This window comes from Bos indicus, chromosome 8 (assembly GCF_029378745.1).
Source record: "Bos indicus isolate NIAB-ARS_2022 breed Sahiwal x Tharparkar chromosome 8, NIAB-ARS_B.indTharparkar_mat_pri_1.0, whole genome shotgun sequence".
Lineage (NCBI taxonomy): Eukaryota > Metazoa > Chordata > Mammalia > Artiodactyla > Bovidae > Bos > Bos indicus.
In genome coordinates, this window is record NC_091767.1 from 60,207,844 (window position 1) to 60,336,805 (window position 128,962).

Below are 128,962 nucleotides of genomic sequence, written 5' to 3' on the forward strand. Positions count from 1 at the left end.
TAACTCAGTAGGTCTGGAATGGGCCCCAAGATTCTACATGCCCAATAAGCTCCCAGGTGTTGCTGATGCTGCTGCTCCATGGACCATACTGTGGGTAGCATGGCTCTAAACTGAGTTTGCCCCTCACCTGGCATTACTTCGCATTGGGATTTTCAAGTGACAGTCATCAGAGTGTGCAGATCATATCATGGGACACATCCCACAATCACTGAGTGGAGTGTTTCTGAACCACGAGGTTCTTCACAGCAGCCTTAACATCTTTGTTCCTGAGGCTGTAGATTATGGGGTTGAGCATGGGGGTCAGAAGTCCATAGAAGAGGGAGATGAGTTTGTCTGCAAGTTCCTGTTTGTCTGCCCCCAGAGGGTCCTTGGATTTGGGCTTCCCATACATGAAAAGAATAGTCCCATAGAAGATGACCACCACAGTGAGGTGGGCAGAGCAGGTAGAGAAGGCCTTTTTCCTCCCCTCAACTGAGGGGATCCTCAGGATGGTGGTAAGGATGAAGATGTAGGAGACAAGAATGAACAGAACTGGGACCCCCAGGAAGATCACATTGGCCACCCCCATACTGACCACATTGATGGAGATGTCAGCACAGGCCAACTTCAGGACAGCCAGGATCTCACAGGTGAAGTGGTTGATGACATTGTCCCCGCAGAAGGGTAATTGTACTGCAAGAGAGATCTGTACCAAGGAGTTAGCTCCACCAGCCAGCCAGGAGCTGGCAGCCATGGACACGTAGACAGCCTTTCTCATGACCACAGGGTATCTCAGGGGGTTGCAGATGGCCATGTAGCGATCAAATGCCATCATGCCCAGAAGCACACACTCTGTGGCTCCCATGGCAAAGGAGAGGAACATCTGTATGGCACAGGCTGAGAAGGGGATAGTTTTCCTGGGGGTCAGGAAGCCATCCAGGACCAGGGGGACTGAGGAGGTTGTGTAGCAGATGTCCAGGAAGGAGAGGTTCCCCAGGAAGAAATACATGGGTGTGTGCAGGTGAGAGTCAGACACAGTCACCAGGATGAGGACCCCATTGCCCAGCAGGATCACCAGGTACATGGACAGGATAAGCACAAAGAACGTTTTCTCTAGTTTGGGGTGGGCAGAGAGGCCCAGCAAGACAAACTCTGTCACGCTGGATTGGTTGGATGCTTCCATTTCAATCTCTCTTTTTCATCTCTAGGAATACTGAAGGCAGAAAATACATGTTTGATTTCTAATGGCTTGCTTATGTCAATACAGGGGGATCATAATATGTATCATGTCTCTAATTTTAAGCCTACACTGTAGGATTCAACTAAAAAACCACTTATCTAAAAGCCAGGTTGTGTTTCAGTCAAAATCATGAAGAACAGACTAAAAATCTCATGAAACTTAATAAAATGAAGGACATTTTTGTGTAGTCAATGATTCCTAAACCAATGTCCTATGTCTATATATGTTGTGTATATCCAGAACTTACCTGCAAATCAAAGGCTTCTGAATAACTTTCTTTGCCATGTAGTTGGGGTCCTCAGGCTATCACAGTTCAGTGATTCTGGCCATTAAGGCCACATGGCCCATTCCTCCAGATCTAGTTCCTGTTTACATACCAAGTTTCTATTTTAATTCGACTTCCCAGATAGTCTTATAGGGAGAGATGTGCTGGCTTAAAAACATGAAGTTTTTCATCTCTTGAGCAGGTTTATTTCTTATACAGTATCTGTTTTACACTTCAATGTTTTGTGAGTTTAACAAGTATGAATTAGTTCATTTGATTTTAACCTTCTTTGAAAAATCTGATGAAATTGAATTTTTGGAGCCTGTAACATAGAGTGTCCACCAGAGTCTCCAGAAATTTGATCCGCAAAGCAGGTCTTGTGCATTGCCCGCATAATCATACCATGCCTGCACCTTGGCTGCTCTCAGACTTGGCCTAAGGGAATAAAACCTTACCTGACAGTCAGAGCCCACTCAGAATTCACATTCCCAGCCTACACTGAGTGGGACCTTGAGTCACAAGCTGTCTAGTGCCATTTAGATGTTTTTCAGACATTATCACATGTAACTCTACTCAGCCTCTCAGAATATCCAGAGTCACACTGTAGATCATCACAACTTCACTGCCAAAGAAATTAGAACACAGATATCACCACACCCTGCTGCATGGTTCCCAAAACAACATGGAACTGGCTGTCTAATAGCTGCCTGAGTGCTGGTTACAAATATAGATTGCTGGGATACAAAATTAATATACAGAAATCTGTTGCACATCTTTACGCTACAAATGAAATATCAGAAAGAGAAAGTTTAAAAAAATCCTGTTTAAAATCACATAAAAAAGAAACATAGGAATAAACTTTGCCAAGGAGGTGAGAACAGTATGCCGAGAACTGTAAAACATTGACAAAGGAGATTGAAGATGATTCAAAGAAATGGAAAGGTATCCCGTGCTCTTGGATTGGAAGAATTAATATTGCTAAAATAGCAATGTTACCAAGGCATTCTACAGATTTAATGCAATCCCTATCAAATTACCCATGGCAGAAGTAGAATAAATTACTCTTAAATTTATATAGAACCACAAAAGACCCAGAATTGCCAAAGCAATCATGAGGAAGAAGAACAAAACTGGAGCCATAACCCTCCCAGACATCAGACAATACTGCACAGGTACAATAAATCAAAACAGCATGGTACTGGCCCAAAAACAGACACATGGATCAATGGAAGAGAATAGAGAGCTCAGAGATAACCCCCCACATCTATCATCAATTAATCTTTGTCAAAGGAGAAAAGTATATATGATGGAGAAAAGACAGTCACTTTAGCAGGTGGTGTTGAGAAAACTGGACAATCACATGTAAATCAATGAAATTAAAACACTCCGTCATACCATATATACAGTAAATTCCAAAATGGCTTAAAGACTTGAATATAAGACATGACATAAAACTCCTAGAACATAGGAAAAACAATCTCTGACATAAATCATTGCAATATTTTCTTAGTTCAGTCTCCCAAGGCAAAAGAAACAAAAGTAAAAATAAATAAATGGGGCCTAATCATATTTATAAGCTTTTGCACACAAAGGAAACCATAAACAAAAGGAAAAGGAAAAAAAATGAAAAGGCAACCTTAAAACTGGAAGAAAATGTTTGCAAACAATGCAACCAACAAGGGCTTAATTTCCACAATATACAAGTAGCTCATACAGCTTAATCTATTTTTTAAAAATTCAATCAAAAAATGAACAGAACTTAAATAGACATTTCTCCCAAAAAGACATACAGATGGCCAACAGGCACATGAAAAAGACGCTCAACATCACTGATTATTAGAGAAATGCACACCAAAACTGCAATGAGGTAGCTCCTCATACCTTTCAGATTGACCATGATCAAGTAGTCTACAAATAATACATGCTGGAGAGGGTTTAGAAAAAAGGGAATCCTCCTACACTGTTGATGGGAATATAAATTGGTACAGCCACTATGGAAAATAGTATGGAGGTTCCTTAAAAAACTAAAAATAGAGATATTAAATGATCTAGCAATCCCACTCCTGGGCATAAATATGAAAAAGATGAAAACTCTAATTCAAAAAGATACATGTACCCGTGTTCATAGCAGCACTGTTTACAATAGCCAAGACATGGAAACAACCCAAATGTTCAAGAGGTAAATGGACAAAGAAGATGTGGTGTGGGTGTGTGTGTATGTGTATATACATATTTGAAATTGCAACATATATATATATATGAATTTCCTATATATATATATATGAAATATCCACATATATATATATGAAATTCATATATATATATATGAAATATCCACACACACACACAATGGAATATTACTTAGCCATAAAAAGAATGAAGTATTGCCATTTAGAGCAACATGGGTGGGCCTAGAGATTATCATACTAAGTGAAGTATGTTAGAGAAAGAAAAATATTATATGATATCATATATATGTGAAATCTACAAATAATACAAATGAACTTATTTACAAAATGGAAAAAGACTCACAGGCATAGAAAACAAACTTATGGTTACCAAAGGAGAAAAGTGGGGGAGCGATAAATTAGGAATATGGCATTAACAGATATATACTACTATATATAAAATATATAAAAGGATTTACTGTATAGCACAGGGAACTATAGTCAATATTTTATAATAACCTATAATGGAAAAGAATCTGAAAAACAATATATACATATATATTCATATCCATATATCCATATGGATATATATATATATCTGAATCACTTTTCTGTACACCTAAAACTAACACAATATTGTAAATCAACTATAGTTCAGTTGAAAAAAAAAAAGGAAAAAATAATGGCAAACCAAAAAAACTGAAAATACAGTGAAAGAAAGGACATATTGCTGAGTCCTGCCTTTACAGATGGTCTTAAAGATCAGTGTTTGTTTTTCTGTTTTAAATAAATGCTCCCCATGTACTTACTTCTGATGTACATCAGTCTCAGGAATCACTGACCTCTTGATTTAAAGGTGGAGAAACTGAGGCCAGGAGAGAGATTTGTGGATTGTACTTGGACCTGAAGAAGAGGTGCTTTTTTTCTACTTGGTGATGATACAGTGTCCAGAAGAGGTTATCTCAGGATACCAGGAATGAAGGGATGCAGAATCCTTTTTAGAGAAAGGCTCCTTTACTATCGGTGGGTGGTGGTGGTGGGGGTGCCAAGATTGGAAGCTTGGCAGAATCTTCAGATATTAAATCAATCCAGTCCCCTCCTCTAACCCACCTGTTACAGGGGCCCTGTCTTCAGGAGGTGATTTCTCGGCCTCTGCTTGAACATTCTGAATAATGATGGCAGGGCTCATGGCCTACAGTGTTGTTGTCGGGAATCCTGAGTTGTTAGTTATTCAGGGACCTGACGTGTACCCTTTCCTCCCTTCCTCCCCTGGTCCTAGGAGAAGGCAATGGCAACCCACTCCAGTACTCTTGCCTGGAAAATCCCATGGACGGAGGAGCCTGGTAGGCTGCAGTCCATGGGGTCTCGAAGAGTCGGACACGACTGAGCGACTTCACTTTCACTTTTCACTTTCATGCATTGGAGAAGGAAATGACAACCTACTCCAGTGTTCTTGCCTAGAGAATCCCAGGGATGGCGGAGCCTGGTGGGCTGCCGTCTCTGGGGTCGCACAGAGTCAGACACGACTGAAGCGATTTAGCAGCAGCAGCCCCTGGTCCTAAGCCAGCCTCCTGGGCACATCCAAAACTGACGAGCTCACTTGCGAGAGTAACAGCCCTCAGAGCTTTTGGAAACAGTTGTCTTGACCCCCTAGCCCAGTCCTTCTCCCTGCCCCAGCTCCACTCAGCCCTCTTTGCCTGAGACTCCTGTCTTTCCTCCCAGGTGGTGAAGTGTGCATGCTCAGTCATGTCCAACTCTTTTCGACCCCATGGACTGCCCGCCTCTGTCCATGGAATTTTCTAGGCAAGAATACTGGAGCAGGGTGTCATTTCCTTCTCCAGAGGATTTTCCTGACCCAAGATTGAACCCGAGTCTCCTGCATTGGCAGGTGAGGTTCTTTACCTGCCAATGCAGGGAAGCCTCAGCTGGTGAAGAACTAGTCCTGAAGGTCATCCAGCACTTACCCAGTATGGGACCCAATGAAGGCTGGGTCTATTGCTGGCAGGGAGGCAGAACATGGAGTAAGCAGGCTGCCAGTTTACTGGGGGCCAGGAGAAGTGACTGTCTCTGGTGTCACCTGCCCATCTGGGTGCTACCAAGCCATAACCAAGAAGGCCATACAGGCCATAGCCTTCCGAGCTGCTCTGGCAACAGCTGGACATGTGCTGTTAACAGGGACACATACCCTTTAACTGTTGTCTAACGTCCTAGTGTCTCCAAGTGACCCTGGGTGTAGAATGCTCCAAAGTTCAGCCACAGCTACTCAGAGTGCCCTTGCCTGCCTTTGGGGCTTTATGAGACAAGGAGACGAGGGCTGACTCTCAAGGCTGAGGCTCACCCAGGTACCTCCAGCCTGGAGGAAACTGCACCACAGTGCCAGCAGGCAAGCCATGCCCAACCCCCGGCCCAGTACCCTCTTCTCTTGTGCTCCGCCCTGCTCTCCAGAGGGTCCCACGATGACTCAGGAGTTTAGATCTGGGTTGTTTCGGGGCCAGGCCCTGTCCCAGAAGCAATTTAAAGTTTGGTGAGAGACTCAGAATTTAGACTTCGCCTCATAGACCCAATTAGGCAATGCTGTACAGTCTACCCAAAGCTCGTCTCTCACTGCAAGGAAATTTCAGCTTAGAATGTTCTCTGGCCAGGTAGTCAGAGTTCTCCCAGGCTTTGATCACAACAGTTGCTCCAACAATTGGTCTAACAATTGGCTCTGTCATTGACTCTCAGAATTGCCTAGAAGGGAAAAAGCTAACCCTCAGTGCTTTGAATATTCCTGGGGATTTTGGACGGATTCCTAGCCACCTAGGCATCTCCTCCCCTCCACTGGGTGACGCAGAGTGCACACGGGCAGGCTCGCTTTCTTTCTCTCTCTCTCCCCTACCAGCCTGCCCTCCACTCTGAACAATCTCTACACTACAAACACGTCATGTGTATCAGGCCTTGTGCCAGGTACCAGAGGTTAGGGGTGGGTGGGGGACATGATGGCCAAAAGTGGGTCTTTGCCTTCAGAGAATGTCCAGCAGAGTGGGACCAGCCAGAGACTGAGACATGTCTGAGAATGTCACAAAGCTGTCCAGGGGTCTGGGCCTGGGAGGGGCAGGCAGAATCAGCCCAGGATGACAGTAACAGGGTTGGAGGAGACAGTGGCCCTGGGAGATATTTAGAAGGAAGAAATTATAGAATTTAGAGATAGATCGGGGTGGGACATGCAGGAGAGAGAAAAATGAACAGTGGTTAAAATCCCAGATCTTGAGACCTGGAGGAAGTTAGGAGAGGCTGTCTGGGCTGGTGGGGGTAGGGTGGCTACATGGTTGTCTCTGACATTTCCATGTATAGTTTCTCTACTCCTCTGTGCCCAGTTCCAGGCTAGTTACTAGAAATAGAGATATGACTAAGAGATAGTTTCCGTGATTGAAACTGTTTACGGCCGGTTAATTTGTTGTATTTGAGATAATGGTGAGATATTACTAAGGGTTGCCATTAACTTACAGATGTTTTCTAAATCATATCTAGTGCTCCTCAAACCCCATGAGGCAGGTATGAGGGATGCTTGGATGTGAACAGCTGGAAGGACCCTCCTTTCCTGGGCTGTAGTAACTTGTATTCAGAATGTCTAGCATTTTTAACCTCTGCCCTCTAAGTGCCGGAAGCCTCCCCCTCCTTCACACCTGGATTTCCTCAAGGGTTAGGGGATGTTGTGGGGTTCACGGGGGCAGGGGTGCAGTGGCACCACTGGGCCTCATGGTTAAACAGGCACTGGCCTGTCAATCAGGGTCTGAGTGGCTCCTGCTCATCCCTGCATGGCAGAGTTCTCTGTCCCCCAACTCCTGGGGGTCACTGCCCAGAGTCTGCCATGGTGGAGACTCGGCCACTCTGGTGCAGAGCCTGGAAACAACGTAAGGAACCCCCTCAGAAGGAGAACATGAGACTTCCTGGGACAAAGCGGTGAATCAGACAAGTACTGTTTAGATGACCCAGCGTTCAGACACAAGAGATTACACACTCGCTTCTCCACTGAGCTCTTGCCGCGCAAGTGGGCTCCCTCCATGAAGGAGCAGCGCTTTGGCCCCTCCCTCTACCACCCCTTCCCTTCCCTTCAGGAAAGTTCTGTCTCTCTGACCTTTAGAGCACCTGATTCCAGCCCTGGGATCATCTCAAAATGGCAGTGCTGCTTTTCTGCCTTCATAGAGACCGTGCTGTTACTCCTGATTGCCTGACAGAATCTCCAAATGTCTTGAGCAGGGATCTGGTTACAGGCCTTGTGAATTTCATGGGGGTGTCATGTCCACATTTGTCCTCAGAATGTCACAATAAACAGAGATGTCTCCCCAGGGGATGCTGGGCTCGCTGGAGTTCAGACTACTCCTTCAGTCCACTTCTTTTGGCAAACTCATTTACACACAAACACACCTGCAGAAAAGGAGATTTCTGACACACAGCGCTCCCTCTTGTCCAATTAAAACCCAACATCCCCTTGGCTGGTCTGTCCAAGGCTTCCCTAGACAATGAGGAGTAATGAGGAGAAGCATTTTCAGCAATACCTCAGATCTCAATGCCCTGAGACCCCACACGCTAAGTTAGTAAGAAGTTTAGCCCCGGACTACTCAATGTGATGACAGAGGGCAGCATCAGCATCACCTGGAAACTTGTTGATAATGCAGATTCCCGGGCTTTTCCCTGGGCCTACTTAATCTCTGGGGGTGGGTCCCAGCAACCTGCTTGTGCACCCATGAGTATGTGTGCTTGTGTGTACCTGTGTGTTTCCAATCTGTGTTTTAACAGGTCCCCTAGGTGATTCTGATGCATGCTACTGCCTGAGAGCACTGGTCTATCTAGACTTCTACAACTGGGGTCCCAGTTATCCCTTTAAGGCCTCCCAGAGGAAGGAGGGTGTTTTTATGCATGGTCAGAGCAGCTGCTTGTAGTTCCTCTGCTCTGGAGTCAACTGCTCTTCCAGTCCTTGCTTGCCCCTCACTCATGAATCTTGACCCTCGACTGTCCACACCCCTGCTGACCTCCTCTGGGCCACTGGTCTCCGTGGCCTTATTCTCTCCCCTGCCAACAAGGAGTTGCTTTTCTATCCTCAGAAATCCACTTCCTCAGAAAGTTCTCATAACAGAGCAGATGGGTCCCTAGTGGCCCAGAGGTCGAGGAAACTGTAGATAGTATGACCGGCACTTCAGGGGTCCGCCAACAATCTCCCATGGCAGTACAGTTAGACTTGTACCTACAGACAGCAGAGCAGTGCCAGCAACTCTCCCTAAGTGATGGATAAGTTGATGAGTCTTGAGCTCAGACGTTTCCCCCATATCTTTCTGGAAGTTCCTCAAACATTCTATACTCCAAAATGAATCATCTTCTCCCCGCAAACCATCAGCTTGATCAATATTCTCTACCTTGGTGATGTCACCATCATCCTCCCATCATCTGAGCTAGAAGCACTGATTCTATCCTCTTTCCTGTCTGTCACATCCAACCAAAATCTACTATTGTATTTTGTATCTACCAAACATTTCTTGCATCTTCTCATCTTCACCGCTTCATCACTCCCCAGTCAGTATTCTTATCTTCATTTGCCTGAAGTGTTTCTCTGTCTCTTTAGACCTTGTCCTCCAGTCTGCCCCCAGTGTTCTCTCCACTTTGTGACTGGAAGGACCAACCTAAGATGCAGATTTCATGGTGTCAGACCCTTACTTAAAATCCCCAACTGCCTTCTCATCTGCTACAGGAGAAAGTCCTAGTTCCTCAGGATGTCCCCAAAGGTCAGCATGGGTCCAGCCCTGCCTTCCTCCCCATCCAGCCCCTTTGTGCTCTAGCAACACTGCCCTGCTGGCCACTCCTTATTCCAGGGGCTCCTTCTCGTTTCTGTGCCTTGATTTATGCAGCCCTTTCTGGCTGGAATGATTCCCCACTCCCCTTCATCTGGCAGACGGACACTTCTCCACACCAGTGGTGTGCTGACAAATGTTTAACAACCACATCCCCAAGTCAGAAAAAGCCCTGATCTGGAACATTTGCTGATTTCTGTGGTTTAAACACTCATAGGAGGGCCCATTTCAAGCTACCAACAGTCACTGAATGGGAGTTGGGAGGAGATGTACACAACTGTGAGCCAGCACCAGCATACCGAGGACCTTGGGTTACCTCCTCCAGGAGGTCTGGCCCTCGCCTCGCTCTGGGCTATCACATAAGCGTGGGCATTCTCCCTGGCCTGTGCTTCCTTCCTTGTGTGGTAGCTTTCTTTTCACTTTTCTGACCCTGGTTCTTGGCACATGTCTGCCTTCTGTGTAACAGTACACACTCAATAATCATTTGCTGGATAAAGGAAGGTACCCTTTTTCTGGATCCATCCCTATTCTAGGTCGCATCCTATCTGGGGTCCCTATAAGGTCTGGGAGCACATGAGCAGATGATAGGATGCTGAAAGGGGAATGGCTGAGATGGATGCCAGGAGAGGATTCAGGAGGAACATGGTGGGATACTTCAAGGGCCCTAATGCCACAAGCTGAAAATTTGGAAGAGAATATGTCTTTCACTCAGACCCCTATATACCACTGCATAAGCACAGACCTGTGGAGAAGGGAATGGCAACCCACCCCAGTATTCTTACCTGGAGAATCCCATGAACAGAGAAGCCTGGTGGGCTACAATCCATGGGGTTGCAAAGAGTTGGACACGACTAAGCGACTAACACAACAACATACAAGCACAGACTTGGGGTGATGGGGCTTGACTACAGCGCAGGAGAAAAGACTTGGCATCTGAATGAGTCATGTAATCATTGACCAGCAGGCTGCTGGACTCTATTAATGGGATTATGATATTAAGAGAGAAGGAAGGGAGGGAGGGAGAGAAGGAAGGAGGGAGAAAGGAAGCAGGCAGTAAACTTCCTCCTATGTCTTCAACATAATTGGATCTTGGGGATGTTATCCCAGAAGGATACAAAGTTTCTAAATGTATCAACTCACTTTCCAAACTTTAAATGACTTCAGGGACAAAATGGTCCCAAGGAACAGACTGGAATTTAAATTATCTTCTAAGGGTGATGGCCAGTCCTTTGGAAATTGTACCCTGAGTGCTGGAGACACAGGGCAGACGACTGGCTGGACCCTTCACCTGTCACACATTCTGAACCCTCACCCTGATACTTCCCACCTGGCATTGCTCTTTCTGATATGTGGCCTCTTCCCAACCCTTAGGAAGCAGATCCTTCTTGCTCACCATGTCTCTGATAAAGGTAAGCGCAGGATTTGGTGACACCAAAAGTTTCATCAGTGCAGTGGCATTTCTGCTTTCAGACTTGACCATAATGGAATAGGGTTGAGAAGCCAAGGTAGGAAGCCCTTCATGGATAAGGTGTTATTCTCACAGAGGTAAATAGACCCATCAAACTGCAAGAGTCTCTAAGGTCATCTAGCCTCACCCCACTTTGTGTAGAGAGGAAAGAGTTGCCTGGGACTCCACAGCTCATAATTTTTTCTCACACAGTTGTCCCTTCTTGATTAAAACTGTGAGGCTTTTTCTTCTTTTGTAGTTAAGAATCCAACATCCAGCAATAATAATGAGCCACGAATCTGGATCTAGTGATGATGACATGGAGGGAATATTTTCTTCACAGAATCCAGGTTTGGGGAAAAGTCTGGAGGGCTGGCTGACATAGAGTGAAAACCCAGCCTGGTACTGATTTACTGTCTCAGCACAGATATCCAGGTGGTACTGTGTTCTGGGCAGGTGAGCCATGCTCAAGTTGGGGGCCATTCTCAGTGCTGACCAGCCTATATAGTCAGTTTCTGGATGGTACATTTGCTCATGAGAAATATGTCTGTTTTAAAGTCCTGGGAGAAAAAGGGAGATGGACTCTTGTTTATCTTCATGCTGAAGCCAAGCTATTTCTGGACATTTGGAGGGCTGTCTGTGGAAGAGGGATTAATGTTGCAAAGAAGCAGATTTCGGCTCAATATCAAAGGGGAACTACTTCAAAGTGAAATGAGCCTCGCCAGGAAGCAGAGCGCCCCACATCATTCAGGGAGCCAAAGACAGGCCAGAGGGCCACGAGGAACACAGCAAAGGGCTTTCCGCATTGGAAAGGGCACAGATTGCGAAATAAGTCCCAAGGCCTGTTGTCAATAGTGTTAGAGGCATTGTTCTGGTCGAGGATGACATAATTACTTGTGTGTGTGACTATGTGCGTGACTGTTTCCTCTGTTAGGTTTTGAGCCCCTTGAGGTTGTAGGCTGTGCCCTTCTTTGCTGTGATCCCAGCACCTAAAATAGTGCCTGCCTCAGCACAGATGCTCAATAAATATGTCAGCCTGAATTGAATTACTGTGGTGCTGGCTTGGTCACAGCTATAGTGCTGGGCACCACCAGAGAAATGTCTCAGAGCTCCCCAGGCAGGAAGGTTCCGTTATAGTCGAGGCAGGGGCTGGATGACTGAGAACATTTGAAGAGGTGGAGATATGGGAATTCATGAATATTTTAGATACAGAGCAAATAAAGGCAAATGCCAAACATCCTCAGTGTTACCTACCTTTTTTTTCCCACTGGTCCAGAATAAATCCTAGTTTGGGGAGCTCTTAGAAGTCTGAGGGGAGATTCAAGCTTCCCAGGAAGAAGGGCTGACAGGGCAGGACTCAGAACTGTGGAAACAGTCTCAGGGAGAAGCCAGTGCCTCTGGTGAGGCAGATGGAGAAAGAGGAAAAGAAGAGACAGTCCATCAGACTCTCCTTCAGCTTGGCCACAGTGCACGAAAGGGTCACTTGTGCCCCAGGTGTACCAAAGTGTCAACAAGAGGTGAATTCTCTCAATAGGCAACACCAGGCCAGAGCAGCTGTAGTCTCTCACCTTCCCCTAAGAAAGGAGGCTTGGTTTTCTGTTTTTTCCTGTTGTCAGTTTTCATTTATGTTGTCTTGTCTCCTGTGTGACTTACTCTTTTTCAATGTGTGCCAGGCGTTGTATTTGCAGAATTATTTGTGGACCTGATTTAGAGGTAGTGATGATGTTGCCTTCCTTCAAAGTAGATTTGTGTTTGCTTCTGGTAGGTATTTGGAAGCATCAAAAATTGGGGACCACCTCAGTCCAATTTCAGAGCTAGAGAAGATTTGAAGATAAGCTGCAGCACCTGTAAACACCTGTTTCTTTCTGATTAACTCTTATTCCTATGGCGTTGCCCTTTGGTTTGTTTCCAAAGGGAGGAGGCTTAGTTAGGGGTCCTTCACAGTGGGCCTTGCACTTCAGACCTGTTTCTACCTCCAGGAGGCTGTGAGTAACACTTCTTGGTCTCTCAGAGGCCACCTCCAGAAGGTGCAGATGCCCCAGCTGACACATAGCCTCAAAAGCCGGATATACTTCTCCGAATTCCTTTCTTCCTCCTGAATCCTGACTCTGTGATTCCTTGTCATCTTATCTGTCTTGCCAAGTACTTTACACAAAAGTTTTAAATCATTTGCCCAATTTAAAAAAATTTTCATCTGCAGATGAGTTAGTCCAAATTAACTCTTCATTCTTGCTGAAAAGAGAAGTAAAACACCGATCTCTATCATAATTTTTCTAGAGCCCCTTAGACATGACCAGATTGTCAGAGCTCTTCTCCAGTTGCTCAACAGGGCAGAGATTTTTGCCCTTATGCCCAGGCGCTTTTGGAGTCAGAGAGTGCTGAGGTTGACTGTAGAGAGTTCCTGCAGGTGACAGAGCAGAGGCACTATGGACAGGTCCAATCAGACCTCCCCGCTGGTGGAGTTCATTCTCCTGGGCCTCTCAGCCTACCCAACGCTGGAGAAAACACTCTTTGTGCTCATCGTGCTCATGTACCTGGTGATCCTGCTGGGCAATGGGGTCCTCATCCTAGTGACCATCCTTGACTCCCGCCTGCACAAACCCATGTACTTCTTCCTGGGGAACCTCTCCTTCCTGGACATCTGCTACACAACCTCCTCAGTCCCCCTCATCCTTGACAGCTTCCTGACCCCCAGGAAAACTGTCTCTTTCTCAGCCTGTTTTGGGCAGATGTTCCTCTCCTTTGCCATGGGAGCTACAGAATGTGTGCTTCTGGGCATGATGGCGTTTGATCGCTATGTGGCCATCTGCAACCCCCTGAGGTATCCTGTAGTCATGAACAAGGTTGCCTGCAGGCCTATGGCTATTGGCTCCTGGGCAGCTGGTATCACCAACTCTGTAGTTCAGACATCCCAGGCTGTGAGACTGCCATTCTGTGGGGACAATGTCATCAACCACTTCACCTGTGAGATCCTGGCTGTCCTGAAGTTGGCCTGTGCTGATATCTCCATCAATGTGGTCAGTATGGTCGTGGCCAATGTGATTTTCCTAGGAGTCCCAGTTCTGTTCATTTTTGTCTCCTATGTGTTCATCATTGCTACCATCCTGAGGATCCCCTCTGGAGAGGGGAGGAAAAAGGCCTTCTCCACCTGCTCTGCCCACCTCACAGTTGTGGTCATCTTCTACGGGACCATCCTCTTCATGTATGGGAAGCCCAAAAACAAGGACCCCCTGGGGGCAGACAAACAGGACCTTACAGACAAGCTCACCTCCCTCTTCTATGGGGTGGTGACCCCCATGCTCAACCCCATCATCTACAGCCTCAGGAACAAGGACGTGAAGGCTGCTGTGAGGAACCTGGTGAGTCAGACACACCTAACTGAGTGACCATCACAGATTCCCAGGCTGCCAGAGTACAAGACCCCCAAATTCCTCATTGTCTTCATGGGGAAATGGTAACCCAGGGATGTCCTTAGGTTGTCAGTGGAAAGAGCCTTTTCATTTCTGGTACTGCTGGTCAGCTTCTTGGCTTCACCCAGAAACATACTGTATCATATCACAGCTGTATTTTGCTGCCTAAGTCTGAAATCCTCTGATACCAGAATTTGGTAAATATCCATTAAGAAGTTATAAATATAGTCAAAAGAGACAAATGGAAATTTTAGTGGTACTGAGACTATCAACTGAGACTATCAACTTGGTACTGTTAACCAAAAGTGAGGTCTGGCTGCTTGTCGCTCAAAAGCCAATAAAGGGGCAAGTTGGGTAGGAAGGAAAGATTGCTTTATTTTGAAGTTTGGCAACTGAGGTAGGGGATGGCAGACTCCTGTCAAAGGTCAATTTCCACCCCACTCCCCCAACTGACAATCAGTGGGCAAGAACTTTTACAGGTGGGGAAAGGAACTATATGAAAAAACAGCACTGTCATCTCTTGACAATTGTCTTGAAATTGATAATGGGGTGGTCTGATCAGCATCACCTTGATTAAGTACAGTTAGTCTTCAGCTCCAGGGTCCATTCATTCTTATTTCTTTAAGGCCAGTTCTTGGAGTTGTGGCAGCTTATGTCATGGCTACAGTCTGGTCATCAAATTAACTTCTTCCACCTGGTAGGGGTTTTAGTGTCTATAAAACAGCTCAAAGGATATGGCTCAGAATATTATCTATAGCCCTTGAGAAGTAACTAAAAGCCCTTGACTTTTTTTTTAATGATAAAACTATCATTTTTTTGTCCTGTTTGTTTTCCTTGTATCAGTTTTCTCTTCCTGTGTAGCAAATCACCACAATATAGCAGCTTAAATCAATGCTCATTTATTAGTTCACAGTTCAGAAATCCAGTATGACATGACTTGGTTCTTTTCTCAGGGTATCAAATGGCTAAAATCACAAAGTGTCAGCTGCATTAAGTTTTCATCTGGAGGCTCTGAGGAAAAATCCACTTTCAAGCATATTTATGTTGCAGAATTCAATTTTGTGTAGCCATGGGATTGAATTCCCCATTTCCTTTTTGCATGGCCCCTCCATCTTCATGTCAGTAATGGTGCATCAAATTCTTCTAGTGCTTTGAATCTTTGGTTTCTCTTTCTGCTACTAGCCAGAGAAAAACTCTCTGCCTTTATAGGATTCATGGTTAGGTCAGGCCCACCTGGATAATCTCTATGGTAAGGCCAATTATGTCATCATTTTTTACAGTCCTGGGGATTATACAGAGTATGTACACCAGGGAGGGAAAATCTTGGGGACATCTTAGAATCCTGCCTCCCACAGGTGTAACCCCTGTTCTTCTGGGCTATGCACAGTGGATTTCCATAGAATTGGAGAAGGTCTGGGGCAGAGAAGCAGAAAGATGGATGGTGTTTGAAGTGGAATACTGTTAGCTCAAGGTGAGTCTAACTTGCACAAACTGTCCACACAGCTGTGGCTGAAATCATAGTGGGACTGAAAGATTGGTAAGTGAGGTACTGTAGCATTTGCTAATTATGGATAGATCATATTACATCATAAAGATGCCATAGAGCTTCCTCTATACACATTGCTTCCAAAGGGATCTATTCCATCTTCAACCCAGAGACACTTGCAGTTTTCCTGTAGCCATAGTTCACTGGACCGGAGCAACTGTGACCCCAGATGAGGTTATCTATAGATTTGAGAGTAATATGTCCGACTGAGGGCTTCCCAGGTGGTGCTGGTGGTAAAGAACCTGCCTGCCAATCCAGGAGACATAAGAGAAATGGGTTGGATCCCTGGGTTAGGAAGATCCCCGGAGGAGGGCATGGCAACCCACTCCAATATTCTTGCCTGGAGGATCCCATAGACAGAGGAGCCTGGCAGGCTGCAGTCCACAGGGTCACAAAGAGTCAGACATGACTGAAGTGACTAAGCATGCATGCACTCACATATCGACTGAAGCGAAAGGGTGAATTGGGCTAGTTAGTGTGATCTTTTCGGAACTTGGAATTAAGAAACAGGGAGACAAAATCAATTTGCTGCTGCTGCTAAGTCACTTCAGTCATGTCCAACTCTGTGCGACCCCATAGACGGCAGCCCACCAGGCTCCCCCGTCCCTGGGATTCTCCAGGCAAAACACTGGAGTGGGTTGCCATTTCCTTCTCCAATGCATAAGAGGAAAAGTGAAAGTGAAGTCACTCAGTCATGTCTGACTCTTAGCGACCCCATGGACTGCAGCCTACCAGACTCCTTCATCCATGGGATTTTCCAGGTGAGAGTACTGGAGTGGATTGCCATTGCCTTCTCCCAAAATCAGTTTAATGAGACCCAAATCAGAAAGGACCCACCAAAGATTCCATGAGGTAGGGTTGATATTATGGTGGTAGGGTGGGAAGCAAAAGCTATCAGTCAGCAGATGAAGCCCATTAGAAAAAAGAAAAGAAAAACAAAAGAGAAAAAAAAATGTAGAAAGTGTCTGTCTCATTAGTAGAGGAGATTCAAAAGGTGAACCCATGAATTCTGTTTCTGGGTTTCCTGGAGCTTCTTGCTATCAAGAACATTCTTGAACTTCCCTGGCGGCGCAATGGATAAGAATCTACCTGCCAATGCAGGGAACATGGATTTAATTCTTGGTCTGGGGAGATTCCACACGACATGGAGCAACTAAGCCTGTGCACCACAACTACTGAGTCCACGTTCTAGAGCCTCCAAGCCGCAACTGCTGAGCCCACAAGCCACAGCTACTGAAGCCCAGGTGACCTAGATCCTGTTTGCTGCAACAGGAGAAGCTACCATGATGAGAAGCCTCTGGACCATATTGAAGAGTAGCCCCTGCTTGTCTCTGCTAGAGAAAGCCTGTGAAAAGCAACGAAGTCTCAGTGCAGCCAAAAATAAATACATAAAATTTTTAAAAAGAACATTTTCCATTTCTCAATCCTTTCACTTTTCCCTGTTAAGAATCTTGTTCTTTGATTTATATAAAATTCCATAATTGCCCCCAAATGCATCTTTTCTTAGAACCACCACCACAGTAGAACTTTCCCTGAGATAGCCTGAGTGGATCTTAGTTTCTTATAACCAAAAGAGCAAAACTAGGTCAGGATAAGAGTTATTAAGAACCCAGCTGCTCACAACCAATTCTGGCTCCCAATAGGGATACTCAGGCTGATCTGCTTGGTTGCAGTTAATGCTGGTTCAGTGTTCCCTTGAGAATTAATTTAGAGGACCCTGAATATTATGAGGAGGAGACTCTAAGTATTACAAGGAAGAGGAGAAGAGAATGGGAGGTCCATTAACCATCCCCAAGTAAATTACTACAACAGCTACTTCTATCCCCGCCCCCTCAAATTGGCAGGTGGCTGTTCAGGAAAGTAGACATGAGATAGGTTTGGTGTCTATCAGACAACAGAAGCCATCATAGACCAGACTGATTCACTTGCCCTTCTTTGTTCCAGTAGAGGAAGTCATATCCCAGACTATACAAACAAGAGCACCAGTGCCTTTTAGTTCTGCCTCTAGCACAATATACTTGCCTCATGAATGTATTGCTATGATTTATGTCAGAGGTTGTTCTGTTTGTGTTTTCTTCTAAGACTTTTATGGTTTCAGGATTACATTTAGGTTTTTAATCCATTTTGAGTTTATTTTTGTATATAGTGTGAGAAAATGTTCTAATTTTGTTATTTTATATGTAGCTGTCCTGTTTTCCCAGCACCACTATTAAAGAGACTATCTTTTCTCCATTGGATATTCTTGCCTCCTTTGTCATAGATTGACCAAAAGTGCATGGGTTTATTTCTAGGCTCTCTATTCTGTTCCATTTATCTATGTATCTGTTTTTGTTCCAGTACCATACTATTTTGATTACTGTAGCTTTGTAGTATAGTCTGAGTCAAGGAATGTGATACTTCCAATTCTGTTCTTTCACAAGATTGTTTTGGCTCTTCAGGGTCTTTTGTACTTCAATAAAAATTTTAAAATTATTTATTTTTGTTCTTGAAGAATGCCATGTGCATCTTTTTAAAAGATTGCTTTAAATCTGTAGATTCAATTCAAAACATTTCCTCTGGTATCAGGAACAAGACAAGGGTTCTCACTCTTGCCATTTTTATTCAACACAGTATTGGAAAACCTAGTCATGGCAACCAGACAAGAAGAAGAAATAAAAGAAATCCAAATTGGAAGGGAAGAATACAGCTGCCACTGTTTGCAGATGACATGATATTATACATAAAAACAAAGACACTGCCAAAAAACTACTAGAGCTTATCAATGAATCCAGTAAAGTTGCATAATACAAAATTACTGTACAGAAATCTGTTGCATTTCTACACACTAACAATGAACTATCAGAAAGAAAAATTAAGGAAACAGTCCACTTATAATCACATCAAAAAGAATAAAATACCTAGGAATAGGCTTGCCTAAGGAGGTAAAAGACCTGTATAGTCAGAAAACTATAAGACATTGTTGAAAGAAATTGAAGATGACATTAAACAGATGGGAAGATATACTGTGTTCCTTGATTGGAAGAATTGATTGTGTTAAAATAACCATACTACTGATATTATCCTGCTAAAAGAAAATCTGTGTTGATCATTTTTTTCCCCTTTATTGGAGTAAACTCATGACAGATTGACATGAAAAAAAATCTGAGGAAATAAATAATACTACCTGAGGCAAATCTACAATTCAGTAAATTGCCCTTAAAAAAAAAAAAAGTACATTTGTACATCCCTTGGCTGAGTAATCTGAGAGCATTTTAATCCAGCTCCAATTTGCCAAAGACTACAATAAGGCTACTATTATGAGCACATTGGTTTTAGCTGTCAGAATAAGATGTCTCTGATGAGAGGCCGTTGTCGTCACCCTTTGTTCTCACCCAGCCAACGCCAACCTCCTTCCACTTACATAAACATTGTTATAAAAAGGCCAACTGTCATACTCCATCCTTCGTTATGGATTTGTAATCAGTTTGCACTCACAATCCCAGATATATGTTTTCTTTGGCTCTACTTCATAGTGATGAATGTGATTCCTGTACCTCGGTTCTACATTCAATGAAGAATCTGCAAAATTCACATCACAGTCATGGGTTCATCCATATTTTCCTTTGGTCTTTCCCATCCAGTAAATTCTCCTCTTGTACCACTTTGTCTAAATTTATCACTTATATCATGAAGTTTTAGAAGTATGTGCTGGAAAAAGCATTCAAGTTCCTTATGCTATTCTTGAGTTAACTGAAATACTTGGTTCTAGTGTCATTGGAGATCAGTTGTTGCCCAGTATTTTCCCACATCTCTTGGTACTGTTTTTGTTGCACTCTATAAGTTTTGGCATATTGTATTTTATTTTTGTTTGTCTTGAGATATTTTCTAATTTCCTTTTTTTATTTCTTTTTTGACCCAATGGTTGCTTACAAGTGTGTTGTTTAATTTCCACACATTTGAATTTTCCAGTTTTACTTCTGCTATTGATTTTAGTTTCATTTGATTGTGATCAGAAAAGATACTTGGCATAATTTCATTGTTAAGTTTGTTAAGACTTGTTTTGTGACCTAAGATATGATCTATCCTGGAGAAAGTTCCAGTTATACCTGAAAAAAAACATATATTCTGCTACTTTTAGGTAGAAGTATTGTATTGATAAAAGATATCAAGGCTGAGAAGTCCCATGGTCTGCCATCTACATGCTAGAGCACCAGAAAAACCAAGGTATGATTCAATGAGAATCTGAAGACCCAAGAATCAGGAGCTCCAATGTCTGAGGGAAGAAGATGACATTCCAGCTCAAGAAGAGCCATAATTAACTTTTAACTCATTTTTCTCAATACAGAGAGTGAATGCCCTGAAGACTGAGCCAGTGTGTTACTCCTCTACATGTGGCTGCCTCCCACTCCACCTTGAATAACAGTGTCCATAGTGATGGTCTCTCATGGAGCCTCAGGGCTCTGTACCCATGCCTGGCCTGTGTTGTACTGCTGTCAGTGACTCAGATGAAGAATTGAGGATGCACAGAGGAAGGAAGCTGAAGGATCCAGAAAGAACACAGCATGATGCTTCATGGAGCCTAACCACTCTGGGGATGAGTAGTCATTCTAAAATCAAACTCTAACTCTCCTTCCAAAACTGCTGCAAGTCCAGGCTGAGGGTGACAGAAGCAATTCTGTCACCCTCCTTTCAGGGGAAAGGACCTGGGGGCTGAGTGAGCTGCAGGATGATTTGCCATCAGGCTCCAGGCTAAGGCTGATGTCTTTATCAGAATATGTTGACCAAAGAAAGGAGAAGAAGACATGAAAAGGAGGGAGGGAGGCAGCAAGCAAAAAACCTTCTTCAGGGCCTTCAGTGTAACTGGATCTTTGGGGTTTTATCCCAGAAGAATACAAAGTTTCTAAACTGAGTACAACTCACTTTCCAAACTGTAAATGACTTTTGGGACTAAACTGGTCCCCAAAAGGAAACTGAGACTCAATTTCCTTTCTATAGGCAATGGCCAATTCTTTGGAGATTGTTCCTGGAGCACCAAGGCAGGAGGACTGGGGAGGCCTGGACCTTCACCAGTTGCAGGGCCTGACACATTCCCACTCTTCCTGCACTGGGTGCCTTGGATCCAGTGTGGCTATTTCTGACAACTGGCCTGTCCCCAACCCTTAGGAGAGTGATCACTCTTTCACACCATGTTTCTGATAAAGGTAAGTGAAGGTTTTGATAAAAGGACTCAGATTCTCATTAGCACAAACTCATTTCTAAGAATAGATTGTTTTAAAAAAATCTTTTGGGGTTGTTTTTTCTCCTTGTACCTTTAAAAAATATTTTATGTATTTTTTTTTTTTTTTCTGTGCTGGGTCTTCGTTGTTGCCTGGGCTTTTCTCTAGTTGCAGCAAGTAGGGGCTACTCTCTAGTCGCAGTGCATAGACTTCTCATTGTGTGGCTTCTCTTGTTGCAGAGCATGGGCTCTAGGGAGAGTGAGCTTAAGTAACTGCAGCATGTAGTAGGCTCAGTAGCTGTGGCTCCCAAGCCCTAGATCACAGGCTCAATAGTTGTCGAGCATGAGATTAGTTGCTTTGTGGCATGTGGGATCTTCCCAGATCAACCTGTGTGTCCTGCATTGGCACCACTGAGCCACTAGAGAAGCCCTAAGAATAGATGATTGTTCAGTGGAATAGGTCTCAAAATGGGGGGAAAGAGATGATTTCAGTGGTATGGCAAGTGCTGGATGCAGCACAATCCAACCTGGTGGAACATAATATCCAGAAAGATATCTCATAATTATTCAGGAACTGTGGACAGTTCCTCTAAACTATATGACATTTTTTTTGGATGCTGTAAGAGTAACAAGATTGGTTCTATATCATCTTATTGCCAAAACCAACCTATTTCTAAATATTTAGAGGGCATGGGGAAAGAACCAACTTTGAAGGCTGCAAAGGGTAGAACCAGATGGAATTTGTAGGGAGGCAGAACTGTCTGTCTATGGGAACTACTTTAAAATGAAATAAACCTCAGCAAGCAGAGAGCCTGCTTCACTCAAGTATTCCAGCTGAGGCCAGAGCACCATAATCAAAGAAGTAGTGGACCTGCATTCTTTGAGAGTGGGATGGGGAGGTTGGTTTATTTAGACCCTTAGGACCCTGCCGCACCTGGGTCTACAGTTGTCTGTCAAAATAATGAAAGCCAGAATTGAAGGATGGCCAGTATGGTGTGTTTTAGGAAGCCCTGAATAAGCAGGTAGCTTCCACCCCATAACTGTTTCTACAACTATTTTTGTGCATCTATTTAAAAGACATTTACTCCTTGGAAGAAAAGTTATGACCAACCAAAGTTATGACATTACTTTGCCAACAAAGGTCCATCTAGTCAAGGCTATGGTTTTTCCAGTAGTATGTATGGATTTGAGAATTGGACTATAAAGAAAGCTGAGCACCAAAGAATTGATGCTTTTGAACTGTGGTGTTGGAGAAGATTCCTGTAAGTCCCTTGGAGTGCAAGGAGATCAAATCAGTCCATCTTAAAGGAAATCAGCCCTGAATATTCATTGGAAGGACTGATGTTGAAGCTGAAACTTCAATGCTTTGGCCACCTGATGCGAAGAACTGACTCATTTGAGAAGACCCTGATGCTGGGAAAGATTGAAAGCAGGAGGAGAAGGGAATGACAGAGGATGAGATGGTTGGATGGCATCACCAACTCAAAGGATGTGAATTTGAGTAAACTCCGGGAGTTGGTGATGGACAGGGAGGCCTGGCGTGCTGCAGCCCATGGGGTCACAATGAGTCAGACATGACTGAGCGACTAAACTGAACTGCACTGGAAGAAAGTATTTTGGAAAATCTTTTCAAACATGAATTACTTCCAAATCAAATTTATTGGGCTTAAGTGATGGAAAAGGGAAACATTCCTCATCTTTATTCTTATGACAGGAAGGAGGAGGTTGGAACCGTGCTTCCACTCATGAATAAGCCATATGTCTTCCTTCCTCCAGTGGAAGAGGAGCTGTTCAAGGGGATTCATAACATCCAGCCCCTGGGTCAGAGAGGGACTCTGACCTCAGAGGTACAGGGCCTCTGACAGAGTTCCTGCAGACCCCACCTGTGTGGGGAAGAGGTCAGGGGAGACAGGTAGTCAGTCATTTATGTCATTTAAGTCATTCTGACCTTTGCATTTAGGGGCAGAGGGTATAATGTGACTGGTAATAGGGCCTCAGAAAAGCCCAAGGAAAGTGAAGATGGCTTGTCTTCAGAACCTATCACTGAATATTGCTTATTTCAGGAAAGTCTTTTGATCAAGCAAATGTCTGGCAAGAAATCACGAAAGTCTCTAAAGACTTTGATTTGTTTGTCTGTTGGTGTCTGTTTTTTAAAAGTCCTAAGGGCAGAATGGAATACCTGGGATACAAAGTTAGGATCGTGTTCTCAACTTTGGCCAAACATTGAAGCCATCTGGGGAGTTTTAACAAGACCTGATGCCTGGATTCTATCATAGACATTTGGATTTGCCTGGCGCAGGGTATGACCCAGGAAAAGAGGAGAATTAAGAGAATCATCTTTATCTTTAGATCTCTGATGAGCTATTATGGGGCAGAAAGGGGTGACATGCTGTATGTGTCCCCAGAGAGCAGAACTAGAATTAGAATTAGGAAGATATTAAGAGATTTGACCCAAGAGACAAAATTTTCAGATGATACAAGATTTATAAAGCTTGAATGGGCTTCCTAAAAAGGTAATGAGATCTTCATTGGTGGACAGGAATATTGCTTAATAATCCTGTTGGATTATTGGATGTAGCTTGGATGTACAAAGAAAAAATCAGTGAGACTAGATGTTTAGAATTCTCTTTTCTAAGGTTGAGGTCTTCAGAGTCAGGGATGAGGCATTAGCCTGACTTCAGTGGCAATGGACTGAGAAATCAATCGGGGAACTGGGGCTCTCCAGAGGCTGAGATGGTGGCTGTTAAATGCAGCCTGGTTTCCCGGAGCATCAGTTCAAACTGGCCAGGATGGCACTGCAGCCAGGGGGATGATTAACACCTTAGAATGCATCCATACTCCACCACACAGCTGCCCAAATCCAGCCCTCACCCTCCTTACCTTCCCCAGGTGACCTTTCTGTCCAGCCTGCCCTTTCAAAGTGACCCATCAGTATCCTCTCCCTGGAACTGTTGTCTCTTTTGGAGCCAGTGCATCATTCCTGAAAGGCTGTGGGGTTTCAGAGTCATGTGTGAGTGAGTCATGTTGGCTGATGAATGGAGAGAGGAAAACAGGATAGGGTGAAGGGACAGATGAGAGATGGCCTGGGGCCTGGTTGTCTATTACAGGAGGAAAGGGGAAGGTCAAAGATATTTCTATGAGGATACCATGAAGCAAAGAAAGCCTGCCAAGAGCCGTGGCTTCAGGGCTGATCATTTCACCAGCCTTGGACACCAAGGGAGAAAAGCATGAAGTGAACCTGGTCTCACTTTTCTGACAAAGATTTTTTTTTTATTTATTTTTAACTGGAGAATAATTGCTTTACAATGTTGTGTTGGTTTCTGCCATACATCAACATGAATCAGCCATAGGTATACATATATCCCCTCCCTCTTGAAACTCCCTTCCAACTCCCACCTGCCACCCCATCTTACCCCTCTAGGTTGTCACAGAGCACCAGATTGAGCTCCCTGCATCATACAGCAGATTCCCACTGGCTGTCTATTTTACATGTGGTAATGTACATGTGGAAGCAAACTGTGGAAAGCTCTTAAAGAGATGGAAATACAGACCATCTTACCTGTCTCCTGTGGGTCAAGAAGCAACAGTTAGAACCCTGTATGGAACAACTGATTGGTTCGGGATTGAGAAAGGAGTATGGCAGGGCTGTCTGTTGTCACCCTGTTTATTTAACCTATATGCTGAGCATATCATGAGAAATGCCAGCCTGGATGAGTTAAAAGCTGGAATCAAGATAGGTGGGAGAAACATCAACAACCTCAGATACGTGGATGTTACCACTTTAATGGCAGAAAGCAAAGAGCAACTAAAGAACCTCTTGATGAGAGTGAACGAGGAGAGTGAAAAAGCCAGCTTAAAACTAAATATTAAAAAAAAAACTAAGATCATGGCATCCGGCCCCATTACTTAATAGCAAATAGAAGGGGAAGAGGTGTAAGTAGTGACAGATTTCCTCTTCTTGGGCTCTAAAATCACTTCAGATGATGACTGCAGCCATGAAGTCAGAAGACGATTGCTTCTTGGCAGGAAAGCTATGACAAACCTAGACAGTGTGTTGAAAAGCAGAGACATTACTCTGCCAACAAAGGTCCGTAGAGTCAAGGCTATGGTCTTCCCAGTGGTCACGTATGGTTGTGAGAGTTAGTAGAGCACCAAAGAATTGATGCCCCTTTGAACTGTGGTGCTGGAGAAGACTCTTAAGAGTTCCTTGGACAGCAAGGAGATCAAGCCAGTCAATCTTTAGAGAAATCAACCCTGAATACTCATTGGAAGGACTGATGCTGAAACTGAAGCTCCAGTATTTTTGTCTCCTAATGCGAACAGATGACTCATTGCAAAAGTCCCTGATTCTGGGAATGATGGAGGGCAGAAGGAGAAGAAGGTATAAGAGCATGAGACGGCTGGATGGCATCACCAGTACAATGAACACGAACTTGGGCAAACTTCAGGAGATGGTGAGGGATAGGGAGGCCTAGCACACTGCAGTTCATGGGGTCGCGAAGAGTTAGACTCAACTGGGTGACTGAACAACAATTTATGTTTCAATGCTACTCTCTCTGACCAAGATTTAACAAGAGAAGTCCACCATCTAGGATATTTCAGTAGAAATGAGTATGTCTGATCAGGTAAGTTAAATCACCACAGGGGCATCTCAGATGTCTCTTGCACAGAGGGTGGCTTAAGACGACAAACTAGATTCCTTCTAGTCCCCAGAATCTTACTGAGAACCGCAGAGAAACCATCATTGTTAAAGTTGTTTTCCTCTTGCTCAGCAGAGAGGGCATTCCTCACTAGCAAGCCAGCACTTCAATGAGAGAGTGCTGAGGTTGAGCTTCTGAGTTCCTGCAGGTGACAGAGCAGAGGCGCTGTGGACGGGTCCGATCAGACCTCCCCACTGGTGGAGTTCATTTGCCTGGGCCTGTCAGCCCCCCCAAAGCTGGAGAAAGCTCTTTGTGCTCATCCTGCTCTTGTACAGGGTGATCCTGCTGGGCAATGGGGTTCTCATCCTGGTGACCATCCTTGACTCCCGTCTGCACACACCCATGTACTTCTTCCTGGGGAACCTCTCCTTCCTGGACATCTGCTACACAACCTCCTCAGTCCCCCTCATCCTTGACAGCTTCCTGACTCCCAGGAAAACCATCCCATTCTCAGCCTGTGCCATGCAGATGGTCCTCTCCTTCACCATGGTGGGAACCGAGTATGTGCTCCTGAGCATAATGGCACTTTACCGCTATGTAGCCATCTGCAACTCCATAAGGTACTCCGTCATCATGAGCAAGGCTGCCTACATGCCCATGGCTGTTGGCTCCTGAGCAGCTGGTATCACCAACTCTGTCGTTCAGACATCCCAGGCTGTGAGGTTGCCCTTCCATGGGGACAACGTCATCAACCACTTCACCTGTGAGATCCTGGCTGTCCTGAAGTGCCATGGCTTGTGCTAACATCTCCATCAATGTGATCAGCATGGGGATAACAACTGTTATTTTCATGGGCATCTCAGTTCTGTTCATCTTTTTCTACCATGTGTTCATCATTGCTACCATCCTGAGGATCCCTTCAGCAGTAGGGAAGAAAAAGGTCTCCACCTGCTCTGCCCACCTCACAGTTGTGGTCATCTTCTACAGGACCATCCTCTTCATGTATGGGAAGCCCCAAAACAAGGACCCCCTGGGGGCAGACAAAGAGGACCTTGCAGACAAGCTCACCTCCCTCTTCTATGGGGTGGTGACCCCCATGCTCAACCCCATCATCTACAGCCTCAGGAACAAGGACACGAAGGCTGCTGTGAGAAACCTGGTGAGTCAGAAACACCTAACTGAGTGACTGTCATAGATTTTCAGACTCCAGAACACATGGTCTCCAAACCCCCCATTGTCCTGGTAGAGAAGTGAGAACCCAGCAAACAGAAGGGAGTCTCCCAAGGTTCACATTGTAGACCATGTGACTAAAACTAAAAAGTAGACTGACCATTATGCCTTTGTTTCATAGGCAATGGAAGCTCCTATTTAAGAACCTAGAAGGAAAGAGCTTTGAATTTCTAGAAGTGCTGGCTAGAAATTGTTGACTTTGTGCATAACCACAGTGACATCACATCACAGCTGCTTTATGCCAATGAACTTGGGTGGCCGGAGGTGTCTCTGGATACCTGTGCCTACTGCAAACCTGCCATCTGGTGGACATTTCTGCAAGCTCCTGAGGTCAGTACTTGTGAAACCTGAAAAGGTTCCTGAGTCACCTGGGGAGGTTGTGAAAATGCTGATTAAGATTCATTGAGTCGGAGGTGAGGCTGGAGATTCTGGATCTCTGCCCAGTTCCTAGGTGACACTGTACCTCTGAGTAGTAGGCCCTGCAAGACTGGGGACTAGGGACAAGGGACTGAGGAGAGAGGCAAGGAAGCAACTCCTGCAGGTACCAAGTCCTCCAGCATCAGCAACCCCAGCTGCTCTCTCCAATGTGGGGGTAGCAATTTGCCCTGTGACCTCATTTCTCTTACAAGTCTAAGAAGAATTATTGGTTTATCAATAAGTCTGTTCAGATTTTTGCTTGTTAGTACAGTATGGCATCTCCCAAGCTTCTTCCATGCAAGACCAGAAACCAGCCATTCCCATTTCAAATAGCACTAAAGTGCAGTCAAGTGCTGCTGCTGCTGCTAAGTCACTTCAGTCGTGTCCGAGTGCAGATAGATATAAAAATGTTGTCAAGTACAAAATAAGAGGCATTAACATAGCAGAGGAAGAAACAGATGTCAATTTCTACAGAAAACATAATGATTGTATTTCTAAGTATTAACTAGAAAAATATTATCAGTACTAAGAGTTCAGGAAAGTTAAGGATATAGAAATAACTTCTCAAATGTCAATTGTATTCCTACATTCCATCAATATAGAGCAAAAATAAAAACAGAAATAATATCTTATTTACACTAGTAAAAGTACCAAATAATTGGGAACAAAAATAATTCTAGACATGACAGACTGTGTCAAGGAAAAAATGATGAGTGTTTTGGGAGTATAAAGGAAGGCAGAGTGATGGACCAGGGGCTTGAGAGTATAAATATAAGACAATAACCTTAATTTTTAAGTTGGAAGCTCTCAAATTGTAACAGATGGAAGAACTTCTTTAATATTCACATTCCTGGTCTCTGCTGCTGCTGCTGCTGGCTGCTAAGTCGCTTCAGTTGTGTTCAACTCTGTGCGACCCCATAGATGGCAGTCCACCAGGCTCCACCTTCCTTGGGATTCTCCAGGTAAGAACACTGGAGTGGGTTGCCATTTCCTTCTCCAATGCATGAAAGTGAAAAGTGAAAGTGAAGTCTCTCAGTCGTGTCTGACTCCTAGAGACCCCATGGACTGCAGCCTACCAGGCTCCTCCATACATGGGATTTGCCAGGCTGGAGTGGGTTGCCATTGCCTTCTCCATCTCCTAGTCTCTACCCTACAACAATTCAAATTTCACTGTCTCTGTGGTAAGACCAATAGGAAAATTGGGCTTAGAAACAAAATTGTTTAGTGTTTTTAATTCCCCAGAAGATTCTACTGAGCTTATAAAGTATAACTGAACAAGGATCTTTTGAAGGTAATGATGTTGGAGTCTTCCTGCCAGATTTGAACTTACTAAAATATAACAATTACTGAACAATAGACCATTGGCTTTTTTTTTTAAGTGTTGTTATTTTTTTGTGTGTAAAATCAATGGTTATGAGATACCAGAAAATTAATTCCAACTACAAGAATTTAATACATATACACATCAGGTCAAAATTAATAGCATGAAGAGGAACCAGTTTTTAATAAACAGTGGGACAACAGCGACATTCAACTGAATGAAGGTTTTTCCTTTGATCCATACATCACATCACGCTGCCAGAAACAGGATGGATTAGAATTAAACGTAAACACCATCATGATTATACAAAGCAAAAAAAAGACAACCGAATGACATATTTATTCCAGCTGTGGAAGAGAGCATGATTCATTATTTTGGAAGGGAAAGAGGGTATCAGAATTAAAACAGACATGTTCCAATATACAAAACTCTTGTATAAAACTCTTGAATAATATAGTCTAACCAAGCAAGAATCAAGCTGCTCCCAAATGGAAGTTTGTTGGGCTCTACAAATATTTGATTTGAGCTTCTTTAATGTATAAACTAAATAACTAAATAACTTTTAAGTAAGACCATGGACACACACAAACTTGCATTTTGATTTTTGACACACAAGAAACCACTATCACAAGTATGTGTGTTGTTGAGTTGATTCCTTTACATAGACCTCAGAATAAATCTTTTCCTACCGTCTCTGCATATTTCATCTTCTTTGGATGTGTCCTTGATTAGAAAAAGTGTAAATCTGCACTGATCATTTCTCAAATCCAAGCCTACGCTCAACTGCTTACGTACAGTAGTACCAAGGAATACAAATGTGCACTGTTTCCAATTAAGCATTGGTCAAAGCTCAGAATCATCTGCCTGGTGCATGTTCTCATCATAGTGTCATAGCCAATTGCACAATGACAAAGGAACATGTAAGCGGTCACACAGTAATAATGTCACATTATATATAGTATTGGAGTTAACTAGACATTTGGGGGTGTTACTTCTCTGACTACATTTATGATAAGGAATTTGAGCAATTATCCAAACTTTATTAGTGAATCAATATTTTTTAATTTTTAATGTCGAACTGGCATTTTAAAAATCAATACAGTTTGTTTTTTAGAGCAATTTTAGCTTCACAGCAAAACTGGGCAGGAGGTACTGAGAGTTCCCATATGCCAGGTCCCCCTCAGCCCACATCCTCTCGGACTGTCAACATCCACCAGCAGAATGGTATCTCTGTTACAATGGTATCAGTGAATCTATATTGACACATCATCACCCAGAGTTCATAGTTTAGAGTTCACTCCTGGTGTGTGGGTTTGGACAAATGTGTATATTAACATGTATCCAGCACCCATTGGAAAAGACTCTGATGCTGGGAGGGATTGGGGGCAGAAGGAGAAGGGGACAACAGAGGATGAGATGGCTGGATGGCATCACTGACTCGATGGACGTGAGTCTCAGTGAACTCTGGGAGCTGGTGATGGACAGGGAGGCCTGGTGTGCTGCGATTCAGGGGGTCGCAAAGAGTCGGACACGACTGAGCGACTGACCTGATCTGATTTGATCTGAGCATTATAGTTTTAAACAGAGCACTTTAACTGACCTGAAAATCCTCTGTGCTCTGCCTCTTCACCCTGCCCTCCCCCTTTAGCCCCTGACAATCCCTAATCTTTTTATTGTCTCCATAATTTTGCCTTTTCCAGAATGTTATCGAGTTGGAATCTGAAGGTATGTAACCTTTTCAGATTGGCTTCTTTCACTCAGAAATATGCCTTTTTAAGTTTCATCCCTGTCTTTTTGTGGGGTGTTTTTTGCTGTTGGTATTGGTTTTCTTTTCTTTTTTTTTAATTTCTAACATTGTGATTATTATTCTGTTCTGTTCTGTTCAGTTGCTAAGTTGTGCCTGACTTTTTGTGGCCCCATGGACTGCAGCATGCCAAGCTTCACTGTCCTTCACTGTCTCCCAGAGTTTGCTCAGACTCATGTCCATTGAGTTGGTGATGCTGTCTAACCATCTCATCCTCGGCTGCCACCATCCCCTTTTAAAAATAGTGGTTAGACGCCACAAAGTAGGTATCAATGCCTTAACCATCTGTGTGTTGTCAGGCCCAAGGGCCTCTTCCATCCTTGTTAAGGTGGGTGCTAACCTTCTCTCCTTCCATACAACACTCTGTGGTTTGACTAGCTCATTTCTTTTTATTGCTCAACAATCTTCCATTGTATGGAGGTATCACAGTTAATTTAACCACTTACCTACTAAAAAACATCTTGGTTGCTTCCAAGTTTTAGCAGTTATGAACAAAGCTGCTATAAATATCCATGTGCAGATTTTGGTATGGACATAAGTGTTACTGAATCAGTATTGAAACAAAAATCTCTCAATATTTCTTTTTCAAGGTACCATGTTAATTTGAACAAAGAGTAGTCAGAGAATGCAAGGTGGGCTAATTCAAAAACCAAGACCCTTTGCAAACTACTCATCTGTATGAAGCAGGATTTTCTCTACAACAGGCAACCAAAACAAAGTACAGAAATGGAAGCCAAAACTGGTATGACTGCAATTATCATGTTGTGCTGTGCTTAGTCATTCAGTCGTGTCCAATTCTTTGGGACCCCATGGACTATAATATAGCCTGCCAGGCTCCTCTGTCCATGGGGATTCTCCAGGCAACAATACTGGAGTGGGTTGCCATGCCCTCCTCCAGGGGATCTTCCCAACCCAGGGATCGAACCCAGGCGTCCCACATCGCAGGCGGATTCTTTACAATTTGAGCTACCAGGGAAGCCCAAGGATACTGGATGGCCTATTCCTTCTCCAGGGAATCTTCCTGAGCCAGGAATTGAACCGGGGTCTCCTGCATTGCAGGCAGATTCTTTACCAGCTGAGCTACCAGGGAAGCCCACAATTATCATACATAATTCCCAATTGCAAGTTTTTGTGTTCATCAAAATTTTATTTATTATCTGAATTCTCATTTATTGTCTTTGAACCAATTATTATTAATTATATATTTGAACTGAGAAAATAAATGTAGCACTTAAATATAGCTTTTTTAATTCTATTTTATATGGTAGGACTCTGTAAGATTTTGTTGGGAAAAGGGTTCCATTGCTAAAAAATAAAAATAATATTTTTTAAATTTGAAAATTGCTGAAGTAAGCAAGCAAGGAAAGTAGAGAATGGGGACAATTTCATACTCACAGGCTCATATGTTTAGAGGGCTTACTGGACGCTCGCAAGATATTGTACCAACATCACAGACTGAGGTCACAATGTTAAGTTTTATAATGTGTTCTTATTGAATGACTTTGCGTTAGGGCTTCTCTCTGTCCTGTGAGATCTCAATATAGGGGCAATGGGACTGTCAAATACACCGATTCTGCTCCAAGGCATGGGATCCTTTGTTCTCCAAGGTTATAGTCACAGGCAGTAAACGAACAGAGAACATGATAGCACTCAGAAAATGTTTGCTCTGGCTGGGCAGTTGCTTCTAAGCCACAGTTTCTAGCAGGGCTGCACAAATCTTGATCAACAGCTACTTGTCTCTGCAAGTCCCCTTCCTGCCGAACAACTGAAACTTAATCTCAGTCAATTCAGTAGGATCTCAGCTGAGTCAAGGCCTCTCCCCAACCCCCTCCATAGTTTTGAGAGGAAAATACATAGAGTCAAACCCACCAGCTGGGACTGGGGAAGAAGGCAGGACATCTGGTCCTCAGTTGTCATAATCAATCCCCATTGGTACCTGCATTCTCATCTGGCATCCAGTTGTACAGACCATGCAGATACCAGTTACAGCCTCCTTGTTCTGATCTGGAGGCCTCTTTGGGGTCTCAGCTCTCTCAGCTCCTGTTTTAGTCACTCAGTCGTGTCCAGCTCTTCGCAACCATATGGACTATAGCCCGCCAGGCTCCTCTGTCCATGGAATTCTCCAGGCAAGAATACTCGTTGCCGTTCTCTTCTCCAGAGGATCTTCCTGACACAGGTATCGAACGCGAGTCTCCTACATTGTTGGGCAGATTTTTTACCATCTGAGCCACCAGAGACAGAAAACATTTAGCTCCTCTTCTGTGTCATTCTCGGTGGGGAGCAAGGAACAGGACACATTTGCCACCAAAGGGCAGGGGAACATTATGAGATGTCTCTCTTCTCTGAGCTCCATGAGACAAGGCTCAGATTCCCTCTTATCTCATATTTTCAAGCTCCGCTGGGGTTCTGTGTCTCAGCCCACTACAGCCTCCCTTTTCCAGGGGTTTGCCTCCTTCCCCATCCCAGTGAGTCAAGTTGCTGGGGACTGATGGGAGTGGAGGGACTGTCTCTGATTGATAAGAAAATGTGTTTAAGCTAAATAAACCTAGAAAAATCATTTCCATTAAAAATTAACTTCAGAAATGAATTAATAGTATGCATAAACCCCTAAAACCAATGTCTGGGGTCCTAGTTAATTAAAATCAGCAAAATCTGCCATGTTCTTAATCAAAATATTTATCTTCCTCTAGATACCAAAGAGAAATCTGGAGTTACATAAAGAAATGAAGAGCATCAGAAATGCTTGACATATGGGTAAATATAAAACCCAGTTTCTCATTTTATAATCTCGTAAATAATTGACTATTTAAAGCAAATAATAACAGAGGGTGGAAGCAAAATGTATGATAACGTTAGCACAAAAGATGGGAGGAGAAAGTGGAAGTATATTGGTGTCACATCTTACATTTGACATGAAGTGATAATTATTATTTGAAGGTGGACTGTAATAAGTTAAACTGTATACTAAACTCTAGTGCACCTACTGAAAAATAAAACAAAGAAGTAGAGCTGATAAGCCAATAGAAGAGATATAATGAAATAATAAAAACAACACTCCAAACACTTTATTATTCTGAGAGAAGGTAGGAAAAGTAGGAAAAAGGAAAAAAGAACAACTGGAGTAAATAGAAAACAAATTGCAAGATATATTTAAACTCAACCATATATCAATAGTTACATTAAATCCAAACACTCGCATTAAGAGGCAAATATTATCATATTAAATTTTTTTAAAAAAAGCAACCAACTATATGATTTCTGCAGGAAGCTTACTTGAAATACTTTATAAAGAAACAAAAGTAAAATGATGGGGAAATCATAGTACACAAAGATGAATCAAAAGATTTGATGGGTTTTATTTATCTGAAATATAGAAAGATGTTTTGAGCTCAGGACAAAATCATTGATGAGTAACATTTTTTAAAAGTGCCACTTTAAAGATGCTCTCTGAGCATTAACCTTTGTTTAGAATGAAAAGTAATTACACCAGCACTGTACAATAGAACTATATGAACCCCAAAGTGAACCATATACATGATTTTAAGTTTTCTAATAGTCACATTAAAAGAAGTAAAAAGAATAATGGTGGCTACATGTCATTATACATTTGTCAAAACCCACAGAATGTGTAAAGCCAAGAATAAACTCTAAGGTAAACTGGGGACTTCGGGTGATAATGATGTGTCAGTGCAGCTTCATCAGCTGTAACAAATGCACCACTGAGGTGTGGGATGTTGATAGTGGAGGGGTCTGTGAGTATATCGTATGTTGAAGCATGGGGTTTATGAGAAATCTCTGTAACTTCTGCTTAGTTTTTCTGTGAGCTGAAAACCACTCTAAAAATAAAGTCATTTTAAAACAAAAACAAGTTTTTAAAAAAAGGTGAAATTAGTTTTAATAACATTTTCAGTTCAGTTGCTCAGTCGTGTCCAACTCTTTGTGACCCCATGGACTACAGCACACCAGGCTTCCCTGTCCATCATCAACTCCCAGAGCTTGCTCAAACTCATGTCCATTGAGTCGGTGATGCCATCCAACCATCTCATCCTCTGTCATCCCCTTCTCCTCCTGCCTTCAATCTTTTCCAGCATCAGGGTCTTTTCCAGTGAGTCAGTTCTTCGCATCAGGTGGCCAAAGTGTTGGAGTTACAGCATCAGCATCAGTCCTTCCAATGAATATTCAGGACTGATTTCCTTTAGGATTGACTTGTTTGATCTTCTTGCTGTCCAAGGGACTCTCGAGAGTCTTCGTCAACACCACAGCTCAAAAGCATCAATTCTTCGGTGCTCAGCTTTCTTTATGGTCCAACTCTCATATCCATACGTGACTACTGGAAAAACCATAGCTTTGACTAGATGGACCTTTGTCGGTAAAGTAATGTCTCTGCTTTTTAATATGCTAGGTTTGTCATAGCTTTTCTTCCAAGGAGCAAGCATCTTTTAATTTCATTGCTGCAGTCACTGTCTGCAGTGATTTTGGAGCCCAATAAAATAGTCTGTCACTGTTTCCATTGTTTCCCCATCTATCTGCCATGAAGTGATGGGACCAGATGCCATGATCTTTGTTTTTTGAATGTTGAGTTTTAAGTCAGCTTTTTCACTCTTTTTCACTTTCATCAAGAGGCTTTTTAGTTCCTCTTCACTTTCTGCCATAAGGGTGGTGTCATCTGCATATCTGAGGTTATTGATATTTCTCCCTGCAATCTTGATTCCAGCTTGTGCTTTGTACAGTCCGGCATTTCGCATGATGTACTCTGCATATAAGTTAAATAAGCAAGGTTCTTGTTTTCATATTAAGTCTTCCAAATCTGGTTCCATCATATTTCAGTTTGGAATTGCTATGTTTCAAGTATTCAACAGCCACATGTGGCTAGTGGCTACCGTATCAGCGCGACTCTAGGTTTTTTGACTCTTCTCTCCTAGAGAGGAGTGGGATGTAAGGCGAGATGAAACTGGTAAAGGTGATTGGGTTTAAATGCTGAGAGCCTCTGATATCATGGTGAATAACTGTATATCATTCCATCCTGTAAATAAAGAGGTGGTCTCTCAGAGAAGCAAGAGGGTTGTTGCCAGAGCAAACGTTTTAGAAAGATTATTGTAACTTACTCACATTTTCCTAAAGGAGAGAATATATAGAGACCTAAAGGACATACAAACTAACTCCTATACATGGACTTTGGTTGGCACTTGAAAACTGTAAAAGGAAATTATGAGACAATAAGGAAAATGTAAACACTGGATATTTAATGATATTCCATATTTTAAAATGTAACTGTGGTTATGTTTGCTTTTTGCTTTTTTAAGGAAGAGGAAAGGAAAAAATGTATTACATAATTGACAAAAGGAAAGGAGAGGGAGAGAAGGAGGGACACAGGAACGGGGTGGGGGTTGGAGAACGCTTTGATAATAAGCGTACCCACCTCCAAATTGTCTCTTGAAGTCTAAACCCAGCCTGGCCTTCGAGGCTCTCCATATTTAGATAAACAAGCATTCTCCTCTCCACATTCTCCTGATGGCAACATCAGGTGTCCTTAGAACATCAAAGATACAGTGAGGCTACACGTGCAGAAGACGTTTGGTGGCGAATTCTTGCCTCGGGCTCTTGTCAGGAGATTGTCAGAGGCAGAGCCCCTCCGATTTCAGGGGAGGCGGAGTTGTCCCAGATGACACGCCCTCCTGGGGTGTGGGGCAGCGTCGGGCAGAAAGGATATTAAGATCATCGAAGTACGTGAAAGGGACAAGTCCCTTTGGTTCAGCTTTGGCCTGTGCCCCAGTTCTCAGGAGAACTTGCGGTGTGACCTTGGGCTGATGGTCTCTTCGCTGAGCCTCAGTGACCGCATCTGCAAACCTCGGGAGGCCGAGGCGTTCTTAGGACCCTCCCAACCCTGACATCCTCTGACTCGCCTCTTGGAGAACGCCGGCTGCCAGATTCCGCCGCAGAAGCGGACAGATAGCTAGCTGGGCCTTAACAAAGAGCGGGGTCTCGGGCAGGTTCCCGCCCCCAGCAGGTTTTGGAAAATCCTTGCGGCCGACGGGCGGAGTTTCGCGCCGCAGCCAATCACCAAGGGTCCGGGCCACCGGGGCGGGGCCTCCGCGAGTTGCCGCGGCGGGCAGGCTGGGTCCGAGCATCAAGCTGCCCTGGAGCCCCAGGCCTGGACATGGCGACCGTCCGGGCCTCCCCGCGAGGCGCGCTGCTGCTTCTCCTGACGGTGGCTAGGGTCGCGGAGGTGGCAGGGGGCCTGGCCCCGGGCAGTGCGGGTGAGTAACTTCTGGAGCAGGGGTTCGGGGAGGTCCAGAGCGGTCGCCTCAGCGCTCCAAGATGGCGCGGAGCAGGGGGCGGGGGTGCCGGCGACCCCCAGACCCAGTCCAAGTCTGATGACCCAGGGTCGGGAGGTCCCAGCAGGCGGCAGGAGGGACTGAGGCTGGACGAGCAGGACCCCTCTCCACCCTCTCACTTTCCGCCCAGATCCCCTGAACTGGGAGCCGTGACCTGGGTTCGAGGCCTTCCTCTGTCACCCACCGAGCAGGAGCCCTCAGCTCCTCATCCGGCTCGGGTCTCTGTCCGAAGAGCGCGAAATGCCTTCGTCCAGGACCGTCGCGAGGGTGGGACGGGATTTTGGAGGAGCCGCCGCCTTACTGCCACCCTGGCCAGTTACTGTTGCTTGTTACTTGACCCTCGGTTCTGAAAGGCCGACCTCGGACAGCGAGCACTTATGTGCTCTACACCCTGACTGACTTCTGAAGTCTCAGGCAGAGACTAGGTCCAAGTCTCCTAAACCCGATTCTGCTGCTCTTCGCTGTGGGTATGCAGTGTGTCCAAGACAGCGCTGGGCTATGCCAGGGGAGAGATTAGAAATCAGGGAATTCTCTCTGTGGGGGCTGACTTGAGGAGAATTTTGTTCTTGCTCTGGAGAAATTAGACCACGAGTGGATAGGAAGCTGTTCAGTGCTTACTGAGTGTCTCCCACGTGCTGGGTTTTAGGAGTTGTTGCCAACTCCTGCCCTCCACCAGCTTTAGCTAGAGGGTGGGGTGCCACAAGACAGGAGCGGCTCCAATTCCAGGCAAAAGTATCCACATGAAGCGATGAGGGCTGTGAATGCACACAGGGAGAGAGATGATGATGTCCACTCAGGTTGGGAAGATATAATTGAGTGATGCCCCAGCTTCGCTAGATATTGAAAGATGGCTGGGATTTATATATGCGAAAGTGGAGGAGAAGTGCATTGCTCACAGGGAGACACACCTAGAAAGAGCAAAATCAGCCTCAACAGGTTTCGAGGTAGCTTACAGAGTTAAAGGATTTTGTTTAAGTCAAGAGTATTTAAAGAAGGGAGAGAATTGTCAGGAGCCTGGGGTTATATAGTTAATTATAATTGAGTTCTAACAAAGCTGTCAATTAGACAAATCAAAGGAGAAAGAAAGAATGTTGTATATTTGGGGCTAAATCAGCTTACTTTCCTGGACCCTATTTTTCTCAAGTTAAAGAAATTGAATTAAAGCACTTTCAAAGTTTTGATTCATTAGAAAACTGCTACTACTACTGCTAAGTCACTTCAGTCGTGTCCGACTCTGTGCGACCCCATAGACAGCAGCCCACCAGGCTCCCCTGTCCCTGGGATTCTCCAGGCAAGAACACTGGAGTGGGTTGCCATTTCCTTCTCCAGTGCATAAAAGTAAAAAGTGAAAGTGAAGTCACTCAGTCGTGTCGGACTCTTCGAGACCCCATGGATTGCAGCGCACCAGGCTCCTCTTTCCATGGGATTTTCCAGGCAAGAGTACTGGAGTGGGGTGCCATTGCCTTCTCCGCATTGGAAAACTAGTTGCCTATTATCCCACAGCTGGTTAGTTCTGTGGGAAATAGTAGAGTAGAATATAGTTAAGAATATTTGAACAAATTTAGTTAGCTTTATTCTTTGTGCTTTAATATCCACATTTATTGTATATAAAGATTCTCATAGATTTTTATTGTGATAATTGAGGTAATACATGCATATTAGCTATTAAATAAGTTTGGGAAACACTGTACACTGTACCCCTCTCTTATAAATTCACAAACAGGTTAGGTTCACAATAATTTGCAAAGATTCCTGTGGTTAAGAAACTTGTTGCTGGGAGAATGGAGAAATGGGGAAATGACTGCTGATGAATATGAGATTTCTTTTCAGGATGATGAAAATGTTTGAAATTGAAAAATAGCACAATTCTGTGACTATACTAAAAATAACTGAATGGTACACTTTAAAAGGATGAATTTTATAATGTGTAACTGTTAAAAGATAGATGGGGTCATATTAAAATTGCAAGTTTATTTGAGCAAAAATTGATTTGAATTTGGACAGTGTCAAATGGGAAGTAACAGGAGCTCAGGAAGGACTTTTATAGAAAAGGTGGAGACGAAGCAAGGAAATATTTGATTGGCTATAGTTTGAGCAGGTGTCTTATTTGGGAAAGCCCAGGTGATTGTTGCTGATTGATTGTCCTTAGGATTCTGATCTCTTAACCTTGGGGGATTATAGGCTTAAGTTTAGGTTTACTTAGGTATGCTACTAGGGAACTGACGCCAACTCAGTCTAGTGGTCTCCTTGTTTTATTAATTTAACGTGACTTTTATTTCAGTAAAATTGTTATGCAAAGAAAGAAAGAAACTTTTTTGCTTAAAGAACTGTTTTTTTCTTCATAGCACCTCAATCCCAATTTAGGAAATTCTAGGCTAGCAGATTTCTAAAGGCCCTACCAGTTCAAAACGTCCATGACAACACAGAACTTGCATTGTTTGGTAAAAAAGGAAAACCCCCAAGTTTGATGTAAAAGTGAGAATTGTCTCTTGTACTAAATTCTTAGGCATATATTGCCTGCTTCCTTACATAAAAGACATTGAGTAATATAATGAACAAAGGCTTCCACTGTGGATTTGTATAAAGTGTGGAAAATGTTCCTCAATCCTAGACAAAATTAAGAAAACAATATTAAATGTGTTTCAATGAAGGCCTGACTTGTATTCCTGCTCAGTCTTCATTCTCATCTCCTTACCCCATCCAAGGTTGGGTTATCCTGTCTCCTCTGGTATAAAGCATTTTACAAATCTTATTTGTTCTGACTTGGAGATTTCATTCCTGTTGGAGAGGGAAGGAGTGATTCGACTTGCTAGTTATTATCTCTTGTGAAGTTTGGCCACACCCTGTACACTGGAGTAACGCCACACTTCCACAGTGTACTTTCTGGTCTCCTTGACCCCCGGCTCTGCTCCCCAGCACCTCTAGTGTTTCCTTTGAAGGATGGGCTAGAACCCTGTGTTACAGTCTGAGAATCTGTGTGTCATGGCACCTGATACTAGCTCTGTTTCCATCTAAGATATTTTCTAATTGTACTAAAGAGAGAAAGATGTAACATTTAAGGTCTAGGTTTCAATAAGTTGACATTTAAGGAATTATGTAATAGCCTAGGATCCTGAAAAAGAATGTAATGAATTTTAAGTTAGAAAAAGTGACCGCCTATCTGGAGGAATGTAATAAGAAACAGATTCTCTTTCCTTTCAAACAGAACTGTCTTGGCCCACACTGTAAAAGGAGTGAGAAACCAGATATAACAGTTTATTCTAGTATGCTACTAAAAGTTCCTGTCTTACAGTCGTAGATTTAAACAGTCTTTCATTAATCATACCTTTCATCCTTTGCCACTTTTTGAAGAAAGTAGAATGATGTCAAACAGGTGGTTTTTATATATTATAAATGTGGTTTTTTTTAAAGAGCAAAATAGATACTGCAAGAGTTTATTCCAAAAAATTTGCATGCTTACTATATGTCAGGCACTGTTTTAGGTTCAGGGTTACTGCTTTCAAGGGGCTTAGATTTCTAGTAGAGGGGGAATAGACTGTTGTTCAGTAACTAAGTCATGTCCAACTCTTTGCGACCCCATGGACTGGAGCTTCCCTGTCTTTCACCATCTCCTGGAGATTGCTCAGATTCATGTTGATTGAGTCAGTGATAGACAATAAACAGATAAATAAAATGATTTCTAGTAGTGATAAATATGCTGTGAAGGAAACTAGAGGGTAGCATAAAGAATTGTGTGAGTAGTGAGGACTGGTTCTTTCCATAATGATGTCAAGAAAAGCTTTGAGAGGGTTAAGTTCTGAACTGAAATGTGAAGACCAAAGGTGCTGTCCTTAGGAAAGATCAGGGTGGGGACCAGAAAGTGCACAGGCCCTGAAGCAAGTAGAGACTGAAGGTCAGTATGGTTCCAACATCCTGAGCAGGTGAATTTGCCAGGGCTAGGAGAATCCCAGGGACGGGGAAGCCTGGTGGGCTGCCGTCTATGGGGTCGCACAGAGTCGGACTCGACTGAAGCGACTTACCAGCAGCAGCAGCAGCAGGAGAGTCAGAAAGCAATAGAGTGGGAAAGACTAGAAATCTCTTCAAGAAAATTAGAGATACCAAGGGAACATTTCATGTAAAGATGAGCACAATAAAGGACAGAAATGGTATGGACCTAATAGAAGCAGAAGATATTAAGAAGAGGTAGCAAGAATACACAGAACTATACAGAAAGATTTTCATGACCTAGATAACCACAATGGTGTGATCACTGGACTAGAGCCACATCCTGGAATGTGAAGTCAAGTGGGTCTTAGGAAGCATCACTTCAAAAAAAACTAGTAGAGGTGACAGAATTCCAATTGAGCTATTTCAAATCCTAAAAGATGATGCTGTGAAGGTGCTGCACTCAATATGCCAGTGAATTTGGGAAACTCAGCAGTGGCCACAGGACTGGAAAATGTCAGTTTTCATTCCAATCCCAAAGAAAGGCAATGCCAAAGAATGCTCAAACTACCACACAATTGAACTCATCTCACACGCTCTCAAAGTAATGTTCAAAATTCTCCAAGCCAGCCTTCAATAGTACAAGAACCATGAACTTTTAGATATTCAAGCTGGTTTTAGAAAAGGTAGAGGAAACAGAGATCAAATTGCCAACATCCGCTGGATCATCAAAAAAGCAAGAGAGTTCCAGAAAAACATCTACTTCTGCTTTATTGACTATGCCAAAGCCTTTGACTGTGTGGATCACAACAAACTGTGGAAAATTCTTAAAGAGATGGGAATACCAGACCAACTGACCTGCCTCCTGAGAAATCTGTATGCAGGTCAAGAAGCAACAGTTAGAACTGGACACAGAACAACAAACTGGTTCCAAATCAGGAAAGGAGTACGTCAAGGCTGTATACTGTCACCCTGCTTATTTAACTTATATGCAGAGTACATCATGTGAAATACCAAGGCTGGATGAAGTACAAGTACAAGATTGCTGGGAGAAATATCAATAATCTTAGATACTCGGACAACACCACCCTTATGGCAGAAAGTGAATAAGAACAAAAGAGCCTCTTGTTGAAAGTGAAAGAGAGTGTAGTAGTTGGCTTAAAACTCAACATTCAGAAAACTAAGATCATGGCATCTGATCCCATCAATTCATGGTAAATAGATGGGGAAACAATGGAGACAGTGACAGACTTTGTTTTGGGGGGCTCCAAAATCACTGCAGATGGTGACCACAGCCATGAAATTAAAAGATGCTTGCTCCTTGGAAGAAAAGCTATGACCAACCTAGACAGCACATTAAAAAGCAGAGACGTTACTTTGCTGACAAAGGTCCATCTAGTCAAAGCTATGGTTTTTTCCTTGGTCATGTGTGGATTTGAGAGTTGAACTATAAAGAATTCTGAGTGCTGAAGAATTGATGCTTTTGAACTGTGGTGTTGGAGAAGACTCTTGAGAGTCCCTTGGACAGCAAGGAGATCCAACCAGTCAGTCCTAAAGGAAATCAGTCCTGAATGTTCATTGGAAGGACTGATGCTGAAGCTGAAGCTCCAATACTTTGGCCAGCTGATGTGAAGAACTGACTCATTGGAAAAGACCCTGATGCTGGAAAAGATTGAAGGCAGGAGGGGAAGGGGATGACAGGAGATGAGATGGTTAGATGGCATCACCAACTTGATGGACACAAGTCTGAGCAAGCTCCAAGAGTTGGTGATGGACAGGGAGGCCTGGCATGCTGCAGTCCATGGGGTATCAAAGAGTCTGACACAACTGAGCAGCAACTGAACTAAACTGAACTCAAGAGAGTCAGACACAGCTGAAGCGATTTAGCACACACGCATGCAGATAGTACTGAGCTGTGCAAAAACCCACGTAAGGATTGTGGATATTATTGTATGTGCAAATAGAAACCAATGGACCTTTAAGAGATGTATGCTTTCATTTCTGTTTTAGATCACACTGACTGCTGAATTTAAAAAAGTTATTGTAAGAGGGTAGGAATAAAAGCAGAGCTAATAGGCCACTGTAGTAGTCAAAATAGGAGATAATTCTTTGATGATGGAGATTAAAGAGGACAAATTCAGAATATATTACTAATGGATTGGATGTGGAAAGTGAGGGAAGCAAGAATTAGAGATTATTTCTAGATTTTCACCTTGAGCAACTTAGTGGAAAATGTTGCTATTTACTGAGGACAGGATGATGGGGAGAAGTAAGTTGGAGGTTTGGCAGGTGAGTCAGGAAGAGAATCAAATTTTCTGTTTTCATATATGTTTAAGGTAGATATTAGGAATAACTCCCCTTGGTCCATTGCTTACTAAATTAAATGTCATACCTGTAAGTATTCCATTCAGCAAATATTCATTGAGGGGTTAATAGTGCCAGACACTGTTACAAGCATTAGGTACATAATGTGGTAAACAAAAACAGACGTGGTCTCTGCTTTCATGGGGTTTATGGTTTAGTGAGAATGTCAGACATTAAATATCACCAAAAAATGTGTATATCTGCATTACTAGTATTATGTAGTTATATTTGTACATATCCATTTATATTCTAAATCTGAATATATTTGAGGAAAAATCATACGATTTAGTCAAATTTGTAGTACATAATGTAGAGCACATAACTTACATCAAGAAAACTTCAAGAAAAGTGTAATAAGTATTAAGAGAAACATTTTCACCATGGAATATATCATTGGGAGCCAGACACAAATACTTTGAGATCCCTCATCTGATAGATGGGAGTAGATGGCATAGAATGGAGAGGGAATTATCCGAGAATACTGGCTATTAGCGTCTATGGGGTGGGGGCACATCTGAGGAGTCATTTGCTTAGTTGTTTCATAATAACGTATGATAATGTGTTTAGGGTCTTTGGACCCCCCCAAAGAACAGAAACCAAGGTAGCTCAGGAGTAGGGAGCTAGCTAGATAGCATCTAACAGGGAACATGGAAATCCAAGGATAGGAAATTGAGCACAACCTCAGGGACTGCTGTGGGAACTGGAAAGCTGCCAGGAACCATGGCTACTTTTTTTTTTTTTTTTAAATTTCAGGTTTTTTTTTTTACTTACTTTACAATATTGTATTGGTTCTGCCACACATCAACATGAATCCGCCATGAGTGTACACGTGTTCCCCATCCTGAACCTCCCTCCCACCTCCCTCCCCATACCATCCCTCTGGGTCATCCCAGTGCACCAGCCCCGAGCATCCTGTATCCTCCATCGAACCTGGACTGACGATTCATTTCACATGTGATATTATACACGTTTCAATGCCATTCTCCCAAATCATCCCACTGTCGCCCTCTCCCACAGAGTCCAAAAGACTGTTCTATACATCTGTGTCTCTTTTGCTGTCTCACATACAGGGTTATCGTTACCATCTTTCTAAATTCCATATATATGCATTAGTATACTGTATTGGTGTTTTTCTTTCTGGCTTACTTCACTCTATATGATAGGCTCCAGTTTCATCCACCTCATTAGAACTGATTCTAATGTATTCTTTTTAATAGCTGAGTAATATTCCATTGTGTATATGTGCCACAGCTTTCTTATCCATTCGTCTGCTGATGGACATCTAGGTTGCTTCCATGTCCTTGCTATTATAAACAGGTCATGTGATGAATATTGGGGTACACGTGTCTCTTTCAATTCTGGTTTCCTCAGTGGGATTACTGGGTCGTATGGCAGTTCTATTTCCAGTTTTTTAAGGGATCTCCACACTGTTCTCCATAGTGGCTGTACTAGTTTGCATTCCTACCAACAATGTAAGAGGGTTCCCTTTTATCCACACCCTCTCCAGCATTTATTGCTTGTAGACTTTTGGATAGCAGCCATTCTGACTGGCCAAGACTACTTTTAGAGACAGTCTCCCTCTGTCTCTCATAGCTTGACTCTGTACATCTCTTGCCTTTCCCATTCTCCACCACTAGCTTCCTCTTCTTACTCATGGTTTCTCTACACCATAAAACTTCCTCAGCTCCAGCTCATCTTGACCTGATAGCTGTAGAGCCCACCACCCTCTGGGTACGTACCTCTGTGCCTGTGCATATGATTGGGTCCAGCCTATCTTTTGACGATGTTTGCTAAATTATGGCTTGGTCACCATGGGAAATGTGGTATGACAGTGGTACGTGGGAGAAATAAACTTCTCGTACATTTTTTTCTGATTAAAAATACATTGCATAAGTAGGAAATTATTACTTATTAACCAGTGAATAAGAAAATTTTTTGAGCTGAGCACTTTGCTAAATTGTGTACAAGAAGTCCCCATTCAGTCTGGAAATACCATTAGTACACACATGAAATTATTAGAGTTAAGTGATAAAGTTTTCAGTTCTGACTGGAATAGTAGGACATTAACCAAAAAAACAACATGGCCTGGAGTTGTTAGAGAAGAAAGGCTTACTTAGAGTTGAGATGGGGCTTAATTTTAAGCCTGGAAAGATGTTTGAGATTTATGTCAGCTGGAAAGAGGGCACTAAGCATGACAGTCAGAGGCTGTGTTCAAGGTATTATTATATAAATACAGGCTTTCCTTGTTAAAAATAATAGAGGATCAGGGAGGGGGAGGTAAGAAGACTTAAGAAAATTTAGAACTGAAATAGCAGGACGCCATTGTGGACCCTTGATTAAAAGAGTGACATCATGAAAAGTAATTTAAAAAATTAACCTGGCAGTCATATTGATAACAGAAGAGAATGAACCTAATTGGCAGTTGTAGCATTACAGTTTGAGGCAAGCAGTGGAGGATATCTGTAACTTGTAAATGAGTCAAGAAAAAGGTGCAGTGTTGAATCCAGGTAGTAGATATATAAATAATCATTTTACTCTTTGGCTCTTACTTGGCTGATGATATATTTTATCTGTATACATAGGCACATATCCATCTTCCAAGGGATAAATGTGACAATGGTAAGAATGCATTTATAAGTTAAAGTTGCAGTTGTCATTTAAATGTTTTTAAGGGATGGTCAATTTCCAGGCTGTTTTGGAAATAAAAATTTGAAAATAAGATTTTTTAAATTAACATACCTTTTTTATTTGGAATGATCTTTTTGCAGTATCAGCTCAGATTTAGTTTATTCCCTTTCAGTAGTGCAGGATATATATATTCTGTTTTAGTAATTCTCTAAAAATACATTAATTAGAAAGAATCTTTATTTTCTTTAGAAAAGAAAACAATACTGGCTTTTCATTAACCAAATTGAGGTTTGGGGAGGCTTCTGTAGCAAATTCTCTTTTAACTTCAAATATCCTATAATTCTATGAATATTTTAGTTTTAGATTAGTGTGTGTAATTGTTTTTTTAAATGCTAGTTGGTCTCAGAAGTTGCATTTTTCCCTTGTGGCTGGAGCATGTGCTTCCCACTTACTTGCCTGTCTTTAGTAGGCACGTGGCCCAAACCAGCAGCCAACCCTTGATGTTTCTAATTACTGGGTAATTCTGCTTGAATATTTCTAGGTTGCACTAATACCCTCTTAAACCCAATATACGTGGCTTTTAGTAATCAGTTTTGGGTTTTTATTAATTTTATATTTTCAGAGTTTAGAAATAAGAATGCAAAATATGACACTCATCCTTATGTCTTTAATAAGGATGATATCTGTGCTATTTATTTTCATCCTGTCAATATCAAGTGTTATTTTGAACTAATTTTCCTTTATCTGTTCAATTCCATTTTATGAAAATAACCAGAGTTTTAAACTATTCTTGAAGAACCAGAAATTAGGTTAGAATCAAATTATAAAAACAAAGCATTTCTAAAATTCACTGTCTTCTTTTGTGTAAAACATTAGGCCTTGGAGAGTTTTTTGTACTCTAATAGTTGAATGACCCAATTAATCCATTTTAAAAGCTCTGAAAAGACAAAGACCTTTAATTGCCACATTAATTGCATTTGAATCCTTTGCCCTCATTCTTAATGAAGGCATATGACTTAATGTCTATTTGTAGACATTTCTCTAAAAGTATGCAGTGTTTAAGAGTCTAGTAAGTTTTTGTTGTTTCAAAGAAATAAAAATGTATACAAATATAATGATGACTAAGGTTAAAAATGAAGTTTGGAAAACGTGATATAGCATAGGTCCCCTAGCCTGTTCTAGGAGGGTGGCAGTTCCTCTCGAGAGAGGAAATGTATTATTACAGAGGAATGCTTCGTTAGGAGGGGGAAGGGCATTACTACTAGAAGACTTCAGGCTGCTCTCTAATCCCATTTTGTCAGAAATTTCAGAAGGCTTTTGGAAAGACTAGAAAGAAATATGTCAAAAATGTCAGTACATGTTCTGACAGGACAGTGGGAATATTAGATCATTTTTCTTCTTTTCCAGGTTTTGGGATTTCTTAATGAAAAAGTGAATCATTTAAAAAATTTAACTTTGGGGGTCACCCCACTATAAATTTGACCTTCACCGTTATATAGGAAAAAATAAACCTTTATATTTTTAACAAATCTTTTATTGTTATTGGAGTTAGTTTTAATTGTGACATATTTCATGTTTCTGTTCTAAATAGACCTTTGCTCCAAGAAACTTTTTTTTCCAAAAATCCCTAGGCCCAAGTCAGACTCTTGCCTGCCTATTTACTTTTTGCTAAGCCTGTGCTTATGGGGATCATGTATTATCCTGAGTTATCTTTGCTTTCCATCAGCTGGATTTTCTGCCATCCTGTGACCTTTGTGTTAGAAGATAGTAGAAAGTGGCAACAACTTGAGCACTTCAAAAGATCACATTGATGTCACACAGAAGATCCCCGGCCCCACCTTTCTTTTCTTGCCTGTCTTCTTCATTCTAATGAGGCTGAGGACATAACAGGATCTTAAAAGGGCAGGGGTTCAACATGATGTGGCATGGCAGAGAAGAGAGGGGTGTTGTGAGAAAGTCTCATTAGTGATTGGGCCCATCCTTGAATACAATGCTTCTAAGAAGGTAGCTATAGCCTGTAAACAAGGAATTTTTTTCATTTCTGAAACTTAATGGAATTTCTACATACTGAAAATGGCAACTCACTCCAGTATTCTTGCCTAGAAAATCCCATGGATGGAGGAGCCTGACAGGCTACAGTCCATAGGGTTGCAAAGAGTCAGATATGACTGAGCAACTTCACTTTCATTTTTTAAGAATTTTTAAGTCAAATGTTAAAAGCTTAAGACACCTTTTTCCATATAGCATTAGAAAGCCTGCCCCACGATAGTGTTTTATGAAACTAAACTGTAGCAATATGTTAGTAATATCATATGCCCTGTTATTGTTTTATGGAGTAACAATATCAATTTTGAGCTTAAAAGGATGTTGGTAAGAGCTAAAAAGAACCTTTTTTATTCATTCATTTCTTCCCAATACCAATCTTACCTTCAATCAAAAAAGCTCTGCTGTCATCTGTTTTATATACTGAGATTATATAGATTTCATTTAAAGAGATTGATACACATATATAGGCATTGTATTGGATCTAGCTGCCTGAAATGAGATATTTTCGTGTCCTTGTCACTTTTGATTTAGCACTCTATAAACAGCCCCTGACCAATTCAGCTTTATCTTTTTTCCCAGTTAGCTTCATTCTAGAATAATGACATGCCCCTGCTGATTATCTATATCACTGATTTATTAATTTTTCTGGGCCCATAATGCTGCTTGGCAACATTTTCCTTTTCTGTGATGTTTCTCAAATTGGCATGCTGAGATGTAAAATAAGTGGCATGAGAAAAATATCTTGTGCTCTGAGAAATCTGTCTACTTAAATCCTTTTTAGGAGATTAATGATGCATATTAATATATTAAAGGTTTCATAAAGTCCAGTAAAGAATTCTCTTTAAAGGGAACCCTTTTGCTCTTGTTGGTGGGAATGTAAGTTGGTACAGCCACTATGGAGAACAGTATGGGAGTATCTTAAAAAACTAAACTAGAGCTATCATATCACTCTGCAATCCCACTCAGGGACATATATCCAGAGAAAAACATGGCCTGAAAAGATACATGCACCCCAGTGTTCAAGGCAGCACTGTTTCCAATAGCCAAGGCATGGAAAGAACTTAAATATTGACAGAGGACTGGATAAAGAAGATGTGGTGTATATATGAATATATCTATATACACACACGCACACATGCATATATGTATACATTGGAATATTACTTGGCCATTAAAAAGAGTGAAATAAGGCCATTTGCAGCAACATGGGTGGACCTAGAGACTCTCATAAATCAGAGAAGGAAAAATATATGACATCCCTTATATGTGGAGTCTAAAAAGAAATGATACAAATGAATTTACTTACAAAACAGAGACTCACAGACTTAGAAAATGAACTTATGGTTGGGGGTTGTGTGAAAGGATAGTTAAGGACTTTGGGAAGTTATGTACACCCTGCTATATTTAAAATGGATAACCAACAAAAATCAATTGCATAGCACGTGGAACTCTGCCCAGTGTTATGTGCCACCCTGGATGGGAACAGGGTTTGGGAGAGAATGGATACATGTATGTATATGACTGAGTCCCTTCACTGTTTACCTGAAACTGTCACAACATTATTGATTGGCTATTCAGTTCAGTTGCTCAGTCATGTCCGACTCTTTGGACTGTACTCCATACTCCATGGACTGTAGCATGCCAGGCTTTCCTGTCCATCACCAACTCCCAGAACTTACTCAGACTCATGTCCATTGAGTCAGTGATGCCATCCAACCATCTCATCCTCTGTTGTCCCTTTCTCCTCCTGCCTTCAGTCTTTCCCAGCATCAGAGTCTTTTCCAATGAGTCAGTTCTTTGCATCAGGTGGCCAAAGTATTGGAGTTTCAGCTTCAGCATTAGTCCTTCCAATGAATATTCAGGGTTGATTTCTTTTAGAATTGACTGGTTTAATCTCCTTGCAGTCCAAGGGACTCTCAGTCTTCTCCAACACCACAGTTCAAAAGCATCAATTCTTCAGCACTCAGCTTTCTTTATAGTCCAACTCTCAAATCCATACGTGACTACTGGAAAAACCATAGCTTTGACTAGACGGACCTTTGTTGGCAAAGTAATGTCTCTGCTTTTTAATGTGCTGCCTAGGTTGGTCATAGCTTTTCTTCCAAGGAGTGTCTTTTAATTACATGGCTTCAGTCACCATCTGCAGTGATTTTGGAACCCCCAAAAATAAAGTCTATCACTGTTTCCATTGTCCCCATCTATTTGCCATGAATAGATGGGACCGGATGCCATGATCTTAGTTTTCTGAATGTTGAGTTTTCAGCCAACTTTTTCACTCTCCTCTTTCACTTTCATCAAGAGGCTGTTTAGTTCTTCTTTGCTTTCCGCCATAAGGGTGGTGTCATCTGTATATCTAAAATTATTGATATTTCTCCCAGCAATCTTGATTCCAGCTTGTGCTTCATCCAGCCCAGCATTTTGCATGATGTACTCTGCATGTAAGTTAAATAAGCAGGGTGACAGTATACAGCCTTGACATACTCCTTTCTCAATTTGGAACCAGTCTGTTGTTCCATGTTCAGTTCTAACTGTTGCTTCTTGACCTGCATACCGATTTCTTAGGAGTCAGGTCAGGTATTCCCATCTCTAAGAATTTTCTCAGATTTGAGAAAGAAATTTCTCAAATTCTTAAGAATTTAAGATAGGCTATACTCCAATGCAAAATGTTTTTGGTGTTAAAAAAATAAATTAAAAATGGCATTAAAGTGTAGTCACTCAGTCCTTTCTGACTCTTTGCGACCCCCATAGACTAGCCCTGCCAGGCTCCTCTGTCCATGGAATTCTCCAGACAAGAATACTGGAGTGGGTTGCCATTCCCTTCTCCAGGGGATAAAAATAAAATAATTTAAAAAAAATTCTCTTTAACTTTTTAATCCTTTGTTTCCTAATTTATTTAAACATGAAACATTTTCTCTTGAGGAATAGATATTAACACATCATGAAACAGTGTTTCACAGAAAAAAGTTTGAGAAACATTTATAGTTGCTTCCTTTGTTCTCCACAGTGACTATTCAGAGACATATACAATCTCACCTCAAGCCCTCAACTCTTTTTGTTTTCAAACCTAATCTCTATTTATTTCACTGAGATAATGGAGACTTACATTTAACATGTCCAAAACAAAATTCATTATCTTTTAATCATTTAACCTTCCTTTATAGGAATAATAATAGAATATAGTCCATAGAATAATTGTTGAGGATTGAATGAGATGATCTTAAAACAAGTAGTAAAATTCTGACACATAAATAGTACACAGTACACACTAGCAATTATTATTAAATGACAGTCTCCCCTGTTAGATTGCAAGCTTCTTAAAGGCAAAAATTGTGTCCTCAAATAGCACCATCTTTGACTTGAAATAGGTACACAACAAAGGTTTGTTGAGTTAAAATGGATAATAATAGTAATAATCTGTCGATAAGTGGTTTGTGTAACCATCTGACTTAGCTTAATCATTGTGTTTTAACAGTAGGCAATATTAGGTGTTTATTTTTTCTCCCTAGGTGCTCTGTGTTGTAATCATTCAAAGGATAACCAGATGTGCCGTGATGTTTGTGAACAGGTAAGCTTGCATGATAATTATAGAGGATATCATTTAGTGTAATTGTTTCAGAGAAATCTGTTGGACAGCACTTAAATGGTCAGTTCACATCAGCAGTAATGGAACAAGTTAACATGAATCTGCAAACGTGGTGGAGCACAGTATCTGACATGGGATTCCTACCCAAAATACATAACTTGAATCCTGAGGAAACAATATGGCAAACCCAGATTGAGGGATGTTCCTCAAAACAACCGCCTGTACCCCTCAGAGATATCAGTGTTATAAAACAAAGGTCAAGAAATGTCCCAGGAATTCCTAGGTAGTGCTAGTGGTAAAGAACCCGCCTGCTAATACAGGAGACACAAGAGAGACGGATTTGATTCCTGGATTGGGAAGATCCCCTGGAGTAGGAAAAGGCAGTGCACTCCAGTATTCTTGCCCGGAAGATGCCGTGGACGGAGGAGCCTGGCAGGCTGCAGTTCCTGAGGCTTCAAAGAACACACAAGAAACTTCCAGATTAAAGGAAACTAAAGAGATGACAACTAAATGCAGTGTATAATTCTGTACTGGGTCCTGGAATTTAAAAAAAAAAAAAAAAAGACTGCTATAGAGGATGTGATTGAGATAAATTGGTGAAATTTAAATATGAGCTATAATGATATTGTACCTACCAGTGCTGTGAACTGAATCTGATGATTGTACTGTGGTTAGTTAGGATGGTGTCCTTATTCTTAGAAGATACATGCTGGAATTTAGGAATGAATGATCATGTCTGTAATGAATTCTAAATGTTTCATCAAAGTAATAAAAATAACATGCATATGTAGAGAAAGTTAAAGCAAATGTTAATAATGGGTGAATTTAGATGAAGGCTTATGTGGGTGTTCATTGTACTCAGTTCAGTTCAGTTGCTCAGTCATGTCCGACTCTTTGGGAGCCCGTGGACTGCAGCACACCAGGCCTCCCTGTCCATCACCAACTCCCGGAGTTTACTCAAACTCACGTCCATTGAGTCGGTGATGCCATCCAACCATCTTATCCTCTGTTGTCCCCTTCTCCTCCTGCCATCAGTCTTTTCCAGCATCAGGGTCTTTTCAGATGAGTCAGTTCTTTGCATCAGGTGGCCAAAGTATTGGAGTTTCAGCTTCAGCATCAGTCCTTCCAATGAATATTCAGGACTGATTTCCTACCTTTGAAACTTTTCTGTAGTTCTGCTTGAACCTTTCTAAGGCAAGTTCCACTGAGACAATAGCTGTTCATAATGTCTTACCTTTCTTTCATCATCTTGATAGTGTAGTTGTAGCCTTACTAGTTGAGAATTAATGACCTCAATCATCTTTTGAGGAGTTTTCAAGTAATAACCTGGATTTTATTACTTCCTAAAAATGCAAGCACTACCTAACATAGATTAAAAAGATTTTTCAAGATACTCTAAGTATAACAAGATGTCTTACCTAAATAGCTGCTAGAGAATTCATGTCAAAACACTATAGCAGATTAAGTTTTCTGCAAATTTACTGCCAGAACAATAGCTTTTTAAAAGCAAAAATGTCCTCTTGATGGTGTCAGCATAAGAGAGCTTTTAAAGTAACTCTCCTACTTTTGGAAGCACTCCTTTCCTGACTTTTTGCCTTGTTTCCTCTTGTTTTTTCCACTAATGTTCCATAGGGTAAATTATTTTTATGAGATACTTGCAACAGGCAAGGACTAATTTCTTAAAATCTAAAGTGTTTGAAATTCTATAATGTAGCAAAGTAAGTGAATACTATAGTCATCCTAATAAAAAAAATTCTTCCCTGACCAAGTTCTTCCCTGACCAAATTACTTTATTTCTGGTTACACAAATGCTGAATGTAGATAGCATTTATCTCTAAGTATGCACTAAACTCCAGATAGACTACTTACTTGCAGAGGAAGAGAGGTAAGAATTGGATTCACTTTCCCTGCTCAGACTCAACAATCAGGTAAGTCAGTCATCCCAATCACTGGAGGAGTGAGAGGCTAGGATGCTAAAACTGGCAGAGCTCACTGACAGAAGAATTGCCAGGAATAAGGAATCTTTAATTCTTCAACCAGCAAGGAATAGAGAAAGGGTATTCTACTGATATTTAGGTTTTGATTTGGAGTGAATACTAATGCACTTGATGGCTGTAGAAAGTTAGGAAGATGATAGTGGGGTAAGTTGCTGAATTGTCAGTGAAAACCACTGTGTGAAGGCAGTTAAAGATTTGGAATTAAAACTTTTAGAATTTGAATTTATATAAGAAGTCAGGACTGATGTTTTACAATAAAGCACATTTATGAAGGGAAATTGGAAAATATTCTAGACAACTGATAAACCTAGAGGATAAAAAAATTTACCTCTTCCATTTTCTTATTGAAAAAATGCCGTAAAATTTTTTTTTTGTCAAGTAGATATTTTCCTCAAAAAGTGAATCGCGACTAAAACATCTGTTGCAGCGAGCCCCAGATTATTGCCCTGAAACAATGGTAGGTATTGTTTGACTTAACTATGGAAGTTTTTGTCTAATGAAGCACTCTATTGAGTTACTTTTGCTTTAACAAATTTTTCAGTGTGATTGGGGTTTGTGGTCAAAGTAAAATGTTAGATTTAACTGGATACTTTAAAAAGATCTTCATACAAATTGCTGGATGGAATATTGTCTTTCATCTTTTATTGTTTATGATGTAGGTATAAAAAGAGTATTATATAAAAATATGTTCTAGTCTTTAAATTTCATAATAATAGTTTCTCTGAAATTGAGAATTTTACTTATTATTTTGACAATTTTATGAAAACTATAACTAAATCTTATATTTATTTTAATTTTTAAGAAGTCAGATTTAGGGTAAGGGAAAATGTGTAATTTCTCATTACTTCTGTCTTCTCATTTTCTGGTATACTAAAAATACATTGCATGCCTGTCTGAATCATGTAACTTAAAATGTCTCTAATGCATGGACCATCCCATGTTTGGGATGCTCATGGCCAAGCTAAAAAAGTCTGAACTGGCATGAGAAAGCCTGTTTAGATAAGGTAGGTTGGGTTAAATGGGAAAGTTGATGATCAAACAGTTCTGACTGACATATTTTACTTCAGTCACTCAACAGGCACTTTTATCTCTGTGCTTGGAAACAGTTATTCCAGTAAACATCCTGAGTAACCATACTTGTCCTTTGTATCCCAGATGGGAAGTTGAGACAACAACAAGCAGTATTTTTACATCTCATTTCTATTTTTTCTTCCCCAAATAGCTGGTTGATGCTTCTAGATCATTGATTGTATAGAGACACACATAATCAAATTAGCTATACGTAATTTCTGTAGAAATTGTATTTTGTTTTCTACATTAAAATCTTTTGGTGATTATAATTTTAGGTTGACATTTGGAGTTGTATGAATTCATCTTTGCCAGGTAAGCAATAGTATAACATTAAAACTTATTTTGTGATTGTAAAATCTGTGTCATAGTCCTGTAACCTAATATATACCCTTGGATTTCTATCCTCTCCTTCTTGGAGGCATCCAAATTTTCAAATGTATAATTTATTCTCATTCACTCAGTCCTTTATGGTATTCTTGTTTCCACTTCAATTGTTCTGTTGAAACTAGGCTTTGAAAGATCACCAAGATCTCTTGGTTCCTAGATCTTACAGCTTTTTCTCAGTACTTGTTCTTTTTGACTTCCATGTAATAGTTGATACATTGACCACTACCTCCTTGTGACTTCACCTTGGCCTTGTGACTTTGTCCTCTCTTATCCCCACGCACCACCCCCAACCTCCACACACACACACCATCACCCCTGTAACTACCATGGCTATTCCTGTGTGTGGTCCTCTTCCCTTCTTTCTCCACACTCACCCTGGTATCACATTCCTTCCCAGAACTGTTATCTAATCAGCTCTGAGAAGATAATTTTCAAATACAAGTTATTATTCATGACTTCGAGTCTTCTCTACTTGGATCTCTGCATCCAGGTAGCATGACTCAAAACCAAACTCATCTTATAATTGCTTTTTGTTATGAATGCCACTAGACTGGAAACCCTCAAGTCATTATCTCTGAATGTTTTTTCTTTTTAGCTTCGTTCACCCTCTTGTAAAATCTTGCATCCATCCTTGCTATTCCTAGATCAAGCCTTTATTATTACACTTTTGGGGTGGATTTTTGGAGTAACTTCATAACTCATGTTTCAACACACCATAGCTGTCTTCCCCACCCTCTTCAAAAAAACTCCCTCAGGGGCTATCCACTTCAGTCGGAATAAAGCCCAAACTCCCTGTCTGGCATTCCCAATCTCCTAGGATTAGAGCTCGTTTTCCAGTCCTGGTTAAAGCCAGTGCCTTGAAAAAAGGGAGTATAGCTTACATTTCTCTGAATTCTAAAGGTTTTCACACTGTTGAAAGTTTTCATTTCAAACTAATTGAACTATTTTCGTCTTGGAATTGCTCACATCCTTGCTTGTTTTCCTAATTATCCCTCTACCTAGTGTCTATAATTATATATGTGTGTGTATTGTTCCTACCAAACTGTAATCTCCATAAAGGGATAAATCATATATTTTTATCTATTTGTTAGCCCACAAAATACCTGATAAAGGGCTTTGTATATAGTAAGGGTTCAGTGAATGTAGTTGCTTGTTGAATAATTTAATATTTTCTAAGAGGTAAGAGCTCCTTTTGTGGCTCAGATGGTAAAGAATCTGCCTGCAATATGGAAGACCCAGGTTCGATCTCTGGATTGGGAAGCTCCCCTCGAGAAGGGAATGGCAACCCACTCCAGTACTCATGCCTGGAGAATTCCATGGACAGAGGAGCCTAGAGGGCTTCAGTCCATGGAGTTGCAAAGAGTCAGACATAACTAAGCAACTAACACACAGAAGGTACTGGATATGTGAAAATAGCAGTATACTGAATTATGGTATAAAAGCTCACAGATATGATCTACATTGGTTCCATTCAAAATTCTTTATAGAATATGTGCAATTCTGAGTAGCAAGCAGCAAAGATCAAGAGGAATCTATGCTGGGCAGTGGGACTAGATGGGAGTCTGCTGCCCTTTAATACCATTTAAACATATAGGGATATAGAATCTTATGATATGCGGTATTCTTAGCCAGTTTGAACAGTTGGAATGGTTTATGATTATATTTTGAGAGCTTTGTCTGTCCATGGGCCATTTGTTTGCTTTTGTTTGTTTTTTTAGTGGAATGCTTCTGTTTTTTATATTAGGTCTTGGTTTCGTATAGAGAACTATGTTACCTATTGCCTTGAATCCCTGACATTTTTTTCAAATGGAAATAATTTAATGTACATGTGAATTTGCAGATCTGTGTATTACATGGAAGCAGCATAAAGCATTTCTTAAAAGAGATAAGGAATTTACAGCATTCCTACAAGTAAATTTTTTCTTTTATCATAATCATTATTTATATCTCCTAATTTCATCTAGGAGTTATTCATTGACATTTATAATTGCAAAAAGGGATCTTAAAATTGCATTAGAACTCTTTATAATTTTACCACCTTTTGGTATCACTGTAATTTGGTTGGAGAAATAGCTACTGTGCATAAATTGCATCAGTATAGTCATTTTGCCCCACAGTAAAGTGTACCTATCAAATTCAGTCATGGCTCACAAGAGATGTTCATGGCTCACAAGAGATGTTCCTGTCTGTTTACTAAGTATCAGTTGTTAAACAGCATCATGGGTTTTATGCTATTCTAGGTATTTTGAATACAATAATACTCATGCCCTATTTTGTTTGCTTGCTTATTAAGTTATTAATAGGAGTCCTGCCTCTGGTTCACAGTCCAGAGGTGAAAGAAGTCATTGCTTTCCTTAACCTGTATGTCCTCTGGAGATTTTGTCCACCTTAGAGTGAGAATGAGCTAAAGAGAATTTAAGGTGAGCAGGGAGAAGAGACCCTGAGAAGACTAGATAGCATTGAGAGTCAGGGTGGGAGGAGGGGCTTCATACTTTTGAGACCCTGCTATCTAAGCTAGTTTTCTTACGGAAACTTGCTTTGACTTGAGTGGTATCCTTGAACCAGTTTGTTTTGTCACTTCTTATGACCAAAACATTTGAACATTTTGTTTTTAAGGTGTGTTTAAGAAGTCTGATGGCTGGGTTGGCTTAGGCTGCTGTGAACTGGCTATTACCTTGGAATGTCGACAGGCATGCAAGCAGGTAACACTTAGCAATGAGGCTCTTAAGCAGAGTGCAGTATAGTTTGCATTTTAGCTGTGTCCTGGATCTTGCCTATTTCTGGAGAGGTGACCCGTAGCAGCTGCAAATTTAGCATTCCTTGCATAGAATATTTCCTTTTAGACATGCTGCTTTTTCAGTTATGTCTGCTGCATGTAAGACACTCAGCCTTCTCTTGTGCTTTAACTTCTCTCTGCCACACAAAGAAAAAATGTTATTGAAATCAAGGACTTTTGTACTCTGCCTATGGTCATGCTTAATCAGTGCTAAACAACTCCAAATAGTGGTATAAATTTCAGGCGTGCTTGGATGAAAGCAGTTGACACAGTTGGCTTATTTTGCTTTTATCTTCCCTCTGTCTTTCATCATGGATTTACTCTGTGTTCTTTATTCCTTCTCTGCTCCTCAGGTGAGCATGACTCACTCCTACAGTGAATTATGACTCCTCTCTGATTTGATGTATCTCAGGTCTGAATCAAGTTAGACCCCTGAACTCTTCCTCACTATATGCTCATGGTGATTCGTCAGAGTGCTGTGGTAAAACTGGTCTCCAGGCTCCTCTAACTCCAAGTGGTGGGAGCACTCTTAACTGGGAAACTTAAGTGGCCCTGAAACTGCAGCTGCAAAGCCTTGTCTTATTTTCTTCTTCTAGTGACTGGTCTTTGAACAGGAGTATATGAGACACCTTCACTTTCATACAGACTACCAAACCACACTCTTTGGGCAGCACACAGCCTAACTATCTGCTGTTCTCCTGCAGGCATTGAGGTGAAACTGAGTTGTAAGAGGATTTGAACTGTAGTGTATCTCGTGAGACACAGAATAGTTGCCAGTCCATTCTGCTGCTTGCTTTCCCTGTCCTCGTCAGCTGATCTATTAAGAACTGCATGAGCCTAGGTGATAGAAGAGGAGGAAATAGAAAAAGGAACCAGAGCCCATGGCTCTGGGACTGTATTTCTGAGTGGAGACTGTTATCATGTAGAAGAACAGCCACCCCTCAGCAGATGTGTTTTGGCTTGTTTTTTATGGAAAGTATATACTTCAGTAAATCACGTTGTTTCTCTGTGTGTCCGTTTCCTCATCTGTAGAAAGGTTAATTTCTTCTTCATAAACTTGTTAAGAAAATTACATAAAAATAACTTTTATTAATTAATTGCCTGGCATTGCCTTTCCTTCTTTAGTTGTCTCCTCTGTTAGGTACGGATTTTTTCTGAGGATATGGGTTCATATGGGAACTTAGAATATGAAGGGTTAAAGAAAAAGCAAACTATAAATGCCCTGGCAGAACTTCATAAGAAAATTCACTGCAGCAGAGCTTCACAAGAAAATTTGTTACAGAATGGAATTTAGACTTTTTAAAAAAAGTCCTCTGATTTACATTTCCTTCAAACTTATCTAGTTTCTGAAATAACAAAAGGACTGTGTTATTATGTGAGATTAAAGCCATAGAAGAATGAAATTCTAGCATATCTGGAGCTAATGCTTGTTTAAAAAATTATATGAGATTTGTTTGGATAATATTTGAGCATGAGGTTTTCCTTGATGAAGTAAAGACTGCTGTGCCAGCAATTACATATACTTATGTTTGTATTCTTTTTGGTTTCATACTGAAGAGCATGTGTAATAAATTAATTGAGGAATTTGTTATCTTTTAGGCATCATCAAAAAATGATATTTCCAGAGTTTGCAGAAAAGAATATGAGGTATGCATTTTCACAAATGTGGATAAACGAATCAGATGTTATCAGAATTGATAGAATCAAGTTTTAAAAATGAATTCATTGTTAAATAAATTACCTTTTAGTTTATAGAAAAGATAATCTTGAGGAAAATGTCATTTACTTTGTTTAGAAATGTTATGACTTTAACTTGTTGCAGTTAAGCATTAATTTGAAAGAAATGCCTAAATCACACATGTAGAAGCTTTAACCTGTGTTTTCATAATATAGCTACTGGTTGTATCCTAGGCTGTAAAATAGTTTTCCTTAGGTTCCATATCTTCTTTTGCCCCTTTTCCTATACCTTGATTCATCCAGGTATCCACCTTTATGAACTACTACTAATTGGAAGAAACAATCACATTGCTAGCGTGAGTAACTTCGTACTTTCCTAGCATCGTACATTGGAGGGGAGAGGTACATACTAAATTTCAAAGGCTGTTTAAATCTCGAGGGACTCTTCCTAGCAGTGGTATTTCAAGCACTGTAGTACTTACTGATAGATTGGGTGGGGCATGGGGACACAGGTTGAGGAGGGGCAGAGGTATAGGAAGTATTTCATATCATGTAAGTATGTACAAAAGATTGTCCCTGATGTGAAATAAAAGCTCCTCACTGATACTAAAATTTGGTCAGTTTCTAGAACTTCATTGTTAAATGTGACAATGTGTTTTTTCATAGTATAAAGCTGTATACTCATTCATCATTTTTATATATAAACATTGGGATTCCTATTGCTTTTAATAGTCTGTATTCTCTTGGAGAAGAAAAATAGAACAGCCTCTTCACTGCTTCTAGATTATAGTTCTGGTTTTTTTTTCTTTTCTCAAAGCCTATAAATAATCTCTCAATATTTTAGAATTGAAAAAAAGTCTTATTTATCTTTTGTTCCTTTATACTATTGCTAAGTTTTATCTGTTTCTCTGAAGACGAATTTCCAAATTAACTGCAGTTCTTCTCTGTTCTTATTGAAAAGAGACTTTCTACAAAGAAGTAGAAAGATCTTTCTTTTTTTCTTTTCTCTCTACCACTGAAGTAACTGTTTTAGTTTCTCTTAAACAAAGAGACTAACTGTGACGATTCCTTCTTTTCTCCCACATGATGTCCATGACACTGACACTGTCCATCTCCTGTAGCCTGTCCTCCACTATTTTAGTGTGCTTCCTTCTCTTGTCTGGATTTCTGCATTGACCTAGGAAGTCTGCCAGTATGTGTTGATGAAGGACGGGACAGGAAAGGTAAGAGAGATAATCACTGTCCTATGAGAGAAATACTAAGAGTAGTTTCTCTTTTTCAGTCTCTCCTCCCTTATTTGGCCTAGAATTAAGCAACTATTAATATTTTCCAAAAATGTACATGTCAAGATGGTTTTTTCACATATATATAAAAATAAAATATATATGTAATATATATATGTAAAATATATATGTTATATATATAATGTTATGTTTACATACGTAAAAAACTGTATACATTATCAAGATAATTTGAGATTCTATTTTATATTTTATATGCTATTTAGAAATAAAAAGAGAGCAAGAGCACTTAAACATGGAAAGAAGGTTCTGCATTATAAACCCCAAATAACAGTCACTCTCATTAGATTGTTAAACTCTAGTGTAGACGTAATGGCCATTTGTTATAAAGTGAAGTGGGTAACTTTGGTGTAGTGCAACCTATTTTAACTGGATCAGTTGTTTATCAACCTGAGAATAGTTTATAAAACATAAAACTAGGTTTTTAGTACCTTTTCCTTAACACTGGAGTGGCCCCTGGAAGTGAACTTCCAAATATGTAAGCTATTACTTTAGGTTTACAATTTTAGGGGTTAACATTTACTCTAAAGGATGGAGTTGCGTAATTTGACTAGAGAGTCAGAGAATGAGTGGTCATTTTCGAAGGAGCTAATGTTTATCTTTACTGATAAACTGCTGCAGAATCCCCTTTGAGGAGATTTCCTGAGAAATGTATTTAAATGAATAAAGTTTAAAAATTTTAATGCCATTTAAGATTACTTTGTTCCAGCTAAGCTAAGATAAACTAGTTAAATGTAAAGCATTTTCATATATGATTTTGCAACATCTAGTTTCTTTTTTACACAAGTCAACAAATATTTATTGAATAGTGAGAGGCAATTTTATTATATTAGAAAGCAAACTTTTGGGAATTCCCTGGCCATCCAGTGATTAGGACTCCATGCTTCCCCTGCAGGGACCATGGGTTTCATCCCTAGTTGGGGAACTAAGATCCCACATAGCCACATGGCTTGGCCAAAAATAAGTAAAATTATATAAAAACTTTGGATCAGATCTAGGTTAGAATTATGGTTAAGCTACATACAGCTCAACTTCAAATACTAAAGAATTATATCTAATTGAGTCAAGATAATTAAAATATGTACTGAACACACAAGGGCTCAAGCAAATGAGAAAGCAGACTGAGCATGCTGGGAGTTATCAGGAGAAACTGCAAAAGAGAGGCCTGAAAGGATTTATATAATTTGGGTTAGGAGACTGTATCAAAAGCATGTTAGCAAACGTGCACATGGCTTGTACAGGGGGGTAAAAAGAAGGCAGGCCTATTTAGGGCTGAGAATTCTGCTTGGATAGGTAAAGTGGGACCAGATCCTGGAAAAATTATATTTTGGGGGTCAGTCATTATTAAGTGGAAGGAGATAATAAAGATTCTGTGATAAGAGATCAGCATAACAAATAAGTCAATATTTTAGAAAGCTTTAAGTCTTGGGTGCAAGCTAAGTTTTAGATCCCCCAAATTTCTCTAACTTAGCTAAAAACAAATATGGCCCACAACTAGGATGATAGCAATGGAGTCAAATATTTGGGAATAAATCAGAGATTTGAAGATAAGAGTCCATCATTCAGGATTTGTTATGATGAACTGAGTATAGGAGATGATGTTCAGGGAAGTATAAGAAACAATTAATGAATTGGAAGATAGAACTAAAGAAGCTATGTGAAAAAGCAGCACAGTGGGATAGGCTGAAAGAGACTTAAGGGACATAGAGGATATGAGTGTTCTAATTGGAATACTAGAGGAAGGAGAAAAAACACAGGCCCAAGAAGGATCTGGCAGGATTTTTTTTTTTTTAATCCATACATTGCAGACATACTTCATAGCCAAAGATCTTAAAAACAGTCAGGAAAAAAAAAAAAAAAGACATTGTCTTCAAAGGAGTTCAACAGCTGACTTTTCAAAGCAACAGTGGAAGCCAGGAACAGTAGAATGATACCTAAAATGTTCTGAGAGAAAATAACTATCATATCCAGCAAAAATATTTTTCTAGAAAGAAGGCAAAATTAAGGTGTTTCTAGACAACAAAGACAACAAAGAATTGCTGTTACTGGACCGTTTCTAAAAGACCTTCTCTAAAGGAAGTTCTAAAATACCTATAATTATTTGAGATGCAAAGGAAAATAAGAACAATAAAAATACAAAGGGACTAAATTAAAACACAAGTTATATGAAAACAATAATAATATTGAATTTTTAAAAAAGAAAATACACAGCAAAGATAGCATGGGAAGGGATTTTAAAGAAATAGAAGTATATTGAGTGTTAGGTCTTTTTTAAATGTAAAAATTGCATATCTCAGAGGTTAAGTTGGACTTCCCAGGTGGCTCAGTGGTGAAGAATCTGCCAGCAATGCAAGAGATGTGGGTTCGCTCCTTGAGTCGGAAAGATTCCCTGGAGAAAGAAATGGCAACCCATTCCAGTATTCTTGCCTGGGAAATTCCATGGACAGAGGAGCCTGGTGGATTGCAGTCCATAGGTTCTCAAAGAGTTGGACACGGCTTAGTGACTGAGCACTCACACACACAGAGGTAGTTAGGAATACCAGACTAAAAATGAGAGATCATGCCCAAAGTCAACCATAAAGTAACTCTTGAATCTCAAGAGTGAAGGAGAGCTCTGTGAAAGAGGAAGTGTAGAAAAAAGTGAGAGCTGATTTTGAAAATTGCATTTTTAGGGAATGGAAAGAGGAGGAGCCAATCCTCCTACTGACATTCCAGTAGGAGGATCCTTTCTATGTTCATTGAAAATAGTGGATTGAGATATTCCAAGAAAAAGAGAAATTCTTATTACTGTAAGTGTTCAAGCAAAGATTTACTGGATAAACACACTGTGGAGGAGATTTCTGCAATGGGACAGGAGACTAGAGAGTCTACAGAGACTTGTCTCTGCAGTTCTTTTATTCTGAGTAATACCTGAGAAAGAATACTTCCTTCAGTATTTGAGAGTACTTCTTTCAGAATCACACACATTTGGTTAGAGTTGCCAGGATTAACCAGTAGCTTGATAACTCTATCATGGACATGTTCAAGTGTCACCAGCATGCTCAGTTCTAGGTTCACCATACGTTTTCACAAACTTGGTCTTAACCCTAGAAGTATTGATCAGGCCACGTCTATTCATGTGTGATATTAGACCAGGGATGACATTTAAAATATTTAACAACTAGAATGAAAGCACTAATAATCAGAACAGATGGTGGATATAAAGTAGAGCCATACTAGTTTAGCCACAGTAGGGCAAATTGGCTAATTAGAACTAAAGTAAAAACGTAGTCATATTTTCCACAAGGTGTGAAACTTTATGCGTAGTCTTTGTCTACAGGCTAGCTGAAAACATTTTCTTCTAGCCACCAAGATGGTGGTTAAAAACAAAAATTGGCTGTTGGTAGTTATTTTCTTGAATGTCAGAATAAACATCAAGATGATGTGAGGCTGGTATATTTCCAGAGACTTGGCAATGTCTCTAACATGATGAGACAAATTTTAGTTTTAGGTTGTTAAACCTGTGTCATGCCTTTATGTCAGACCTTACCTGCCATTCTCTTAACATAATGGCCATAAATACATATACCTTTCCATTTGCTGCATGAACCACTGAAATAGAGTGTTGCAAATTTATCATCAGACTTTTATGCTTTTACTTGTTTATTCCTTCTTTCACAGATCCTTCTGTATGCTTTTCTTTATATCTTTATCAAAAATACAATTTTCAGTTCTCTATTTTCTTCCTAGCTTCCTTCACTCGTTATTTGCTGTTATTTCATTAAGGAAGGTGAGAAACTATGAAGGAAAGCCAGAAGAAGATATTTTTGTGAGGATTTTTTTTTAAGTTAAGCCATTTAAAGTTTTAAACTAAATTGTTGCTAAAGAAAACTAAAATAATGCTATGTCCTGGACTCTGGTTCTGTGGGAATACTGAGGTAAAGTTAAGACTCTGAGGATGTTAAAAAGAGGCTCTCAGAACCACAAGAACAAAGATGGTCAGCCTTGTGAGTTCCAAGCTCACAGCAGTGTCAGCAATGTCATATGAACACACAGCTAAATGCATAAGAGAAGAGTGCAGGTATGTGTTAAATTTCATTTTCTTTTTTTTAGTATTCACATGTTCAGAATTCAAAACCATATACAATAAAGTCTCTTTCCTACCTCTTACACCACAGCCACCCAGTTCCTAAAGTCACCAGAGAGACTTTATGCACATGAAAGTAAATATGTACACGTTCTTTTCCACCCTTCTGTGCACAGATGGTAGCTTACCACACACTTCATGGTACCCCAGATGCCACTGTTTGGTGCATTTTTATGTGTGTCTGTATGGTATGTAGTGTATCATCAGGAAATGTCACAATAAATATTCTGCTTTAAAGATTTCTATTTTAATTTTATTTTGTTCCTTTTCTCTCAAAATAACTTTGATTCTAGATTTACTACCAGAAGCATAAAGGAAAAGGGATGAAAAAATAGCTCCCAAAATTTAGAGCTGGGAGGGCAGGGATCAACAGTATTCTCTGGACAGCTCGAGGCCTTCTATGCCTCGGTGTGATTGGATCTGTGCTGCAGTAGTTCCAAGAATACAGTAGGCCTTCTTGAATGGCAGATAACAGCCTAGGCTGTGGACAGTTGACTTTGGGGAATTTTAACAACAAGAGTCATGTGATTACTTTGCCTCAGCAGAGCCTTTAGCACCTAAATGTAAAGCTTCTTTTAGTTAGTACCAAGGAAACGCCAAGGATTGTCAGAATATAATAAATAGAAGATGGTGAATGGGAGGCTTTGTAATGGTAAAATGCTCTACAGGTGTGCTGTATGGGACTAGATTTGAGCCGTTACCTGCAGCTGATGAGCTCCAAAAAGAGCGAAACCTATTAGGTCCTGCAGTACTGGCTTAAGATAGTATAAAATCTTGATTATTCTCCATTTGTATGCTCTTTGGTTTTGCCATATTTTGTATTGGGGAAGCTAATGGAATTAAATGGAATAGAAGCTAAATGGAATAGCTCCCATTTAGTCTGATGAGCTTATGTATTTCCTCATTAGTCCATTCTTCTCAGAAGTGAACTGAATAAGATCATCCCCAAAGGGAAATCTGATCAAGTCTGATTAGATTATGACCCCATGTAATCCAAATGGCCAGGTTTTTCTATCTAGGCAGTCTCATCTACTGCTGTAAAAGTGCTGCACTCAATATGCCAGCAAATTTGGAAAACTCAGGATTGGCCACAGGACTGGAAAAAAGTCAGTTTTCATTCCAATCTCAAAGAAAGGCAGTGCCAAAGAATGCTCAAACTACTGCACAGTTGCACTCATCTCACACGCTAGTAAAGTAATGCTCAAAATTCTCCAAGCCAGGCTTCAACAGTACGTGAATCGTGGACTTCCAGGTGTTCAAGCTGGATTTAGAAAAGGCAGAGGAACCAGAGATCAAATTGCCAACATCTGCTGGATTATCGAAAGAGCAAGAGAGTTCCAGAAAAACATCTATTTCTGCTTTATTGACTATGCCAAAGCCTTTGACTTTGTGGATCACCACAAACTCTGGAAAATTCTTAAAGAGATGGGAATACCAGATCACCTTACCTGCCTCTTGAGAAATCTATATGCAGGTCAGGAAGCAACAATTAGAACTGGACATGGAACAACAGACTGGTTCCAGATCGGGAAAGGAGTACATCAAGGCTGTATACTGTCACCCTCCTTATTTAACTTATATGCAGAGTACATCATGAGAAACCCTGGGCTGGATGAAGCACAAGCTGGAATCAACATTGCCAGGAGAAATATCAGTAACCTCAGATATGCAGATGACACCACCCTTATGGCAAAAAGCAAAGAACTAAAGAGCCTCTTGAAAGAGGAAAGTAAAAAAGCTGGCTTAAAACTCAACATTCAGAAAACTAAGATCATGGCATCTGGTCCCATCACTTCATGGGAAATAGATGGGGAAACAGTGGGAACAGTGCAAACTTTATTTTGGGAGGCTCCAAAATCACTGCAGATGGTGACTGCAGCCATGAAATTAAAAGACACTCCTTGGGAGAAAAGTTATGACCAACCTACACAGCGTATTAAAAAGCAGAGACATTACTTTGCCAACAAAGGTCTGTCTGGTCAAGGCTATGGTTTTTCCAGTAGTCATGTATGGATTTGAGAGTTGGACTATAAAGAAAGCTGAGTGCTGAAGAATTGATCCTTTTTAACTGTGGTATTGGAGAAGACTCTTGAGAGTCCTTTGGACTGCAAGGAGATCCAACCAGTCCATCCTAAAGGAAGTCAGTCCTGAATATTCCTTGGAAGCACTAATGTTGAAGCTGAAACTTCAATATTTTGGCCACCTGATGTGAAGAACTGACTCATTGGAAAAGACCCTGATGCTGGGAAAGATTGAAAGCAGGAGGAGAAGGGGACGACAGAGGATGAGATGGTTAGATGGAATCACCAACTCAATGGACATGAGTTTGAGTAAACTCCGAGAGTTGGTGATGGACAGGGAGGCCTGGCGTGCTGCAGTCCATGGTGTTGCAAAGAGTTGGACACAACTGAGCAACTGAACTGAAGTGAATCTCATCTACCCTGATTGCTTTGATTGCCCCAATAAATCAGCCAAACTAACTTATCTTCCCTACCTCTTCTTCCCTCCACGCTACTACTACACAACGCCACATATACACTCATCCCCAGACAAAAACTTACCATCTTTCTTATCTTCCTCACTTGGTTGTTCAAGTACAGGCCTCCCAGATACACAAACTAAAAACCTAAAAGGTATTGTCTACTATTTCTTCTTTCTCACCACCTCCCACAAAAACAAAGAACAACTAGCCATAAAACCCTAAAGATTTGCCTGTGGAATATGTCTTAAATGGGCCTACTTTCCAGACCCTTAGTTATAGCCTGTTTCAGGCCTTTATACCACTTTGGGGAACTACTACAATAGCTGCCCAGGTAGCTTCCCTGTCTCTACTTTCTCCTCTTTTTTTTACTATCTCCACTTCTTCTAGGGTGACCTCTTTAAATATCAGATATGGTCATAACACTCCCTTCCTTGAAACTCTTCAGTGGCTCACCCGTAAGATATAGTTCATGTTCCTCAGCCTGGTGTACTTAAGCTTTTCTTGGTCCTAACTCTTCCCTCCTTGACAGTTCTACAGGTTACTGCTTATACTTCCCAGATTGGCTGTGTGTTTTGTTAGTTAGTTGTGGCTGTACCACCCATTGTCCTGGAATTCCTGCTCCCTGAATCCATCCTATCGTTCCCATCCAGTAGCAGGCTAGAGCCAACTCCTACCTGCTAGGGAGAACTGGTCAGTTGTTAAATATTCAGGAATTTTGCAAGCCAGTTTTTAACTTGAAAAGCAGCCATGTTGGGGGTATTTATGCCATACATATCAGCAAATATTACAAATCAGAACCCCCCTTTACCCACACGCCTGTGAAATCCCACCCTACCGCAGAATACCAAAACCCCTATCCAAATTCTGGCTTAGATGGTACCTCTTTAAAATCTTGTCTGCTTAGCCCTCTTCCCTCCACACTCAAAAATATTAGTTGCTACATATAAACACTTTGCATACTTTATTGTAGCATTTTGTCACCTTATAGTGTAACTCTTCGTTTGCCTATCACTTTTTAATGCTAATTGCTTGAGTTCCTACCAGCAGAGTCCATGTCTCACTTTTCTTTGCATCTGTCATTCATTCATTCCTTCAATGTTCATTGAGTTGATACATTTAATATGTACCAGGCACTGTTCTCAGAGTACAAAGATGGAAGGATCTTTGTACTCTGAGAACAGTAAGAAGTCCATAGCCTAGTCCTTGGGAGGAGGGAAATTCAAATAGTCCATTATAATACAAATCCAAGTACATTGCTAGAAGTCTATATAAGACACCTTGAAGCCTGGAGGAAAAAAACCCTGCCCAGGGTAATGAGGAAGTCTTCACAGAGCAGGTAAGACTTAAAGGATGAACAGAAATCTGTTGCCTGTAAATAGGTGCTACAGTTAGTATTTTTATAGATAGAATTTTTAATAGAAAATTTTCCCACTCTGGACAGTACACAAGGTTCTTTGTTTCAGAGTAAATAGCAGTTTTATGTGAAAACCCTGTGTAAATGTCTATGAATTAGTCATTCTTTGAATGAGCAGAGAAAGCACTGAATACTGTATCTGTAATCACAGTAATGTTGTGTAGCAAGCCATTCCTAAACCCCATAGCCGAGAACTATAACAATTTATTATTTCTCATGCATTTAGGCAGTTCTGATTTGAGCAAGCTGGGCCCACTTAACCATCTGCCATTACCTGGCAAATCAGCCAGGGCCTGGCTGGTTTAGGATGCCCTCGGCTAAGTCAGCTCAGCTCTATTCCATGAGTCTCTCCCAGCGCTCTCACAGCCTGGGTCTGACAAGTTCCCATGGTGGCGGCCCAAGCCCAAGAGAGGAAGTGAAACCTGCAAGTATTGATACATGGGAGGCCTCTACTTTCCTCACACTTAGTGCTGTCCCCTTAACTAAAGCAAATCACACGATCAAGTCCAGAGTTAGTGTGAGAGAAATAGACAGAGAAGTGTGAAAAATCGAAACCATTGCTGCAGTCAGTCTGCCACAGACACATACTGTATGTAAGCTCTGTTCTAGACCTTGTGTTACTCTGCAGGTGTTATAGTACTTGCCAGTGAATTTGCTTCCAGTTGGTTGGATACTCTGTGGTAATCATGAACAAACTTCTCTGAGTAGTCTAGACCTGTTAATCTTAGTTTAGGGTCTCATTTTTGTCCCACTTTTGAAATGACATTATTTGAAATGCTGAAGAAATTGAAGAATCACTTGTTTAGTGATGTCCATGTTGCATTAAGGGACTTTCCTGGTGGCTCAGCAGTAAAGAATCCACCTGCCAATGCAGGAGAGACAGGTCCAATCCCTGGGTTAGCAAAATCCCCTGCAGGGGGAAATGGCAACCCACTCCAGTGTTCTTGTCTGGGAAATCCCATGGTCAGAGGACCCTGATGGGCTACAGTCCATAAGGTCACAAAAGCGTCAGCCATGACTTAGTGACTAAACAGCAACAATGTCATATTAAACTCCTTTACGTGTTCTAGTCACTTAGATTTTTTTTCACTAAAAAAGCCATGGTGTCCACAACAAGGAGAAAACATCTTGTAGAGGTTTAAAAAAACATGTTTTTAAAGTTCCATTGTTGGGGAATTCCCTGCGATCTGATGGTTAGGACTCAGCGCTTTCACTGCTGTGGCCCAGGTTCAATCCCTGGTCAGAGAACTAAGATCCCACAAGCTGTGTGGTGTGACCCAAAAAAAAGGTCAAGTATTTAATCTCTGATTTAACATTTAATAAGCTAGATTTTTCATGCAAACCTTCAAACTGGGAGAAATTTCAGTCCATCTGTGCAAAGCAAACTGATTTTATTTATTGAGGTCTTCAGAACAAAACAGTCCCTTTTACTTTTAACTAGTAGCCTTGGGAATAGGAAACATTAACATTTCATAGAATGTGTTCTTTTGGGTCTTTCTCCAGAAGTGACTAAAACATCAAAGATTCAAGCTTGATTTTGTTTGTTTTTAATAAGATTCATACGATCCTTGTTTTTTTTTTTCATCATCATCATTGGTGAGAATGGGAAAGGGAGCTGGAGGGACCAGTTATAGTAGAAAGGCAGTGGGACAGAGACAGGATTGAGACAAGTGGACAAGTGGAGAAATGTTAGAAGGGGTCACTGAAGTGGAAAAGCAGGTGACCAGGTCAAAAATAAATCTACAGAGCTAACTTATGAACAAGAAGTTGGAGCTGCAGAATGTGCCTCCTACTTGGACCCCAAAAGGAAGGTCGATGTGACATGAAAGATCACATAGGGTTCTTGTTGATTTCACTCTGTATCTTAGTTTTTCTACTAGGTTTGCCCACAGGTTACCTGCTCCCAGCACTAGGTGGAAGGGCTTATTGCAGTTCTCAAAAACCATTGAAGGTAGGGCAGGGAACTAGTTAATGAAAGCAGCTGCCTGAAGAAAGACTTCATGTTCAAAATTTTTTAAAGGATATAATAACCAAGATTATTTTTTTTACAATTTAAGATGTTGATTTTAAAAACAGGAGACTGTTAAGATAGATCACTCTATGGACATAAATTCAGCTTTGCATTGGCTACTTTCAAAATAATAATCCAAAGTCTTCTCACAGGATAGTGTCATAGGAGAGCACAAGCAGAGCACTCTGGGTTCTAGCCCCACCCAGCTCTGCCCTTTGCTTACTGTGTATATCTGTCTCTCCACCTATATCGTGAAGGCTTTGGGACTTAAAGATCTTTGGGGACACTGTCAACTCCCACATGCTGGCTTGTTCTTTGGGTCTCTGAGGTTGTGGTAGGTTCTCACCTCAGTTACCCTGTAATTTTGATCTCTTCTAGAGTAAAATGAGTCGGGTGGGGGAGGTGTTTATATGAGTATAGTATTGGTGGCAGGAGGTCAAAAGAGGCTCCATATAAACCCAAGTATAAACCCTCAGTTACTGCCTGCTTTTGCCACTAGATGGCGATAAGATATTTGATCCCTTCACCAGACTTAAGACGAGTTTAGCCAAGACTCACAAGATTGACCGTTTAAAGAAATGAAGAAACTAAGCCGGTGCTGCAACTCATGTGTGTCCTGAGCCCTGTCAACTAACCAGCAGTAGTTTAAGCAGTGAAGGGCTTCCCTGGTAGCTCAGCAGTAAAGAATCAACCTGCTACTGCTGGAGGCCTGGATTCAATCCCTGGGTCAGGAAGATCCCCTGGAGAAGGAACTGGCAACCCACTTCAGTATTCTTGCCTGGGAAATCTCAAGGACAAAGAAGCCTGGCAGGCTACAGTCCATGGGGTTGCAAAGAGTCAGACACAACTTAGCAACTAAACAACAATAAGCAGTAAAAAGGCAGAGTTACTAGAACTTCTCTGGCAGTCCAGTGGTTAAGACTCTATGCTTATAATGCAGGAAACACAGATATGATCCCGGACCAAGGAACTAAGATCCCACATGCTTTGTGGCCCCCCTTCCCCGCCCCCCCCCCGCCCCCCCGCCAAAAAAAGTTACCTATAGTTTATACTTTAGGTGTAGTTACATATGGTTAGGAATCGTATCAAAGAGAAGGATATGATAAAATCATGATGCATATAAAGTAAGCAACAGAGAATTGATGAATTTATCAAATACCAGTATACTTGAGTGAAGGACCATTCTTTTATTTTTTAATGTAAGTTTTAAATTTAATTTTATATTTTTATTGAAGTATAGTTGAATTACAGTGTTGTGTTACTGCTTTACAGCAAAAGTGACTCAGTTATACATGTATATACATTCTTTTTCCCATTATGGCTTATCACTGAATATTGAATATAGTTTCCTGTGCTATACAGTAGGGCCTTGTTTATCAGTTCTGTATATCCCAATTTGCATCTGCTAATCTCAAACTCCCAATCCAGCCGTCTCCCACACTCTCCCTCCTGGCAGCCACCAGTCTATTCTCTGCAAGGACCATTCTTTGAAACCTTAAAATTGATAAAGAAAGAGATGTAAACATGTTATTAACACTAGAGGTGCTGCCTTGCAGAAATATGAAAGTTCATATTTCTTTAGTTCAGTAAGTTAGAGTAACCGTATGCCTGAAAGGTCTATCAGTGAACATTAAGAGAAATGAGAAATGCTTAGGGAATATCTCTGAGCTCTGGATGTGACATCAAGAGAGACATCTGAGTCCTTCTATGTCAGGGGTTAGCGAACTTTTTGTGAAGAGTCAGATAGCAAATATTTTAGGCATATAGACCATTTTAGGCTCACTGTCCATTCAACTCGGCCATTATTGTGTGAGGTAGCCATATACAATATGTAAATGATGGGTGTGGCTGTGTTCTAATAAAACTATTTACAAAAACAGGCAGTGATCAAGATTTGGCCCATGTGCCATAGTTTGCTGACTCATTTGTGGGTGAAAGCTAGGGTTCAGACTTTCTGGACTTCAGTCGTTGGCTTCTGTCAAATAAGGAATTGGATTAGATGATCTCTGCTGTTTTTCAGATTTTATGTCCTTTAGTACCTCTCGCTGAAGCTAAGTGATCCACAAGAGTGACCCAGAGTGGTATTTCTTTTATTTTTAAGATTGAGGTTTTTAAAAATCAAGCTTGAAAAAGTTTGTAAGTTTCTAGAGCACGATTTCTCAACCTTCACACAGTTGACATCTGGGGCTGGATTGTCCTTTGTTGCAGGGGAGCTGCCCTGCACATTGTTGGATGTTTCACAGCATCTCTAGACTCCTCTACCTACTAGATGTCACTTCAGTAGTGCACCCCAACCCCATGAGTTATGACAACCAAAAATGTCTCTAGACATTGTCAGATGTTCCCTGGGAAACACAATCACCTCCACTTCAGAACTACAGCTCTAGAGAATTTAAGAATAACTGGAAGAAGAACAAAAATGGAAATCAGGCCGTGCAACCTAGGGTGGCCACCAAGATAATAACCATACTTCCTTAGGAACAGGACCAAAAAAGCTAAAACCTAAAGGAACAACCAGCATATTTGAAGGAGAAAGACAATGAGAATTTTATTGATTTTATTTTAACCCAGTCAAGAGGGGCTGGAAAGTTGGTAACAGATGACTTTTTAATATTGATTTAGGTCATTTTATTGAAAGTGTTCATAAAACCATTGAACCAAAATTGAGGGCTACCTATAATAGGTAGCTAACTAAAATACATAAACATGGATGAAGAGAAATATAAAACAGACCACTACTAAAGAATACCAAAAATACTTACTTTTCACTATTTTATATTGTTTGATGAGGCCTCTAGCAGAAAGAAGTCATACTGAGTGAATTATTGACCCTTATCTATGGGTCCTAGTATTTTGTTTTGCTTTGGATAAGTCAAAGTGTGGTTTTTTCCTACAGTAGAATATTATATAGTAGAGAAAATGCAGCACAGCTTCATACAACTACATAGATGGATCCTTGAAGCTAAGTTTTAAATGTCAGTAAAGCTGGTCCCTTAATAAGTCCAGATCACATAGGCAGCTTGGAAGTTAGTTACAATTAAAAGCCAAAATCATCTGTATTCATTAATAAGGGTACCCTTGATTTCTATCTACCTTTTATTTATACCTATATGCTTTCGAACTGTGGTGCTGGAAAAGACTCTTAAGAGTCCCTTGGACAGCAAAGAGATCAAACCAGTCAATCCTAAAGAAGATCAACCCTGAATATTCATTGGAAGGACTGATACAGAAGCTCCAGTAGTTGGGCCACCTGATGCAAAGAGCCAAATCATTGGAAAAGACCCTGATTCTAGGAAGGATTGAAGGCAGGAGAAGGGGCAATAGAGGATGAAATGGTTGAATGGCATCCCCAACTCGGTGCACGTGAGTCTGAGAAAACTTCAGGAGATAGAGAAGGACAGGGAATCCTGGCGTGCTGCAGTCCACGGGATCACAAAGAGTCAAGGTGTGACTTAGGGACTGAACAACAACAACATATTTTTTTAAGAATTCATCCTCTTTCAAATGTGAGTGATATTAATCTTAGCCAACAAGCCCTGATCATCCGACTCACTTTCTACCAGAAATTTTTTTGTCTTGTTTCTTATTTTCCTTACAATGATTTTAAGCCAGGGTGATGTTTTCATGATCTAAGAGATCTAGTTACGTTAATTGTAGTCTCAGGTTCTAGTTTTGACTTGCTCTGTGACTTGGGGCTCTCTCTTCCTTGCTGAGGAAATGTTTTATTTATCTGTAAAGTAGTAGAGAGATCCCCCAACTGTGGTCCTTAGGATGGCTATAGAGGAATCATCTTTGAGGGCTTGTTTAAAATTTAGATTTCTGTGCTTCGTTCCTGATTTCAATTCTGTAGTCTAGGGTAAAGCCTAGGAAGCCCAGGTGAGTCTAGTGTATGGCCATGTTTGAGTATAATTAGAAGTGATCTCTAAGGTCCTTTCAACTCTTAAAATACTGTGGTTATATGAAATATATTAATGTATTTCCCTAAATATCCTTTATTATTTTCTAAAAGCTTTTTTATATTCTTAATGTATTTGAAGATGGTTTCTCTTTTCACCAGGATGCTATATCATAGTTTCTTTGTTCTCAATCTTGGATTTAGAGAAAGATTAAGTAGTTTGATATCCAGATTTCTGTATAACTATAAAGTGGAATAAAATTAGAAATTCTGTGTGGTTGTTAATTTTTTATTTGTTTTTCTTTAATTTACAGAATGCTCTTTTCAGTTGCATTAGCAGAAATGAAAGTAAGTATATTATCAGCAATACCAGCAATCCAAAGAGCAAAACACAGCTTACAGAATATGATTTAGCTATTATAAATATTGCCAACACTTTGCTGTTATAACAGACTGTTGCTAAACCATCTGAAGGAATGTGCACAGCAGGATTCTGATAGGCTGCTTCCTCTGGAGCGTCGAGCCATTCATGAATTCTAACAATTCCCATGTCTTAGTTGGAGATTTACAAAGCAGATAATAGTGCTGGGTGTTTTAGAGGAAGATCATGCCCCATTTGGATAACTTTCAGAAGCTGAGCACACATAATATGATGTAAAATAATGTAGCAGTTGCTGAGGGCTACCTCTCAGTTGCTTCCAGATATTCACTGACTGCTTGCCCTGCTTTGTGCAGGGCAGATACACATCTTGGAGGGCATAATCTGTACACAAAGAACCCTGGGACGTGGTAGGTATGGGCTTGAGTTACTGAGAACGTGCTGTGGGAGTTCAGAGGAAGGAGAGATCACCTCCTGCAGGGTGCTTAAAAGTAACTTTGTGGAGTTGGTATCTGAGCTGGGCCTAGAAGGACAGACATGATGTGAACAGTAGAGATGGGAGGAAGGACATTATAGGTGAAGGAAACAATGAGAGCAGTTGGAAATGGGGAAACGCAATCAAGGAACAAAGAGTTGTTTAGATGAGCTTGGTAGTGGGTGTATTAAAATACCAGAAACATTATCTGTCTGTACTTTATTTGCTACCCTTTTTTTATTGGGATTTAGTTCAACATTTCCCAGATAGTCTTTGACACATAATTTTATGTCCTCCCACACTGCAGGGAAGCCAGCCTCATGGGGGACTCCTTCTCCCATTCTCTCTTGTCTCTTTGTCCTCAGCATCCATCACCTCTACCCTCAGTTTTAGCCTCATTGAGGTTGACAGTGATAAATGTAGCTGTGAATGAAAACAGGCTTGTCTTGCTGTTAGTTTAGTACTAGTTTAGTTCATTTGTATATAATTTTATCATTATTATTATTTCTGGAAGCCACCTGAATTCCCTGTTCTATAGAAGTCACTGAAACCTGAGTCTGGTTCCTATATAACCATCCCTAATAATTATCAGAGATTTCCCATCTGCCTTTTTCTTAACCTTTTATGGCCATCCCTCTACCTTTTTGGCTCCCTTTGGCCTCCCACAGATCCCTTAGCCTTTCCTGTGAGGGCCTCTTGCTCCTCTTCATTATAAATCCCACATCTTCACCCCTAGCCACTCATCCTGCTCTTCCCAGATAAATTAAACAGTCTACTTTGATTTTTAAAAATATGTAAATCCAGAATCACTTATTTCAAATGTGGGTTTTACTTTTCAGTATTGAAGCAGGTCATATCAGTTATGAGTTGAGAACTTTCAATTTAGTCCTAATCTTGGAGATGTTTAAACAGCATAGAACTTTGGGGATTTTATTTCAAGATAGGCACATATAATTTGCAAATTTATGAAATGATCCTGATATCTCTTAGTTTTTATCGGTCCTATTTTATAAAGGAGCTATTTGGAGCTTTGTTGTTTTGGTATGTTCAATTTTTTTTTTTTGCTTTGCTTTGCTTTGTTTATGAATCTCTACTAATCTGACATGGAAAGAAACTGTCTGGTGGTTCTCACCATGGGTGCTATTAGCTTTTAGGAGACAGTTTGATTGTATGAGACTGTCCTGTACATTGCAGAGCATTTAACAGCCTAGACCCCCATGTATTAAATGCCAGCAGATATCCTCAAGTTATTATGAAAACCAGAAATACTTCCACATGCATTCAAGTTCTCCCATGGGCTGGTACTGCTCCTGCTGAGGACCACTGCATTATAGACTATAAGTTGACAAAAAATGACTTTCTCAGACCAGTGACCACCTGAATGTCCCCATGGCTATGCTTACAGTAGTTCTGACTTTAAGTATATGTCTTCCATGGCATGGTTTTATTTCTCAAATTCAAAAAGACACAAATTGTTTCATCATTATTATGATGATTGAATGTTAGCGAATGGCTGATTTCATTTCACTGTCATCTTTTTTTTCCTCTAGTGGGATCAGTTTGTTGCAGTTATGCAGGTCATCACACAAACTGCCGAGAATACTGTCAAGCCATTTTTCGAACAGATTCTTCTCCTGGTCCTTCTCAGATCAAAGCAGTGGAAAATTATTGTGCCTCTATTAGTCCACGATTAATACACTGTGTGAACAATTACACCCAATCTTATCCAATGAGGAACCCAACAGATAGTAAGTAAAAGCCATATATATTCCTCTCATTTCAATCTTTGGTAAATAATTTGTAAAAAGGAAATAAATTCTTGAAGATATCTATAGTCTGGGTCATTTGGGAAACCCAGGTCTCCTTTGGTCTTTAGATTTGGCAGATTGGTCATTTTTGTCTTAGCTAAAAGATGCCAAGAATGACAGAGCTGTTGAAGGTATGAAGGAACAGGCCCTCTCTATCCTGAAGGGGGAGAATTCATTGGTATGGGTGTTTGGGGGAGGGGGCCAGAATTTGGGCTATGACCATGAGCATTTCAAATAACCATACCTTTTAATCTAGTAATTCCATTTCTCAGAATTTGTCCTTTAAGAAAACACAAATTTGTAAAAACAAATCTATTCATATAAAGGATGTTTACTACAACATTGCTATTAATAGAGAAAAACTAGAAATAACCTAAACATCCACCAATAGGGTGTTGATTAAAATTGATTAAATAAACTACATATCTCTATAATAACAACATTATACAACCTGCGAAAAGGGAGATGTATGTTATGTAAATCCATGAAGTTAGAATACTGCCTCCCACCATACACAAAAATAAACTCAAAATGGCTTAAAGATTTAATTATAAGACATCATGACATAAAACTAAAAGAGAATATAGGCAAAATATTCTTTGACATAAATCATAACAATGTTTTCTTAGATAAGTTTCCCAAGGCAAAAGAAATAAAAGCAAAATAAACAAATGGGACCTAATGAAACTTACAAGCTTTTGCAAGAAAACCATAAACAAAATAAAAAGACAACTTACAGACTGGGAGAAAAACATTTGAAAAAGAATGTGACAACAAGGGTTTAATTTCTAAAATATATAGACAGCTCATACAACTCAATATCAAAAAATATAAACTAATCAAAAAATATACAGAAGGCCTACATAGACATTTTTCTAAAGAAAACATACAGATGGTCAACAGGTACATGCAAAGATGCTCAACATTGCTAATTATTAGAGAAAAACAAATCAGAACTACAATGAGAGAAAAAAAACCTACAGTGAGGTATCACTTCACACCAGTCAGAATGGCCATTATCAAAAAGTCTGCAAATAATACATGCAGAATATAATATATATATATATATAATACATGCGGAAGAAGGTGTGAAAAAAAGGGAACCCACCTATACTGTTGGTGGGAATTTCAATTGGTACAGCCACTATTTAGAACAGTATGGAGGTTCCTTAAAAACTAAAAATATGAACAGCAATTCCACTCCCGGATATATATGTGGAAAAAATGAAAGCTCTAATTTGAAAAGAAACATACTAGCACTTGTGTTTCATTTGTAGACAAAGACTTATATAGACAGGTGCAAAAATAAATCCTCTTTTGCAACCCAGTACTCATTGTTCTGTATGAGATTTGTTACAGATAAGAAGCATCATGATACACAAAACAGATATAATGGGTGTCTTTTGGTGAATGTAAAGATTTTTTCCAGGGCTATAGAGCTGATACTTTGCTCTCATATATTAAGATTTTAAATTATTACCTGTATTGATCTAGTTGTTTGTTTTAATGTTGACATAAAACAAGAAAAGAAAAGAAACATGCATGCCAGTGTCCAAAGCAGCATTATTTAGAATAACCAAGACATGGAAAAAACCCACGTGTTCATCAACAGATGAATGGATAAAGAAAATGTGATAACATACAATGTAATATTACCCATAAAAGAGAATGAAATAATGCCATTTTCAGCAACATGCATGGAGCTAGAGATTTTCATACTAACTGAAGTAAAAGAGAAATAGTATATTACTTTTATCTGGAAGCTAAAAAAAAATAATACAAATCAACATTTTATAAAACAGACTCACAGACCAATAACAAAATTGTGGTTATCAAAGGAAAAGGTTGTGTGGGGAAGGATAAATTAGGAGTATGAGATTAACAGATATACACTACCATATATGAAATAGATAAGCAACAAAGATTTACTATATAGCACAGGGAGCTCTATTGAATATCTTGTACTAACATGGAAGAGAATTTAAAAATATATGTATAACCAAATCACTCTACTGTACACCTGGACCTAACACAATTCTGTAAATCTACTATAATACCAGAAAAAAATGTATATTTATTATAGAAGTCCAAGATGTAATAAGCAAGGAAAGGAAGTTGCAGAACTAAATGTATATAGTAAGATTCATTTTTAGTTAATACCTAGTTGTTCCACATTGTTTAGATGTGTAATATTTGAATTTTACCAATGAACATTTGTTACTTTTATAATAAAAATATCAGTACAAATGAGATTCTCATACTTTTCAAAAGTCAGGGCCTCCTGATGAACTTGCACCTTATGGGATCTTCAGAATCTCAGCTTTGTAAAGCCTATAAATCATTTTCTTCATTTAGAGGTGATCAGACTTAAAGTAACTGACTAATTAAGCAAAACTGGCAAAAGGCTTGTAAGCCAGATGCCAGTGTTTTGACTTACACTGGGATATTCAAAGACTTGTTTTTGTAAACTCAAAAGCAGTGCTATGCCTTGTTTGGCCAGATTCTAACTAAGGCTTATGACATTTTGTGATTGTGTGAGGAAAATCAGAGGGTGAAGCACTTGCTGCAAATAACATTCATTTATTTTAAAGAGAGATCTGTCTTCACTGACATTTAGGCTATGGAGAGGTGCTGCTGAAGCAAAGTTGATAGCAGGTCAAAAGAAAAAAAAAGGCAGAAAATGTTTTAAGGGTAAAAGAACAACCATTTCAAATGTCTGTGCTAATATATAGGAAAACTGGAAAAGAAAGCTACAAACAGATATTCCTGAATAGGCTTCTTAAGAAGTCAAACTCCTAAGAAAACTACTTCAAAGAAGCCCTTTGAATTCTATAGTCTGGTTGAAAGTGTTCACATGCTTTCTAGTTTTTTATAGAAAAGTATAACAAACTGATACCTTGTCAGAGTTTGTTATTGTATTATTTAAATTACTACTTAGATTAATTTGTACAGATTTATAAATCTTTTTATCCCAGAATGTGATGAAATACAGTATTTGTGATTATTGCTATTAAAATTAGTCATCTTTTTCATTATGTCAAGAACATGATCCTTTTAGGTAGTTGTTTCTAGCATGAAATAATTCCAATTTGACCTACTGTATCCTTTCCAGGAACATAAAACACCTTGCAGGTAAGGACCTCTTTGGTGTAAGAGGATCTTTCATTTATCTAGGAATGATGCTGGAGAGCCCATGAATGAGCACAGTGGAGAATCTGATAATAGATACCTAGTCCACCTTTAGCTTTTCACTTGTTTGCTACACTGCAAAGCAATGGAAAGAGAATTTGGTAGGCTCAATATCCTGGAGATGTTGACATGACTCAGAGTAGTAATGGATTCCAGTATACTACTTGATTCTTCTGCCTGAGCAGTGCATGCTATAAAACCAGCTAATTAATCCACTTCTATTCCAAAACTGTAGGTTTGTATTGCTGTGACAGAGCTGAAGATCATGCTTGCCAAAGTGCCTGCAAGAGAATTCTGATGTCTAAGAAAACAGAAATGGAGATTGTCGATGGCCTCATCGAGGGTTGTAAGACCCAGCCTTTGCCTCAGGATCCACTTTGGCAGTGTTTTCTTGAAAGCTCACAGTCTGTTCACCCTGGAGTCACTCTGCATCCTCCTCCCTCTACAGGCCTTGATGGTGCTAAACTGCATTGTTGTTCTAAAGCAAACACTTCAACATGTAGGTCAGTATCTCATTTTCCTTTATTAAAACCAGTAGAAAATAGCTTTTAATTAATGAATTTAAGGAAATGTGTGTTATATTCTTGCACTGTGTAAAGAGTTCAGAAGATATAAAATCCCTCATTCTTTCATCCAGCAGGTGTTTATTGAGCATCATGTATATATAGAACATTGTTTTTGTACATTGAGCTAAAAGCACTATGTTTTAGAGTGAGAGCAATAGCATTGGCAGGGCATTAAATATTTAAAGATGATGCAATATGAATTCTACCCTCGAGGTTATCCTCAAGTAAGCCTACAATGTAGATGTTGTGACCTGACAGCTAAGAGATATTTTTTGTTAAACTATGAAACTTTGAACTTAATCAACTCTTTGTGTATATTGGTGAGTAACCTGAGTTGACACTTGTATCTGGAGTTAGACAGCAGTGTATTGGCATTTATTTAGGTGATACACTTAGGGATAAAAAACTAACAATACTATTTGTGTAGGCTTGAGGAAACACAATCTAGAGACAAGAATAAATGGAGATAAAGTAATGGTAGAACACAGAAGTTTGCTTTATTAGAGATATTTTGGGTGAAAATGTACCACATGTTACTGTAATATCCTGAATAAATATGACATACAAACAGTGAAGCAGTCTTTTGCCGGCGGTGGCGGGGGGGTGGGGGGTGGGAATCTTCGTTCCTGAGCATAGATCGAACCCAGGCCCCCTCCAGTGGAAGCATGGAGTCCTAAACACTGGACCAACAGGAAATTCCTCTGTGTTTCCTAAATTGGATAGACTTTACCAAAAAATTGTGCCTAGAATAGCTCATTAAACTTTACCAAAGATATGAAAAACTTGGAAAACATCCAAAGAAAATTAACAGAAGGGCTAAAAGAGAAGTTAAGTTGGTCCTATAATTGGAAATTGGGTTACTGATAGGAATTATAAATGTATATATTTGGGAAGGATCCTGAATAATTCTTTGAGTGTCTACTAAAGAGTTGTGCCCTGTAATCAACTGGAGATTGGAATGGCTGTGTCATCCAAGAAGAATTTTGGTAAAAAACACTACATCTCTTATCTTGATGTAAGGTTTTATGGTTTACTGAATGCTTTCACTTTCATCTTGTTCATCTTCATGAAATCTGACAAGGCCGGTATCATCTTATGACTGATGTCAATTTGTATTAATTCTTGTTTATATATAGAAAACTAACTTGAGATATTAAACAAGGTCCAAGGTCATACAGAAAGTAAGGACTAGAGAAAGTACTGATTTTCCAGATCCAGGTGCCTGTTGGATCTTGGTACCTCAAGGTACCTCAGCTTTCTCATCCCCATGATGTGTAAGCTCCACTGAGAGTAGGGACTTTGTTTCTTTTATTCACCACTGCATAGCCAGTGCCTTGAACAGGGCCTCACATAAAATAGGCACGCAATAAATGTTGGTAAAGTGAATGAGCAAACTTATAAAAGTAAAAGTACCCTCCTCATAGAGGTAATTATGAGAGTCAAAATGTGACAGAGGTGGAGAATTTTTACTTGTGACTTTGTACATTCTGGTAGTATTAAAATTTTATATTACGTATTACTTTTTTTATACTTTTATTACATTTATCAGTGTTAAAAATTAATGAGTATAAAATGTGAAATCACTTTGGAAATGATCCTGATTCTGTTTCAGCTATATATATATGCACCGAAGTTGCTTTATAATTAGCGAGTACTGAAATAAGAATACATGCATACTACAATAATATATATAGTATATATTGCTATATATAATAGTTTATAGCAGCTTTGAAATTCTTAAAGCCTATATATATAGGCTGTCTTGGTATATCTTAAGGACTATAAGTTGCTTGGGATACTTTTTCAGGGAGAAGCTAGTGAACTTAAGTCTATAATGCTTCTTAAAAGGAGTCTGAGGATCAAGTTACATTTTTGCCTCATGTGATGAACATAAATATAGTGGACTATGTCTTGGTAGAAGCAGAACCATGTGCTTTACATTTGCTGCTGCTGCAAAGTAGCTTCAGTCGTGTCCAACTTTTTGCAAGCCTATGATCCATAGCCTGCCAGGCTCCTCTGTCCATGGGATTCTCCAGGCAAGAATACTGGAGTGGGTTGCCACACCCTCCTCCAGGGGATCTTCCTGACCCAGGAATCAAACCTGCATCTCTTATGTCTCCTGTATTTGCAGGCAGGTTCTTTAAAGGTAAAAGAGAGATCAGAAATATAGAGGGGAATACTGGTGCCAAGAATAAGGATGTACAAATATGATTAAACATTAAATTGAACACCAAGCTTTCTAGCAACCATGGCAAAGAAAAGAGAGCGATAATAAAAGAAAGCTAACTTTTTCATGTAAAAGATTACTTTTGGGGGCTCTAAATTCTAGAAGATAGGTCTTAGTCTTTTGATCTTTATATATTTTTTTCATTTATGTTCTAAAGCACAGTTCATAGAGTTTAAGTTTTATGCAAATCAAATATTCATTTGGCTGATTTGTATGTTTCTGTATTTGTGCTTTTGTTTCAGAGAACTGTGTACTAAACTCTATAGCATGAGCTGGGGCAATACACAGAGTTGGCAAGAGTTTGATCGCTTTTGTGAATATAATCCAGTGGAAGTGTCCATGCTGACCTGTTTAGCAGATGTCCGGGAACCTTGCCAGTTGGGCTGTAGAAACCTCACTTACTGCACTAATTTTAACAACAGGTAAGAGCAAATTACTATACATGGAATGGAAGTATTTTGTCATTAATTGACTTATTTTTAAATAAGTGAAAAAAGATCATTTTAGCAGGAACTCTGCTAAAATGTTCCTTAGCAGGAGTTCCTTAAGAACTCTGATTTTGTTCCTGCTAAGTTAAAAGGAAGTAGTATATCTTTATCATTTCATCTTTAAAGGCTGTATTCTACCTGGTAAATCACCACTGGGAAAGGAAGCACTATAACAAAGCCACTTCTAATCTAAAGATGCTTCAGACTTCTAGAATGCAGAGTCCCTCTGCCTTCAATCTCCCATTCTTCCTCTCTCCCTTCCTCTGCATCACCAGTGAAAAAATAATTCAGTGCAGAGTAAAGCAATGTGAACAATTTATTCATCCAAATACCCTCTTATGACAACTTGCTTCAGATTGGTTGAAGTTCACACTCAGTGAGTCCCCTATGACATACAAAAGCATTCTTTACAGGAGCAATTAAATAGGTGTTTTCCTGAGATATCCATTATGATAAGAAAAATAAGAGCCAAGAACTGAAGAAATGGCTGAAGAAGGAATGAAGAAAACCAGGAAAGGGGCATCCAGAAGCATACAGAATGCTGTATCAAAGAAGCCAGAGAGGGAGAATTTCTAAAGAAAAGGGGGCTAGTTGATTTGTGAGGCACAGCCCAAAGATCAGGAGGGCAAAAAGACAGAGAATCAATCAGTTGATCCAGAAGGAAGTTCATAGGATGTTTACCTCAAGCTAACACACCTTGAGGAGTTTACCTCAAGCTAGTTCTATCCTCTTAAAAGTATTCAGATTATTATTTCAAGAAAGAAAATTGAGATATCTTTACAGCTAATATTAGCCAATAAAGACCTGGCTTAGAGGTTGAGCAAATTTGAGATCTATCAAATGTTTAAAGTTAAATTTGGATATATTCCTAACTTATGGTAATGGTAGAGCAGTTTGTATCAGACTAACACTCCTGTCAATACCAGTTATGGCTCTCATGGCGGGGTTGCTGAAGACCGCTGACCTTGTGGGATTAGCTGTATGTAAGACTCCACATGAGAGGCTAAAAATATTGTGTACAAAGTTTCTTGATGTTCTTGGACAGATCCCTAAAAAATGCAGCATATAGGAAGTATACAGAACAGATTACAAATGAGAAGCTGAGTATGGTTAAAGCGGAACCAGATGTTAAAAAACTAGGAGAGCAACTTCAGGGTGGCCAAGTAAAAGAGGTAATTCTTCAAGCTGAAAAGGAACTAAGCCTGACAAGAAAAACGGTTCAGTGGAAACCATGGGATCCTTTAGTGAAAGAGCCTCCTGCCAACCAATGGAAATGGCCAGTATAAACAGCCTTCAATGACTTGTTTGTTGATAGGAAACTGATATAATTAAATATTTTTATATTTAAAAAATACCAATTATTAGCCCTATATAAACTACAAAAACATAATGGTTTTGAAGGCCTTTGAGAGTGACCTAATGCAGGAAGAACTACATCTCATGAAAGATAGAGACCACACTGAGTGAGGGCCACTTTTATCTAGTTTTTCCTTCATAGGCACTCTTAGTCCCCTGGCATGGCATATAGATTTCAAGCAAAAAGCAGCAGTATTGGGCTGAGGAGTTAAGAGATCAGAGTTTGGGGCTGCCAGAGTAGCTGGATGTGGAAATAGAAAATCCCAGAAAGGAGGGAACTGCAAAAGGAGATGACATAAAATCTGCATACAAACTCCCCTTAAATCCTTGAATTTGACAGAGTCATAGGGTATAAGGTTAACATAAAAAAGCAAATTGTATTTCTGTTTATTAGCAAGAAACAATTAGAAAATGAAATTTATAAAGAAAATCTATACAACTGCATAAAAAATATGAAATACTTAGAGATAAATTCAACAAAAGATGTACAAAAACTCTACTCTAGAAACCAGAAAACTTTGCAAAAAGAAATTAAAGACAGAAAATACATGGAGAGAATTGTAGATTAGAACATTTTAATACTGTTAAGATGTTAATTCTCTTGAAACCAATCTGAACTCTAGTCAGTGCAACCTCAATCAAAATCCCAAATGACTTTTTAAAATAGAAAGTGTCAGTCTAATTCTAAAATTCATATGAAAATACAAAGAACCTAGAATACCTAAAACAGTATTTTTAAAGACTAAATTTGGGGACCTTACAGTACATGATTTCAAGACTTATTATAAAGCAATAGAAATTAAATCAGTATGATATTGGCATAAATTTAGACAAACAGATCAATGACAAAATAGAAAAGCAATAGTATACCCACACTGTGCTGAAACTTGATTTTCAACAAAGCAAGGCAACTCAGTGCAAAAGTAACAGCTTTTTGACAAATAATGGTGGGACAGTTGAATATCTGTATGAAAATAGAAAAGAACCTTAACTTCTATCTCGCACCATAAACATTAATTCAAGATGGGTCATAGATATAAAAATAAAAGCTTCTGGGAAAAAAAAATAGGAGAATCTCTAAACAACCATGATATAGACAAAGATTTTGTAGACAGGACACAAGATACTAATTATAATAGAAAAAAAATAATGAACTGGAGTTCAACAGTAAACATTTTTGTTGACTTAAAGCCACCATTTAAAATTTGAGAAGAGAGGCCACAGTCTGAGAAAAAATATTTCCTACTTCACAAATGCACACATACACACACACAATCACACAGATGCATTTGACAAAGGTATTATATCCAGGATATATAGATAATTCCTATAACAGCATAGTAAAAGTCAAATTGAAAAATGGGCAAAAAAACTTCCAAGGACACTTCATCAAAAAAGACATCAAAAAAAAAAAAAAAAAAGACATCAAAACAACCACTTAGTATAGAAAAAGTTCATTACCATTAGTCATGCAAAAATGCAAATTAAAACCCCAATGAGATGCTCCCTCACACCAAATAGCTAAAAGCAGAAGACTGCCAAGCATGTGCATGAAATGGAATTTTCATAATTTGCTGTTGGGAGTATAAGATGTGTTTAAGCACTTTGGAAAGTTTTCTTGCAATTTCTTAAAAAGTTAAATCTGTACCCTAGCAATTTCATTCTGAAGCATTTATCCAAGACACATGAAAATATATGTTCCCCCAAAAGGCTTACATAGCACCCTTATTCATAAGAACTCCAAAATGGGGAGCTGCTGCTGCTGTTGCTAAGTCACTTCAGTCGTGTCTGACTCTGTGCTACCCCGTAGACAGCAGCCCACCAGGCTCCCCCGTCTGGGGGATTCTCCAGGCAAGAACACTGGAGTGGGTTGCCATTTCCTTCTCCAATGGGAAGCAGGGGTGGATAAATAAAACATCCATCAAGAAGAGAATGAAAGAACATACTGTGGTATTTAAACAATAGAATAGCCAGTACCTAGCAGGAGAGAAAAAAAAGCCAAAGTACTGATAAACCCCAAAACACAGATGAATCTTATGCTGAGTGAAAGAAGCCCAACCCAAAACACATCCACATGTATGAGTTCAAGAATAGAAAAAAGTAATCATTAAGGATTAAGATCAGAAAGTCCTTGCCTCTGGCAGAAAGGGAAATCGCCTAGAAGAATGTATAAGGGAACTTTATGGAGTGACAGAAATGTTCTATATTTTATTTGGGGGCTTGATTATATAGATGAATATAATTTTCAAAACTTACTGAACTGAACTTTCAAGATCTTCACATTATATTGTATGTAAATTATACCCCAATAATATAGTATCTCAAATAAATTTTTAAAGTTAAAAAAATTTGTTCATCAAAAGACACCATTGAGAAAATGAAAAGGCAAACCACAAGCTGACAGAAAATATTTGTAATACATATGTCTGACAAAGAACTTAATGTCTGGAATATATAAAGAATTCTTACAACTCAATAGTAAAAAGACAACTTTAAAAAAAGTCAAAAGGCTGGAAAGATGCTTCACAAATGAAGATATCAAAATGGTCAATAAGTGCATGAAAAGGTGCTCAGTGCAATTAGTCATCAGCAAAATGCAAATTAAAACCAGTGATATACCACTACACACAATTGAGTGATTAACTACAAAGACTGACAAGCATGTAAAGCAGCTAGAATTTTCATACTTGGCTGGTGAGAGCAGAAGATGATGTAACTACTTCTGGAAACAGTTTGACAGTTTCTTAGAAAGTTATAACCCAACAGTGCCATTCATAGCCAGGGGAAAGAGACATGAAAACTAGAAGCAACCTTAATGTCGCTAAACCAGTGAATGAATGAATAAACCAGCATTTCTCAAAGTGTGTTCTGTTTTCCCAAAACCCCATGAGATTAAAACTATTTTTATAATAATACCAAGACATTATTTGCCTTTTTCACTCACAAGAGTGAATAGTGAAGTTTTCCAGCTGCTTTAAGGCGTGATATAGCAACAGATTGAATGCAGGGGCACATATGAAAGTGCAGCTGTCTTTTTAAAGCCAGACATTAAAAGAGATTTACAAAACTGCAACAGACCTACCCTTCTCTTCCTTTTGTTAACGTGAAGTGGGTTTATCATTTTAAATGGATTAATAAGTACTTTAAAAATCTCTCAGTTTTGATTTATAATATGATAATGGGATATTGGTGTATATAGTCTACATAAACAAAAGCTTTTTGAGAACTCTTTAGTTTCAAAAGTGTAAATGGGTCCTGAGATCAAAAAGTTTGGGAACCACTGGGATAAACAAATTATGATACATTTATTAATAAAATATGACTGAACAATAAAAATAAGCAATTTATATGCACAATATGAGTACATCTCAAGATTCTTTAGCTCAAGACACTAGACCCAGAAGACTACATACAGTATGATTCCATTTGAGAATTAATCTCTGGTGATCTGAATATGAGTGGTGGTGGCCTCTGGGGTGCAGTAGCAGGGAAGGGCATTGACTAGATGGGGACACAAGGGAACTTTTTAACAGGATAGAAATGCTGCTCATTGATTTGGATATGCCCATATGAATGTATATGTTTGTCAAATTGAACTAACCATAAGATCTATAAATTTTATTTTTATAAATTATACCTCAGTTTTTAAAACTTGAACTTATTTATTTTATGAGATGAAAGAAATAGTATGGTCTGAGATGATAGTCTACAGTGTTTTGAAGTTTTTAAGTGCCTCACAAAAATCTGTATTTTAAAGAAAAATTTCAATCAGAGTCTTAGTGCTGATGTCTGCTTTGAATCTTCATACATTCAAAGCTGACATTCTTTGATGGGTTGTATGCACTTTCTTCTTTAAAAAAATATATTTTCCTGATACACTGGCATGTCAAGATTTTACACGTAGCTTCTTTCTAGAAAATAATTGCCTCTTGATTCCTTCTGGCCTTTTTTCTCTTCAGGCCAACAGAACTTTTCAGGAGTTGCAATGCTCAGTCAGATCAAGGAGCCATGAATGACATGAAGCTGTGGGAAAAAGGAAGCATAAAGATGCCATTTATCAGCATACCTGTTCTTGACATTAAAAAGTGCCAACCAGAAATGTGGAAAGCAATAGCTTGTTCGTTGCAGATTAAGCCTTGTCATAGTAAATCACGGGGCAGTATTATTTGCAAGTAAGTTTCTTTCATCATAATGACTCTCCAGTTTTGGTTTGGACCCTCTATGATCTCTACCCACAGCCTATCTCTAGTCATCACCCCCACATGTCAGATGTTCTCCCAATTTTCCTTCTTTGCTGAAAATACTCTTCCTCCTACCCTGTATCTGTACTCACCCACTGCTTGTCCTTCCTCAGTTCAGTTCAGTTCAGTCACTCAGTCGTGTCCGACTCTTCGTGACCCAATGAATCGCAGCACGCCAGGCCTCCCTGTCCATCACCAACTCCCAGAGTTCACCCAAACTCATGTCCACCGAGTCGGTGATGCCATCCAGCCATCTCATCCTCTTCTCCCCCTTCTCTCCCTGCCCCCAATCCCTCCCAGCATCAGAGTCTTTTCCAATGAGTCAACTCTTCACATGAGGTGGCCAAAGTATTGGAGTTTCAGCCTCAGCATCAGTCCTTCCAATGAACACCCAGGACTGGTCTCCTTTAGGATGGAATGGTTGGATCTCCTTACAGTCCAAGGGACTCTCAAGAGTCTTCTCCAACACCACAGTTCAAAAGCATCAATTCTTCGGCACTCAGCTTTCTTCACAGTCCAACTCTCACATCCATACATGACCACTGGAAAAACCATAGCCTTGACTAAACGGACCTTTGTTGGCAAAGTAATATCTCTGCTCTTTAATGTGCAGGTCGGTCACAACTTTCCTTCCAAGGAGTAAGTGTCTTTTAATTTCATGGCTGCAGTCACCATCTGCAGTGATTTTGGAGCCCCAAAAAATAAAGTCTGACACTGTTTCCACTGTTTCCCCATCTATTTCCCATGAAGTGATGGGACCAGATGCCATGATCATCGTTTTCTGAATGTTGAGTTTTAAGCCAACTATTTCACTCTCCTCTTTCACTTTCATCAAGAGGCTCCTTAGTTCTTCTTCACTTTCTGCCATAAGAGTGGTGTCATCTGCATATCTGAGGTTATTGATAGTTCTCCTGGCAATCTTGATTCCAGCTTGTTTCCAGCCCAGCGTTTCTCATGATGTACTCTGCATATAAGTTAAATGAGCAGGGTGACAATACACAGCCTTGACGAACTCCTTTTCCTATTTGGAACCAGTCTGTTGTTCCATGTCCAGTTCTAACTGTTGCTTCCTGATCTGCATATAGGTTTCTCAAGAGGCAGGTCAGGTGGTCTGGGATTCCAATCTCTTTCAGAATTTTCCACAGTTTATTGTGCTCCACACAGTCAAAGGCTTTGGGATAGTCAATAAAGCAGAAATAGATGTTTTTCTGGAACTCTCTTGCTTTTTTGATGATCCAGCAGATGTTGGCAGTTTGATCTCTGGTTCCTCTGCCTTTTCTAAAACCAGCTTGAACATCTGGAAGTTCACGGTTCACGTACTGTTGAAACCTGGAGTGGAGAATTTTGAGCATTACTTTACTAGCGTGTGAGATGAGTGCAATTGTGCGGTAGTTTGAGCATTCTTTGGCATTGCCTTTCTTTGGCATTGGAATGAAAACTGACCTTTTCCAGTCCTGTGGCCACTGCTGAGTTTTCCAAACTTGCTGGCATATTGAGTGCAGCACTTTCACAGCATCATCTTCCAGGATTTGAAATAGCTCAACTGGAATTCCATCACCTCCACTAGCTTTGTTCATATTGATGCTTTCTAAGGCCCACTTGACTTCACATTCCAGGATGTCTGGCTCTAGGTGAGTGATCACACCCTCGTGATTATCTGGGTCGTGAAGATTTTTTTTGTACAGTTTTCCTGTGTATTCTTGCCACCTCTTCTTAATGTCTTCTGCTTCTGTTAGGTCCATACCATTTCTGTCCTTTATTGAGCCCATCTTTGCATGAAATGTTGCCTTGGTATCTCTAATTTTCTTGAAGAGATCTCTAGTCTTTCCCATTCTGTTGCTTTCCTCTATTTCTTTGCATTGATCGCTGAGAAAGGTTTTCTTATCTCTCCTTTTTATTCTTTGGAAATCTGCATTCAGATGGGAATATCTTTCCTTTTCTCCTTTTCTCTTCTCTTCTTTTCACAGCTATTTGTAAGGCCTCCTCAGACAGCCATTTTGCTTTTTTGCATTTCTTTTCCATGGGGATGGTCTTGATCCCTATCTCCTGTACATTGTCACGAACCTCAGTCCAAAGTTCATCAGGTACTCTGTGTCAGATCTAGTCCCTTAAATGTATTTCTCACTTCCACTGTATAATCATAAGGGATTTGATTTAGGTCATACCTGAATGGTCTAGTGGTTTTCCCCACTTTCTTCAATTAAGTCTGAATCTGGCAATAAGGAGTTCATGATCTGAGCCACAGTCAGCTCCTGGTCTTGTTTTTGCTGACTGTATAAAGCTTCTCCATCTTTGGCTGCAAAGAATATAATCAATCTGATTTTGGTGTTGACCATCTGGTGATGTCCATGTGTAGAGTCTTCTCTTGTGTTGTTGGAAGAGGGTGTTTGCTATTACCAGTGCATTTTCTTGGCAAAACTCTATTAGCCTTTGCCCTGCTTCATTCCGTATTCCAAGGCCAAATTTGCCCATTACTCCAGGTATCTCTTGACTTCCTACTTTTGCATTCCAGTCCCCTATAATGAAAAGAACATCTTTTTTGGGTGTTAGTTCTAAAAGGTCTTGTAAGTCTTCATAGAACCGTTCAACTCAGCTTCTTCAGCGTTACTGGTAGGGGCATAGGCTTGGATCACCGTGATATTGAATGGTTTGCCTTGGAAACAAACAGAGATCATTCTGTCATTTTTGAGATTGCATCCAAGTACTGCATTTTGGACTCTTTTGTTGACCATGATGGCTACTCCATTTCTTCTAAGGGATTCTTGCCCACAGTAGTAGATATGATGGTCATCTGAGTTAAATTCACCCATTCCAGTCCATTTTATTTTGCTGATTCCTAGAACGTTGACTGTCCGTCTTAGCCCCTCTTAAATTCCAGTCATTGCTATGGAATCTTCCCAGATTTCTCCAGCTGATAGTAGTTTATCCAAACTACAAATTTCTGTAGACTTTCATTTGTACTTTTCTCATGGAACTTAGTTCAAGAAACAGTGAGTATCTTCAATGCACTATTCTATTCGTTTACTTTAATATGTGTATTTGTCTTATATCCTGTTAGCTTTGCTCTTCTTGAGGATAAATACTCTTCTTTGAACCTCTTTTTTTCTTATATTTTCTCTCTTCTTTTTCTTCTCTTCAGGAATGAGCATAATCCTAAAGTGCAATAGATATTCCAGAAATGTTTGATGAGTGAAAGACTTAGTAAATATAGTCAATAGGGTCTGTTCCTAATAAACATTTCTGAATGGTTTACTTATTAAGATCTATTATAGGATAAAGTTTAAGGACCTATTGTATAGCACAGGGAACTATACTCAATATTTTGAAATAACCTATAAGGTAGAAGAATCTGAAAAACAGTGTATATATATATAACTAAACCAGTTTGTTGTACATCCGAAATGAACACAGCATTATAAATTAACTATACTTCAATTAAAAAATTTTTTAAAAATTTAAGTAAATAGGAAGACAAAAAAAGGGGGGGTCTGGATAAAATAAAGATGAAACTTTATAGAGGGGTCAAATTTCTATTGAAGACAGAAAATTTTAAAGTAGTGGGTTTTCCAGTTGTTACAGGCCAAACACTTTAATGTTGATATAAACAGATATTTAAAAAGAGAAAGGCAGGAAGGCAGTGAGGGAAGAAGAAAGAAAGCCCTGAGAGAAAGGAATATGATTTCACAAAGAGCACATCAGACTAGCCTAGGTTAATTTCCTTTCAATGACAGTGGAAAACCACATTGATAGTAGTGGCAGTAGGTATGAGTGTAAAATTTGAGCAAGGCTTTTGATCTCAGGTCAGAGAAAGTTGGGGCTGCTTTGATAGTGAAATATATTACTTACTCTTCAACCTAAGGTCTGCTGTCAGCCCTGTTCTTTTATCATGCACCTAACAAAGTGCGAAACATTGTTGAGTTGTAAAAACTCACTTTCTGAAAAGCTTCTGAAACAGAATTGATATTGGCTAGGCAACCTGGGGAGTGAGGAGGTTCCTCAAATCCTAAATTTGTGTGTATTTTCCTTTTCAAGATCAGATTGTGTAGAGATTCTCAAGAAATGTGGGGACCAGAACAAATTCCCTGAAGACCACACAGCTGAAAGTATTTGTGAGCTTCTGTCACCCACAGATGACCTGGAGAATTGCATACCTTTGGATACATACCTCAGTAAGTACTTTTTTTTTTTAATTTAAAGGCTTCTCCCTTCTATCTCTGCCCTTGATGTTTGCTTTGCATGAGCATCTATCTGTTGAGAACATGTGGTTTAATGATAATATCTCATCTGCAGACTCTTACCTTATTTGCTTGCCCTTTTCAGCCCAGGAAAGAATTGTCGTCTTAAAATATATACACAGAAGCAACTATCATTAGCAGTCTGAGTGGGTAGTGAACTGTTGTCAGTCAGGAATTCTTAGTGATGAGTCATGTGTCCGCATTCTCAGATAACCAGCTCTTTATCATTGCTGTCTCCTTGCCATGATTTGATCAAGTAGAATTTCCCCTAGGGAGTCTTTAGCTTCTTGTCATCTAATACCAGTAGAAACTGAGCCAGGCGTTGGCTTGGACTTACCCACCAAATAGGGAGTAAGGAATGATGGTCTGGGTTAGTACATGAAAATGGAGTTTTTCTCTGTACCAAATACTCCTACCAAGAGCTAGAAGAATAAGTTTGTATCTCCTTGATGGATTCTGAAGCTAAGCTTCCCAGCAGGAGGTGACTGTGTGGTAGAAACCAGGGGATAAAATTCATAGACACTATATAGTCAAGGGGCTTTCCTGGTGGCTCAGTGAAAAATCTGCCTGCAATGCTGGAGACCTGGGTTCGATCCCTGGGTTGGGAAAATCTCCTGGAGAAGGGCCTGGCAACCCACTCCAGTATTCTTGCCTGGAGAATCCCTGTGGGCTGGTGGGCTATAAGTCCATGGGGTCGCAGAGAGTCAGACACGACTGAGAGATTAAGTACATATAGTTAAGAGAAGTGTTTAGGCTACCACTAAGGGGCATTAGTGCTGTGAGCTGGCTCAAACTAGCTTTATTTTCCTGTGTTAAGATAGGATTAAGTTCAACTGCAAATAATAGAACAGATGGAAGCAAAAGAAAGCCCAGAAGTAAATAGTCTAGGGCTGTTACAGTGGAATCCAGGTTCCCTTTTCTTTCTCCACCATTCTTAGTGCTTGGCTTCCATCATCAAGGTTACTTTGTGTACTTTACCATCACAACATGAGTATTTTAATTCTAGCTACTTCATGTAAGGGAAAACCACCCCTCATTGTATGGGAAGCTGGGAAAGATTTTTTATCTGTGGGCCCATTGCCAACCTGGTAGTAAGTAAAAAGAAAAAAGTGGGTACTACATTTGCAACTCACAATATCCACTATATTTTAATCAAGACAAACAGACTGTGTCCCTTAACCTTAGTGACAAGTGTAGAAAAAAAGAGAGCATTGGACTGACTAGAATCATAGGCCTCTCTGATTTTAAGCAGATGACTTCTGTGAGCCTCAGCTTTCCTATTTATAAAATGATTGGGCTGGATGAGATAAATTCTATAAGCCCTGATTCTCTATAGCCTTAGAGTCTAAGTCTGGCCTAAAATCAAGTAAGCAAAATGAATGTATTCATAATCCTGGATGCCATTAGAGTAGTCAAATATATGTGTAGACAGAGACTGTTTTCAGTGGGAGGAAACTTAAAGAAATGCTTTTGTTTACATTTCAATACTCTTTTAAAATGTCACACAGAGTTTGCCCTCCATATCCACAGGTTCTGCATTTGCAAATTGAAAATATTCAGGAAAAAAAAATTCCAGAAAGTTCCAAAAAGCAAAATTTGAATGTTGTATACCTGGCAACTATTTACATAGCATTTACATTTTATTTATAACTATTTACGAAGAATTGATGCTTTTGAACTGTGGTGTTGGAGAAGACTCTTAAGAGTCCCTTGGACTGCAAGGAGATCCAACCAGTCCATTCTGAAGGAGATCAGCCCTGGGATTTCTTTGGAAGGAATGATGCTAAAGCTGAAACTCCAGTACTTTGGCCACCTCATGCGAAGAGTTGACTCATTGGAAAAGACTCTGATGCTGGGAGGGATTGGGGGCAGGAGGAGAAGGGGAGGACAGAGGATGAGATGGCTGGATGGCATCACTGACTCGATGGACGTGAGTCTGAGTGAACTCTGGGAGTTGGTGATGGACAGGGAGGCCTGGCGTGCTGGGATTCATGGGGTCGCAAAGAGTCGGACACGACTGAGCGACTGAACTGACATAGTATTTACATTGTATTAGGTATTATAAATAATCTGGAGATAATTTAAACTATGCAGGAGAGTGTACTTAGGTTATATGCAAATACTACACCATTTTATATAAAGGACTTGAACATTCTCAGAATTTGATATCCATGGGAGTGTTGGAATCAACCCCCCACAGATATTGAGGGATGACTGTATATTAAGTGAGATTTTTCCTTGGTCATTATTTAATAAGTTAACCAATATGATCATGGTATAGGGTCCATCTTACCATAATAAATTATCATTATTTATGGTGAATGTGCTAAATTATCCCTTTTAGACATAAGCATCTATTTGACCACCTTATTCAAAATATATGTTACATTCCATCCCTTTATACTGCTTATTGTTTATGACTTTTTACTTACATTCATACACACACACGCTCAGAGTCTATTTATTGTCTATTTCCTGACCAAAATGTAAACTCTATAGAGATTTGCCTTTTTTATTCCCTTCTGTATCTCCAGAACCTAGGACCTTGCCAGGCATTATCTTTGTTCAGTCGCTCAGTAGGGTCTGACTCTTTGCGACCCCATGAATCATAGCACGCCAGGCCTCCCTGTCCATCACCAACTCCTGGAGTTCACTCAGACTCACGTCCATCGAGTCAGTGATGCCATCCAGCCATCTCATCCTTTGTCCTCCCCTTCTCCTCCTGCCCCCAATCCCTCCCAGCATCAGAGTCTTTTCCAATGAGTCAACTCTTCACATGAGGCAGCCAAAGTATTGGAGTTTCAGCTTTAGCATCATTCCTTCCAAAGAAATCCCAGGGCTGATCTCCTTCAGAATGGACTGGTTGGATCTCCTTGCAGTCCAAGGGGCTCTCAAGAGTCTTCTCCAACACCACAGTTCAAAAGCATCAATTCTTCGGCACTCAGCTTTCTTCACAGTCCAACTCTCACATCCATACATGACCACTGGAAAAACCATAGCCTTGACTAGACGGACCTTTGTTGGCAGAGTGATGTCTCTGCTTTTCAATATGCTATCTAGGTTGGTCATAACTTTCCTTCCAAGGAGTAAGTGTCTTTTAATTTCATGGCTGCAGTCACCATCTGCAGTGATTTTGGAGCCCAAAAAAATAAAGTCTGACACTGTTTCCACTGTTTGCCCATCTATTTCCCATGAAGTGATGGGACCAGATGCCATGATCATCGTTTTCTGAATGTTGAGTTTTAAGCCAACTTTTTCACTATCCACTTTCACTTTCATCAAGAGGCTTTTTAGTTCCTCTTCACTTTCTGCCATAAGAGTGGTGTCATCTGCATATCTGAAGTTATTGATATTTCTCCTAGCAATCTTGATTCCAGCTTGTGCTTCTTCCAGCCCAGCGTTTCTCATGATGTACTCTGCATATAAGTTAAATGAGCAGGGTGACAAGGTACAGCTTTGATGTACTCCTTTTCCTATTTGGAACCAGTCTGTTGTTCCATGTCCAGTTCTAACTGTTGCTTCCTGACCTGCATATAGGTTTCTCAAGAGGCAGGTCAGGTGGTCTGGGATTCCCATCTCTTTCAGAATTTTCCACAGTTTATTGTGATCCACACAGTCAAAGGCTTTGGGATAGTCAATAAAGCAGAAATAGATGTTTTTCTGGAACTCTCTTGCTTTTTTGATGATCCAGCAGATGTTGGCAGTTTGATCTCTGGTTCCTCTGCCTTTTCTAAAACCAGCTTGAACATCTGGAAGTTCACGGTTCACATATTGCTGAAGCCTGGCTTGGAGAATTTTGAGCATTACTTTACTAGCGTGTGAGATGAGTGCAATTGTGCGGTAGTTTGAGCATTCTTTGGCATTGCCTTTCTTTGGGATCAGAATGAAAACTGACCTTTTTCCAGTCCTGTGTCCACTGCTGAGTTTTCCAAATTTGCTGGCATATTGAATGCAGCACTTTCACAGCATCATCTTTCAGGATTGAAATAGCTCAACTGGAATTCCATCACCTCCACTAGCTTTGTTCGTAGTGATGCTTTCTAAGGCCCACTTGACTTCACATTCCAGGATGTCTGGCTCTAGGTCAGTGATCACACCATTGTGATTATCTGGGTCGTGAAGATCTTTTTTGTACAGTTCTTCTGTGTATTCCTGCCGCCTCTTCTTAATATCTTCTGCTTCTGTTAGGTCCATACCATTTCTGTCCTTTATCGAGCCCATCTTTGCATGAAATGTTGCCTTGGTATCTCTAATTTTCTTGAAGAGATCTCTAGTCTTTCCCATTCTGTTGTTTTCCTCTATTTCTTTGCACTGATCACTGAGGAAGGCTTTCTTATCTCTTCTTGCTATTCTTTGGAACTCTGCATTCAGATGCTTATATCTTTCCTTTTCTCCTTTGCTTTTCGCTTCTCTTCTTTTCACAGCTTTTTGTAAAGCCTCCTCAGACAGCCATTTTGCTTTTTTGCATTTCTTTTCCATGGGGATGGTCTTGATCCCTGTCTCCTGTACAATGTCATGAAGCTCCGTCCTATCTATCAGATCTAGTCCCTTAAATGTATTTCTCACTTCCACTATATACTCATAAGGGATTTGATTTAGGTCATACCTGAATGGTCTAGTGGTTTTCCCTACTTTCTTCAATTTAAGTCTGAATTTGGCAATAAGGAGTTCATGATCTGAGCCACAGTCAGCTCCTGGTCTTGTTTTTGCTGACTGTATAGAGCTTCTCCATCTTTGGCTGCAAAGAATATAATCAATCTGATCTCGGTGTTGACCATCTGGTGATGTCCATGTGTAGAGTCTTCTCTTGTGTTGTTGGAAGAGGGTGTTTGCTATGACCAGTGCATTTTCTTGGCAAAACTCTATTAGCCTTTGCCCTGCTTCATTCCGTATTCCAAGGCCAAATTTGCCTGTTACTCCAGGTGTTTCTTGACTTCCTACTTTTGCATTCCAGTCCCCTATAATGAAAAGAACATCTTTTTTGGGTGTTAGTTCTAAAAGGTCTTGTAGGTCTTCATAGAACCATTCAACTTCAGCTTCTTCAGCATTACTGGTTGGGGCATAGACTTAGATCACTGTGATATTGAATGGTTTGCCTTGGAAACGAACAGAGATCATTCTGTCGTTTTTGAGATTGCATCCAAGTACTGCATTTCGGACTCTTTTGTTGCCCATGATGGCTACTCCATTTCTTCTAAGGGATTCTTGCCCACAGTAGTAGATATAATGGTCATCTGAGTTAAATTCACCCATTCCAGTCCCTTTTAGTTAGCTGATTTCTAGAATGTCGACGTTCACTCTTGCCATCTCTTGTTTGACCACTTCCAATTTGCCTTGATTCATGGGCATTATCTTAGGCACCCAATAAATAAACAAATGAATGAATGTTTGTTTATGGAAATGCATAGTTGATCAGGAAATCCATTTCAATAACTCACTTGAATCATACCTCATGTTGTTGTTCAGTCCCTCAGTCATGTCCAGTCCTTTGCCACCCCATGGACTGCAGCATGCCAGGTTTCCCTGTCCTTCACTATCTCTCAGAGTTTGCTTAAACTCATGTTTATTGAGTTGATGATGCCAACCAACCATCTCATCCTCTGCCACCCCCTTCTGCTCCTGCCCTCAACGTTCCCAGCATCAGTGTCTTTTCTGTTGAGTCAGCTCTTCACATCAGATGACCAAAGCATTGGAGCTTCAGCTTCAGCATCAGTCCTTCCAATGAATATTCAGGGTTGATTTCCTTTAGGATTGACTGATTGGATTTCCTTGTTGATCAAGGGACCCTCAAGAGTCTCGTCCAGCACCACAGTTTGAAAGCATCAATTCTTTGGTGCTCAGCCTTCTTTATGGTCCAACTGTCACATCAATACATGACTAGTAGAAGAACCATAGCTTTGACTATACAGACCTCATGAGCTGTCCATTTGTTTCAGATGTCATTAATTCAGACAATTTACAGACCTCTTCTACTCTTTTGGGTGTTTAAACTGATCTGTTTTTGTATTTTCAGGGCCAAGTTCTTTAGGTAACATTGTAGAAGAGGTGACTCATCCTTGTAACCCAAACCCTTGCCCTGCTAATGAACTCTGTGAGGTAAACCGGAAAGGGTGTCCATCTGGTGATCCCTGTCTTCCATACTCTTGTGTTCAGGGTAAGAGGTGGGGTGGGGTGTGGGATGGGCAAGGGTATGTGCTGCTGTTGTTTCTTTATAGCAGTTATCTTTGGAATAAGATTATTTTCTAAATTATGTTTTTCAAATAAACGTGTATGATTTATGTAAGCAGAGGAAGACAAAAAAATAATTTTCAGTAGTCATTTAGATTGTAAACTTATTTCACTTTCAAAACCAGATTCTCATAATGAGTCATAAGGTTCTTGACAACCAAAGGAAAAAAGAACCTTGGGCTAGTTTTTAAACATGGGAAGTAAAAAGGAAAAAAAAAATATTAAATAAGCATATCTCAAAGGGCCACTTATAATATTTGTATAATACTACATAAGCTATAGCATCATAATAAATCTTGTTAAAATTGAAAATAAACGGGTTTTCCCTAAGTCCAATCAAGTATTCACTTTTCTTTGAATTTAAGATGTGTCTTTATTCTATCACTAAAAGTTTTCTGACCAGATTATTCTAAAATTACTCTCAGTTGCCATGTTACATTTAAAAAAATACCTGTGTTTTTAAAATATATTTGATAAGCCTTAAAAAATTTTAAGAACTACTTATCTTACAGCATTTTTGTAAGAACTATTTCTAACTTTGGGGTATGTGTCCTTTAATCACCACCACTTCACAGACTGAACGTGGAATTTTTGTTTGTTTGTGGCCAGTTGAACCAAAGCAATTCCCTAGTTTAGTGAAAGTTCTATTACGTAATCTTTAGTGGCCACACAATATCTATAAAACTTATGTGAAGTGTATCTGATATCACAAAACAATATCAGGGAACAGTACCAGCTTTCTCAGCTCATTTTTGTCCCTACAGGCTGCAAATTGGGAGAAGCATCTGATTTTATTGTCCGTCAAGGGACACTGATCCAGGTGCCATCATCTGCAGGGGAAGTTGGTTGTTATAAAATTTGCTCGTGTGGGCAAAGTGGACTCTTAGAAAACTGTATAGAGATGCACTGTATAGACCTTCAGAAGTCTTGTATTGTTGGAGGAAAAAGAAAAAGTGAGTCTTGAATTGTTTTTGTTTTTTTGTTTTGTTTTGTTTTTAACACAAGATTAGTTGTATTAACTTGGTAGGGAGAACATTGGATGGGTTCTCACCAGAGAGTAAAAGTCTACAAATCAGATATTCTAGGGAAGTATTTTTCAAACTCTATGGAACACAAGGACTTCTAAGGAACCTTCTTAGAAGCCTCATCAAGAAGGGACTACTAACAGCTGATAGTAACTAACACTTACTGAACTCTTTACTGTGTGACATCATGGAAACCAAAGGGATGGGAACTACACTGTTGGTTAGGGGTTGGGAGAGAGCACATTAAGAGTACCTCCTCGTTTGATCACCTTCTCTAAAAGTCTGAGGATCTTGCTTTCTCAGTGCTTCTTTAAACCATCTTTTGCTTATAGCCCTTAGTAACTCTTCATATCAATATATAACCTCAAAAACTGTGAAAAAAAAATACCACTTTTGAGAATGTGCTCCCCACCCCACCTGCTCATTCTGCTACCTCTACATCCATCCCCCTACCCATCAACTAGAGTAGTTCAGCTTTTATATGACTCTTGTAATACTCTTCTGTGTGAGATCTTACTTTAAGAAGAGTACTTTTGACTAAAAAGAGCTTGCAAATTTCTGCTTAGACCAGCAAGTCAGGTATTCATTGCTTAGTCCATATTCTAATTAGCTAAAATGTAACATAGGTACCTTGAATCACAGAAAACATCAGAAGATAAACTCATTCTTTCCATAAACTTTCACTGAGTAAATACCTTTTCTGTACAAAAGAACCTCGGATGAGGAATTGAAGTCATGCTTTACATGATAAGATAGGAGAGAATTTGGAGCAGTCTAGTGAGATGAGCATATTAGGGGTTTGGAGGGGATATGGTGGGAGGTCAATATGAAAATACCAGTATTACAAGTTTAATTCCCTTTTATATATTCAGAAGTTATCTTTCAAGAATTTCTATTTTAAAACTTTTTAAACTATGTAATTTTTAATTTGTGATTTATTTATAAATTCATGACATAAATTAGCATTTTATTTCTCTTTCTCTCAGGTCATGGAACTTCCTTTAATGTCGACTGCAATATCTGTTCTTGTTTTGCTGGCAATTTGGTGTGTTCTACCCGCCTGTGTCTCAGCGAGCACAGCTCAGAAGATGACCGTCGTACCTTCACAGGTAACCGTGGTCATCCAGCAGCTTTCCTCATCCTCTGTACCCATTTTCCCTTGAAGGCAGCATCTCATTAACTGCAAATGTTCACAGTAAAGTAAATACATAACCTGAGAGCAAGGTACTTTGCTCTCTGGATTGCTTCCTCCTCTATAAATTGAAGGCATTAAAGTAAGTGGTTTCTTAAGGTCCTTTTGGAATTCCGTAAGTCAAAAAGAACAGGGCCAGTGATTGGTATAGTTTTAGTTACATGGAGTTTTTCTGCCTGCTGAAATACCCATTTGCCCCTACCACTATAGTCCAAAGTGTCCCTGTATTTTGTAAATTTGCTTCTGTGTTTGTTTTCTTTAACCATGTTCTTCTTGTCCTACCTTGGCTTTCTGGATTCATATAGGCAGGGACCCCTATAAACAAAGCTACTGGAAGAAAAAGTAAAGAATATTTCTCTCAATCTAGATATAAAATCTAGAATTTAGGTATGTCAAGTCTGGGAGTTTTCTGGAATGTTGAAGGGTGATAACAATAGCAAGACAAAGACAGAGGTTGTAAACACCTTACATAGATTCCTTCCATTCATATCTCCTTAGGGAGGGGGAAAACAGGAAAGTAACTTGGGAAATTATTGTAATTTTGAAACTTAATTTTTATGAACAGTCCATCAAGAATGTTACTTTCTTGACTTTCCTAGGCTTTATGCTGCTGGTATTATGCTCACATCAGCCACAGTAAGTGACAAGGTTAGTGAGATGAGATGCTCTTTTCTTGAGAAGAAACTCCAGTTGTCAAGAGCAACAGCATAGTTGCCAGTATTTGCTGGTATCTACTTTTTTCCCAAATCTGGTTCTGGGCAAAGAGGAGTTAGGTAGTTGCCCTTAAACCATTTCTTCCTGTTGCAGCAGCAGCTTGACTCTGAGTTGGTATTACACATGGAATAGGGTAGGAAGAGAACAGAATAGGGTTTACCAACCTTGTATCTCCAGCACATTGGAAATAAAAGGGAGATCAGAAACAAGAAGTGAATGCAGACTGATGGGGAAGTAGAGGCAGGACCAGCTCCACCCCATCCTCTATCCACCCTAATGAGTACCAGGGTTTGCTACTTTATTGTCTTGTTGTTGTTGTCCTTTATTTTTATCCTTTATCTGCTGTGCTCTGATGAGGACAGTTCATTCTGCCTAGAGAAACCGAAAAATGATGTGGGATGAGAAATGAGCTAAAGATTTACAAGGAAGACTTTTACTTATTTACATACATCACAATGTTTTTAGAAGTTAAAGTTTACAACTAGTAGGACCCTTTTTCCCTGTAGTGTGTAGCCCCTCATGTCCTGGGATAAGTTACATCAATGACTATTTAATGGGATTTCCCTGGTAGTCCAGTGGATCCCTGGTCAAGGAACTAAAATCCCATAAGGCATGTGGTACAGACAAAAAAATAAAAAAATAAAGAGTATTTAGCTAGCAGACTCTAAGGAGATTTTACTGGCAACAAAGTATACACATCTGGGGGACTCAAATAGGGCCACAGTCTACACAGGACTCAGAAGGAGATGTTCATAAAAATTCTTAAGTTTTAAGTTACAATATCTTCCCAAGTTACTAACTTCTTGTTCTTTCTCCTCCCTAAGGAGGTAGAAAGAACCTATGTGAGGCGTTTACAACCTTCATTCTTTGTCTTGTTTTTTGGTATTATCCTTGAACATTCTGGAAATCCCTTAAACCAGAATCAAACATCTAAATTCCAGATTCTATATATCAAATTGGGAGAAACATTCTCCTACCCGTAGTTTAGTTTGCAAGGATCTCTACCCCTGGGATCAAGATCTGGAAACCCTCAGTTAGCAGGCAATAAGTGGAACAAAGGAAAGTCATTGTGCAGACAAATGGCTTTTCAGAACCTTGCCACCTTTAAAAACACTGAGATGGGAGGATATGCCCCCTTCCATTCAGCTCCCCATCCTCCCCCACCCCCCTGACCTAATGTTAAATTCTGTTTTAACCTGAGACCTCTGGCTGCTTGTCAGTGGTTTACCTTAATGAGGAAACAGAGGAAGGGGCCATACAAGAGCAGTTGCTGAGGTGCTGTCCCCCTGCAGGTCTGCCCTGCAACTGTGCAGATCAGTTTGTCCCCGTTTGTGGGCAGAATGGACGCACTTACCCCAGCGCCTGCATTGCTCGCTGTGTGGGCCTCCAGGACCATCAGTTTGAGTTTGGATCATGCATCTCAAAGGATCCATGTACTCCTAATCCCTGCCCAAAAAACCAAAGGTAAGTCAAATGCCTCCTTGTCTTTTTCAACTGAAGGTCACCACTTACTCTATACCAGACAGTGAAAATACAAAGATGAATTAAGATGCTCTCTCCCCTGAGAAGTTAGAGTCTCGAGGGAAAGATCCAGGTAAAGCTGCTTGGTAATATGCTGTGATTGGGGGCCCAGAGGTCAAGCAGTTGACACAGCCTGGAGGAACCTGGGAAAGCCTCTAGAGCATGTGGTAATTAGCTGGGAAAACGAGGAGGAGACTGCCAGCAAGGTTTACGGTAGAGGAGAAGTGGTGTTCATGAAGGCAGAGAGAGTAACCAGAGCAAATCTCTTGGCTGCTAATGAGAGAGCGTGGTGTATGCCGGAAGCTAGACCAGTTCTGTAAGACAGAAACAAAGTGTGAGGCAAGGAGAAGCGGCAGCTAAGACAAGAGAAATGGATGCATTCTTATTATTAGTTACTGATGCCTGGTAGTAATAGAAAATAGTCTACTTAAAACCTGCCTCCACTGTACGGATTGAACATGAGAAATCTCTGGAAGTGCACTTTCAGTATTTTATGAAGATATTTGTTTAGGGACTCCTCTCTCTGTGGTTTCCTCAGGAGCTCAGAGTGCAGTTGACGTCACCTTAATGATGGATTTCTGCTTGTGGTCGCAGGTGAAGGGTACTGCTGATTCTCTTAGGTTTCAAGCTTCTGGAATTGAAGTTTTCACTGACTGCCTCAGACAGCTGAGTAAGACATGTCCCAGCACCACAGTCCTTGCCTTTTGAAGGTTTTGTGGATAATAAGCAATTGCTTCTCCATCCCGAAAACCTTGGTGCAGTATGAAGGGAGAGAAGGAAAATTTTCTCTTGTGTTAAATTTATTTTAACAAATTCTCTTTTACCAAAGAGAATTGGTCCCTGTCTAGCAAAGTTTACATCATGAAAACTAAGCCCAAAGAGTTGTTCTGCAAAGAAGATAGGGTGTTATGCATAAGAAAACATGATAAAGAAATAAGTCAAAAGGATAATATAGTTGTGTCGGGACATAGAATTGAGAGTTGTTTTGGTATATGTTTATCTGTTTGTTTCCTTCTGTTTGGTAACCTTTCTGAATAAGATTGGCTTGCTTTTATAATAAAACCACAAATCTCAAAAATGGGAAGGCCTGGCTGGGTATAATACAAAATCAATATAAAAGAACAGTTTGAAAAATACAACTACATGAAAATGAAGTTTTGCTGCATGGTAACAAATGACAAACTAAGAGAAATCTTAAGAGAAAGGGATTTCAGTACAATCTCTGATAATATAAAGAACCCCTACAAATCAATATGAAAAAGATGAACAACTTAATATATTAATAAAAATAGGCAAAGATCTATAACCAGTGGAAAATGGACCAAGGACATAAACATAGGAAAAGAAATACAAATTCTTCTTAAACACTTAAAAAGATGCTTTTATTACTTGGGGGGAGCAACTCTAGCTACTGTATACAAACCCCCAAATATCAGTACTTCTACATAGTGGAAGTTCAACTACAGTCCATTTGGGTGGTCAGCAGGTGGCTTTCCACATGTGATTCAGAAACTTAGGATCTTTCCATCTAGCAACTCAGCCAGCTCCTACAGCCTCTAGTCCTCCTCTGTCAGGCAAATAAGAGAAGGGACATGATGGAGGTTGCTCCTGAAAAGCTTTTATAAGCCAAGTTAAAATTCATCTCTACTTCTAGCCACATTCCATTGTCTAGAACTTTTTCATTTGACCAATACTTCCAGGGAGGCTGGGAAATATAATCTAGATGTATGCCCAGGAAGAAAATTAAATGAATTTGATGAATGAGCTCTAGCCAATCTACCACAATGCTTAACCTCTCTCATATTAAGAGAAATATAAATTAAAACTACAGTTGTGTACCATTTTCCATCTACCAGATTGGTAAAGATAAAAAAGTTTGATAGCAAAATACAGAGAAATAGGCACTCCCATACAGAAGAAGATTGGGGCAAAGATTGGTACCTCCTGTACGGAGGGCAGTTTGGCCAAGCATATCAAAATTTTAAGTGCACATGCTCTTTGAATCAGCATGTAAAAATGCTTGTTCTTATATAAAATATCTCTGGAAGAATAAATAAGAAGTTGGTAATAAGTGATTACCTCCAGGGAAGGTGGCTGGGATACAAAGAATAGGCAGGAGACTTACTTTTCATTATATACAATTTTGTCTTTTCATTTTCTCCATGGGCTTATATTATCTGTTCAAAAAATAGTTGTTTAAAAAATAGAAATTGGAAAATAAATGAAACTGTATTCATTCATCAAGTATCTCCTGTTGTACTGATCTTTCTAATCACTAAGACACAGTAGTCAACAAGACCAAGTCCCTGCCCTGATAGTGTTTTTTGTAATTTGTTGCCCTCTCCTTGATTCTCAGCCTTTCCTGTTGATCCTCTTATTTCTGTGTATTCAAATTAGTAATGTTTTTTCTTCCAAAATTACCAAATTTCTCGTGATATTCTTTGTCCTCATTCCTTCATGTTAATAGATAGTGAAGTTCTAAATAGTCTTCTTTTTCATTTCTCTTCAAATGTCTTAAATTTCTATAAAATTGTAACTTAATGCATTCCAATTTCTTTCTTCTAGTTTTTTTGAGATAGACTTGACATGTGGCCCTGTATAAGTTTAAGGTGTACAGCACAATGATTTGATTTACATGCATCATGAAATAACTACCATAGTAAGTTTAGTGAACATCTATCATCTTGAAGAAATTGAAAAAAAATTTCTTCTTGACGCTAAGAGCTCTTGGGATTTAGTCTCAATAACTTCCATATATAACTCTCAGCAGTGTTAATTATATTTATCATGTTATACATTACATCACTATGTTATAACTAGAAGTTTGTTATCTTTTGACTCAGTTCCATTCAGTTCAGTCACTCAGTCATGTCCGACTCTTTGCCACCCCATGGACTGCCAACATGCCAGGCTTCCCTGTCCGTTCGTCACCAACTCCCAGAGCTTGCTCAAACTCATGTCCATTGAGTCGGTGATGCCATACAACCATCTCATCCTCTGTGGTCCCCTTCTCCTCCTGTCTTAAATCTTTCCCTGCATCAGGGTCTTTTCCAATGAGTCATTTCATCACATCAGTTATTTCAATGAATATTAAGGACTGATTTCCTTTAGGATTGACTGGTTGGATCTCCTTGCAGTCCAAGGGACTCTCAAGAGTCTCCTCCAACACCACAGTTCAAAAGCATCAATTCTTCAGCACTTAGCTTTCTTTATGGTCCAAATCCCACATCCATACATGACTACTAGAAAAACCATAGCTTTGATTAGATGGATTTTTGTTGGCAAAGTAATATCTCTGCTTAATATACTGTGGTTGGTCATAGATTTTCTTCCAAGGAGCAAGCATCTTTTAATTTCATGGCTGCAGTCACCATCTGCAGTGATTTTGGAGCCAAAAAAATAAAGTCTGTCACTGTTTCCGTTGTTTCCCCATCTATTTGCCATGAAGTGATGGGGCCAGTTGCCATGATCTTTGTTTTTTGAGTTTTAAGCCAACTTTTTCCACTCCTCTTTCACTTTCATCAAGAGGCTCTTTAGTTCTTCTTTACTTTCTTCCCTAAGGGTGATTTCATCTGTATATCTGAGGTTATTGGTATTTCTCCCCGCAGTCTTGATTCCAGATTGTGCTTCATACAGTCTGGCATTTCACATGATGTACTCTGCATTTAAGTTAAATACACAGGGTGACAATATACAGCCTTGACATACTCCTTTCCCAATTTGGAACCAGTCTGTCGTTCCATGTCTGGTTCTGACTACCTTCATCTAAGTCTCCCTCCCCTCACCTTTTGCCTCTGGCAACCACATATCTGATCTTTTCCTATGAGTTTGCCTGTTTTAAAGTATAATTGACCTACAACTCTGTGTTAGTTCCTGGTGTAAACATAGTGATTCAGTATTTCTATACATTTTGAAGTAAGTTTAGTTACTATCTTTCACCATATAAAGATATTACATAATTATCAACTCTTCTCCATACTGTACATTTCATATCTATGATTCATTTATTGTGCAACTGGAATTTTGTACCTCTTGGTCTTCCACACCAATTTCTGTCCTCTCCCCACTCTCCTCCCCTCTGGCAATCACCTGTTTGTCTCTGTACCTACACATAGATACAGATACACATAGATGCAGTCCTTTGCTATTCGTTCATTTGTTTCATTTTTTACAGTCCACACGTAACTGAAATCTGCCTTTCTCTTTCTGTCTTATTTCACTTTAGCATAGCGCTCTCTAGGTCCATCCATGCTGTAACAAGGTTTCATTCTTTTCTATAACTGAGCAATATTCCATCCTGTGTGTTCACATGGGTGGCATACATCACATGCACACAGAAGGGTTTCCTTTTCTCCACCTCTTCATCAAGACTTATTTGTTGTCTTTTAGATAATAGTCATTCTGACAGGTATGAGGTGATATCTCATTGTGATTCTGATTTGCATTTCCCTGGTTACTGAGGATGTTGAGCATCTTTTCTTGTGCCTTTTAGCCTGTATGTCTTCTTTGGGAAAATGTCTCTTCACATCCTCTGCCCATTGTTTGATTGGATTGTAAGGGTTAGGGGTTTTTTTGTTTATTTGTTTGCTTGTTTGTTTTGATTTTGAGTTCTTTGCATATTTAGGATATTAACCCCTTATCACATATATCTTTTGCAAATATATTCTCCCATTCAGTAGGCAGCCTTTTCATTTTGTTGATGGTTTTCTCTGCTGTGCAAAAGCTTTTTAGTTTGATGTAGTCAACGTTTGTTTATATTTGCTCTTGTTTCCCTTGCTTGAGGAGACATACCTAAAAAATATTACTAAGACTAATGTCAGGGAGCATACTGCCTGTGTTTTCTTCTAGAAGTTTTATGGTTTCAGGTTTTACATTTAAGTCATCGATCCATTTTGAATTTATATTTGTGTATGGTATGAGATGATGCTAAAGGTGAAACTCCAGTACTTTGGCCACCTCACGTGAAGAGTTGACTCATTGGAAAAGACTCTGATGCTGGGAGGGATTGGGGGCAGGAGGACAAGGGGACGACAGAGGATGAGATGGTTGGATGGCGTCACCAACTCAATGGACATGAGTTTGGGTGAACTCTGGGAGTTGGTGAAGGACAGGGAGGCCTGGTGTGCTGCGATTCATGGGGTTGCAAAGAGTCGGACACGACTGAGTGACTGAACTGAACTGAACTGAACTGATGGTGTGAGAAAGTGGTCCAGTTTGGTTCTTTTACATGTAGTTGTCCAGTTTTCCCAACACGATTTATTGAACAGACTATCTCTTACCCATTGTATATTCTTGCCTCCTTTGTCATAGATTATTTGCCCATATAAATGTGGGTTTATTTGTGGACTCTCTGTTTTGTTCATTGATCTATGTGTCTGTTTTTGTGCTAGTACCATATGGTTTGATGGCTATAGCTATGTAGTATAGTTTGAAATCAGGAAGGGCTCTGTTCTTCTTTCTCAAGATTGTTTTGGCTATTCAGGAACTTTTGTGTTTCCATACAAATTTTATAATTATTTGTTCTAGTTCTATGAAAAATGCTATTTGTATTTGATAGGGAGTGCATTGGACAGTTACCTTGGGTAACTGTCATTTTTAACAATAGTTCTGCTAATCCATGAGCATAGTATATCCTTCCACCTGTTTGTGTTGTCTTCAGTTTATCAGTGTCTTATAGTTTTCCTTAGTTATTTATGCTTGTAAATTGGATTGTTTTCTTAATTTGTCTTTACATACATCCTGATTTTAAATCTCATCAGAAAAGGTAGCCATAGGTAGTAGTAGTGATGGTGGTGGTAATTTTGTGTAAAAAGAAGTAATTTCCTTTGAAATTATATGATGTTAGCTAATATATTCTTCTCCTTTTATGTTATAGGTAAATATCTGTGTATCCTATTATTTTAAATACCCAGTAAAAGTTAAACATTTTCTTAGGTCCTGTCTTCTTATAGAAAATTATAAATACCCTTTATAGAAATGAGAGAGGCAAAATAGTCTAAAAAAGAAAAGAACCATCCTCCCTAACCCCTCTGAAGAAGTTCAGAGATTGAGAACGAAGCCAGATCCGGGTATTACTAGGAAAACCCAGCTTCATGGTGTGGCATTCTCTCAGTGATTCACAACCAGCCAGCATCAGGTCCTCAGCCTTATAAACACAGAAGCCTGAAATTTTCAGCGTATGCTGTGAAGTTTTCTCTTAAGATAGACTCATATTAGCCAAGCTGATAATTAAGTCCCTGAGAAATGCTTCATTTATTATTGATAAGAACGCCTCCAGCATTGGACCCTGACCTGTCTGGTGGTCTCGTATCATGCTCTTCCACCCTGAGCACCCTTCGCTTCTGCCCTCAGGGCCCCCTGCCCTCTCCCCCAGCACCACAGGGTCTGGGGCATCACACGCTTGCTCTGCTACTCCCTCTGACTAGCAGGCCTTCATCCTCCAGGCTCCACCTCCTCCATGCGCTTTCTCCAGGCTCCCCAGTCAGAATGACTCATTCTCATGAGCATTTGGCATGTGGTTTTCTGCCTGAGGGCCTGTGTTACATGCGTGCTCGACTCCCCAGTCTCCATAAGCTCTCAGGCACAGGGACTGTTTCTGATTGCGCTCTTACTTTCTCTTCAGCCTCCTGTGCCCCACCACTGCCTGCCAGCCCCACTATAGTCTCTTACAACATTGATTCATGGTGCTGCATTTGTGTTTTTCAGATGCATACCCAAACCACAAGTCTGCCTGACGACATTTGATAAATTTGGATGTAGCCAATATGAGTGTTTGCCAAGACAGCTCACCTGTGACCAGGTCCGAGATCCTGTTTGTGATACAAACCACATGGAGCACAGCAATCTCTGCACTTTGTACCAGAGAGGGAAAAGCCTCTTATACAAAGGCCCGTGCCAGGTACCACTGTTGGCCTGACAAGCCCAAGTACACTGAGCATGAAATCAGCTTATGATCTTTTACGTGTAATCAGCAGTGAGACCCCCATTGAGGGTCTTCTGTGAATCCCATCAAATCTAAAGCACTCAGTCCTCTATCAAAAATGAACCATCTGAGGCTGGCTTTTCCTCCTAACACTGGAGGGCCCCCTTGCTCATGACCCTTGGCACCTCTAGTGTACAGAGCAAATAGAGAGGCTTCTTGACACCAACCACTAGAAAAGAATTTAAAGCCTTGCACCCTTGGCATGAGTCAGCAGCATCTTCACTTCCCCTAGTTCTGTGGGCCCAGAACTGTTTCGTTAGAAAACCGCACAAACAAAAATAATAAAAAAAAAAAGAAAGAAAGAAAACAGCCCAGGAAGAATATGAGGGAAAACAACCAAGAAAAGAGCTTTTCCCCCACTCTTTCCACTGAAGTTCCACCCAAGGTCCTGAAAACTTCTCTAAAACTTAGTGTCTTTTTTTTTTTTTGGACATATTTTTTAGATTTATTTAGAATTTTATATTTACTTAGTATAATTTACAAAATTAGGCTTTGTCTTCTATAATTTTTTCTGTGTTTATTTTTAATTGAAGGATAATTGCTTTACACTATTGTATTGGTTTCTGCCATACATCAACATGAATCAGCCATGGGTATACATATGTCCTGTCTCTCTTGAACCTCCCTCTCACCTCCCACCCCTTCCCACCTAATATATATAATTTATTTTATCTTAAAACTTAATGTCTTACATCAGTTTACTTTAGTCTTTGAGGGTTGTGAAATTGGTATTCATGTCAAAAAATAACCTTGAGGACAACCCCACTGAGACCTTCCATACACACCAGTGATCTGTGTGCTGGGCCGTCTGCCTGGAGGAAGCCCAGCCGTGGACCAGCAATCCCTGCCCACAGCCGGCTGACACCTGACATGCTGGCTTCTCATTTCCTGGTTTTCACTGAAGGAAAGTCCCTTCAGCTCGTCTCCCTGGGCTTGTTTCCCCTCAGAGCTTGTGTTCTAAGTGCACTGATACCTTTACTCTGAATTCCCTCTTGTTGGTCCCTCTTCCTGGCTTCAGGTTTTCTCTTACATGTTCTTCATGGATGCAGAGTCCATCTGCTCTCCTCATCTCTCCTGTCTTCCCTCTCTATCCTATTGTTGTTCAGTTGCTAAGTCGTGTCTGACTCTGCAACCCCATGAACCAGTGTGAAATGATAAGGCCTCTGAATTTGCATCAAGATTGGTCTTGTTCTCTTCTAACAGGCTCTTCTGGAATAACGGAAGTCGGGAGGAAGGAAGGCTTTTTATCTCATATCCGTTCTCAGAGAATGATCACCCAGGTCCCTGAGAGGCTGAGAAAAGTAGTCTCTTCAGTCAGTCTTGGGATGGTCCTGTTGCACCTAACCCCACGCCCTGTTTAGAGTGTCCAAAAATTTATACTGTCTTTTCTCCTTCTTGAAAGTAGGGAGACCTATTCTTGGTTAGGAAAAGTGTGCCATAGAAGTTTACAGCTAAGTATGCTTTCTTGCCCTCAGCCTTTTTGCAGGGCCCCGGAGCTCGTCTGTGGGCACAACGGGGAGACCTATAGCAGCGTGTGTGCTGCCTACTCGGACCGGGTGGCCATCGATTACTATGGGCCCTGCCAGGCTGTCGGAGTCCTCTCCGAGTACAGTTCTGTGGCTGAGTGTGCTGCTGTGAAGTGTCCTTCACTCTCGGTGACTGAGTGCAAACCCATCATCCCACCTGGTAAGCTGGCAGTGCTGGGGGTGGGGTAGGGGCAGGATTGGGTGGATTTACTTATCTGTCTTCAGAGAGTGAGTCACTAAAAATAAAGCTGACTTAAGTGTGTTTAAACTTCTCAGAAAGTCTTGACTCTACCTAATGCTGATTGGATGCATTTCTCTGGGCAGACCTTAAAAAATAGTGGATCTATCTTAGACATCATCTAGTCTAGTGGTTTTAAAACAATATGGAAAACTTATTTCAGTCTTACCTCAAGCACCAATAGATAAACAGCAATATTTAACTGCTAGAATTATGGTTATTAGTTCAAAGGCATAATGTTTGCCTGTTATAAAGTTAATGAATAAAGAATTGGACATTAATGAACAATTGAAGTATTTTTGATGAACACAAACATTTTAAATTGAGAAAAACAAGATAGTTGTTGCCTTAGACTGGCCTTAGCGTCTAATTTAATTGTTTCAGTTGCATATAATCAAGAAGTCTTGTTTCAAACAGGCTATTATAAGCAGTAACAGTTTTCAAACAGCTTACCTTTCAGTTTCATACTCTTCAGTTAAGCAGAGGTAGCAGAAGAGGCTTTATCCCAAGTCTGCACAGAACAGATTACCTGGAGTCTAACAAATTCATTCCTTTGTCCAGGAACTTAGCAAATGTTTCTTGAGCATCTACTATGTCCTAGACAAGTGTCTAGGTGCTGGGGGCACAGCAGTGAGCTAACATAGCCTCCTTCCTCCTGGAGACCATGGTTTGACATGTTATTATTGTTTTTTTAACAGTTTAAATAACTTTTAAAATTCAGTTTGAATCAAACACCCATGGAATCTCTGAAACACTTGCTCCTGTGTTTTGCCGACAGGAAACACTTGCCTGGGATGACACAGTTCTGAGTAGGGCAGGGTCTAGGCCCCGTGTCTCTGGAAAGGCCAGCTCTCCCTGTGCTATATGAAGCCACAGCTGCCCCACCTGAGAAGTGGTACAGGAGGAAAGCAGGAATGGAGGAAGGATTTTGGTAAATGTGTAGATCATTAGACTCCAGGTTGATCAGGGAACATATCTGAAAGTGCAGTCATCAGGAAGGACTTCGGTAACTTTCCCAGCACAAAATGAAGGGCTGGTAATTTCACCAACTGTTTTGAATTTTCTTTATTTCTAATTCTGAACACAAACAGAATGGTTTCTGTTATACAGGTGCTTGTTGCCCATTATGTGCTGGAATGTTAAGAGTTTTGTTTGACAAAGAAAAATTGGATACTATTGCTAAGGTAAGTTGCTTTATGTGCCATGTACTATTGAAACCTTATTAATAAGCTTGTCAGTAATCATACAGACAGAACGTGTCATCCCTTTCATAGATGAAGAAACTAATTTGCACGGGAACGTCTTGCCCAAGGCTGTACAGTAGCTCCCAACCAGGAGGCTTTGAGCTCAGGCCATCTGCCTCCCCGTCCTGTGTTCCTTCCCTGTACAGCCTGGCTGTGCAGTGACCTTGCTCTGCAACCAGGTAGCCTGCACTCGTTTAAAAAAGGTCTCCTGCCAGCATAGTGAGCAGAGTGAGGGCTGGAGCCAGAGCCAGGCAGCCAGCAGCTGGTAGACTCCCAGATAGTTTCAAGGTTGCCCGCCCTCAGGTGGTCCCCATTCCTCTGGGGGTATGTCCAGAATCAACCATCTTCCCGTGATGGTTTTACCCCTTTTCCTTTTTTGTACCATTACTTTTGCTGCTCACTTTTGTGAAGATGAGATTGCAGAAGTGTAGCAACCAACACCTGCCACCACCTAAAAAATTTACACCCATTTCAATGAAAACAACTGTATTTTTACAGGAAGGCTTTAATTATTTCCCCATGGTGTCCAACTCAGAACTGTCCCTTAAAAAGTACTTCTGGTGAGAGTGTTTATGTCAGCCAGAAAACTCAGCAGTCAGAAAAAACCCTACTGGAATGGGTTCTGTGGATATTTAGAATTCATCCAGCAAGGCCCTGCCCCACACTTAGGATTAAAAGAGCCTTCTTGTTTTAGGCAAGGTAACAAGGCAGCTTAGGCAGTAGTAAGGAATTCTTTTTTCAGGTAATAGAATTGTTTTCTCTTTCTAGGTTACAAACAAAAAGCCAATCACAGTTCTGGAAATACTTCAGAAGGTCCGCATGCACGTGTCTGTCCCACAGTGTGATGTGTTTGGGTACTTCAGCATTGAGTCAGAAATTGTGATCCTTATCATTCCTGTGGACCATTATCCAAAGGCTTTACAGGTGAGGTCAGCACGTGTCGTACAGCCATCCTGTCACGCTGAATTGGGTGGGCGGAAGGGAGGAAAGCACGGCAGCTCTGAGGACAAGCTGCTCCAGGGGAGTGGCTTCCAACAGAATGCGGGGGAGGGGGGGGGTGAGGTGCAGGTGCTGTGACTCAGAAGGTGCAGACATGAAAGGTGTCTGCTCATCTTCCAGATGAGGCACTTGAGGCCCAGGGAGGGCAGGGACAGACACCAGCCACTCAGTGACAAGGCCAGGCAGACTCCTGTCTCCCAAGGGCTGTGCTCCTACTGGGGAGGAGGAGCCCACCAGAACTGATCTGATGGGCCCCGAGTTTTCTTCTTCATAATCTAGAGGTGAAACTCACTCAGGAGGCACAAATTTCAGCATCAGCATAGGGAGGTCCCAGTGACGGAAGTGAATACAGTGGTTTCTAAGCTGCCACAGTGAGGAAGCTCATTCTGTCTCAGCGCTCTCCTCTTCTCCTGATGTGTAGGTGGCCGTGGAGAGGCCAATCCCTGTGACTGTGTCTAAGCGTGAAAAGATAATGTCTAAACGTGAAGAAGGGGTGAACAGGATTGTGGGGAAAGAAAGGGCAGTGGCTGTGTGGGTCATGGCTTTTCTTTTCATTTGATTTCCATTGATGCTGTTATTATTTGTGTAATAAATTAAGACTTTATTAGAATATCACTTTGCTAAAAAGAAGGATAAAGAGAAGACATATTCCGTGTGTTGGGATATATGTGGAATTTGTGTGACTTGACTTTTTCGTGGGTTCTGTGACTTATATTAAAAGGATCTGATTATCCTCTCCCAGATTGAGGCCTGCAATAAGGAAGCAGAGAAGATCGAGTCTCTCATCAACTCTGACAGCCCCACTCTGGCGGCCCACGTCCCTCTGTCTGCCCTGGTCATCTCCCAGGTGCAGGTCTCCAGCAGCATGCCCTCAGCCGCCCCCAGCGCCCGGCCTCCCCATCACTCCTGCCTCTTCCTCCTCAGCCTGGGCCTCACCTTCCACAGGGTCTGGAGACACAACTGATGCCCATGAAAACTGCAAAATAGTCCTTGATCTAATTTTCTCACTTTGGAAAAAACATATAGGACTGCTGGTTTGTAGTTGAATAGTGGCCAAGGCAAAGCACTTGTCACCTCTAACCTGTTCACCATACAGTATTTTTCTTAATTACCAGTATTAGTAAGGGTTTTTCCTTGTTTCTACAAGTGTTACAATATATTCTTCCAAATACTAAGGAAAAGAGGATGTTTCCTTCTGGTGGATCACTGACTGCCTTACAATTTACATTTTGCTCGTTAGATGGGTCCCCCACCCAAAACAAATTATATATCATTGATAAATGAGATGATCACTTTTTAGAAAGACAGCTCACTTTAACTATGGACTTCGTATCACAGAAACTTCATTTCAGAGTTCTTTCAGTATTAGGGTGCCCCTAGTGCGTGTGTGTTTGTTTACAGATAATTCCCTACTCTGTCTAGAAGTGAGGAGTCACAGTGAAGAGCCACTGTTATTAGAGTATGAGAAAAAGATAAGGCGTCTTTGGAATTCATATAAGTCATCAGGCAAATTTAATTTATAGAAATCTAATTCAGAATCCATTTAATGTGTTAAGTAAGCAAAAGCAGGCTAAGTAAATGGCACTCACATGATATATTGTACCTAAGTGATAGTCTCAGTGGTTCTTAAAGTGTGTCTGTGACTTCTGTGAAAGGGAGAAGTTATATTGCATCAAAGCATCTTGTATTATGCATTTTTTATATTAACAGATGTATATCTTTTGGTATCATCCAAGTTAAATGTTGAGTTTTTAAACATTAACCTTTAAACCAATTGCTGCTACTTATGTAATTGCCAAAAAGTGAAATAATTAGTAGTTCATGTAAATAATACATGATTTTTCTATTTTATTATGAAGAAGGTGAATAGCCATATTTGTAAAATGACAATCATGTGTGTTAACCCAGTACTTTCCGTTCATGAAGACACATTTGTTTTTTGTGATATGCACAATGTAGGTAAGTGTTCTGTTTTTCTTTTTTGATACAGATTTATAAAGAAGTGTGGTTTATATATTTAAAAGTGTCAATCTAAGTATTAAAATGTTTGCATGTTGTCTAAGAAATTGAATACTTTGAATGTGTTTCACAGTTTTAAATAAGCTATTCAGTGTAATACTTCTTGTTTATATGCACCTAAACTTAGAATTTACATGAAGTGTTTTTCTCAGTGTTATATATATGTACCCTCTGAAAGATATAGGGTTATGCTTATTATACCAAAATGTTGTTTAAAAGTGGGCACTTAAAGCTTTCAGAATTTCTCAGTGCTGATGTAGCATGTTTGTTGCAATTGCTATAAATCTCTTCAATGCAATATACTGGAAAGCTTTTCTATTTTAATAAAATAATTTTATATGATTATGTGTATTTCTAAGCAAAGTGCACGTTTAGAATGAAACCACTGATCACTCTTCAGCAAGCCATGTCCTTTGCTCTGACTAAGAAGTTATGGGAGTGTGATTACTTCAAAAATAGGAAAACAGAGCAGCTGGGACAAAGCTGGTCAGAACAGACCCTGGCATGTTCTTGGCAGAAGGGTCAAGGACAAAGACCCCGGCTTCTTCAGGACTGAGAGCTTCAGGCACTCCAAGACCAGGAGTAGGTTAGGCAGTTCTTCTCCCCACTGGTTCATCCCGATACTTCAGCCCTATGGTATATCCTAGAACAGAAAGAACTTTGCACTGTGAAGACAGAGGACCAGCTGGTCAGGGCCTGAGAGGTTCTATCAGTCGGCTGATAGAGGCTAAGGCCCCAAACCTCCATCTTGCTCCCGTCACATGTCTGCTGTGCTTCTTCTCATTGTTGTCTTCACTCCAGGACCCATGCAGTGTCCTCACAAAGGGAAGAAGGAGATGAAGGAAACCACAACTGGTGGTTAGGTCTCTGCTCAGAAATGACGCTGTCATTTCTGCCTACGGCTAACGTCCAAGCAAGTCACATGGCCGCCCCTGACTCCAAAAGGTAGCGAGGAACATACCGTCCTCTTGTGTATGTGTGTGTATCTGTGTCTTGCGGGGAAGAAGGGAAGAAGCTGGGGCAGACCATGAGTATTTTGAACAATGATACAGTCTACTGCAGAGGCCCTTTCTCATCAGGATAGGGCAATAGCCAGGAATGACTAAATTTCTTATTAAAAAAGCAGTAGAAGTTTTTGGTCTGGGAAGGAAATGAGAAATAAGAGAGGTGCTTGGGTTTGATGGAGGGGGCAATATCAAGGGAGGAAAAGATCTAAAGGTTGGTCCTGCCCCAAGGACAGAATCACAGTCTTGAGAACTCTGACCATAGGTAGTCACAGGCGAAACAAGCCCAGGTCCAGTCAGTTCAGGAGATGGCATTCCTCACTAGCCGGTGGCTGTGGTGAGCACAGCCAGGCTGCCTTGGGGACCAGCTGTCAGTGGCCTCAGAGCAGGACACAGCCCCTGTTGGTTAGCTCTGTCCAAGTGTATTAGGCTAGTAGAGGCTCTGTGGGAGACAGGGGGCACAGGCGAAAGAGAGAAATGTGGGCCCTGCCCTTCTGTAATTCTGCCAGGAGCTAGAGGCAGGGAGGACCTGGAAGTCCGGAGAAAGCGGTTCTGCGGGAGGTAACTTAGCAGATGAGATAACTGCGTGAAAAGTGGACTCCAGAGAAAGGTTCAGAGGCTCCCATAAGGTCATGGGTAATGAAACTAAGACACTAGGAAAACATAGGAAATAACCTCCTGTCTGGCCTACGGGAAGTAATTGGGCAGGAGTGGACCCTAAGAGGGTCATAGGCCTGGCCTGGGTCATATGCCCACCTCTGGCAGAGAAGGAAAGTCAGGGGAGCTTCAGCCCCACTTAAACCAGACAGAATGGATTTCTCACAGGAAATGACTCAGTTCCTAGAAGAAGGTGGCTGCTAGATATATCCTCTGGGGAGTATACGTCTCTCTAACTGGCCGTTAGTCAGTCTGGGAGCACACAACAGTGCCTCACCTTCAGGCCAGGTGCCCACCTGGAACTGTCAAACCATCAGCCACCAGAGCCCAGGGACAGCCAACAGGGTGCTTTGTATGAGAGACCTATTAAACAAGGGAGTTATCCAAAGTGACTGGTAATAAAGTAAATCATCTTCAGAGCAAAAATGGCAATGAAGAGGAGAGACTGTGATGAATGTAAACATTTTTAATCAGGGCAAAAAGAAGTAGGAGAACTTGGGAAAGATTCTTCTTATCTCCTGGAATCCTCACTCCACAACCAGCTCTGTCAGGGGTCTTCCCAAGGGCTCCAGGACAGAGGATCCAGGCTTAAGGCTCGATTGTCACAGGGTGACACTAAATTGTTGGTCTCTCATAAGTCATCATTTACTGTAAACCAGGGACAGCAAATGTGTGTCATTCATGTGACCAAATCCTCATTGGATGTCCATGGTAAAGAGATCACAGTTCCATCATAGTCTCCTGGTGGTGGCGACAAGCCCAGCTTCAAGCACAGCATTCTGAGTAGGAAGAAAGAGCACTAGAGTACCTTCTTTGCTGCCATCGTATCTTATGAATAAAAAAATGTTTCTCAGGAATCCCTCAACAGTTGTCCCGGGTATCTCCTTGCCCAGGACTGGGTAGTATTTGCCAACACTAGACGGTTGGCCAAGGGGAGCAGGATGGCCGTAGCTGGTTGGCTAGTCAGAGCAACACACTGCTACCCCAACCAATCTGAGGTGCAAGAGGGCAAGAGTAAGTTGGCCAAGGCCGCCAAGAGCATTTACCCTAAGATAAAGTCAGTTTTGGGTAGTCTCAACTTGTTAGAGTATAGATATGAAAAGTTTTGTTTAACTACCTCCAGCTGTGATAGGTGTTTCTAACTAGGTGATTGTTCAGTTGCTAAGTCGTATCTGACTCGTGATCCCATGAACTGCAGCTAGTTCACTAATAAGGTAGTGAAACCCCATAACAACAAGTGTCTGATTTCATAACTTTAGTGCTTTCCTCCAGTTACTTAAACAGCCCTGCTTCATTCCTCAGGCCTCTGACCTGGTTATTTTAAAACTTCCATCCCATATCCAATGCAAAGGCCTCTTCACCTCCTCCAGCCTAGACTAGATGTTTGCTCAAGAATAGGGTGGTTAGAAGGGATGGTCTTTTTGCCACAAACATATGCAAGGCTCACATCTCAGAGTCTGTGAGCTTGTCTAGTGGCATTAGTCACAGACATTAGGGTGTCTTCAGTACAAACTCTGGAACATTCATTTCTAGTAAGAAAGTTTGTCAACCAAGAGGTGAGTGGTGTTGCCTTCAGCTGTGGTTAGCCTGTACAAAACAGATGTAGGTCACCTAATTGTACAAGGCAGTGTGCCATGGGAAGTGTGAGGAGTGGGAGAGAAAATCTAATAAGGAGCAGACAGAAGGCTGTGCAGGGCTTCATTAGCACTGGGTCTGTCCCAGTGGTAGTACAGTGGAGTTAATGACGTGGGAAGGGGTGGTGAGAGGAAGCATAAGGTAGGTCAGGTTTGGAGCCTAGGCTGCCAGGCCGGAATGGCACCCAGAGCTGTTGGCCTTGCCCTCCCAGCTATACTGCCTGGGATAGTTCCCAGGCATAGAACCGTGGCCACCCAACCTCAGTGACTGGAGAGACCTTCAAGGTCACCCACTGATCTCGTTATCTCATGCTCCCTTCTTCTGTCCTGTGAACATCCTGGACTCTACTGAGGAAACATTAATTGAGCCAGGCTGGGTGCCAGCTTTCCCTGGAACTTGCCCCCTCCTTCAGGGTTCAGCCTGGGTCTGTTTCAGCTGCACCTTGGGAAGAAAGTTAAACCCGCCAGCAACACTGATGGCCTTCACACAAAATCCATAGAAGACATTTCATTTTCTTTCATTTGATTGAATGGTTTTCCTTTAACCCTGGCTGGCGGGAGTCAAACCCACACATTCCCACTGTATTTCTCAAAGGGACCAGAGGCCCTGGTCCTCTCTCCCTTTCTCCCAGCTGCATTGTGAGCTTTGCCAGGCGAGGGAAAGGGAAAGCTGCAGAATCATTCCTAGGGAAATTCCTTTCCCCAGTCCAGCAGACTTTCATTTTGTACACAGAGGGCAGTGGGCCCGGAAAGCAATATAAGCCCAGGGTCACACGGCAAGTCAGGTCAGAGCCAAGCCAGAGGCCAGGTCTGGGCTTTCCCTGGCACAAGGCAGCTGGGCAGGATTTGTGCTCCTGAGGGATGGAGCCAACCATGCAGGAGCGCTCCGTGAAGGTGGACACTGTGAGTGGCCCAAGTGAACTAGGTTCAGTGTCAGACTGACAAGGCAAGCACCTGGGTGGGGTCTGACAGGTCCAAGGAGCAACAGGGATTATAAAAGTAATGGACACAGCCCTCCTGCCCTTTGTGTGACAGTCTGCACAGTGCCCTCCACCTGCTTCTCTCACTGGCCCACAGCAAAAGGGTGCACAGAGAGGGCATATACCGAGTCCAAGGTCAGGTTAGGTTCTCAGGAAGTGAGGCTGGTAAGGGTAAGGCAAGGGTAAGGCAGGAGCCTTCACATGGGGAAGCTTCCTAACACCCCTGCCCCCAGCTCCACCCACTCTTTCATTTTTCCTAAATGAAATTTATTGTTTTCTTATTGTGAAAAATAACTTTGTGTATTCCCCCCAAACCTGGAAATATACACAGGAAAAAGTTACCCTCAGTGCACCGTCTTCCCCCTGCCCCTACTAGAGAGAGTGGACTCTTTCTACCGCCATCTCTGTACCCAGTTGGGTCAGGGTCCTTTCTCCTTGTGCTTGGGGGCACAGGTGGTTAACTCAGAACATTGGTTTCATATTGAGGATGTTGCCTCCTGATTGACACTTCCCTGCCTGATGGTTCACAGGTGGAAGCCTCACTCAGCCAGAACCTCTCCGGGTCCCCTTCCTGAGGGCTGTCTTCCCTGGACAATCTCCCGCTGACCTTGACTGGAGATGTGAGCCACAGTTTTAGGGAGGAGTCATGGAGGCATTCATGTTGGTCAAGACCCAGCAGGAAAACAGGTGGCCCACCCAAATCAGGATAATTTGAGGAAGGCTTCATAAAGGAACTATTTATAAAGATGTGAGCAGTATGTAAGAAACCAGAGGAAGAGTACAGGGCACGAGCTGTTAACACAGGTATGTTAACACCTCTTGGCACAAAGTGGTGAGGTGATTTCCAGAAGCCAAGGGCACTGCTGGATGGAGCAGGCATTTCCTCCCCCTCCCTCGGGTGTCCGCCCATTGCTGAACCCCATCAGAAGCCAGAGGACAAGGGATTCTGTTGCAACTATGCAAGTCAACCTTCCCCGCAAGGCACAGAGTGATTTAGGGAAGGAAGTGGAGCAGAAGAAGACACCAGCACAACAGATCAGGGCAGTACCTTGTAAGAGGAGGGGAGATGTGACAGTATCTGCCCCCTCATTCCAGCACACCCCAAGATGGCAAGGCCTCTTGGTTTAAACTTTTGGAAGGGTCCCTCTGAGTGCAGCCTCCACAGTTCCTCTCCACCCTCCTCTCGTGGCCGTTCTTCATGCCACATTTCCCAGAGTCTCTTCCCAACTCCCCAAGAATGACCCAGAAAGGTCATCTGGCTCAGGATCCAGCTCGCCTTCCCTGTCAGCATGGAGCTGCCCAAGAGCAAGCACCCTCTCAACGTATTCATTTTCTTCCTAAAGCAGACAAGGCTGTCACATGTAAGGAAGCGACATAATCCTCGTAATAAAATGAATTTGATCATGTGTCTAGTGAAACAAGTCCATACTTGGGTACTTTTAAAATGGGTTGATGTCAGGACTTCCTCGACAGTCCAGTGGTTAAGACTTCACCTTCCAGCCCAGGGAGTGCAGGTTCAGTTCCTGATCAGGAATCTAAGATCCCGCATACCTCAAGGCCAAAAAACCAAAACATAACAGAAGCAATATGGTAACAAATTCAATAAAGACTTTAAAAACTAGTCCACATCAAAAAAAAAAAAAAATCTTAAAAACAAGTACGTTGCTATTACTGCTGTTAATCAAGGTTTCGCCCATGATATATTCTAGTAAGGTTATGCTCAAAATCTTCAAGCTAGGCTTCAGCAGTACATGAACAGAGAATTTCCAGATATACAAGCTGGTTTTAGAAAAGGCAGAGAAACCAGAGATCAAATTGCCAACATCTGTTGGATCACAGAGAAAGCATGAGAATTCCAGAAAAACACCTGCTTCTGCTTCACTGACTACGCAAAAGCCTTTGACTGTGTGGATCACAGCAAACTGTGGAAAATTCTTAAAGAGATGAGACTACCAGACCACCTTGCCTGTCTCCTGAGAAACCTGTATGTGGATCAGAGGCAACAATTAGAACCGTGCATGGAACAACTGGTTCAGAATTGGGAAAGGAGTACAAGGTTGTATGTATCACCCTATTTATTTAACTTCTATGCCAAGTACATCATGTGAAATACTGCACTGGATAATTCACAAGCTGGAATCAAGATTGCCAGGAAAAATATCAGCAACTTCAGATGTGTAGACAATACCACTCTAATGGCAGAAAGTGAAGAGGAGCTAAAAAGCCTCTTAAGGGTGAAAGAGAAGTTGGCTTTTTTGAATTCAACATTCAAATAATGAATATCATGGCACCTGGTCCCATCACTTCATGACAAATAGATGCGGAAAAAGTGGAAACAGTGACAGATTTTCTTTCTTCTTGGGCTCCAAAATCACTGCGAATGGTGACTGCAGCCATAAAATTAAGAGACTCTTACTCCTTGGAAGGAAAAACCTAGACAGCGTATTAAAAAGCAGAGACATCACGTGGCCAACAAAGGTCCATCTAGTCAAAGCTATCATTTTTCTAGTAGTCATTTACTGATGTGAGATTTGGACCATAAAGAAGGCTGAGCCCCATAGAAGTGACGCTTTCAAATTGTGCTGGAGAAGACTCTTGAGAGTCCTTTGGACTGCAAGGGGATCAAACCAGTCAATCCCAAAGGAAATCAACCCTGAATATTCATTGGAAGGACTGATGCTGAAGCTGAAGCTTCAATACTTTGGCCACCTGATGCGAAGAGCCATTTCATTGGAAAAGACCCTGATGCTGGGAAAGATTGAAGGCAAAATGAGAAGAGGGCGACAGAGGATGAGATAGTTAGATAACATCACCAACTCAATGGACATAAATTTGAGCAACTCTGGGAGATAAAGGACAGGGAAGCCTGGTATGCTGCAGTCTATGTGGTTGCAAAGAATCGGACATGACTTAGTGACTCAACAACAACATTCTAACTAGGTATTGATGCCATGTGAAAAAGTTGATTCTTAAAAATATTATTCTTGGACCTGGCTATCATTTGAAGGTTTTTATATTAATTTAATGAATTTTCTTAGGTTTTTCTAGGAAGAAGCCATAATTAAAACTTCACTCTTCCTTTACCAATATTTATACCTCTTACATCATTTTGTTGCCCTAGTATGGGCTAGAACTCCTCAGACAGTGTTGGATAACAGTGGTGATAGCAAGAAACCTTAATGTTCTTTATTTTAATGGCAGTGTCCCATTGTTTTACTGTTAAGCATGATGTTTTAAGTATGATGTTTTACTATTTGTTCTGGAGGTTTCTCTTGATTCTGCTAAGGGAAAACAGATTTTTTTAAACTCCTTAGTGGATATTGAATTGTATCAAAGGTATTTTCTGCATCCATTTAAATGACATTTTTCCTTTGACTTATGAATATATTTCTTAATAGCCTTGAAATAAATTTTACTCTAATAATATGCTTCTAGGTTCAGCTTGCTGACATTTTATTTAGGACATTGATATTTATATTCATAATGTTTTTTTGTATTTGTTGTATTTTTCAGGTTGTGGAATCAGGATCATTTTAGCTTCATTAAATGAGAGGGGAAGGTTTTCTATGCTTTAGAACATGTAAATAGTACCAGAATCATCTGTCTATCAAAGCTTTGATAGAATTTACCTGTGGGCTTATCTGGGTCCAGCTCTTATTTGGGTAAGCAGTCATATTTTCATTTTTTTAATGACCATATTGGTTCATTTTTATTTTTTTCTCTTCTTAAATACTTTTTTTTTCCCCTAGAAAATTGCCCAATTCAGAAAATCTACTAGTGGAGAGTAGATACTATTTTTCTAAAAAGAGGTTACCTCCTCTTTTTATTATTAATGTAGTACATTTGAATTTTCTCTTTTTAGACTTTTTTTTAGTGATTTGATTTTGTAGAAATTTATCTATTTGATATCTTCCAGCTCTAGGATATATTTTTTCACTTCTGCTACTTTTCTGTTTTATCTATATTAATTCTTTATTCAGTTAATTTGAACACTTTATTATGGAAAATTTCAAACTGGCAGACAATGTGAAAGTGAAAATCCATATACCACTGTCCAGATTCTATAATGAACATTTTGCTAATTGCTTTATCACTATTTATCCATCTCGTCTTCTATCCATACATCTTATACTTTATGCATTTCAAAGTAAGTTACAAACATTAATATATTTTTACCCCTAAACACTTCAGCATTTATTCATTAATTAGAATTCAATATTTTTTTATGATTCTTTATTTTTTATAACTTGTCTAACTCCTTTGGCCCAGCATTATTTATTTTCTCTTTTTAAACAACTCTCAATCCCATAGATTTCCTTTTTTCTAATCTTTTATTTTTTTTGATGTGAACCATTTTTAAAATCTATATTGAATTTGTTACAATGTTGCTTCTGTCCTATGTTTTGGGGGTTTTCTTTTTTGACCCCAAGGCATGGGAGGTCCTAGCTCCCCAACCAGGGATCAAACCCATACCCCTTGCATTGGAAGGCAAAGTCTTGACCCCTGGACCAACAGGAAAGTCCCCCCCGTATATTTTCTACCAACAGTAATAAAGAGAGCACAACTCAATAAAATGAGACTTTCTGCCAAGGTTTTACTTTCCTCCACTTTTCTAGCTGCCATGATCTCTACCCATCAAACTATTACAATGAATTTTTTATTCCCCAGAACTGCAGATCAAGACCCAAAGGCTGAAGGGCTTAAAGCATTATATGTATCTTAAACCATAGTTTAGGGAAGAATTTATAATAATATAAGACTTTAGACACTAAGAAGGACTGAATCATGGAGTGCAGCACATTCTGGGGAAACATTTAGGACAGAAACAAAATTTCCTTTTGTTGAAGGGAAGATAAGGTAGACATCTGCTGGGTTCTGGCTGCTCAGCATGTGGCGAGGTCTCTATTTGAGAGTACAAGATCCTGTATCTAACTATGGAAGCTGAAGCAGGGCAGACATTCCTCTGTTCTCTTTCTGAAAGCTTGTGGGAAGTCATGTGACCCCGGTTCAGCCAAACAGGTGCTCCTGCCCAAGAATCTGAGTCTAGAAGAGTTGACCCAGAGGCATAGCGAGGGACCAGGGAAGATTCTGGATTGCTTGAATATTTATCCCCAAGAGACTAAAGTAGATGTGACAGTTTCCGTCAATTTGCAAGTTTAAGTTTTCTACCATCAGCGGAATTTCGACTAGATCTATACAGTGACCGTTTTACATATCTAAATTGTGACTGTGAAATATTACCCACACACAAATAAGTGATGTTTAAAGGATGCTTTAGTTATCATCTTATTTAATTAAAAAAAAAAAAAAACAAAAAAAAACTCTGAATTAGGTATTACTGTTATTTCAAGCACCTGGATGAGAATCCCAGTCAGTGGGCAGCAGAGCTGGAACACGGACATGGGCCACGTGACTTCAAGGCCATGCCCCAGGCTCTTAACCAAGCATTCTTAATTGCCATTCATCTCTTAACACTTCTTTTGACTTTGCCTTTCAGTCCTCTGGGAGGGACTTTTTTCATTTCAAAAATTATCAGTTAATCTTTTGTTAAATTTTAGTTTTATTACATTATGTTCAGAAAATTTAACTGGATAGTTTCTACTTTCTGGAATTGTGGTTTACTTTAGGGCCTAATATTTGGTCAACCTTTGTATTTGTTCCATAGAAATTTGAAAATAATGTTATCAAATATAAATGGTCTTATTTGCCTGGCACAGGGGAGGAAGTAGAGGACAGCGCCCAGTGTTACTTAAAAATCAACCCTTATAATCAACAAGTCAGTCCACTTCAGTGCCCACTTATTGAAAGATCTTAAAATTAGCTTCTTTCAGTTAGGGTTTACTGAATCCCTTCCCCCATAAGGAGTTACTCTGGGGAATCTCACCCAGGCTGCATCTTAATTTCCTTGCTTGTCTCACACGGGTGGGGCCATGAGTGAGACCAAGTCTCTTTAGTGCCAGGTGTGTACTGACCACTGCCCCAAGGCCAAAAGAGGTCAGGACCTCTGGAAGTTGAAGGGACCCATACACCCTAAGGGAAGGGTAGGATTTGAATGGGCAGAGATGGGCCAGCAGACCAGACTGAACAAATAGCCCAAGGAAGGCAAGAAGGTGAGGAATCTCTGAACATGTTTGGGGAATATCAGAAAGTCTGTTGTTGTTCAGCCACTAAGTTATGTCCAACTCTTTGCCACCCCATGGACTGCAACACACCAGGCTTTCCTGTCCTTCACCATCTCCTGGAGTTTGCGCAAACTCATGTCCATTGAGTCATGGTGGCATTCAACCATCTCATCCTCTGTCGCCCCCTTCTCCTCTTGCCCTCAATCTTTCCCAGTATCAGGGTCTTTTCAGATGAATCAGCTCTTTGCATCAGGTGGCCAAAGTATTAGAATATCAGCTTCAGCATCAGTCCTTCCAATTAATATTCAGGGTTAATTTCCTTGAGGATTGGCTGGTTGGATCTCCTTGCTGTCCAGTTTAGTGCAGTTCAGTCGCTCAATGGTGTCCAACTCTTTGCAACCCCATGGACTGCAGCACGCCAGGCCTCCCTATCCATCACCAACTCCCGGAGTTTACCCAAACTCATGTCCATTGAGTTGCTGATGCTATCCAACAATCTCATCCTGTCATCCCCTTCTTCTCCCGCCTTCAGTCTTTCCCAGCATCAGGGTCTTTTCACATAAGTCAGCTCTTCACATCAGGTGGCCAAAGTACTGGAGTTTCAGCTTCACCATCAGTCCTTCCAACAGACACTCAGGACTGATCACCTTTAGGATGGACTGGTTGGATCTCCTTGCAGTCCAAGGGACTCTCAAGAGTCTTCTCCAACACCACAGTTCAAAAGCATCAATTCTTCAGCACTCAGCTTTCTTTATAGTCCAACTCTCACATCCATACATGACTACTAGAAAAACCATAGCTTTGGCTACTTGGACCTTTGTCAGTAAGATAATGTCTCTTCTTTTTAATATGCTGTCTAGGTTTGTCATAGCTTTTCTTCCAAGGAGCAAGCATCTTTTAATTTCATGGCTGCAGTCACCATCCGCAGTGATTTTGGAGCCCGAGAAAATAAAATCTACCAATATTTCCACTTTTCTCCTATCTATTTGCCATGAAGTAATAGGACCGGATGCCATGATCTTAGTTTTTTTAGTTTGAGTAATTCCCTCGCAGTCCAGTGGTTGGGAATCTGCGGTTTGGACCCTGCCATGGGCTGGGTTTGATCCCTGGTCTGGGATCTAAGACTCTTAAGAATCTGCAAGCCACTCGGCGAGGGCTCCCAACCCCCCACCTCATAAGTCTAATTTGACTGGAGCATGGGATGAAGTTAGGAAGCTGAGGAGACAGGTCTGCCCCCAGACTTCGGGGGGGTGGGGGGGATTTGGCTTGGTCTGACAGGCAACGAGGGACAGAGGACAGGGGACACAGTGGGACTGCAGAAGCCTCCCTGGGACGGCCACGCGGGGAAGGGGAGTGTTGGGAAGTGCCCAGATCCAACCCAGACCCGCACCAGAGGGTGTGTGCTGTAGA

The 128,962-nt window shown here is 40.5% G+C and overlaps 3 protein-coding genes, 2 non-coding genes and 2 pseudogenes across 7 annotated transcripts; 5 read left to right on the forward strand and 2 right to left on the reverse strand.

The window, feature by feature from the left end:
* Nucleotides 1-205: 205 nt before the first annotated feature.
* LOC109562696 (olfactory receptor 13C7-like) lies at nucleotides 206-1,162 on the reverse strand. The gene has a single exon (XM_019965713.2). It carries the CDS (start codon nucleotides 1,160-1,162, stop codon nucleotides 206-208), a length of 957 nt encoding a protein of 318 aa, XP_019821272.2.
* A 9,409-nt stretch (nucleotides 1,163-10,571) lies between these two features.
* Nucleotides 10,572-14,468, forward strand: LOC109562697 (olfactory receptor 13C7-like). Its single transcript, XM_070794317.1, has one exon. It carries the CDS (start codon nucleotides 13,351-13,353, stop codon nucleotides 14,308-14,310), a length of 960 nt encoding a protein of 319 aa, XP_070650418.1. The 5' UTR covers nucleotides 10,572-13,350; the 3' UTR covers nucleotides 14,311-14,468.
* A 10,964-nt stretch (nucleotides 14,469-25,432) lies between these two features.
* Nucleotides 25,433-28,884, forward strand: LOC109562518 (olfactory receptor 13C7-like; annotated as a pseudogene).
* Nucleotides 28,885-30,722: 1,838 nt separating this feature from the next.
* LOC139184717 (U6atac minor spliceosomal RNA) lies at nucleotides 30,723-30,848 on the reverse strand. Its single transcript, XR_011568281.1, has one exon. It is a non-coding gene; the product is annotated as a U6atac minor spliceosomal RNA (small nuclear RNA).
* Nucleotides 30,849-31,691: 843 nt separating this feature from the next.
* On the forward strand, nucleotides 31,692-117,497 carry RECK (reversion inducing cysteine rich protein with kazal motifs). 3 transcript variants are annotated; one of them, XM_070794748.1, is made up of 22 exons: nucleotides 31,692-32,662; nucleotides 33,177-33,240; nucleotides 51,290-51,348; nucleotides 53,746-53,820; nucleotides 54,710-54,746; nucleotides 57,438-57,523; nucleotides 59,197-59,244; nucleotides 74,818-74,851; nucleotides 76,908-77,105; nucleotides 80,590-80,857; nucleotides 83,390-83,569; nucleotides 88,951-89,163; nucleotides 93,265-93,401; nucleotides 99,481-99,621; nucleotides 100,460-100,648; nucleotides 101,707-101,829; nucleotides 103,919-104,090; nucleotides 110,853-111,045; nucleotides 112,605-112,815; nucleotides 114,004-114,077; nucleotides 114,906-115,061; nucleotides 115,879-117,497. In XM_070794748.1, the coding sequence occupies exons 2-22, from the start codon at nucleotides 33,237-33,239 to the stop codon at nucleotides 116,098-116,100; spliced, it is 2,820 nt and encodes a 939-aa protein (XP_070650849.1). In that variant the 5' UTR covers nucleotides 31,692-32,662; nucleotides 33,177-33,236; the 3' UTR covers nucleotides 116,101-117,497. The 3 variants fall into 3 exon arrangements, with proteins under 3 accessions (XP_070650849.1, XP_019821752.1, XP_070650850.1); XM_019966193.2 differs by lacking the exons at nucleotides 31,692-32,662; nucleotides 33,177-33,240 and adding an exon at nucleotides 36,233-36,743; XM_070794749.1 differs by lacking the exons at nucleotides 31,692-32,662; nucleotides 33,177-33,240; nucleotides 51,290-51,348; ... (2 more) ...; nucleotides 57,438-57,523; nucleotides 59,197-59,244 and adding an exon at nucleotides 59,624-60,497.
* On the forward strand, nucleotides 78,421-78,539 carry LOC139184715 (small nucleolar RNA SNORA40). Its single transcript, XR_011568279.1, has one exon. It is a non-coding gene; the product is annotated as a small nucleolar RNA SNORA40 (small nucleolar RNA).
* LOC109563031 (NADH dehydrogenase [ubiquinone] 1 alpha subcomplex subunit 5 pseudogene) lies at nucleotides 83,588-88,929 on the forward strand (annotated as a pseudogene).
* Nucleotides 117,498-128,962: the final 11,465 nt, after the last annotated feature.

What these genes read in the sequence shown, in the direction of transcription:
- LOC109562696 (XM_019965713.2), bottom strand. Translation starts at nt 1,162, where the DNA reads ATGGAAGCATCCAACCAATCCAGCGTGACAGAGTTTGTCTTGCTGGGC.
- LOC109562697 (XM_070794317.1), top strand. Translation starts at nt 13,351, where the DNA reads ATGGACAGGTCCAATCAGACCTCCCCGCTGGTGGAGTTCATTCTCCTG.
- RECK (XM_019966193.2), top strand. Translation starts at nt 36,644, where the DNA reads ATGGCGACCGTCCGGGCCTCCCCGCGAGGCGCGCTGCTGCTTCTCCTG. An exon ending in CGGGGCAGTATTATTTGCAA is followed by an intron (nt 89,164 to 93,264) that starts GTAAGTTTCTTT and finishes TTCCTTTTCAAG; the next exon opens with ATCAGATTGTGTAGAGATTC. An exon ending in ATTATCCAAAGGCTTTACAG is followed by an intron (nt 115,062 to 115,878) that starts GTGAGGTCAGCA and finishes ATCCTCTCCCAG; the next exon opens with ATTGAGGCCTGCAATAAGGA.